Raw genomic sequence first — 114,012 nt, forward strand, 5'->3', positions numbered from 1 at the left:
TGATCTTCTGGGGAAGGAGGTGCAACCTGACTTTGCCAGTATGTGATTGAATCCCACTCCAAAACAGTGGCAGACTGGAAGGGCCCAAAGAGTGGTGTTTTGGGGTTCAAGCCTTCTTGACGGGGCATCCTTGCTTCCTGTTCCCATATTTGTTGGGATGGACTATACTTAGGGGTTTCCTCTGTCAGAGCTGCTGTGCCTGCAATAGCCTCAAAGCAGCCATATAGTTATCAGGGGAGTTTTTCGCAGCAGCGATGATGGGCAGAGCTTCCTTGTTAAATGTCCATCTGTCTTCTGGTATGCATATGGGGCCTATTTGAAAAAAGGCTTTACCACAGCTGTGTCACTGAGTAATGTGAATGTGGGAGGAGGAAACACGCCCAACCTGCAATCCATGGCTATATAATACATTCGTCATGCTCACTAAATGGAACCTCCATGAGCAAACCAGTGATATTTTAGGGAGCAGACTATCAAGCGGGGCCCATGACTTACATCCTAGGAGCCTACACAACACAAAACACTGTTGCTGCATGTAGATTTTATTTGATTTCTTTTTTATCTTATATTTTGGAAATGTACATCCAGTACATCCAAGCTTCAGCTTGTTTAGCTTATACTGTACATAAATCTAGCACAGCTCGCCTGCACTGCACACACCGCGGGGTATTCAGAATAAATGCCACGCGAAGACGAAATATAAAAGAGGGAAAACCCCGCCTCCCCAGGGGAGGGTATCTTCACCAATCAACACTGGCCGGGGGCGCACGCGCAACAAGGCAAGAACCCTGCAGCCGCCGCCAACCTCAAGCCCCACCCCGCTGTTCCTTGCGGGCCACGCCCTCTTTTTCCTTTTGCGCGCATGCGCGGGGGCTCGTCTCGAGCGCCGCCGCCGCCGCCTGGGTTGTTCTAGCGGTATGAGTGGCAGGCGAGTCGGGCGCGCCTCCTTCCCTCCGTCAGGCGCGAAGAGGGGCGGGACGTGCCTCCTCTCCCTGCCCGCTGATTGGCCTTCAGTCTCGCTCTTCGCCCTCCCCCTCCCTGTCCGTCCGTCAGGCGCGAGGCAGGGGCGGGACGTGCCTCCTCTCCCTGCCCTCTGATTGGCCTCCGCGCTCGCTCTTCACCTTCCTCCCTCCCTCCGCCCGGGCTCGCTCCCTGGCGAAGCGAATAACAAGCTGAGGGGAGGGAGCCGGGGAAGAGGCGGCGCCGGCGAGCCTGAGGGAGGAGAGGCAAGGCCGCAGGCGGGGCCGGGATTGCCTCAGCGGGCGCAGAGGGCGACGTTGCGTCGTGGCTGCCTGGCTGGCGGAGGGACTGACGGCCGCCCGTCGCCGGAGAAGAGCCCCGAGCCTCGAGCCCCGCCGGCCGCTCCCTCCCTTCGCCGTCGCCTTTCCGTGAGGGGAGAAGAAGGAGCAGCAAAGACCCGCCGCGGGGGGAAGAGCGGGCGAGCGAGGGGGGCGAGAAGCAGCGGCGGCGGCGGCCTCCCTTCCCTCCCCCGCCCCCTCACCCCCTCCAGCCCCCTCGCCCCTTCTCCGCCCCCGAGGGAGCCCAGCCAGGGGAGCCCCAGGACGGGCGGCGGCTCCTCCCTCCTCCTCCTCCTCCAGCTTCCCCACCTTCCTCCTCCTCCTCTTCCTCATCATGTCGGCGGGCGGAGACTTCGGCAACCCTCTGCGGAAATTCAAGCTGGTCTTCCTCGGGGAGCAGAGCGGTGAGTCAGGCCCCGATCCTAGCCGGGTGGGGGGCTGGGGCTGGGGGATCAACGGTGAGACACCCCCCCCCAAATCTCCTACCTGGCTGCCTCCTATTTCACCCCACCCCGCCACCCCGCGCCGCATCATCCCCCCCCCGGTCCCGTTGGACCCGATCCAGGCTCAGGCGGAGACCTCGGATCGCTCCCCGCCGCCGCCCTCCTCCTCCTCCTTTCCTCCCCCTTCATCGTGGGTGCGGCTGGATCTTTTCCTCCCTCGGGATTTTGACGCCCCCGATTTTGGCTCTATATTCTGGGTGGAAAGGGAAAGAGAGGGAGGGAATATCCTCCCCCCCCCCGCCGCCTCTTGAATCCCTTGGGGGCCAAGACCCCCTCCAAAAAAAACAACACCCCCCCTCCCCAGAAACAGCCATCTTCCCCCTCTTGCTTGTACGTTGCTTGCATATTCCTAAGCAACCTCCCCTCCCTCGGATCGAGGCCCCCAAGCCAGCAGCCCAAATCCCTGCTTCCCACCTTCTTCCTGTCGTGGTGGGGAAGATGGCTTTGGTGCAGATGGACCCATGCACGGATCTTTCCAGGCCTGAAGCTTGGATAGCCTGTCTGGTGCTCTCTCTAGCATGGCCAGGTGCTTAAAGCGGGTGACACTTGTCTTTTTCTGTGCCTCTGTTATCCAGCACCTCCTTCCCTGCTGCCACTCCTGGTTGTTGTTGTCGTCGAGATCTTGATTTTCTCCTTTTTCCTCTCCGTATTCTGCCGAAGGAAAGGGTCACTAAAGGGGAGCCTTGCTGTTTCTAATCTCTAAGAACGAACAGGGCCACCTAAATCTTCCCCTTCCATTCCAGTGTAGAAGAAACCAGAGCCCATTGAAATGTTATCTCTCCTTGATTGCACTGGGTTCCTCATATTCTTTGTATATCTCTCTACCCCTTTCCCTGCCAGGAATAGATAACAAAAATGCAAAAAATAAAAATAGTACCCTATGGAAATCTCCAATATTTCAGCTGTTCCTAGGCATGAGATAATTCATTTTGAACTTCGAGGCTCAAAAGCCCCCCCCTGCTGTTGTTCCTCAGATGGGGAAATGTGAGGGTTTATAATGTGTGTACCTGCTTTCAAGTCTGTGTGAGGTCCTGAATCTGATAAAGGAGTAAGGATGGTAGGAATTCCTGTTCATTAAGGGTTGTGTGCAAATTGCTTTTTGGACCGCTGTTTTCCCCCTCAATGACAACCCTGATCCTTTGACAATATTCTAAGTATTGAATTCCACACTAGGCGATTGACTTTTGTAAGCTTCTGTAATAATTGAGACCTTTCCCACTGCTTAATCCCTGACTAGATAATTTTTTGGAACAAGCAATTCATGGTTTTCAGATGTGGGCTTGGCAGAGTGGTTTGGTCCTGGTATGGTACACGCTCCATGTAGTAGAAGAAAAAAATAGTGGTCTTGGGGAAAGAGAAAAGCTTCAAGTAGAATAAAAGATTTAGATAATAGCATATTAAGCCTTTTATTTTTAAAGAAACCACAACCTTGCTGATTGATGCATTCTCAGTTTCTGTGGCTTTACTGGATGTGGAATGAGGTGAGAAGGCGGGCAATTCTGTTTAATACATGTTTTCACAATTAAATGCGGTTTCCTCACAGAAAAACAACCTAATCCAATGATTCTAGTAGTCTAGACATTTACCATAGTAAACCTTCCTTCTTTTCACCTACTCTTGCTTTATCTACATGCCCACTTGCTTCTTAGGAGACTAGGCTTTGGTTTCCCCCAACAATTTGCAGTTGGTTATTTTAGTCTAGAAGACAGGGACCATAGTTAAGTCATGGCATATCTAGATAGCAGAGCTGAGGGAGGTAGTCTTACACCATGGAGCGCTGGTATCAGCAAATTAAACTGGATAAAATGAAAAGCGGTCTGATGTCAATATAAAGCACCTTTTTATGTTCAAACACTTTCATTGGCCATTATCTGGATATGCAATTTTGGCTTCCCATCAAAGAGATCGCAATACTGTGCACATTCACCAGGGAGTAAGTCCTTGAATTCAGTGGGGCAATAAAACATGTCTCTCCCGTATCAGTCTCTACAGCTATAGCAGGCGCTGTAACTCTTCTATGGTTTGACTTTATCCTGGAAGCCAAAGGTACACTCTTCCATTGTCTCTCGAGACAGATGGATGCCAGCAAACCTCAGAATAGGCATTATAGGATTGCACGGTCAGTCGAATGAGAACTTGTAACCACTGTTGGTATTGAGAGGGCGATTCCAATTTTTTAATATATCTATATGTTATTCAAAACATTGAATAATAACATATAAATATATAATTGAAAATTATCCCCTTTTGTCATCCTTGTAATCTTTTCATCTGTCTTCTGCTTTAGAAATGATGGTAAGGAAATTAATCCATATCTGAGGGTGTTTTTTAGTGTTTCTGTATAGAGGTGGTGCATTTGGGGGCAATAGCATGCCCATGCTAAAGGTCACGTAGGTCTGAGCAATCAAGGAGCTTTTTGCTAGTATTTAAAGATGGTTGTTTGTGCCAAGAAACTATTGATAAAATGAAGGCAAAGTGTTGGCCTCGGGCCTTTTGGATATAGCTGTTTGATATAATGTGATGCATAAATCTGAATAAAGCCTTTGGGATTGGCATCTCAGAAATACTTTTCTTTTAGTAGTTTCTCCCCCACCTTAGTAGATTTCTTCTCACACCAAAAACCTCTTGTATATTTCATGTAAATTGATAGGTTGATCCACATGGTGCAGTGGCCAAGGTGGTATAAAGATGGCTGACCTAGATATTGAACATATCTGTGTAGGCTGAAAACAATGTTTGTGAAATTTGCAGTGAAATTGGTACAACTCTGAAGTGATGGATATGTTTTGTAAAGCAATGTAGGGTGTACAGTATCTTCTGTTTAAATTTTGCTCTCATAACACACACACACATATATATATATATATACAGAGAGAGAGTATACACACACTCTCAGTCCTAACAACCTTGTGACTTGGATTAGGCTGAGAGAGCAAGACTAAACCAAGGTCACCCAGTGAGCTTTGTGGCTAAGGGGGCAATTAGAATCCAGATCCTCTGGGTCTGAGTTTAATGTGCTAACCACTACTTCACCCTGGTTACCGTATGTTACTCATTCTTCTGTGCTGCGTTGATTGTATTTTATGTAGAAAAATGGAATAGCTTTGATTAATGGAAGCTGTAATTTTGCTATTTAACCTTTCTTTAGTTCATTATTTATGTAGCAAAATTACATGTTGAGACGGTAAGAACTCCCATATGGCTTGTATAGTCTGTATAAGATGCTGTATAAAAGTATGCGAGCAGATGACGTAATCCAACTACTTTGCAGGCTTTAGAAGATTTAGTCTAGAATCGTCTTTCTAACTGGTCAGCTGGATGCATCCAAGATGCTCACAAGCAGGGTAATAACCCACACTGTGAATCCCCATCTACTGGTAATCAGTGGCATATCGTTCAGGAGGTTCTCGTTTGGTTTGTAAGTGATAAGCATCTGTCAGGATTTTTTCTATTAAAAACAGAAAGAAATGGTTTCCGTTTCATGCTTTAGTTAATTTTGCATTGTCAGACAGAAGCCATATGCTCCTGCTACACCTAGGAGAGTGGAATACTGTTCTTTTAGTGGTCTGTTTGCCATTTTCTGAAGCATCTGACAGGTTATTAGGAGTTACTGTAAATCAGTGTGCCAAGGCTCTGATCTGGCCTCTTGTGCAGGCTGCATAAATCTTCCCTTTAACTATGTGTTTCTGATTCTTAATTAAGTTTGTTAAAGCCCCAAATGCCTGCACAGAGATACCATGTGATCAAGGATGCTGCCTGAGATTGGATGCTCTGCAGCAATTCTATTTTTACATATGCTTCAAAAATAGAAGTGTGTTCTAGTTGGAGATGCAAGTTGAATCTGCTCTAAATAATATTGTGGCTTTTCTATCTCCCAGTCTATATCTGCTTGCACTGTGGTTATTTCTTAAGCTACAGCTTCTGATTGAACCACATTGTTGCATTCCTTTTCTTAACATTTTTGCTATATCAACACATATGAATACTGTATGCTGAAGACCAAAGATGTCCATACTGGTTTATTTTTTTTCTTGAAACGAAAGGTGGTATATAATTTATATAAATAAATAATGGGGTCTTAATGATTTTTCAGTTTGTTAGCCCAGTCCAGCTACTGTTGTTGTTCTGGTTACGATAGCAGTTTGAGACTGACTGCCAGTGTATAATCTTTAATACACTATATAAAGTTGTTTGGAATAATGTGTGGCTTATTCTTGATGCAATGGGCAGATTCAGTTTTGAGACTAACTAGATGTAGCCTCCAAGGAAATTTTTAAATATAAAGACAGGATATAAATGCTTAAAATAAATTGAGGCCTTTTTGCTTTACCAACTGCAAATAATGAGTTAAAAAGTTAGCTCTTTGGGGAAAGAACCTAATTCCTAATGAATAGTTTTTTAAAGAACAGGTGCGTACATTGGCAATCTTTGGTTAAAAAAAATTAGTTGAAACTTTTCATCCTGCCTATGTGGGGAGGATAGTTGACTTACTCTATCCACTTCCACGTGGAATCTTTGCAGGTGTGAATACCAGGAGGAGGTGGGGTGACTGGAAAAAAGGAAACCCTCTAACCTGGATTTCAAGCTCCCAATGCCACTTGTCACTGCCAACATTTGCTTGGAAGTCAGGTTACAGGTATAAACTGTGAAAGTTTCAATCCTTTCCGGTGATGTAGTTGCTCAAAGGTCAACGAGGCAGCTGAGATCTGTAGATGATATTGCAAAACCAACAGCTCCTGTCCTGCAGGAATTGTTGAAAAGGGTGTACTTGCTGTTTGTTTCCCACTAATCCAGTAGATTAGAATAGTCTTCCCTGATGAGTTAATTGATTAGTGTTTAGATCATGAGAATGCTGTTGGAAATTTATGGTAATCTTGCAAGAGAAAGCAAGAAGAAAGTCTACTGGTGTTGGATCTGTTGCAGCAAAAAATACAATACAGTGCCCTTGGAAGACACAAAACAGCTTCCCTTCTTCCACTTTTGGCCCAGACTTTCATCTTAACATACAGCCCTTGGTGGTTGTCAGCAGCATTCAGTCTCCTCCTGAAGTTTTCTTTCACCATGAGGCTACTGCAGATGTGCAGCCTTCATCTTCTGCTGGCTTTGGGGGCATAAAGGGGTTGATTTGCTCCCCCAATATCTTGCTGTATGGTTATGGTGGTGTTTCCACAAGCTATCAAGACCCTTAGTGAGTAAATTGCATTTAGAGAGTTAAGAACTATCTAATGTAAGTATTGCTAGGGACAGAGGTGGCACTGTGGTCTAAATCACTGAGCCTAGGGCTTGCCGATCGGAAGGTCGGCGGTTCGAATCCCCGTGGCGGGGTGAGCTCCCGTTGTTCAGTCCCAGCTCCTGCCCACCTAGCAGTTTGAAAGTACATCAAAGTGCAAGTACAGTGGTACCTCGGGTTACATACGCTTCAGGTTACAGACGCTTCAGGTTACAGACTCCGCTAACCCAGAAATAGTACCTCAGGTTAAGAACTTTGCTTCAGGATGAGAATAGAAATCGTGCTCCGGCGGCGTAGTTAAAGTGGTGCTTCAGGTTAAGAACAGTTTCAGGTTAAGAATGGACCTCCGAAACAAATTAAGTTCTTAACCCGAGGTACCACTGTAGATAAATAGGTACCGCTCCGGCAGGAAGGTAAACGGCGTTTCTGTGTGCTGCTCCTGTTCGCCAGAAGCAGCTTAGTCATGCTGGCCACATGACCTGGAAGCTGTCTGCGGACAAACACCGGCTCCCTTGGCCTATAGAGTGAGATGAGCACCGCAACCCCAGAGTCGTCTGCGACTGGACCCAATGGTCAGGGGTACCTTTACCTTTAATGTAAGTATTGCATGTGTGGATACTATACACTGTTGCTTTATGCAACCTTAAAAAACCACACAAACACACACACCAGTGACTCAGTGCCTATTTAATAAATAATTTGGGAATGGTATGGCATAAGCTTTATTGGGACTGGAATAAAAACAATATCCCCACCCCCAGTTTAAAAGGACATTGATTGTTTAATTAGCCAAAGGCCTGAGAGAAGGGGGATTATTTTGCCTGGCTCTTAAAGATATGTGACAAAGGCACTGAGGGAGCCTCTCTGGGGAGAGCATCCCACAAACATTTAAAATGCTTTGACCCCAACATATCTAATAGATCTTCTAAGCTGATTCCCAACTGTTGTTTGTTTGGTTGTTTTTGTTATTGCTGAGTAATTGCATCATATTGATTAAACATGTGCGTTTGTGTGTATGGTTATACAAAGGGATTGTACACTGTTGTGGTTATCTTCATAGCAATTCCACCGTGTGATTCAAATAGGATAAGTTTGCATTAGTTACTGCTTCTTGAGATCATGTGGTGTGCTAGGATATTGCTAGGATATTTGATAGTATCTGGGAACAAGATTTTTTTGGTGTGTGTGTGGAGGAACACCAACATTATGGGCTGAAATAGATATTTAGGTTTGTGGAAACAAAATTAGAATTTGTAGAAATGAACAATGTAATTCTATCAGTATCTGGATGGATAATTAAAATCTTAAGCGTTCTTCTAGAAATAACCTGCCTTAAAATGATATCTGATTTGGTACCAATAAACTGGTTGGTCCAAAAAACTCCCATCCTGCTGAGATAGCTCAGTCAGTAGAGCATGAGACTCTTAATCTCAGGGTCATGGGTCTCAAGTCAGGCAAAAGATTCATGTATTGCAGGGGATTGGACTAGATGAGTCTCATAGTCCCTTCCATCTATGCAATTCTGTGATTCTATGCCTTGTGTGTTACAGGAGCAAGATTTGGGCTCATGTGCTTAGATTTTGCAGCAAACCAGAAGTTGCTGGTTCAGATGTTTAACTGCTTGCTGTAGAGTTTGCTGCAAAATCAGAAGTTGAAGGGACAGTGTGCAAGCCCACCTTCGATGGGCAGCAGGGCCTATATGGGAGCAGATATCCAGGCCATGAGTTTCATAGCTCTGTATGCCAGCAACAGCATATCAGTTTGGGGACATTAGCAAATAGGCACCAATGGTTAAATGACATGGAAGAGGCCCCTTTAAAACTGGTCACATTCTTTTTTGATAACTGAAACAATCTGGGAAGCCACCCAGAGTGGCTGGGGTAGCCTAGTCAGATGGGTGGCATGTAAGTAAGTAAGTAAGTAAATATTGTCATCGTCATCATTCCTCCTTAGTCTGTTTAGTTCCTTCAGCTTTTTCTCATGTAACTCTAAGCTTTGTTTTATTATTTGAGTTTTAGCGTTCACATTTTAAAAACTTGGATTTTTGTTTTCCCAGAATTGGTTTGTGCACCCCCGTTAAAACCCACCCTTAGATCTAAGGACAGCTGAAAGGATCAAATGGCTAAGGGTTGCCTCAAGGCAAAGAATCCCATTGACTTATGCCATTCAGACTTTGATCATGCTCATGAGTGTGCTAGTCACTTGCATTGAATCATTTTCAGTGTCAGCACCTCTTATCTACCTTCTCCTAGCACATTTCTTCGAGTTAGTATGAGTGACTACATTAATCTGTGTTTATGGTACTGTCATAAAGCACCCACGCGGGTGGCGCTGTGGGTAAAACCTCAGCGCCTAGGGCTTGCCGATCGCATGGTCAGCGGTTCGAATCCCCGCGGCGGGGTGAGCTCCCGTCGTTCGGTCCCAGCTCCTGCCAACCTAGCAGTTCGAAAGCACATCAAAGTGCAAGTAGATAAATAGGTACCGCTCCGGCGGGAAGGTAAATGGCGTTTCCGTGCGCTGCTCTGGTGCTGGCTTGCCAGAGCAGCTTTGTCACGCTGGCCACGTGACCCAGAAGTGTCTCCGGACAGCGCTGGCCCCCGGCCTCTTGAGTGAGATGGGCGCGCAACCCTAGAGTCGGACACAACTGGCCCGTACGGGCAGGGGTACCTTTACCTTTACATAAAGCCTCTTTTGTTATCATTGACCATATCATATGAAAACATTTTAAAGGTACTTGAGGACACAAACTGGAACTTCAGGATTCTTGTTCAGGGATGATAATTTGAAGAATCATAAAGTTGGAAAGGACCCTGAGGATCATCTACTCCAACTTTTTTTCCTAGATCACTTACTGCTGCCTCGGAGTATGTAGATGAGTGAGACTGTATCTTTTGTATATTTGTAAATTGTTTAGGATTTGGGCAGCTATGGCTAGAGGACTGTATGTGTTTTGCATTTACCCAAGATTTCATATGCATCTTATTTTAAAAAAATTCTAGACAACTTTCTATTAAAAACAAACTTTAGAGCACATTACAGCAATAAAACATATATTCAAACCCTTTCTCTGTGTATAATGGTAAAAAATTCCAGCCTGTAATATCCAGTATTAATGATTGGGAAATGCCTGAGCAGAGAGAGGTTATCAATAAATGCTGGAAGCATTCTACTGCCTCTCATAAATGGGGGCAGAGTATTCCAAAATATAGGTGCTACCATGGAGAAGGCCAGTTTCTGCATTGTCCCTAGATGAAGTGGTGCAGCCAACAAGACCTCTCCAAAGACCTGAGCAGTTAATAACAAGAACCTGGATATGACTCAGTACCTTACAGGCAGCATATGCAGTTCCTTCAACACAAGTAATATCAGCACAGGCAGGGTTGCCATACTGCCAATTTTCTAAACTTTTTTTTTTTTTAAACTCAGCAACTTTGGCAGAAAGAAAAAAACCCCAGCCCAACTGTCACTCCACTCAGTACCTTGGCTGCTGCATTCTGTACCAGCTACAGCTTCCAAACCAGTCCTAAGGGTAGCCATACAAAGAGCCCATTAGAGGAGTTCAGGCCATGAATCACAGTTGGTCAAGCTGTTACTGTGTAAGATTTTTTACAGGAGTGTATTCATCACCACCTCAAAAGTGGTGAGCTGCACTCCACGCCATAAAAATGCATTAACCACTCCCACACGCCTGCTCAGCCGTTGTCCCCTATGACTTGAGTAAGCCATGACAGGCAAATATTGAAATGATAGGATGTAGGCAGGACAGCTGCAAGTCCTCAGGCCACAAAAACGAGCTGATTCCACAAAAATGGGATAAAATGGTGCATTGGACACATGGCTTGACACTGCACTAATGACAGTATTCAAGCTGGCATGAAGGTGAGCAATTTCATCCTCAAAATACCTAGCAAAATTGTCTCAGTAGGCAATTAACCATTCACAGGGGTAGATGTCAACAAGCCCTGCACCACTCCGGATAGCTCTGCTGACAGGCTATTTCAGGAGGCAACAGAGACAGTAAAGTAGTCCTTCTCTGCCTTTACTGCTAGGTAGGTAAAATTATGCATTCTGAACACATTGGGTCAGTCGCACATTGAGTCTTAATGCCTTTTGTGTTCTAATAGTAGTCTGGCTTGTTTCATTGCCTAGAGCTGCTTAGAGAATCAGGGGCATGCTGGGCTCCATAGCACTGGAGAGGGAACCCAGAAGTGATATTGTTGATAGTCCTTTGTGATTTACCGTTCCATAGCGAGACTAAACCTCAACAGAATCACCGACTTCAGCTACCCCAAAATTATCTAGACTATCCTAGGAATCCAGTGGTGACCATCCTAATGGATCTCCTAGCATACAAGGGTTGTTGAGGCAACGTGCTGTAAGACCAAACTTCACCTGGTAGCGGTGCGATCATGATAATAACAAGGTGATTTTCTCCACTCAAATATCCAGACCATCCCCTCACATCACAAGGCAAAGACTTCAGTTGAGCGTAATGCCTTGCTCTGTGCAAATTGAGACAGCCCCATGGTGTACAAGATGCACTGTATTCAGTAAGGCCTTTGGTCCTTCTAGACCAGTATTGTGTACCCTGACAGCAATACTGTGTACCCTGGAAGCAGATTCCCAGGATTTAAGGCAGAGAACATACACCATACAAACAATTGGCACCCTTGTAGCACATGATCCTTCTAACCTAGAGATGTTGGGAATTGCACTTGGGATCTTCTGTCTATAAAGGTCTGTAACTGAGCTGTAGGCCTTTTTCTGTGCATTTCATTTTGAGTTTTTGGGTTAGGCAACTCAGCTGCATCTTGCATTAGTCTAATAACATTTGTATAACCCAAAGATCTGAAACACTATCCTGCTGTGATAAACTGCTATTCCTTAGCTATCAGCAAATACCTAAATGCTTGTGGATTGTTGAGCAGGATTTTTACAGATTAGATAATCCTTCCTTTTGAGCAAGCATGCTTAAGTGACAAAACAATCTGCTGTTTTGAAGTAGGCTTACAATGTGTACGTGGTGTGTTTGTGATATGTATATGGGCGTTCAATGGGTTCTTGCCCTTTTACTGTTGGTACAGGTATGTTCAATGAACAGAGAAACTGTCTTTTTATTGTCACAACCAGTCACTTTTCCACACATGAGACCTTGACTGCTTAAAAAAAAATTGAATTCAAATAATAATGTACATACACCAATCAACTGGAGAGGGGTTTCCAGAAATGTTGACTCGCTCTTATTCTGCAATCTCATATCAGCTCTCTTCTAGCATCTTGCTGATGTTGTTGTTTAGTCATTTAGTCGTGTCCGACTCTTCATGACCCCATGGACCAGAGCACGCCAGGCACTCCTGTCTTCCACTGCCTCCCGCAGTTTGGTCAGGCTCATGCTGGTAGCTTCGAGAACACTGTCCAACCTTCTCGTCCTCTGTCGTCCCCTTCTCCTTGTGCCCTCCATCTTTCCCAACATCAGGGTCTTTTCCAGGGAGTCTTCTCTTCTCATGAAACAGCTTCATAGATCTGACCTTAATTAGCATCATATAGTTCCCTGATGTGCCTTCTTTCTGATTAGTTGCAGTTCATGGATCTCTTAACTTCTCACCCTTGGTGAAGAAAAGACTCTTGGCTCCAATGCCTCTTCCACTGATTACCATTTTACAATTGTCCCATACAAAAGCTTCCAAGCCCCCAAAGAATGGTGTGGAATCCTCCTCCCTTTCAGCTATAGCTGCTTTACTTGCATTGATGAACATAGCCTTTCCCAGTCTACAGCCTCAATCCTTACCTATACCATTCCCTTCCCTTCCATCCTTCGCCATTGGGAAGCACACTGCTGATCTTCCCAGGAAGTTATTCACATTGGTTGAAAAAATCACTACATGAATCTGTATGATCCGACAACAGAACTGATTTGCCGTTTGAGTGTAGTTACTAGTGAATGTTTATAGTGGCGGGTAGCTGTAGAATTGGGAAGTCCCTTATTTAAGAACTGTCAGTCTTTAGACATAGTTGTGTCCAGGATTATTAAGGTCATGGGTATGTGGAATTCATTTTTTAAAGCCTGTTTTTTTATTTCCCCTGTTGTACAAGTTTCTGAAAGTTTCAAATTCTGACCTCTTGGGTCCAAAGAGGGCTGATATTCTGCGCATTCAGGCAGACTTGGAAGACCACCTTGTTTGTAGTTCCACCTACCTTGACCTGTCTTCTGTGAATTGTTCTTTTGTGAACTTGGATTAAAGAAATACAATTGAAGAGTTCTAGGCGGTGCATGCTGCATAGAGGCAATGGAATCATGTCCAGACAGATCGTGAATGGTGAGGTTGGAAGGGGGGAGGATCCCCACAATCCAAGGCTGGATTCTGCTGCCCCAGCCTTAGTCTCAGCTACAAAATACGTGTAACATGGTGAGAGCATTCTAAAGTTGGTACTGTTTATGCAGCTGTGTCTTCATTGTGCTAATTACAGTGCTACTTGGAGAAAACACTATTTAAACATTCAAAGCACTTCAAACGCCTCCTTGGTAATCCTTATAACAAACGGATAAGGTGGGCTGCTAATGTTAATGTACTGCAAATGGCTGAGGCTAAGCATCAGTAGCTCAGTTTAGGGACAGTGCTGCTCATTCAACAATTCAGTTTATTGGTGTTGCAACAAAGCCACCTTTAGCACTTCTTTTCCCCAACCTCCTTGTGTTCCTGGTGAATTCATGTTTCCTGGGAGGCCAAAACTGTGAAACTAGCTAAAGTGCTGCCTCTAATCCTGATTTGTAAATTAGCACCCAACAGATTTACAGAGATTTATCAAGCAGGGCATTGTTCTTGCTTAAGACCACCTAGTAAGTGTATGGCTGATGTGACATTTGAATTACCAGCTTTCTGGCTCAGTTCATTCTCTGTCCTGTGCATGCTTCTTGTTAGCTGATGTAGCTCCACCGTGGTACCTCGGTTTAAGAACAGTCTGGTTTCAGAACGATTTGGTGTACAAACTCTGCAAAACCGGAAATAGTGTCTTGGTTTGAGAACTTTACCTCGGTCTAAGAACGGAATCCGAACAGTAGAAGGGCACCGGCAGCAGGAGGCCTCATTAGGGAAAGTGTGCCTTGGTTTGAGAAAGATTTTGGTTTAAGAACGGACTTCTGGGACGGATTAAGTTCGTAAACCAAGGTACCACTGTACTTAGTTTTGGCCATTTGCTTTGCCTGCTGATACCATTACTTGGTGTATGTGGTCCAGTACTCGTAGTGCAGCCTCCTCCCAATTACTGCAGCTACAGAAAGGACAGTTCTTTGCATCCAGCAGTGTGTTCAGTGTGGAACTATCATTATAGCCTACTTGATTTACTAGCAAGTAAATCATACTGCATACACAGCTATGGGTGGTAATCAGATGTCAGTAGGAATGGCCTGCCTTAGTTAATGTGTCCATTAGTTTGATATTGCAGCGAAAGTCATTATGTTGTTAACCATTGGCTCTTTGGGGATGCATGAGCTATGAGACTTTAAAAGCAGGAACTACGTAGCTTTGTTTAAAATAAGCTAGACATTTCCCCATAAAAACCTTGCGACTTTTATGAGACTGTAGCAGACTGTCCTCAATTTTGCTCACAAATATAAAGCTAATTCACTTTAGGGACGAAGACTATAGCTTTGAGTTATTACCATATGTCACCCTTGTTTGGAAATAGAAAAGTCACCAAAGCTCAAGGATATTAGTCTTCTTCCAGATGATGATAATGCAGCGATAGGACTCCTTACAGGCCAGTGGGGCAAGTCCAGTTATCTGCAACTATATCTTCCCTAGATTGATAGTTGCTTGATAGCTCCTTGGGCTGGTAGTTCTTGCATGGCTCCCACTGTAAGTCAAAGCAGTGAGAGGGAAGTTACTTCCACTGCAAGGAAACCAGAGTAAATCATAATGGGATCTTGATGGATCTCCTGTAATGTCTTGCACTACCTCAGTGCTTTGTTCTGGAGAGAGAGAGAGAGAGAGAGAGAGAGAGAATGTGTGTGTGTGTGTGTGTGTGTGTGTGTGTGTGTGTGTGCCTTTCGCAGTGCTGGGTGAATTCTAAGCAGTGGAGTTTCCTGTCAAATTGGGTTGCTTGAGAGCAGCTCTATTGCAAGTATGCCTGTGTTCCATGTTGTTCATCCTCCTTCTTCATTTGACATCACCCACTTGCAGATTTGGCATGTAACTTCATTACCCTTGACCTGTTGTGTAATGTCTGGCATGTGTTACATTGTCATAGGTTTCTAAAGTTATTTTAATGTGACACACTAAAGTGGGGGGCATCATAAATGATTAACTGGACCTCAAGGCCTTGATGTGCCCTGCAGGTGGCTTAAGCGGTTGTGTTAGATTTTTCTGATTTGCGGAAAGTTTCCATAAACATGGCCACTTAAAGTATTTAATATTGTCTTGGTAGTGTCTGATATCTGAAGATGCGCTTAAATGGAAGGCCAGTATTTTCTCTTGTGCAGTGCCTCATTGATGGTTTGCGTCTCTAGGCCAGGCTTCCTCAAACTTGGCTCTCCAGATGTTTTGAGACTACAGTTCCCATCATCCCTGACCACTGGTCCTGCTAGCTAGGGATCATGGGAGTTGTAGGCCAAAAACATCTGGATGGCCGAGTTTGAGGAAGCCTGCTCTAGGCCATCTTAGAAGAGAGATTTGTATTCAGTATCCTGGTAGAAAACAAAATATAAAATGTAGAATCTTTTTATTATGGCATTTGGTTACTGGTACAGTGGTGCCCCGCAAGACGAATGCCTCGCAAGATGAAAAACTCGCTAGACGAAAGAGTTTTCCGTTTTTTGAGTCGTTCCACAAGACGAATTTCCCTATGGGCTTGCTTCGCAAGACAAAACGTCTTGCGAGTTCTTGCGAGTTTGTTTCCTTTTTCTTAAAGCCGCTAAGCCGTTAATAGCCGCTAAGCCGCTAATAGCCGTGCTTCGCAAGACAAAAAAACCGCAAGACGAAGAGACTCGCGGAACGGATTAATTTCGTCTTGCGAGGCACCACTGTATTGGATAACTACTTAAAGCTGTAACATTAACAGCAGAGCAGTCACAGCCTTTAAAAACTCTTGTCTGGCAGAACGTAAATGGGGAGCTATTCAATTGGGATATACAGATTACAATTTAATGAGCCTGCCCTTGAAGTTCTGCTGTTGTTGGAAACTGACTAAACTGGTATAGGAACGGCTAAGGGAGCTGGGCATGTTTAGCCTGGAGAAGAGGAGGTTAAGGGGTGATATGATAGCCATGTTCAAAGATATAAAAGGATGTCACATAGAGGAGGGAGAAAGGTTGTTTTCTGCTGCTCCAGAGAAGCGGACACGGAGAAAGAAGACTCCACCTAAACATTAGGAAGAACTTCCTGACAGTAAGAGCTGTTTGACAGTGGAATTTGCTGCCAAGGAGTGTGGTGGAGTCTCCTTCTTTGGAGGTCTTTAAGCAGAGGCTTGACAACCATATGTCAGGAGTGCTCTGATGGTGTTTCCTGCTTGGCAGGGGGTTGGACTCGATGGCCCTTGTGGTCTCTTCCAACGCTATGATTCTATGATTCTATGGTATGATCCGCATAGCTTGAAAGCATTGCCTTGCACAGTTCCATTGGGAATAAGGCATCTACTTGGTAAAATCCTTATGTGATGGGATTACCTAGTCATTTCCGCTTCTGCCTCTCATGAAAAGCCAGTCTTTCTTCAATGACTGCATTAAAGACAAAAGTGATGTTTAGGTTGGAAACCACAGGGCAGCTGTTAAATAAAGCAAAGAGAATGTTATGTTCTGAAGAAATATACTGTCTTTTAAAATGGAAATATTTATGCTTAAAATAATTTTTAAACTCCTTTCAGCTATGTTAGCCTCCAGAATTTTAGGAGTGCCTTTATTGATCACATGCCTTCTTAATTACTCAGTGAGGGACATTTATATTGTGAAAACTCTCTAAGCCTTCTCTTATGGGATTTTCACCATATTTTCAGTTGTTTTGTGCAGTAAGATGGCAAAGTAGCCCTGGCATCAAACAAATATTCCTATAGCCACATACTAGGTCAGATGCCTCACTTCTTGAATACCTGATTTTATTTTGCTTAAGGTGCCTGACATGCAAGTGAGACATCCATTGAAAAGCTACCACATGATTAAGAAAACAGTTTTGAATGGGGAAAGGGGAAGGGAGGACAAAATAGGGGATAAATTATGAAGTGGTATGTATAAATAATAGAACTAGCTGAAGCCTCAAATTAAAGATGTCTGTTCTTTGAGTTTGAATGCCTTAATACAAAAGCCTTTAAAACATGTACATGCCTTCGAAAATTGATCTGACCAAAAGGGTATAAAGCTGATACTTTCGTTTATTGTCTCGTTTTAAATGCAATCCTTTTTAGGCTTGCAGTGGAAATTGCATAAATAGCATTGTAGAAGAAATGCAAAATGTCTCCTAGTCTACAAGGACAGTGATCATGCAATGTTAATTATGTAACTAAAATATTCACGCTTAGTGGCAGCCTTTTTGAAACTTGCATTTCCACCAAATTCCTCTACTTGAAAATGTGGCCAGCTAGCAGTAGCCAGCCCTGCACTTGTATCTGCTGCCTAAAACCTTTTGACACGTACGAGTGCTAGATATTCTCAGAACAATGGGTAACAAGCCAGTTATGTGGTCTAACTTAGAGACTACGGTGATTAAGTGGTATACAAATGGTCAAAATATGGAGTAAAAATACCTTAACTGGGTGCAAGAAGAATTAAAGGAAGTGAGCAGCCCCTTAAAAATGGCCCTTCCTCCTAAACGTTATGTTCTTTGGCGATGCTCCCATGTACTGGTAGCCTTCTCAGGAAAGTATCTGACTTGCTTTGGCTTTTCAAGAAAGGAACTCTGGCGACAGGTTGGTTTTTTTTAGCACCCTCATAGATAAAACAGATGTGTAAGGTTTTAAAATCCCAGCCTGTGTTAAACTGTTAATTTGAAGGTTTCTTCTCCTTTAAGCAGACTCTCTAATAAAAGATCTGAACTTTCCCACCTGAAGCAAAATCTGCTCCATTGGCCATTGCATTAAATTATCCTCTTGAGAGTGAATATTGCTGCAGTTGTGGTTTTGTCATGTGAATTATTGCTAAAAAAATTAACGCCAAGTGACCTGAAAAGTGTTGCTGCTTGATGAGGTGTACTGTTGCTCAAAAGCATATGGTTCTCCCCCTTCCCCACTTAGTCATGTGGAAATTGGCTCCTTTCAGACATCATACTGGATTGTGGTACATGTACTTCTCATAGGCTTGAAGTCAAATAATAGTTTTGAAATTTACAACAAGCAAACCATCTGCAGCTGTTGTCTGCTGTCATTTTTTACTGTTATTAAATATGAGTTCAGGCATGATTAACTACACTAATTCTCCAATCTGAAACAGTAGTAATAAGGGCAAACTTTCTGGCTATAGGTAGAGAGCAGGAGGTCCAGATTTAGTTTTTGCTATATTGTACCATCGAACAAATAAAAGACTCAGAAAAACCTAGGGGCTTAAACCCCTCCTCCCCAAATTGAGGTGTGATTTGCTGCTGGGAGAAGCAAAAATTCTGTTCTAGGCATGCTTAAGTTTTTATGATGTCCTTTTGTCTTATCAATAGTAACTCAAGGACCTTTGAACATTCCAAAGGTTGCCCTAATTAGGCATTTACATTGGCTTCCAATACAGACGCATGTCAACCATCCAATTAAAGCCCTGCGTTTCGCATTAAGTGTGGCATGATGGTTGCTGGAACTAGAACAGGTGACTTAGTAGCATCATATAGCTGTTTGTATTTGGCTAGCCAAGACTGTGTTTGCCTGTTTTTGGCACATAATATTTCTGTTGCACTTCATATATAAAACACTGATTTCTCTCCATGTTTGGCTTCCTTGGAGTAACTGAAGTTAATGAATGAAAGGGTTTGAAATTCATGCTAACTGAAACGTAACAAACAAACCTTTATTAAGATAATAACAATGGTCTTAGTGTCAGAGCACTGTGGTATACACTACAAAACTAGAAGATGTTTCTGAAGATGTTGAAACCCCAGTATCTGCCACTTATCTGCTCTCCCTTGGACAGGTACTGTTTGGTCCCTCTACAAGCAGCGAAGATGAAGCAACACCTGCCCCTCTGTCTCCCGTTTTTCCTTCCTTCAGTGCTTCAGCACTGTCCTGGGTGTCTGTCCCAGCCCTTTAGCGCTCAGCCCAGTGGCCAGCATAGTCCTGTGTTTCTTTTCTTGGCAGTTCTGTGACAATTAAATGTGACTTGCCCACATCTGATTTTAAAGACCCAGTAGCCCCTTAAGTCCAGAAAACGTTGGTAGCAGATGGAGATAAAGAGTAGCTGATTTTCAGTGATTCTGGATCTCTTACTTGCACTTAATGATAGATAGATAGATATTGCATATTTCACTGCAGAATCTAATTGGAATTGCTTTCCGCCATGTGGATGTTCACAAGACACGCTTCTTAGCAAGATGCCTGCGCTCGCACGTGCGCACACACCGGCAACCTATATCAGTTGCTACTTTCTGGAGCCAAGTGTTACCCGGCTTCCTTCCTTCCTTCCTTCCTTCCTTCCTTTGGCAGTGGTGGAGATCCATGGGGCAAACCTAGCTGCCTTTTCGGAAAGTTATTTGCTTCCCTAGGGTCTCTTGCTCAAGGTCCTCCACAGCCCAAGGGATTGCACACCACAATGTAATCTTCTAAAGGTTGCTTATAATGACAAGAAGTTTAGGGAGAGAGATTACACTGAGTAATCTTACAAATGTCAACCAAAAGTTGGATCTCAGATTTAACTGTTGCTTTGCTAGGGTTGAAATGTATCCTGAAATCTGCCCACCCTGCATAATTTAAAAACCTTTAAAATTTGTATTTCAAGCTGTAAAAATGCCTCTTGCTTGGTATTTACAAGAATATTGTAAAGGGAATCTCCTGAAAGGAATCCGGCTTGGTTTGGTTTTTCTGGTCAGTTTCTATTATTTTGATGTATTTTCTTTTTTAAAGGAGGACAGTTAATCTTGGTTGCTTAACTTTCTGTATCCCAATTTCAGACAGACAACATTTTTTTAAAGTTAACATCAATGTCCAGACTTTAGCATGGGGATGAGCCCCCTGTTGATATTTTTTCCAGAGAGCTACACATTTGTCCCTAAATGTTGGGGTGGGAATGCCATTGCTTATGTACTTGATTGCATCTTAGGTGTGGATTGCTGCTGAAATAGTGCTTAAGGATGCAATGGCAGGTGCAGCTCAGAGGGGTTCTGAAGCCTTTGTGTCTGGCATTTGTTGTCTGTAATTGCTGATTAGCTCTTCCTCTTATCTTTGGGGAAAAGATAATAGATGTAATCTTCAGGCTGTGGAAAAAAACATGCACCCTCAAATATCTTGCCACTTGAAAGAGCTTATCATATTGTTAATAGTCTGTTTTCAGGGGGCAGGAGTGACTTACCTTACCTATGATATTAAAAAAGGTTTAGAAATACTTCCTTTTCCATGCTACTAGCGCCTGCTGCTGTGTGTTTCTGTGATCTGACTACTCTTGCACTAAAATCTCAAGTGGTATTACCAATAATGAGATGTGAAATTAAATAAAATTCAGTTTGAACTGTTTATCGCTTTCCAAGTGCTTCAAATATAACAAGCACTGTATGGAGATTAGAGAACAGGACTGTAAATCTTCAGGCAAAGATTATCTGATATTATTTTTATTTGATTTTTGAAAAGCATAGTACAAAAAAAAACCATCAACTTGACAAAGAACTGCAACAAATGTCTGAGGTATAATCTCTCAAATAATAGCAGCATCAAGAGGAAAAGGAAAAAAGCACTTTGAAAAAAAGATATACATATTGACACTGAGCAGAATAGCAAGCCTATCTAACATCTCCAGATAAGATTTTTCCCCACCCAAAAAGCTAGTTGTGCTCCTTGGGGTCTGCTCTGGGTTTATATTTTAAAGTTACTTAATATAAGCAGTATTACTGATCTGACAAAGTACTCTACATTTCTAGCGTAGCTGGCAGTCCCTGCAGCCTCTCCTTCTCTGACCAATGGATGCAAGGACAGCTGTGATTATATTTCTTGGAGGCAGGGGATGCAACCTCCCAGGAGCCTTTTGTCAATATATTTTATCTTCCCATCTGCTAATACTTAGAACTTAATTAATATGCCCTGGTTGCATCCAAATTGGACTACTGTTGCCTTCCCCTAGTGCTTCCAGATGTTTTGGACTACAACTCATCCCACAGTCCCGCAGCCAGGATTTTTGTTAGGGGGGCAGACATTTTGTTGGGGGGGGGGCAGAACCTCAGTTTGCTATATATTTTAATTGATTTGTGGGGGGCAGCTGCCCCTCCCTTGGCTACACCCATGGTCCTGTTGTAGATGCTCTATATGTCTTTAATAATATCTTTAATAATGATTTTAACTAATTGACCTGGAATGGACATTGAGCTAATTGGCTTGTTATTTCCTGAACTCCCCACCCACACCCCACACTCCCTTTTTTAAAAAAACGCTGTTACAAACTTTCCTTCTATCATTTTTTGGGGGGGGGGGGGTTGTTTCTTTAAAAAAAAGATCATTGAGATATAAACTATGGATTGTGAAAAAGATGCGCAAATTAAGCAGCTTTTAATATTTCAATAAGTATGTTTGTTGCCCTTAAATTTTATACACAGGGCAGTTTACTAAAAGAAGGAAATACGAAACCTAAAAATACAATTGAGTGCATAATTTTGAAATACAGATAATTTGGGGGGGGGGGACCTTTCCCCAGTGGGACGCAAGGTTTTTGACACTTTTGGGTGCAGAATACATGCATTCCTAGCTAGGATAATAGATTAAAATCCCAAAAGATCACAACACAGTACAAGAATCTCTAAAACTCAACACCGCATCTTCTCCCAATCATCTTTTCTCTAAACGTGTGATCTGAGTACTACTTGCTTGACATCTGGCTCTTGTAGAGGTGATAAACTTGCTGCTTTTCTTAAGCTAGGAGAGCACTCTTAGGAATGCGCCAGCAAGTAGGCATGAAAAATCTTGTTTACTTTAGATATTGCCTGTCAGACTGACTGGAACTAAGCCCTCCAGTTTGCACTTGGAGGCAGGCAAATTGTGATGGGAGAATAGGATCTGTTGCCTCTCCAGGCTTATCTGCAGGTGGAGCCTACTTTTTTTTGTAAGCTCTCCACTGTACAGAAGACTGCATAGGTTGCTGATGTAAATTCAGAGACCAAAGATTTCAGTATTACTTTGAAATCCATCTGTATATGTTTGCATTGAAAATGTGCACAAGTTATTCCCAGATAAAGACAGGAAGGAAATTTTCACAAGGCTAGACAATAGATTTTAAAACATTGGTTTCTTCCATTTGGAATATGGAGAATATGGGTTAGGCTATTTCATTAGCAGTGTAAAAAAAAGAAAGAAAAATAAGCATTTCACCACGGCCTGGCAGCCTGGGCTCATCATGCTTTGGGTCTAGAAACTGAGGATAAGAATATGCTTATAGGAGCAGGTTCTGTTCTCAGTGCCTCCCGCTGAAATTCAGTGGAACTAAGTAAATGGGATATAGTATCAGAGTTGAACTAGAGCAACACCTGCCTCTTGTCCCAGCCACCAGGTGTTTTTAAACTTGGCCTAACAAACATCCCTTTCCTCCTTCCATATAAATGATTTGTATCATTTGCTTCTATGGAGGAAGGGGGAACAGGAGTAAGACTCTCCCTTGAACTCCCAATGTACAGCCTTCACCAACAAGGACTTCATGGTTGGGAAGTCCCTGTAGCATACAAGCATTCATTCAGCAACTTCTTGCTTTCCAGACGACATAATAAACGAGCATTTCCCCACTTTCTCTTGAGGAGAAGTGGAAGAGGCTATGAATCTAATTGTGTGGGGTGTTGGATCTTCTTCGGTGACGACACCTGCAAAATTCTGCATGTATTTTGCGTTTGGTGTGATCTGGTTATCAAGAGTCTACTTCCATTACCCTTGATAATGTTGGTGTTGATATTTGTGTGCTGCTGAGAATGGGGCTAATTTAGGGTTGATTCCCCACCCCACCCCCTCTTCCAGTGGAGCCAGAGTATGTAGAATTTTCTCTCTTCTGAGGATGATCTCCTGCTAGCTGGGTGTCATTCCTCATTATTTCATGCCATTTCACTCTACTCTAGCTTCCATTTCTGCTTCTTTTACACCAGACAGTCATAAATATTCATGCGGGCTTCCGTCATCCCTTTAGTCTTGTATACTTAGCTCATGGCCTGTTACTACTACTTTTTTAAAGGGCTTTGTCTTAGCATGCCAGTGGAGAGGGCTGCTTAGTGTACTAATGCTTGAGACTCTTAGCTTTGCAGTTGAAAGCACCCGGGCCCCTTTGAGAGCTACAGACTCGCTTTGTGTTTGCAGGTTGTTGTTTTTTTGGAAATTTAGCCATCAGTTGCTGCATCTGGATGATGATTCTAGAGAATTTTAAACATTCTTCCATCTAACTGAATTTTATTGTGAGTTTCCATATTATCGCACCCACTTTATGTACAAGTCACAGTATACTCTGTACTCTTAAATATTCATTTCTTGCTGTGACTCTAGCATGTCTCACCATATCTGTCTAAGCTGCTTAACTTACAAAAACAGGGCATGTACTAACTAGCATGAAATTTGGCCCCAACGTCCTACAAATCCTCAAACAATATACTCCCAAGCCTCAGCAAAATGCAGAACTAACAATATGGACTCTAACACCATAGCAATCCAAAGAGGCACAAAACAAGGATGCCCACTGTCTCCCTTCTTATTTATCCTGGCTCTGGAACCCTTAGCAATTGGAATCCAAGCAGCCACAGACATCAAGGGAGTGGAAATAAAAGGCAGAACCTATAAGTTAGGGCTCTTTGCAAAAGTTACTTGTAGGCACGACGCCATTGCAAATGTGTTGAGTTCTCTGATTAGAGAGGTTGCTGTGTTTAAGGGGTCTGGTGTTGTGACCATTAGGTCATCTGCAAAGTCAGAAGCTATGTGCTTCAACACCCTCCTCACACCCAAAAAGAACTCACCAATGTCACTAAGATAAAACTTTGCCACACCAAGTTCAGATACCTAGGAGTACAAATAACCAGAAACCTCAATAAATTACCGTATTTTTTGCTCTATAACACGCACCCAACCATAACATGCACATAGTTTTTAGAGGAGGAAAACAAGGGAAAAAATATTCTAAACGAAACAGTGGATGTATGATTTTTGTGGTTTATGCTGTGGCCACAGACATGTGATCTGACAGTGAGTTTGGGGTAGCCCAATGCAAAAATCCTGAGGATTCATGTGGATCCATGCTTTGTAACCACGTTTTTGCACCACTGCGGCCCCAGGCAACAGTGGGTGCGTGATTTTTTTGGTGCAAGCTGTAGCCATGGACATGCTATGTGATCTGATGGTGAATTTGGGGTGATCCAGTGCAAAAATCCTGAGGATCCATGTGGATCTGTGCTTTGTAACCACATTTTAAGTGGGGAGGGAGTATTTAAGTGGGGTATGTGGAGAAGGATGCTGCTAATAATGCAGAAGAGGGGTTTAAGGGGAGAAGGAACACGCGTGGGGTGGGTGGAGAAGGATGCTGCTAGTAATGCAGAAGAGGGGTATAAGGGGAGAAGGCTCCTGTCCTCTCCCGCTTTGCTCCTTTAAAGCAAGCAGGCTCTGCTTCTCTCCCTCCTCCCCGGCTTAGCGAGCTGAAAAACTTTGCTGCTATTTAGTGAGCTGAGTGGGGAGGAGAGAGGGACAGAGAGCATGGTTGCTTTAAAGGAGCCAACCGGACAGGAGCTGCTTACACTCGTGTAAGCGGCTCCTCTCCTCTCCCGCTTTGCTCCTTTAAAGCAAGCAGGCTCTCTGTCCCTCTCTCCTCCCCACTCAGCGGCTCTTCTCCCGCTTTGCTGTTTCAAAGCGAGCCACAGAGGAGGGAAGGAAGGGGAACCATGGATCCTCTGCTCACGACTGCAGCAGATCCCCCCGCCATCCGTAGGCATTCGCTCCATAACACGCACAGACATTTCCCCTTACTTTCTAGGAGGAAAAAAGTGAGTGTTATGGAGCAAAAAATACGGTATACCTCCACAACTACAAGCCCCTGTGGCACCAAATAAACAAAGACCTAAAAAGATGGAACAACATGAATTTCACTCTCTCAGACAAAATAGCCATGATCAAAATGATCACCCTCCCAAAACTAACCTACCTATTCCAAACCCTCCCAGTCTGGATTTCCCAAACCCAACTCCGCAGATGGCAGAGAAAACTACACTCCTTTATCTTCTCTCACACAAAATACCTGCACCTCCCCACCTCAGAAGGAGGATGGGGAGTCCCCAACATAGAAACATATTACATTGCCAACCAAATACGCCATATAATCCCATATATACTAGAAGATGAGACAAAATAATGGATACACCTAGAGAAAGACACAATTGAAAATATGCACCACAGCATACCCTCTCCTCCCAAACAAACTAAGGAAAATTCCCACAACACTTAACAGGTACACACAGACCACGCTCAAAACATGGAAAACAGTAATAGGCAAACTATCCCCAACCCCATCCCCACTAATTCCCTTGGCGTACCACGCAGCACAAAACCTCCAGATTAAAACCTGGCAAACCAAAGGCTTATATCGCTTAATAAACTTCTATAAAAATAACAAACCTTTGGCAACACAAGAAATACAAGACAAACTAGAAGACACCCAAATGCCCTGGTTAACACATCACCAATTACATGCCTTCTTAAACAACCCAGCAGTAAAATCAGTAGCAACTAGGCCCCTGACAACCTTTGAAAACCTCCTCCTAACAACAAAGGGACACGGTAGAGGGATGGTACCCATAATATACAAAATACTACTCCAAAATCCCACAAACTCCCTAGACGCTTGCGCAGATGCGGGTTGCGAACGTGCAGCCAGCACGGATCACGTTCGCAACCCGAGCGTCCACTGTTTACACTCTCAGGATGTCTGTCCAGTGCAACCCCACCCCCAATTTCAGCACCAAGGAGAACTCCCATTCTATACATTTGTGTGTGTTTTAAAAAAAATAATGACACACAAATGCTGCGCCAATGATTACTTGAGAGAGAGTTGTAGAAGCTCAGAAGATCATCAGTGCTCAGAAAGCACGGTCTGATGAAGTAAAAGAGGAGGGTAGGAGGCAATGCTAACTGGTATGTCCCTCATTTGCAAGAATGCCTCAGGTGGGGGTCAAGGAGTTGATCAAGGGGAAAATGCCTTTTTGAGTGGAACAGAAAGTGTGTCTCCAGTTTTAATCTGGGAAATTGCCCTTGGTGCCATTTGAAGAAACATTGGTGGGGAATTCGGCAATCAATTGCAGGATGCTAATAGCTTTTCCTCTTCCTCTGCGTTAACAGTCCTGAGAACTAAAATGTTTTTTTTTAAAAAACACAGTAGGAATCTACCTGCAGCCTATGGGCTGCACAGGCACTTTCCTTACATGTAGCCCTTCTCTAAAGTGCAGAGTCATAATGAATCCAAAATAAGAGAATCTAATGAAATGTGAAGGGATTGGAGCACTGAAAAGCATTTGCAGCGACCCAACTTTGAGGAGCTTCATCTTCTGGCTGATAAAAAATAATAATTTACAGCTTTATTTGTAGGCAGCAAATTGCCTCTCAGTGGGACTGTGAGGAAGTGATTAAAAGGCCAATTTTCAAAACCTTAATGTAAAATTGGCCAAAGCACCAGTTAAAGAGCAGAAAAAGCAAGACTATTTGTGCAGATAAATTTCATTTCCCCCCTCCTCAAGTTTTACTTTTGCTCTTTTCTCCCACTCCCTCAAATTCCTGATCTTGCTGCCCAGAGCAATTATGGCAATGACTTGCAATTACAACAAGGATTCTTTTTCTACAGTGCTGAGGCAGTGTGCTGTTGGATGGACAGTTACAGGAGCAGCAAATAAAAGAGCATGTTAATTGGAACCACTGTAAATTAGTCCCACTGTCAGGCAATTTGCTGCCTACAAATAAAGTTGGGAGAAACAATATGACAAATACAGAATTTTGACCAATGTGGAAAGAGGTTAGTGTTTGTGTGCCCGAAAGGCAAGAGGAGAGAATGAACAGCAGTGGAACTGGCCTAGTCGGTAATGAAAGAAGCAGAACATGCATTTCAGGCAGGTGAATGTTAACCCAACCTCTCATAAACACTTCTGTGCCTTTGGTGTCTCATTTTGGTTCGAATGTAGAAGAATTCAGCAAGCCAGAAGAGATGTTAATGAGACTGGTGCTTATCTCCTTGTTATCTTCATATATGTTTGCGGAACCATGAAAGGTCCAACTATGTGTTTTAATGTTGCAACCTGCCCTGTAAGGTTCACTCTAAGGGTGGTGGTGGTTGTTATTATTCATTATTCATTATTGTTACTCCCAGTACTCTCCAGTACATTTTAACACAGTATGGTTATGGACACGGCTGTCATTGTTTTGTAAAACTCAGTACTGTATTGGCCCGAAAATAAGCTGCACTGTTTTCCAAATTCTGATGGTGAAAAGTTGAAGTGTGGCTTTTATTTGCAACCTTATGCTGGCAAAGTGGTGCGACTCCCCCCCCTCCCCGCAGCCCGGGAGTGCAGGGCAACGGTGTGCCTCTTGCCCGCTGCTCCCAAGCCTCCCCATAGCCATCCGGGGGGGGGGGAGGCCACCGGCAAAGCGGCACAGCTCCCTCCCCCAAAGCATCCCGGGAGCACAGGGCAATGGCACCCGTCCCATCTGCAGCTCCCAAGCCTCCCCCAAGACACTGAATTTTATTTTATTTTTTTTTTTAAAACAATTTATTAGGTTTTACAATAAAAATAAACATAATAAGCAATATAACATTGATCTTAACATATTTTCACATTTTCTTTGGACTTCCTCACATCTCCCGCTCCCACTTTCAGCGTTGTAACATTTGGTCAGCAATTTATCATCTTATTTAAATTCTTATATCCCTTCTATATTTCATAATCTTATAATTTTCAGAAGGAGCTAAATTTCACAGTCTTACTTATTTTCTTAAAAACTTCTAAATTTAGTGGTGCTCAGTTATTTTGATCTAGCATCTTATTTAGCATTCACTCAAATTACAATACTTTTGTAAATAGTTCTTAAATTTCTTCCAGTCCTCCTCAATCCTCTCTTCTCCCAGGTCACGGATTCTGCCGGTCATTTCAGCCAGTTCCATGTAGTCTATCAGTTGTATCTGCCATTCTTCCAGTGTGGGTAGATCTTGAGTTTTCCAATGTTTTGCGAGAAGTATCCTTGCTGCTGTTGTTGCATACATAAAAAATGTCTGGTCCTTCTTTGCCACCCCTTGACCGACAATACCCAAAAGGAAAGCCTCTGGTTTCTTAGTGAAGGTATATTTAAATACCTTTTTCAGTTCATTATAAATCATTTCCCAGAACGCCTTCACTTTAGGGCAAGTCCACCAGAGGTGGAAGAACGTTCCCTCACACTCTTTGCATTTCCAACACTTATTATCAGACAGGTGGTAAATTTTGGCAAGTTTGACTGGGGTCATATACCATCTATAAATCATTTTCATTACATTTTCTTTCAGAGCGTTACATGCAGTAAATTTCAATCCATTACTCCACAACCTCTCCCAGTCCTCAAACATGATATTGTGCCCAATGTCCTGTGCCCACCTTATCATAGCCGATTTAACCGTTTCGTCTTGTGTATTCCATTTCAACAGCAAGTTATACATCCTTGAAAGTACCTTAATCTTTGGTTCTAGCAATTCTGTTTCTAATTTCGATTTCTCCACCTGGAACCCTAGTTTCTTATCATTTTTAAAAACTTCTTTAATCTGAGCGTAATGTAACCAATCTCGCACTTTGTCTTTCATTTTCTCCAAACTCTGCAATTTCCAATTGTCTCCATCCTTTTCTAGTATTTCCCAATATTTTGGCCATTTAGCCTCCATATTGGGTCTTTTTCGGGCCTTGGCTTCCAAAGGTGAAAGCCACCTAGGTGTTTTATTTTCCAGCAAGTCTTTATATTTTGTCCAGACATTAAACAATGATTTTCTGACAATATGGTTCTTAAAGGCCTTATTTGCTTTAACCTTGTCATACCATAAATATGCATGCCATCCAAAGGCATTGTTATACCCTTCCAAATCTAACACATCAGTGTCTTCAAGAAGTAGCCAGTCTTTTAGCCAGCAAAACGCTGCGGCTTCATAATACAACTTTAAGTCTGGCAGGGCAAAGCCCCCTCTTTGTTTTGCATCGGTTAAAATCTTAAACTTAATTCTGGGCTTTTTGCCCTGCCAGACAAACTTAGAAATGTCTCTCTGCCACTTCTGGAAGCACTCCGTTTTGTCCAAAACCTGAAGTGTTTGAAATAAAAACAACATCCTTGGCAATACATTCATCTTGATAGCAGCAATTCGGCCTAACAAAGAAAGTTTCAATTTTGACCAACTATCTAAGTCTCTCTTAATTTCTGTCCAGCATTTTTCATAATTGTCCTTAAATAGACTTAGATTTTTTACTGTTATGTTTACCCCTAGGTATTTTACTTTTTTAACCACATTAAGTTCCGTCTCATTCTGAAACCGTTCTGACTCTGTATCAGTCAAATTTTTCCCCAAAACCTTAGTTTTCTGTTTATTTAGTTTAAATCCAGCCACCCGACCAAAGTCATTAATCAGTTGTAATACTCTTTTCGTACTGGGCTCTGGCTTCTGCAAGGTCAAAACCAGGTCATCTGCGAAAGCTTTTAATTTATATTGTTTCTGACCGACCTGAATTCCTTCCACCAACCGATCCCCTCTAATCATGTTCAATAGCACTTCCAGAACCGAAATGAATAACAAAGGGGAAATAGGGCAACCTTGTCGTGTCCCTTTTTCAATTTTAAACTCTTCTGTAACCACATTATTAACTATCAGTTTAGCTTTCTGTTCTGAATATATCGCCTCAATCCCATTCTCAAAACCCCGTCCCACTCCCATCTCTTTTAAATTTCCCATCATAAATTTCCAGGAGATATTGTCAAAGGCCTTCTCCGCGTCTATAAAAATTAAAACTGCTTTTGTATTTATATCTGTTTGCAAAAGTTCCAAAATGTCAATAATGTTCCTTGTATTAGCAAACAGATGTCTACCTGGGAGAAAGCCGGCCTGGTCCTTATGAATTACTTCATTTAAAACTTTTTAAAATCTATTTGCCAAAATGTCTGCAAATATTTTGTAATCCACATTTAAAAGAGAGATGGGACGATAGTTCTTAAGTTGTGTCTTTTCAGCTTCCGACTTTGGTATTAATGTGATGAACGCTTCCTTCCAAGACTCCGGTGCCCTCTTCCCCTCCATAATTTCATTGCTGACCTCCATCAAAGGTTGTATCAAATAGTCTTTTAATGTCTTATAGTACTTGGAGGTCAGCCCATCTGGTCCTGGAGATTTGCCAAGTTGCATGTTCTGGATGGCTTGTTCGATCTCCTGTCGTGTTATTTTAGAATTCAGGATTGTCCTATTTTCTTGTGACAATTTAGATAGTCCGTTTTTTGCCAAAAATTGTTTAATCTCAACATCGTCTTGCGGCCCTTGGGTGTATAATTTTTTGAAGTATCTCTGGAAACACTTTCTGATATCCACTGGATTCTGGATGTTTTTTCCATCAACCTCTAAGTTTGTAACAGTATTTAATCTTTGTCTTCTCTTCAACTGCCAAGCTAGCAGTTTTCCACATTTATTCGCCGACTCAAACGTTTTTTGTTTCATTAATTTAACCTTCCATTCAATTTCCTGATTTATCAATTTAGAATATTGTGTTTGATAAAGTTTAATTTCTCTCAGAGTTGGCTGTGACTTCGGATTCACTCTTAATTTCTTCTCTAATTCTTTTATTTTATCCAGGATCTTATCTTTTTTCTCATTTTGTGTTCTTTTCTTTACTGCATTCTGTTGTATCAAGAATCCCCTCATTACAGCTTTGCTTGCGTCCCAGATTATTCTTTTTTCCACCATATTATTCATGTTTATCTCAAAGTAGTCCTTCAAAACTTTTTGGGCCTTCTTGGTAATTTCCTGATCTCTAAACAAATTGTCATTCATCTTCCATCTAAAGGATCCAGTTGGTAATAGTGTCATATCCATCTTTACTGCATTATGGTCGGAGCAGGTCTTTGGGCAGATTTCCACTTTTCTAACCTTAGGTGCCAGGCCTCTAGAAATCCATATTTGGTCGATTCTTGTCCAGGTCAGTTGGGCTTCAGAAAAGAATGTTCCCTCTCTTCCTAGTGGGTTCTTTGTCCTCCAAATGTCAATCAAATCCATATTGTCAGTCATTTCAAAAAAGGTTTTAGGTAGTCTGCCGTCTTTTGTAACATTTTGACTTTGTGACTTGTCCATGTTAGTTGATACGACCCCATTCATATCTCCCATCATTATGATGTTGTTGTAATCTAGATAGTCCAGCATTGTCTCCTGCAACTTCTTGTAAAATTCCGATTTCCCTTCATTAGGTGCATAGATTCCTAATATCAGCAGTTTCTCTCCTTGATATTGTATCTCAATAGCCAAAATTCTTCCATGTTCATCTTTAAATAGGAATTTAGGTGACAGGCTCTCTTTTGCATATATCACCACGCCTCTCTTCTTAACTTTGTCCGACGATACAAATTCCTGGCCCAATCTTTTATTTATTAACACTTTTCTGTGGAGCCTCGTCACATGTGTTTCTTGTAAACAAATAATGTCCAATTGTTCTTTTTTTAATATATGAAATATTTTCTTCCTTTTTTCCGGAATGTTACAACCATTAATATTCCAACTCAACAGTTGCAGAGACATCCTGAACTATCTGATTATTTTTCAAGGGGTGGTATCTTGTTCTCAGGATCTTCAGGTTCCACAGGTGCTGATGTTGGTACTGGCGTTGCCTCAGGCCCAGAAGGTAGTTCAATTCCTTTTTGAAGGTCCTCTCCGTATGTAGACAGGAATTTGTCTCTCTCTTCCAGTGTTCTTACTTTAACCTTTCTCCCTCTATTTTAAAGGTGCAGCTTATTTGTGGGTGTGGCTTATATTCATGCCAATGCGGTATCTCACTTTTGGACAGCAGGCTGATCAAATGAATCAACTCATAGTTGCTTATTCTTAATGTAACAGCGAACTTGAACACCAGTGATTAGAAGCAGGTGAGCAGGTTACCAAGAATCACTGGTGGCAAGTGCTGCAGTTCAAGCCCATATATCACAAGCACGGCTGGAAGTCCTCTGTAATAGATGTGTGGGGCCTAATAGTGATTACTTATTGGTGAGGAACAGCACTTTGTGCATACATATGCAAAGAAACTCTTTTACCTGTGTTCCAGAGCAGAAGCCTGGTGTTGAGAACAGGTTGTAGTGCTAATGGATCAAATTAAGCCCACAGAGATGATGAGCAGAGCTCTTGCCCATGCTTTCTGAGTGGGCTCTCATCAGCAGGCCCTGGCAAATCATAGGTATTTGCTCATTGTAGCTAGCGAGACAAGCAACTTGGAAGCTGCAATGCAGGTCTCTTTGCAGTTGCACCCAGCGCTTGGCTGGCACCAGCCAATTGATTCAGGGATCAAGATTGATTTGAGTGATGAACCTATTCGTACTTTACTTTGTTGGGATGAGAACTGAAAAAGCAAAATATAGAGGTTCTTGCCCTTATTTGAGTACAAAATAGTATGTATTGTTTTGTGTTTGTTTTTAATATGCAGTGTGGGGAATAGCTACTCGGGCTTTGGTTCAATGCCAGTTTAGCTCTTAGTGTGATTTCATGTTGGTGCATCCTATTGCCCTCTAATTTTATTTTATTACTCTTTCAGTTTAAGGTTACTCATTTTGTCTACTGAGGTTCTGTTTAAGGTGCCTATTGCACTCAGCTTTGAACTTTTGGAAAGCTGTCAATACATTTTAAAATAAATTTTCAACTGTTCAATCCAATCAGAGGAGCTTCTAAATGGAAACAGGGCATGGCGGGAGGGGGGGGGGAAGGTTCCCAGAATACCTGTTGGCTCCTCCCAATGGAATGGAATCAAAGCAGGATTGCATATTTGCCTTTCCCCCATCCATGCATCAATTCCCTGCACAAAGCGTGCAGTTCAAACTCCTCAATTATGTAGTGGTAGCCAGGGAAATAGTTGCAAGACTTGCATTTTAGCTTTCAAACACCAGAGTCATCATTGGCAAATAGAATGCTTTCAAATAGCTGAACTAAAGTTATAGCAGTGTAGCCATGTAGATAAGTGCTAACCCTGAAAGCTTGCCTATGTTCTGTCCTAGAGCTGTTTGAAGGGCAATGCGACCAAATTCCTTGCCAAGACAGGACCTTTCTTTTCCTCAAGCCACTGGCTAATTGCCACATTTCCTTACATTTTAATTTGACTGGTGTGCAGAATTATGAGATGTCACCATTTTGTGTGAACATTTGCCTAAAAGCTCACCATTGCACATGCAAGCCACTGAACGACGACTGAGGCTGTAGACTCCCCTCCTGCTCTCCTAGCAGTACATGATGTTCCTGGCTGCTTGAATCCATGTGAGCAGCTGCTCTCACTAGAAATAGCTGCTTTAGCTTTCCTTGCTAGCTTTCAGAAATATACTCTTAAATGTCTGATATTTAGACATTGAACTTTCCACTCAGTACTTGATGTGCTTAGCTGATGTGAAAGAGCTGTTCCATAGGCTATCCTGTTGTGTATGCATTGGCTGCTGTGAGATTTAGGCAGAGCTGGGAACCAGGTTTAAATTTCCATTCCGGGCTTATCCACACTTACCTTACCAGGCATGGTATGCACTTTAAAGCTCTGTATCCAGACACCCTCCTGCCCTCTTTTTGCTCTGGAGTTTTCCTGCAAAAACCCGCTCTTCAGAACTAGATCGGAGCAAATGGCAAACTGCAGAAAACCCAAATTTGTTCCAATTGAGCACTAAAGAGCTTTGAAGCCTACATCTGCACCTGGAAAGAGCGGGGGAAACGTTGTGTAGATAAGCCCTCAGCATTAAAACTTGCTGGGTATCCTCTAATGAAAGTGGTTAGCACGAGACTTTTAGAATTCTTCTTAGCCGAACCCACCCCAGAGTATTTACTTGGTAGAATGTAATGTAAGCAGAAGAGAGTTCTTAAACATGTAAACTCAGGCTAGCTGGGCATTGTATCCTTTCTACCACTGGTCGGTTTATCCAGGCCCTGTGGCAGTTCATTTCCTAGGGTAAAATCCTAAAAGAAGCTCAACAACTCAACTTCGGGGTTAAATCCTAAAAAAAGAAAAAAGCTCAATAACTTTGGTCGGCCCTTCACTTCATCAAATCTGGCCCTCTTTGAAAAAAAGTTTGGACACCACTGCTTTCTACCTTTCTACTCTTGTTTCCCCCTCTGTCTAATGATTAGATGGGGAAGTGGAAAAATATCTGCTTTTGCAAAGATTAGCCTTCCACAAGCTGGGTTCTGGCCTGTGGAATCAGAAGTACCTCCATGCTCAGCCACTACTTTTTTGGACTCTCTTAAATATTCTGTATGCTAGCTTTATCTCCAGTAGTTAACATACGTTAATTTAGCTTAGTCCTTCGGGGTTTGTAAGAAAGGCTCTTTTTGAAAGATACATCTTTTTTTTTATTTAAAGCCTTTCTTTGAATTTTCCTTGAATCTTTTCTAATTCCCATTTCCACTGGGAACTAAATTTTTCATTAAATTTCATTAAATAGAACTAAAACAAAGCCCTCGCAGTAGATAACAGAGTAGCAAAAATCAGTTAAGGTAGCAGCCTGAATGGCTGTTTGAAACCAAGCACCAATTGAGAAAGTTTAATAAAAGTTTAAGTATTTTATGAAACCTGACCTGCGAACCCCCAAGATTGTTGGCAGACCTCTAAAGTAATACGAAAGAGCACTCAGAATAGTGGTAGTAAAATGAAGCTTGCTTTCCATAACAAATAGTTTCTTACAGAATAAAATACAGAAATAGTTTCTTACAGAATAAAACACACCTTAACTGCCTTCCAGCTTTTTGTTTGGCCATGCTGAAAACACTCTCTGATTTCAGCAACACTATTCACTAGAATCCGCAATCTTGGCATCCATTAAGTGTTCAGGCACTTTTGCTTTCAGAGAGCATCTTATTGTTTTTATTTTACTTTATTTTACTTTATTTTATTATTATTTGTACCCCACCCATCTGAGTGGGTTGCCCCAGTCACTCTGGGTGGCTTCCAGAATATCCAGAAACAAGCACTAAAACCATCCAGATGTCTTCTAAAGGTTGTATAGTTACTTATCTCCTTGACATCTGATGGGAGGGCGTTCCACAGGTGGGTGCCACTACCAAGAAGACCCTCTGCCTGTTTCCCTGTAACCTCACTTCTCACAGTGTGGACTCAGGATCACTCCCAGAATTCCCTGCTGCAACATACATTGGTTTCATGGCAGCTATGCAAGGATTCCTGCATATATGAGTCCTTTTCTTACATTGATTCCCTGATGGTAGGATTTTGGAAAACCACTGATCCAGCAATTCCAGGCACTTAGGAGGCCACCTTTTCCCAGCTCCATCTGGCTATGCTGGTGATCAGACCTGGAAATTATTGGTTGCAAGCCTGGCCTACTGTTGATTACAATCCCTAGGCACAGAATGCCGCTGCTGTATTAGGTTACCTTAATGATAGCATATAACGAATGTTGAATAGTGTTCCTGTGTGCCCGTTGGGTGTGAGAGATTGCAGGCAAATGTAACTACAGTGGTACCTCTGGTTGCGAACGGGATCCGTTCCGGAGGCCCGTTTGCAACCTGAAAAGAACGCAACCCGCATCTGCGCACGCACGGGTTGCAATTCGCCGCTTCTGCGCATGCGCATGACAACATTTTGCATGTCTGCGCGAGTGGCGAAACCCGGAAGTAACCCGTTCCAGTACTTCTGGGTTGCCACGGGACGCAACCTGAAAATGCTCAACTTGAAGCAAACGTAACATGAGGTATGACTGTATACAGGACTGCTAGTTAGTGCGTGAAGGGGTAGAGGAAAATAGAGTTGAATTGCTAGACAGACTCAGCTAGGTACAACCCTCTCCTTTGGGGAAGGAGGAAGTGAAGCCTTTCCACTTCCTTTCTCCCTCCCTCCTTCCCACACCATGTAACCAACGAAGGATAGCATGTGAAAGCTTATTCCCAAACTTTGAGCACTGGTTTGGAACTATATTCTGTATTTTCTACCCAAGGGTTTTCTGCCTGTACTACCCGTGTTGCTGCACAGAACAATGCATGACTGATACCTTGAGTCTGCAAGTGAAACGTTTTAAACTTAGCAGTGTGTGGTCTGCTGATTGCAAGAGAGCTAGAAGCTCAACGGCATAAAAAGGTTTAGCAACCTGTATTCCTAACGCTTTATAGTGCTGCTTATTGTTATGAGTTTAATACTTTGCCAGTGGGGCTCTCTTTTTGCTAGCCCCATATTTTGAATCCAAGCACCCCACCAATTCTTTTGTTGTTCACCCACACACATGGTCCACAGGGATTCATTTATTGAATTCCCTCCCACAGAAGGTGAGATTGAATGTAGCATAGATGGGCTGCTGGCCTGATCCAGTACACTCCTCTTGGGTCCTGATAGGCTATAATGCCCTTCTAATGCAGGGAGAGTAAATATTAGTAACAGTTCAGATTCCATTACTTGTTTGCTCTACTGGCTGGTATTCTGTTACAAAGGGTGGAGTGCTTTGAACACAGGAATGTATTGTGTCACCGAATCCTCAAGTCCCATTCCTCTGAATATTGTACTCGAACTTTTGAGTGGGCGTTCTTGCATTATGTAAATCTGTTCATATTAAGAACGGAGCCCACTGCTTCTCTTTAATTACAGACACAGCAGGAAGCGGCTATTGTTGATTCTTATAATCTCTGGAAAGGTACTTCATTGTGCTATCACTTCAGCAATCTTGCACATTAACAGTCCTCACTGAATTAAAATGGTGAGATCCCAGTACTTGAAGACATTCATATGAAAGAGATCCTTTTTGTCACCTTATAGGGAAGTGTGTCCAATATGAGCCACACAAATAGTCATTATGTAGGCTGAAATGAGCTTTATGAAACTCGCAGATCAAAATCTTGGAAAACTTGGATGAAATGTACTTTAAAGGTTTTGCAAATGATAGTCTTTTATAACAATCCTAATGTAAGAGCTTATAATTTAAGATCTTGTTATATATTTTCCCCTGTTTGAATATACTGAGTAGATAACAGTATATTTTGTCTGGTTTTATGATATTTTATATTGTGCACCACCTTGAGATTTTATGAGTGGGGCTGTATATAAATACTTCTATAGAATATGTCAAAGATTGTCTCTCCCCCCCCCTCGAAAAACGGCATCTAAGAACCCTACACCTTTGAGGTTCTAGGCAACCACAAGATGGTAAAAAAAGAGTAAAGCTAGTAACTTTTTGTAGTCTCTTGCTCTGATCTGGTGTTGCCTCCCCCTCCTGAAGCATCTTCACTCTCAAATGCTATCTGTACTGGACGATTTTCCTCTTTGTGGGTTTGATTATATGCCAATCTTCTGCTACAACTTAAGTGTAACACCTGGAATACATTTTTTGGATGTGACTAATACTCTCTCAATTTTGTCTTCCAGTGGGGAAGACCTCTTTGATCACCAGGTTCATGTATGACAGCTTTGACAACACCTACCAGGTAAGACAGTATTTGTTTCATGATTTACAAATGTCAACTTATATAATGCAGGGATTTATCCAGTGCGAGTTCCCAATAATAGAGACTTTCATGTGATTTTAACACTGTACAGCTGGGAGACAATAGACCCCTTCCACTTGCTTTTAAAAATAATATTAATTTGTGCGCTGGGAGATTGGTTTCCTTTTTCAAAGGGGGAGAAAAAAATGGCCGTACATTTTGTTTGAATAACCAAAGCCACTTGGAAGCTTAGGGAGTCCCTGATCTGCCATGAGACACCTTGTTAACAGCTTGACCCAGCTCAGACATAAGAATTTACCTAGATCATGCTGATTTGCCTTATAAATCATGAAAGGTAAAGGTAAAGGACCCCTGGATGGTTAAGTCCAGTCAAAGGTGACTATGGGGTGCAGGATACACACATAGCAAATTCACATGCCTACTATCTATGTGTGGGATGCGAGTAGCACTGTGGGTTAAACCACAGAGCCTAGGGCTTGCCGATCAGAAGGTTGGCGGTTTGGATCCCCGCGACAGGGTGAGCTCCCATTACTCGGTCCCTTCTCCTGCCAACCTAGCAGTTCGAAAGCACAAAGTGCAAGTAGATAAGTAGGTACCCCTCCGGCGGGAAGGTAAACAGTGTTTCCGTGCACTGCTCTGGTTCGCCAGAAGCGGCTTAGTCATGCTGGCCACGGAAGCTGTATGCTGGCTCCCTTGGCCAATAAAGCGAGATGAGCGCCGCAACCCCAGAGTCGGCCACGACTGGACCTAATGTTCAGGGGTCCCTTTACATTTACCTTTACTTTCTATGTAGGGCTAGCTTGTGGTATTCGGGCTTCGTACACTTGATATTGTTGGTTGTTCTTGGTGAGGAAATACTCTCTGCAAACTGCAGTTGAGTGACTCTAGCTTCTAGGATGGAGCCCAGACATCACTAAGAGAGCAATTGCATGCATTGTAAGTATTGGGCAGCAAGGTGCTCCTGAGAATCCCATCTCCGAATACATCTTAAGTCATCAAGGAAACCCCACATGCTGGGCTTAAGAAGTCCCTCTGCATATGGGCTGCTTGCTAAACACACTTTGGGGGTGCTTTCCCCCTAATTTAAAATAATCTGTAAGGGTAGTTCTTAACATACCGTATTTTTCGTCCTATAGGGCACACCGGCCCATAGGATGCACCTCAGTTTTTTGGGGGGGAAATGAATAAAAAAAAATTATTTCCCCCCCCCAGCCGCGGCTGCCACCCCAAGCCTTGCACACACCTGCCCGAAGTACGGGGCGCCCTCCAGAGGGCGCCCCGTGCTTTGGGCTGCAGGCTGCCGCCCCAAGCCTCGCGCGCCCGGCGGGACCTCCCGCCGGGCGCGTAAGGCTTGCGGACACCTGCCCGAAGCACAGGGCGCCCTCCGGAGGGCGCCCCGTGCTTCGGGCTGCAGGCTGCTGCCCGCAAGCCTTGTGAGCCCGCGGGAACTCCCGCCGGGCTTGCAAGGCTTGCGGATGTCTTCCTGAAGCCTGGAGAGCGAGAGGGGTCGGTGCGCACTGATGCCTCTCGCTCTCCATGCTTCAGCGAAAGCCTGCATTCGCCCCATAGGACACACACACATTTCCCCTTCATTTTTGGAGGGGAAAAAGTGCGCCCTATGGGCGAAAAATACGGTATTTCCTTCCAGTTACAAATTAGTCTTTCCTGCAACGTGAGCAACACTTGACCTAATGGCCAAATAGAAATTCCTGTTGGGTCAGCAGATTTGGCAAAGCTTTCGTGGCACAGGACGACTTGGATATGCCTCAAGCCTCCCAGTGGAGCAAACATCTTTTCCATTTCCGGCCACTGTAATTACAGAGCCGTTGAAGCAGTTCTTTTATGTAATCATCTGTCTTTCTCATGGTCCTCTTTCAGTCCTCTTTTTCTCTGTGGAACATGTGCCCTAGATTTTGGCTTGGATCTTTGACCCTCAGCGCTTTATAATAATAGGGCTATCTCCATGGAAAGGAATCTTGGTATAATGAACGAACCAATTGTAAAGTGAATGACTAAAAGCTTGAAACTGCAAGGCATCTCTGCTGGATAGACTCTACCCTGTATTTCACTTTGCCTTGATTTGCATTGGGCGAGTATAATTTGGCCCTGAATTGCATCTGCCCATCCTTCCAGCACCACCCTAGTTATGTTTTCTGGTCTGAATGGTTACAGAACAGTTCTATTGGATTTGTGTGCCCGTCCACCACTTGCTTTTCCTGTCTGCTAATGTAGTGAAGCACTGTCTGTCTGGCCCCCCTCCCTTTAATAGGGGTGGGGAAAGGAGAGATTGAGACAGGCAGCAGTATCTTTGGTAGCTGGGAAAAGGCAGCTCTGTCTGGGGGGGGGCGTGGTAGGGAGAGAGCAGCAGTGTGAAAGGAGAGAAGCATCTGCAGAACAGTTACTTGTAAGGCTTGCTTAAGTGTCTTTGTCCCTCTGACTCGAGTCTTAACATTAGCTCATGCCTGTACGGCACATGCTCAGAGAGTTCTGCAACCATAATTGCCAGCCCTGTGTGTTTTTCCTATCTAAGGAGAGGGAAAACCACCTTTACCCAAGGGGGAGCTCCTGTTGTGTGCGCATAATGAATTGCGCAAACTTCACCTGAATTTGCATAATTTGTAAGAAACTTTCACTGCTACCAAATACGAGATGTTCAGAGAATGCTTAGTGAAGATGAAATATAGAATAGGGCAGCATCTATGTCTAGCCATAGTGGAGAAAAGCAATCAGGGGAGACGGTTCAGGAACTGTATAGGCAGGAACTAAGGCTTTCCCTGTGGCTTCCAAGCCTTCACTACATAAATGATTTTAATAGCCATAAGGGTTGAAATGTGAATGCTGTGATAATGAATTTTAAAAACTAAGCCACTAGTAGGGAGAATAGGTGGTTTGCATTTCTGCACTTCTCAAATGAGGGACGGGTTTATTTTATGTATTTTTAAATATTGTTCTCTTCCTTCAAACAGGGTGGCTATCAATATAAAATTACCGAAAGCAAACAATATAGTAATAAAACAATAATTAAACCATGAAATTACAGTGAAATTTATACAGATCAGCAGCAACAGTCACTTACAGCCCTAGTAATTTTGGGAGGTACCTCCTTCTAAGACCCAAAGGCCTGTATAAATAAAAATGAATTTATCTTATACCTGAAGACTTTTAATCTGGGTGCTAATCAAATATCTCATGGGAGTGTTCTATAATTGGGGTGCTGCCACCAAGAAGATGATGAGGTGAGAATTATGTGGTTAAAAAAGGACAGGTGACTTGTCAGAATTCATGCAGGAAGCAATCTTGTCATTTTTGCTATGTTGGTCCCATAGAATACTTGGAGTCTTAGAGCAATATATGATTTTAGGCCAATCCCCATGCCTTAGGATATTCAGTCAAGCAGATGTTTGTCTCACCTTCTCTTCACCTTCCTGGAAAAAGATCCCAGTTTCCCTGGCCAGCATATTAATGGCTTAAAGGGCAAAATTATTTAATGAGCTGTGTTCAAGAGACTATTAAGAGGCAATAGCCATCTACAGATTTTAAGTGGCTATCGCTTAGATGATGACACAAATTTGCTTTCTGTTGCTTCGGGTAGGATCTAAACCAATGGGTCCCAATTACAAGAAAAGGGCTTTAGACAAAACTTGAGAAACTCTTGCTTATGGTACGAGATGTTCCATGGCAGAGCAGACTGCCTCATAAGTTGCAAACTCTTTCAGGGGGACATCCAACCTCAACTTAAAACCTTAAGACTTGCCATGCCTTGGAACTTAAGATCTTATTACATGGAAAAGGGAACAGATGGACAGATGATGTTATTAACTGTGCAGAAATGCCCCTTTCTTTGATAGATGTGAAAGTAAACATGGAGTCCAGGAAATGGTCACTGCTTCTTTTCAGTTTTCATTAGAGGCAGTTAGTCCTCAGTGGATGCGATAAAGGTCTGACCTCTATATCAGAAGCTGGGATTGGGTGCTGTTCTTTCTTGTCTAGACCAGGTGGGAATGGGCTTCTGTTTGTTGTTCTCCTTCATTTTCCCCTTGGGAGATTCTGCTAGCTTAGCTACTCCTTCCTGATAAAAAGCTATGTCTGAAAGGCTTCTCCCAAGCCTGGGGCTATCTAGGGTTTGGTGGTGGAAATAAGACAGCAAGCAAATCAGTGTTGCTCAGCACCTAGACAGAATAACCCTCATACTGTTGTCAGTCACTAGAAAAATTAAGAAGATTGTATTTTAAATTTGCTGTGTGTGTATGTGGTGCATGTGCCTGCTAGCTGCTGTGCAGGACTTTAGCTGTTGCCTGCCAGTTATTATTAATAAACCGCCTTCAGGAGAACATCGGAACAGACTTGCAAATCAGTGCAGCATTTCCTACTGAGTGTCAGAAAAACTGAAGGAGATGAAATGGCACATTTTGTAGAGGAGGCTTCTCATAGCACGGAGAGCAAAAGGCTCCATTTTTAATTGCTAACAGTGTGCGCAGGTTTTTCCCATGCTTGTAAATAGTCTCAAATTTTTATATATGAATCTCTGCAAACACACATATACTCCTTGTCGAAGACCAAATTTTGCTGCTTTGGCAAGCATAGAAATGTCTATTTGTCTAGAAAGCCGTGCGGGGCCATATCATTTTGACCATTGTGTATATTTTTAGTGAATCCCATCCTTCATTTGCTTAATTCCAAAGAGATACCACATTTGGCAGAATGGAATGCTGCAGTGGTGTTTGGTGGAGACACAGGGATATATTAAAGTCATGAGAAAGGGCAGATTAGCAGTCAGTCATATGATGGGGAACCTATGTGCCTGGGATTCTGTTCAAATCTTAAAGCAGACTTGTTGAGCATACAAAAGAAAAACAGTTGCTATAGCTATATTGACTACTCTTTGTTGGCTTGTCTTCTTCAGCAGCAGTCTTGGAGACGTATCTGGGCAAATAACGTATCAGCGATTCATGAGAATTGTCATTTGGAGAGGTTGCTGAGAATTCTGTTGGATCCCATACAGAAGTATAGTTCCCAGGCTTCTCTGGAAGAGGGTTTGACTTGTTAAAGTAGTTTAAAAGTTTGTGATGTAGATACACCCATTTTGGAACAGGTGTTTGTTCAGCTGGACTTGGCAAATAGGTGGAGCTTTGGATGTGTTTAGAACTTCCGTAATGAAATGCTGGAAATGAAATTAGCTGGAAATGACCAGACTTTTAAGTGTGTTCAAGAAGCTTCCATGGCCCATCTGGAAAACCTAAAATGGAATGGCGTGAATTATTAGCACCCAAAGTTGCTATGAAAGAAGGTGAATCCTGTTGCATTGGTCTCCCCGCCACCCACCCCTCCCAAGCTAATTTTCAGTGGGGAAGATACCTTTCCTTTCCTTTCCCAGATAGGGTGTTGAGTATAGTCCTCTGCATGAAAGTCAATATGGCTGAAAGAAACATTGCCTGCTGCTCCTTTCTTTCCCCCCACCACCTTCCCTCTCTCAGGTCTAAAATTACCTTCATCAGTATAGCTTTCCCAAAGCACTCCAGCTTTACCTCCACATGGTTTCCTTCACTTCTCCCTTGCTAGCTCTATTCTCCTAAATACTCTGAGCAGGGGCCAGATCACATCCATCTCCTGTATGGCACATAACACACTACTTGTGCTGTAACCTTTGAAATGGTTTTTGTGGAGGCAGAAAAACATAGGAGGATCTTCACTTTTGGGGACACTCCCCTTTGGGAAATCCTTTATAACTGTTTGCCCTCCCTTGTTGCATGTGCGTGTTTGATCATGCTTTTTAAAGGAAAGTTCAAGTCTTTTTCGAGCAGTTCCAATGGATCCTGCCATTGGGTAAATTTCATGATCCATGGATTATTGTGATTGCATCCCTGTAGATTATTGCTGGCCGTTTACTTGAGATCAGAAATGAGTTTCCCCCCCTATTGTTCAATATTGTAGGAATAAGTGGCCTTGGCATTGTGGCCAATATATGAAGTATTTTTGTCCTTTCCAAATGGCAGGGTAGATCTTTGGTTTTGGGGAACACGACCTAAGCAACCTAAGAAAAAGTAACGTATTTGCTCACTGATGAAAACTTTGTTTTGCAGGCAACTATTGGCATTGACTTCTTATCAAAAACCATGTACCTGGAAGATCGCACAGTGAGTAAGACTTTTGTAGTAACTGGACTACTCTAGTCCAGGAAGCACATTCGCAATCTAAATGGAACTTAGGTCCAAATGCGAGAGCAGCCTCGCGTTCCAACCATGTCTGTATTGGGTCATGGCTGGAGATGCTACCTCTGTCCCTGTCAGTGCAAACTCTTCAGAGTGCCATACGTCATGTCTACACTGGCTTGAAAAATGTATGGTTCAATGTGCATTTGGGGGCTTACAATTAGATTACACTGCTGTAGAACAGACTTTATGTGAAAACACAAACCTAGATCTCAGTGGAACACTTGTAGATTTTATGGGGCATTTTTCTACAGATTGGCTTTTTGTTTGCTTTGCAGATAAACTCGTTTAAGCCAGCTAGCAATTAACACAGTGAGCAAAAGCTGCCTTACTACCATAATTAGAGATGCAGAATAAGTAAGGTGGTTCTTCTTTATTGGATAGTCTGTTCTTGGGCTGAGACAGGGAGGGGGAACCTGTGACCTCCAGATGTTGGACTCCAGTTCCCATCATTGGGTAGCATGTCCATGTCCAGGGATGATGGGAGTTGTAATCCAGCAACATCTGGAAGCCCCACAGCTTCCCCACTGCTGAGCCAGGAGGATGCAGACGTTTGCATTTTCCAGATCTGTCACTGAACATAGTGGAAAAGTGGTCCTCTTCTCCCTACATCTGTTTTTCTTTATTTGCAATATCTGCTGCTCTTTCTTCAACCCAAGCAATCAGAGCTGCTTGTAAGGAATAATATTTTATTGTTATTGTATTATTTATTTCTTAAGCTTATTGGTTGCTATATTCAAGAGCCTCAAGGCATAATATCAAAACATGAACTGTTAAAAAGCAGTTCCTTCACCCTCCTAACACAGGTCCTAACCATCACAGACAGCCATAAAAGAGAGGGGCTGGATGCCTGATTTAGAAGCTCAAATTTGGCTGTCACAAAAGGATGCTGTCCCTTTAAAAAAAACACACACACACACACACACACACACACACACACAGAGCTTTCCGGTTTTTAATTTTATTGTACATTGTTTTTAATCCTTGCTACAACACTGAGGCAGCGGATATATATTGCCTTTTTAGTTATCTCATTATAACCCATCTTCTGTGATGGAGCCAAAGATGCTACATTTTGTGCCTTCAAACCCATGCCCCTTTCAAGTGGGAAACAGAAGGCAGATACAACACAAGACGAGCTGATTTGGGCTTCACAAGTTGGTTGGTTTATATCACTTATTTCTTGTTCCTTCACCCAAAGGATGCAGGATGCTGTGCATAATAAATAATGCCAGACACATAACTTAATAACGAAGTTTGTTAAGCAGTACTTCGACCAGCACAAAATTGCCTCTCACATCTGAGAGTGAAACAGCAGTGATACTCTCCCGGTACCCAAGGACCCACGAGAACAAAAACGTTTTAACCAAAAAGCAGGGGAGCTTGCCTGCTCTCAGATACTACAAAGTTAAAAGGCAACCCCACTGTTTGCCACCTCTTGGTTCCATCTCTTAACATGGCAGTTGCTTTTCCCCAGGCTGCTGTATTAGGAAATGTATTGGCAGGGATGATGTTCATGGAATCTAAATGGAATTTACTTGTAGCACTAGACCAGCGTCCAGCAGTGTGGGTGCCCCTGATGATCCTAGGCTTCTCACTGTCCCAAGCCCCGATGTGTCCTTTCTGGGGTATTGTCAGATCGCTTTATGTGAATGCCCGCCATAAATGCTGGTTTGTTTGTGTTTTGACACGCTCCTTTTAACCAAAATGATTCTCTCTACATGGCCGCTGGCTGGCGATTGGCTTTGCTGATGAAACCCATTTGATCACTGCTCAGCTGATTGTTGACAGCCACTGGTTCCTCATGAAAGATCCGATTTGGTCTGATCTTTCGGCCACCGTGCCCCTGGCACAAGAGAGGGTCCCTCTGTGGAGGGAATGCTTCTAAACCTTCCCCTGCAAGCTACAGCAAGACACCCACTTCTACTGCCTGTGAAGGAAAGCTGCAGATTGGCGCTGCCCTCTGATGATTGGCAGCTGCGCAATCTGTTCCCTGCCTGCCAGAATGGGCGGGCCGCTGAAAAGTCCCGCCCTTCTGCTTCCGCTCGCAACCCTAAAGCGGTTCCTTCCATGCATGAGTTTTATATCATTTTTACTTCGCTTTTTTGTTCTAAAAAAAAAAAAAAAAAGCAATCAAAAATTGATTCATTTTTAGTGGCAGTTTGGCTTTTTTTTTTAATTTTCTCCCATCCCACAGATCAGGTTGCAGCTGTGGGATACTGCGGGTCAGGAACGTTTCCGTAGCCTCATTCCCAGTTACATCCGTGACTCTGCCGCTGCTGTAGTAGTTTACGATATCACAAGTAGGTATATTTTGCTCTGGCTTTGACTTTGTTTTTTTTCTTGCTTGTTTTGACTTGATTTCCGTTAGGTACGGTTGCAATTGTGGGACACAGCAGGTCAAGAGCGGTTCAGGAGCTTGATTCCTAGCTACATTCGTGACTCCACTGTTGCAGTTGTTGTTTATGATATCACAAGTGAGTGGGGGGGAAATTTCTGCATTTCTGGTATTCTGCTCTCCCTCCCTCTTTCTCTTTCTCTCTCACATCTATATACACACACACATCTTCAAGCCTAGCTGTGCATGCCATACCACCTTCACCTGCTTGTTCCTCATTGTGGCATGAAAATTTTCTGGCTTGGAGCTTCAAGTGGGAGACTTTCTATTGTTTTTCAAACGTCTTGTGTGTAGGGACATGTTTTGAATTGGATTCACTCGAGCCGAACCTTGCAGCTAGCCGGAGCTTGCACCTGCAATATGCATTGATGAAGTGTCTTTGAGCACGTGCAGAAAGCATTTCCTCACTGCTGGCCACACAAAATTAACGTGCACACTGGGGACTTCAAAGAGGAGCTCCTCCAGACTTCACAAGCGAGACCCCTGGCACTCCTGATGTTCTAAATTTTAAGCACTGTCTCCTATACACAGCATTATACCTGCAAGATTCTCTTCTTGAGTGGACCGTGGTACGTTTGCCCAAAGGTGTTCTAGGGTTTTCACCCTTGAAGCAAAACCTCTACCTCTTTTCTGTTCCATTTTTCACTTCTCTTCCCCCACCCCACCCTGTGTGCCCAGAATTCCTGAAAAGCAAGCTGACCTCATCGCCATCTTAGTTATCTGCTGTTCTGTGGGTGTCACTGTCATGTGTTTGGCTTCTGCAAACTGTAATTCTCAAACTGAGCTTCTCCGCTGAAGTCACCCGCTGATTGCTTCTCCGCTTCTCCTAATAGCTGGGGGTGAGCTCCCAGGATTGTGACACACACCCCTCTCATGTGCCACATTTCTTTCTTTCCTAATCAGTTTTGCTCTTTCATTTCCAACCGAGGTATGTACATCTTTAAGAACTATTTTTTAAAAAACCGAAAAAACCCCTTATCTTCACATGACAAATGAAAAACACAAGCAAAGCATTTTTTAAATTAAAAAAACAAAAATGACTTAAGTTGCAAAAGAACCAAACTTTTTGCAGCTTCGTCTCAAATCATCCTGTGTGGAACAAACAGATGGAATCAGAATTGTTGGCATTCGAAGATAAAAAAAGCAAAATGTATGTTATTTAACCAGCCAGACTTCTCTTGAATGGCTACAACTAAAGTTCTTTGGGTTCTGATTATAGAATCATAAAATTGTAGGGTTGGAAGGAATCCTGAGGATTATCTAGTCCAAAGATCAGCAGTTTTTTTCAGCAGGGGGCCGGTCCACTGTCCCTCAAGACCTTGTGCGGGGGGCAGACTATATTTTGAAGAAAAAAAATGTGAACGAATTCCTATGCCCCACAAATAACCCAGAGATGCATTTTAAATAAAAGCACACCTTCTACTCATGTAAAAACACCAGGCAGGCCCCACAAATAACACAGAGATGCATTTTAAATAAAAGGACACATTCTACTCATGTAAAAACACGCTGATTCCCAGACTGTCCACGGGCCAGATTGAGAAGGCGATTGGGCCGCATCCAGTCCACAGGCCTTAGTTTGCCTACCCAAGATCTAGTCCAGGGATGTCCAACACATCGATCGCGATCTACTGGTCAATCCCTTCTGGCTCCGGCCCCTCTCCTTGCGCTGGCCTCTATTGTTACAGAAGGGAAGCTGGAGTTTAGAAACGGGGGCTGCTGTCATCTGGCTGGTGATTGTAAAGTTAGTGGCTGCTTCTGTTCCCCCCTCCCTATTTCCCCTCCCCCCAAAAAGCTCAACAACTTTGACCTGAACTCCTAAAAAATGGGGGTAGAGCACTGCCAGATTTTAATTTTGAAAGTAGATTGCAGTCTCTCTGGAGTTGGCCACCCTGATCTAGTTCAATCCCCTGCAATGCAGGAATATGCAGTAGTCCCATATAGGATCGAACCTGCAACCTTGCCATTATCAGCACCACGCTCTAAATCACCTGAGCCCATCCAAGGCATGCTTGGCTTGGATACTTAGATAGGCATCCCCCCCCAAAAAAAAACTTTATTGAAAATTTAAAAAACAAACACCTCATGTTTGTTAATTATTTTTAAGGTAAGCCAGCGCAAGAAATTTCTTGGAATGAAATCTCCCCATCTTCTCCTCTTCCAAGCCCCCCAACTCATTTGTTTAGGTACGCTTCCTAACCCTCAAGAAGGGCTTTAGTGGGGCGTGGGGGGAAGCTATTTCTTCCATTAATTTATTTTAGGATGCAAAGTGTTGTTCAGGCAATCACTCCCCCTGCCCCAAACTCTTGAGCATGCGTGCCATTCCTTGCTCAATAGTTGCTATTTAAGTCCACGTCGGCTGAGTGAACTTCCTCTGTTTTTAAGTCTAGGGAAGCAGTCGGCCTCAGATAACCCCGGGTGGAAGTAGGCCAATGAAATCTCTGCAGTGGAAGCAGTTTTAACACTTAGCGCCTCTCTTGCTCACAACTGGGGAATGGGCTCAGTTCTCGTCAGATGAAGAATTGTTCAGGCTCTCTGCAGCTGAAACACCGAAAGGCTGGTGTTATTTCTCCTCCCCCCCCCCCCGAAAGAAACATGCAGACAACAAGCATACAGAAATATTCCTGTTTTTGTTCTCTGCCCAGTTTAATTTGTATGAACTCCATAGCTCAGCTATTCTGGAGTAATTTTCTCAACAATGCAAATTAACAAATAAAGAAGTTGGCAGTACAAATTCCTTTTTTTTAAAGCTGGGGTCCGTGACCATTCTTTTATCGGGGGCCCACAGACTGTGAATCAAGCATGTATTAATGGGAGAGTAGGTCGCAGTTTAAGTAAGTAATAGGATATGGTTTATAGTCTCTGTGCATCCATATGAATGCCAGCCTGTCTTGTTACCTGCCCTGTTGGATAGCCCAGGAGGCAGAGTGCTGCCCCATTTTTATCCACCTCAGCTATGGCTACATGCTATTATTTTTCTCCTATTTGCTTTCTTAGCCTATGTCCCAAGAAAGCTCCATGTAAATAGATTTTATTCATTCTCTCTTAGGGTTATCCATCTCTGAACTGGGGCAGTGGGAAGAGCTACCAGGTCTTCCCTTCCCCCCTTTTTACAGAGGTTCACTGTAATGCAGTTTGAAGCTCTTTTCTAGGAGATAATACATGTTGTTTTTCTGTCACTTCAGGCCCACTTCCACTGGATGTGCTGAAAATATTACTTCTGCTACTACTACTAATAATAATTTACACACCCTTCTCCCTAAGGTCACAGGGAGAGGTACAACCATTTTAAACGCAGCACTGAAAACAATTTAAAACAACTTACAATCACAGAAATAGTGTGGGACCCCAGGTGTCAAAGGTGATGGATAAGTGGTGAATATTCAGCATTCACCAAAAACTTTATAGTGAGGTTGCCAGATGCACCCTTGTGGGAATAGATTTCCACGGCTTAGGGGCTGCTGCTGGGGATGCCCGCTCACAGGCCACCTCCCTTCCCCCAGCTGTTGTGGGTGGCAGAACTACCAAAAGGGCCTCTTCTGCTGAGCCACACTTCCAAGAGGGTCTGTAGGGAAGGAAAAAGTCTTTGCAATATTTGGACCCAAGTTCATTTAGAGCTTTAAATGCTCACATGAGCACCCTGAACTGAGCCCAGAGACAAACTTGACAACCAGCGCAGTTCTTTTGAAATGGGTATTATGTGAGATCTAAACAGAACTCCAGCCATTTTGAAACAATTAATGGCATTTTGAAAAAATAAGAAGTTTTGAAGTACAGTGGTGCCTCGCAAGACGAAATTAATTCGTTCTGCGAGTTTTTTCGTGTTGCGAATTTTTCGTCTTGCGAAGCACGGTTTTAACGGTATTAGTGGTTTTAAGAAAAAGGAAACAAACTCGCAAGACGTTTTCGTCTTGCGAAGCAAGCCCATAGGGAAATTCGAAGCAACTCAAAAAACAAAAAACTCTTTCGTCTTGCGAGTTTTTCGTTTTGCGAGGCATTCGTCTTGCGAGGTACCACTGTAGTCTTCAAGGCTAGCCCCATGGAGAGCGCATTGCAATAATCCAATCTAGAAGTGTCTAGAGCAGTGGCTCTCAAACCTTTTTCTCCGGGACTCACTTTCAGAATAGAAATTTTCTCATGCCAGGCCATTTTTTAAAAAATAGATAAGAAATATATTGGAAAAGAAAAAGAAACAACCGCTAGCAGTGCTTGAGTTATAACATAGAACACACTTTGTAATATGATCATGGAACATCCAGAACGTATAAAACAACGCAGCTACATAAGAACATGAATCACTCCCAAAATATAATTATAAACGAGCCTCTTTCATATGAAAGTATGTATACAAACGCAATGAGAGGCGTGAGCTTGCCGTATCACTTGATGCTCTTGCTCTCATTTTGAAAAGATACCTATCCACATTCTGCAAATAAATAAATAAATATTTTGATGCTATATTATACCATGCTAAACTGAAATGTTTAAATTTCCCTTTGATTGTCCTTGAACCTTCCAGCCACACTTTCCTTCCTGTCCTGCCACACCCTTATACTTGAAGAGTTCAACTTATCCCACAGTCTTATTTGAGAGATTGACTGAAATGCAGCTTTCAGATCAATGAAAGCTGCGTATAGCACACCACCTGGTTTCTTAACATACTTATCTATAAAATGGGCTAGTACAAAGCAGTGTTCTATAGTGGATCTGCCTTGTCTAAATCCTGCTTGCTGTTTGGCAAGAATAGCTTCATCAGTTCTCCAATCAACAAGCTTATTGTGAAGATGCTTTGCACATAATTTGCTAATTACAGCTGGCAAACTAATTGGTCTGTAACTAGCCGGATCGGACGTAAGGCCCTTTTTGAATAAAGAGATGACTACCACTGTGGTCCAAACTTCAGGGAATTACCCAGCCTGCCACAGCCTTTGAGAACCACTACTAGAGCATGGAGTCCAGTGGCCAAGTCACTTCTGTCCCAAAGGGGGCATAGCTGGCAAACCAACTGTATCTGGACAAAGACCTGATCCTCCAGTGTTGGATCCAGGAGTTGCCCCCAAGCTGCAAACCTGCTCCCTATATGAGAGGGCGACCCTATCCAGAACCCGTCATCTCTGCACCACCCTGCCTGTAGTCGTTGACACACCAAAATCTTAATTAACCTCTGACACAGATGACAACCTGGTGCATCACACGCAGATGCTTTGAGAGTGATGGGAATGTTGTAAGGTGACTTTCACCTGCTTGTTTACTTTTCCTTCCTAGATGTAAACTCATTCCAGCAAACCACAAAATGGATTGATGACGTCAGAACGGAAAGAGGTAGCGACGTCATCATAATGCTAGTAGGGAACAAAACAGATCTAGCAGATAAGAGGTAAGGCAGCTCATTCCTTGCCGTTGTGGCCAATCCAACCGGCTTTTATATTGAGAGAGTCTGTGCTGTGCGACAGTATAGGGTGGTGTATGATTTGGCCCTTGGGCTGTATGCAGCTCCACAGGTATAGGGTTGTAATTGGAGGCCTAAGGAGCTGAAGCCTGGAAAATATGGAAATCATAACGTCAGTGCATCTTGAACTCATATGCTCATTCCCCCACCCCACCCAGTATTAGGATGTTCAGATGGTCAGTTTGCAAAAGGAGAAAAGTAATGGAGCAGTAGAGATGATCTCAAGAGAAACATATGGTATTAAGAGGTTACCGTATTTTTCGCCCTATAGGACGCACCTCCTTTTTTGGGGGAGAAATGAATAAAAAAAATTATCCCCCCCCCAGCCGCGGGGCTGGGGCAGGGGAAGCCCGAGCTTCCCCCGACCCCAGCCCCCAGAACAGGCTGCTATCCTCAAGCCTTGCGAGCCCAGCGGCAACTCCTGCCAGGCTCGCAAGGCTAGCGGACACCTGCGCGAAGCACGGGGCGCCCTCCGGAGGGCGCCCCGTGCTCAAGGCAGCAGGCTGCTATCCGCAGCCTAGGGAGCCCTGCGGGAACTCCCGCGGGCTCCCCAGACTTGCGGATATCTGCCCGAAGCGCGGGGCGCCCTGCTTCAGCGCGGTCCGGGCAGCAGGCTGCTATCCGCAGCCTAGGGAGCCCTGCGGGAACTCCCGCGGGCTCCCCTGGCTTGCTGATAGCTTCCTGAAGCCTGGAGAGCGAGAGGGGTCGGTGCGCACTGACCCCTCTCGCTCTCCAAGCTTCAGTGAAAGCCTGCATTCGCCCCATAGGACGCACACAGATTTCCCCTTCATTTTTAGAGGGGAAAAAGTGCATCCTATGGGGCGAAAAATACGGTAACTGATGATGATTCATGTACCGCTTACAGCCAAAAAGAGGTGTGGGATATGAACTGACAGTTCCAAGGAGTGCTCTTGAAGAGGGCAAACCTCCTCCAGAGAGTTAGGAAGATTCCTAGAGACATGATTCATCTTTTCAGTCACCAAAATGAGACCCAAAACTTCCTGCTCCCCTTAAAATACATTTGCTCTTTCTCCCTTGTTCTCTCAGAGTGGTCTGGTGTCACTCCCAGTCTTCCTCCAAAGACCCACCTCTTCACTGAAGTTTTTGGCTTAGCCCACCAAGTCCTCAACCCTTCCTGAAATATGCATCCCTTGTTAACTGTGTAAAAATCTGCAAAAGTATTAAATCCTTGAGTTATTGAGGGCACGGGGGGCTGTCTGCCTTGTTACTTTTTAAGTGCATTGACAGTGCTATAAAAATGCAGGTCTTGCTTGTTCATGTTAATGTCTTGGACCACCTAGAATGTGGAAGCTGGTAGCGGTTCTGTAAATGCTTTTGGGGATTGAGGCGGCTGCAGGATGGGTGGGCAGTCAGTCAAGATTTCAGGTGCCTGTAATGTCATCTTGGTCGACGTGTTCTCTCTTTCTCCAGGCAAGTATCTATTGAAGAAGGGGAGAGGAAAGCCAAAGAGCTGAATGTAATGTTTATTGAAACTAGCGCAAAGGCAGGATACAATGTAAAACAGGTAAGTGGTGGGGAGGCAGCACCCCAAATTTTGGGGAGTGGGGTATATTCTTGGAGTAAAGGAGTAAAGTCATGTTTTTAGCTCGAATAATTGCAGTCACATTAGAAAACCTGAGATCAGTTTGCAGAAGTTTCCCCGCTTTCATCAGAATGCTGTTTTGGATTCATTGGTTGTTGGATTGTACAGTGGTGCCTCGCAAGACGAAATTAATTCGTTCCGCGAGTTTTTTCGTCTTGCGGTTTTTTTCGTCTTGTGAAGCACGGTGTCGGAAAAGTTTTGGAAAAGCTTCAAAAATCACCAAAGTCTTCAAAAACCTCAAAAAAGGCTACCACACCGCGTGCTATGAGTTGCTCCTCGAAGTCAAGTCGCAACTGTATTAATGGTTTTAAGAAAAAGGAAACAAACTTGCAAGACGTTTCCGTCTTGCAAAGCAAGCCCATAGGGAAAATCGTCTTGCGAAGCAACTCAAAAAACCAAAAACCCTTTCGTTTTGCGAGTTTTCTGTCTTGCGAGGCATTCGTCTTGTGAGGTACCACTGTAGTCAGTCGTCCCACAGTAACACAGTCAAAGAACTATTTCCCCCAGTGTGCTCAACTATGCCAGAGTTAGGTCCACCCAAATTCTTGTATGCTGAAAGAATCTTATGACCCGGCCCTTAGCATAGACTATTGGCTGGGGCTGGGGTGGGGTTAAGAGTGGCAGATAAACTTAACAGGTAAAATAAAACTGAATACAGTGGTGCCTTGGTTCTCAAACGTAATCCGTCCCGGAAGTCCATTCCAAAACCAAAGCGTTCCAAAACCAAGGTGCGCTTTCCCATAGAAAGTAATGCAAATTGGATGAATCCATTCCAGACTTTTAAAAACAACCCCTAAAACAGCAATTTAACATGAATTTTGCTATCTAACGAGACCATTGATCCATAAAATGAAAGCAATAAAAAATGTACTGCAGTCACACAATCAGTAGCTGAACTGGCTTACACACACACACACACACAGCCGCAGAAACAAAAATGCAAAACAAATAGCAAAAACAGACAGACCTCAGCGTAACACTCAAAATGGAAGTGTAACACTCAAAACAGATCATGTTCGGCTTCTGAAAAAAGTTTGCAAACCGGAACACTTACTCCCGGGTTTGCAGTGTTTGGCTTCCAAGTTGCTTGAGTACCAAGGCGTTTGAGAACCAAGGTACCACTGTACATAATTCTTCTGGAGTTTTGGTAGGTATATGTGCTGGGCTGGGTGTGCTTGCATGCCTTGTGTCCCCTTGGGATGGAACCTGACTTCCCAAGGGTTTATTGGTTCAAAGATCTCACAGTTGCCAAGAAAGGGTTGCAAGCCTACCCCCTATACCTGCTGCAAGTCTTGGGGAAACCTGGGTTGGGAGATCTGTTGAAAAGCTGGGGAGGCAGGACCCTGTTTTTTTGGATATTGACAGAGGATGCAACACTAAATGATGTCCAGGTTCATGTTGAAAGATGAGGCTGCACTTCTGTCCTGCTACAGTGGCATTGCTTTGTGCTGCATAGAAATCCGTAGCCCTAGGAGACAAATAAAATAGGCACTAAACATTAGGAAAGGAACATTGGAGTGTGAAGACCGCGAATTCCTTATGCAGCTTTCTGGCTTTTTGTAACGTTTCCCTAATTGGATTTATTCTTGCATGCTCCGACTGGTAAATCCACTTTGACTTGACTTGCTTGCCAATTCCCTCTCTTTAGTTTGGTAATTTTGGTGGACAACCTTGCTCAGGGCATAATTTTGTTCCCAGCTTAAATATAAAGAAGTGATTACTGTATTTTAAAACGCCTGTTGTCAGCAGCTGGATTTAAATGCAGTAATCCAATTGGTTTCTGTCAAGTGACTCCGTTTTTAAAAAATATTTCCTAAAGAGAAAAGTATGGTCTTTAAATACTGCAAAGGGGAGCCCTCTAGCACAGTCAGCAGGAGAAAGGAGCTAGGGGTAATATAATCACTTAAACACACCGCCAGGGCCTTGGAGTCCTTTGTTCAGGCAGGCAGCGGAAGCTGTGACGTTGGGATGAGCATAGGAAGATGCAGACCAAGGTGTGTTCAGGCCTTTTCAGTATTCCCCACCACCCTTGGATTACTCAGTATGATTAACCATGGTGAACAGAGGACCCACTGGTTTTCCCCAGAGCAAGAATAATCCCATGAAATGGAATATTGGGCCAAACCTCAGAGCGCAGATTGAGATGCTACAGGCCATTAACCAGAGTAGAAGCTGCGCATGGAAAGAGCTTGGGGGTGAAAGATTTGGGAATCCTAGTGGTGAGGTGGTTTGCTGCTTTCAAACATTGTTCTTTTGATGGCCTCTTTGATGAGAGGTTGAAGCTTTCTCATCTTGTTTTTTGAAAACTGAGTTTTGAAATATGGGTGTTGCCCAGGAAGCTCTGTGCTGCCCACCCCTGGTTATGCGTGTCTGTATTAGCACTGCCCTGAAATGCCCAGTTACTTGCATCCTGAGGACATCTTGACCTTTAGAGCAACTTCCTGGTTAAACAAAATTGTCTTGAATTCACTGATGAGCAGTTGCCCACCTCTCCCGTTGAGAAGGAGGTGCACTTAAGTTTCATCATGATGGTATGTTCTAGGCACCTCTTTTTGTCTGGATGCAAAAAAGATACCGTATTTTCCCCTCCATAAGATGCACCCGATCATAAGACGCACCTAGTTTTTAGAGGAAGAAAGCAAGAAGAAAAAAAAATTCTGAGCAGAGCGTGTAAGCGGCTCTCGCTTTTCTTGCTTTAAAGCAAGCAAAGTGAGAGCCGCGTACATGGCTTCTGTCCCGCTTTGTGCAGCTGTCACTTTGTTTGCCCATCTCTCCTTCCGCCTCGCTGTAAAGCGTGGCGACGCCAGAGCAAGAAGAGGAGGAGGAGACACCGGGAAAGGTGCTTTGCTTGCTTTACTGCGAGTTGGGAGGAGGGATGGGCAAGCAAAGTGAGAGCTGTTCAAAGCGGGACAGAAGCCATGTAAGCGGCTCTCGCTTTGCTTGCTCCCGTCCGTCCCTCCTCCTGCCTCGCTGTGAAGCCAGCAGAGCAAGAGCTGCTGACACGCTCTTCGCAGCTCTCGCTTTAAAGCAACAAAAGTTAGAGCTGCGCAGAGCGTGTCAGTGGCTCTTGCTCTGCTGGTTTCACAGCAAGTGACGGATGGGAGCCATGGCTCTGGCTGCGGAGGCATCCCTCAGCTTGCGACTGCAGCGGCAGCCAAGGGATCCCTCTATCGTCCAGTGCATTCACTCCGTAAGACGCACAGACATTTCCCCTTACTTTTTAGGAGGGAAAAAGTGTGTCTTACGGAGTGAACAATACAGTAAGTTGTGGGGGAGATATGCATGACTTTATTTTGCCCTGTGCAGAATCGCAGGTCTGTGGCCTTGGGAGTCTTTGAGCACAGGACCCTTTCCCAGTGCAGCTGCACGTATTGCAACAGATGCCTCCCTCCTGAATTGGTTTTTGTGTTTCTGATTTACTCCTTCTGTTTTCTTCTGCCCCAACCCCCTCACCCTTTCTAGCTTTTCCGACGTGTGGCTGCTGCCTTGCCTGGGATGGAAAGCACGCAGGACAAAAGCAGAGAAGACAGTATCCTTTTCAGCCCAGCATTTGCAGCCTGTGGATTAAGAAGGAGAGTGGGTGTCGAGGTCCACGGGATTGAAGAAAGCATAGCCTTCTGAATTGGGGAATAGCAAGTACAAAAAGAGAGCTCTTCAAAAGAGACTCGAGGTGGGGATTATCAGAAGCTTGGGTTGAGCATTTTAACTTGGAATTGCAGTGCACAAGGTGCAGGTGTGCCCACTGAAAACGATCCCTGCCAGGTAGCTGAAGCAACTGAGGTAAGCCCAAAGTCCGCCAAACCAGAGTTCACGAGTCAGTTTGCTTTGCAGGGAAATTGCCACTTGACCTCAAACCCAGTGATTGGGTCGACTAGGCCGTACGGTGTGAAGGAAAGTCCATTAGTTCAGTTGTCAATCACAGGTGGCTGTGGGGGAAAGTATAAGAAAACCCGCTTCCTGGTCCCACTGAGACCCTGATGAAGGTTGTTGGCATCCGTCTGTCTTGAGAGACTATGGAGTGGACTATGGGGTTGAAGTCGAACTGGAGAATCACAGCGTCTGCTGTGGCTGCAGAGACCAGTAATTTGTGATTGCCGAGTCCCATGTTTTTACTGCTTTGGTAGCATAGAAGTGACCCTCACCAGGATGCACGCCTGGGCAGTGTTTTTGGAGGTCCTGGGCTGCCCAGATGACAAGACATGCCCCCCCCCCCCCGTTGAGATGGTACAAAGGAAAGCAGATGCCATCTTAGGGACTGCACTCTGGATTTGTGTAGGATTTACCCGAAGATGTCCCACAAGGCAGCGAATATAGCTTTTTTTCTGACAAGGATAGCAGAACAGAAAAGGCATGATAACCCTTCATGAATTTATTCGCTCAAAAACCCTAGTGACGTCGTCGTTATTGCCCAATAGGTTAATGTCAGACATCAACTTTAGTGGACAGAGTTCAGTCTTCTAAAGTAAGGCGAGATCAGAGTACACTTGTAACTGTGCCTCTTCTAGAATGTAGGTAGCAGCGGATTTCTGAATGGACTAAGGAGAACTTTGGTCAAAGGCACTTCACTTGTCATTCCTCTGCCCTGGCTATTGATAGCCACTTTTATCGCCTTCCAGCCCTTCCGAATTGTTAGTTCTAGTCATGGCTGTGTGAATTGTTTGTTCTGATCAGACTGATAAAGGAGGCATTTATGACCTGGTGGGTTAACACGACATGCAGTGCTGGAAGACAAAGGTTCAAAGGTCCTTGCTTCTATTGCCACATGTGTGTCGTATTACCCACAGCATACAAAGCTTTTTAGCTTGTTTTCCCCTAATTAGATGTGTCCCCCCCCCCCCTGCAAAAAGGCTGCAAAAAGCCTCCCAGGTCAAACTTACAAAGATCAGTAATAATGTAGATTCTGTCCTCAGGCTTACACTCTAAAACACACAACACAGAAGGAAAAGAGGTTGGGGAGGGAGGAGAAAAGAGAGCAAACCGGAAGGGTACTTCTCAGTCACACTTGAGAGGGATATCCAGGCTTTCAGAGTTTCAGGAGATGGGTGATACTTCTTTCTGTGATGAAACCTCAAGGAAATCAACACTTGCTGAAAATCAACGGAAGCATCATTCCTCCTCAGTGTTGATGGTTACAAGCAAAAGGAAAACCTTTTCAGACCCTGTGGCTTTCCCAAGCAGACTCCACAACCATCACAAACTTCACCAGGCATTCCCATTGTTTGGAAAACAGTTGCCAGCACTTGCTGTAGTTTAAATTTCTATACCACCTTTCATCTGAGGACCGCAGGGCAGCTTGCAGTATTATACAGTAGTACCTCGGTTTTCGAGCATCTTGGAAGCCTAACGTTTCAGTTTTCGAGCGCCGAAAACCCGGAAGCAATTGCTTCTGTTTTCGAATGCGGCTCGGAGGTCGAACGGCTTCCGCTGTGTTTTTTCCCCTTTCAATTTTCTCCATTGACTTTGTGCCTCGGTTGTCGAACGTTTCAGAAGTCGAACGGTCTTCTGGAACGGAATACGTTCGACAACCACTGTAGTTGCAGGTGGAGCTGCAGTTTTCGCCCAGTAGGGAATTAATGTTTCATGCAGGAAGGGGTTGCAGGGAATGCAATGCCAGAGACTCTGGAAGGGCTTATTCCATAGGAGTGAGGGCTACCAAAAAGAGCACGCAATCTGCATATGGATAACTTTGAAGTGGGGGGTGAGCCACATGTCCTTCCTGAATGTTTGGGCATTTAATGAGACTTGAGGGGAGACGGTTTCAGCCTGGAAGGCTGTCTTCCTCTTTCTGCTCTTATTTCCCTTAACTACTTTCCCCCAACAGTGATCGACATCAAACTTGAAAAGCCTCAGGAGCAGCCAGTCAGTGAAGGCGGCTGTTCATGCTAATATAGTGTATTGCTTTTCTCTTACCTTTCTCCAGACCATCACTGCTTCTTCCTCCCCCCCCACCCCCTTTCCCCTCCCCAGACTCATTGGCAGCAATGTGACTATTGGCTTGCCCACCCCCACCCCACCCCACCCCCCCATCCGTAACGTAGCCGCGGTTCATCATTGCTGCTTGTCTCGTGAAGATGATCTGTTAGCTTCACAAGCACAAAAGAAAAGTCGGTGTCTTCGTTATTTATAAGGAAGTTTCAAAAAGGAGCCAAAACGATCCTAGCGTATTTCAGTGATTCTTTTGAAAACAGCAGTCCCGCCAGAAAGATAGGTACAAATTTGGTAATATTATTATTTTTTAATGTTTCAATATTGCACTTACAGAATTAGTGGAAATGGGAGTAGAACGTTTGGATTTGGTGAAAAGGAGTGTGCAGGGTAAAAATGCTTTGGCACCCAAGGCAGGCACTGTGGAGCAGTCCTCGGATGTTCAGCCTGTTCTTTTGCAAAAAAAACCAAAACTAGCCTGCTTTGCCTTTTCGGTTGAGATCCTCTGGCCATTTCCCCCCCCCTAAACAGTAGCCTTTTTGAAATGCTAATAAGATGCTTTTTGTAAAGGGGCAAAGTTGCAAGATACTGTTCTCGGGGTTTAGAAACCGTTTGCTCTACATAGGAGCCCCACAGAACAAATGAACCCGCTTGCAGTGCACCTTTGGGGTTGCTGCACTAGGCTGGACTGTCTTCAGAATGAGGATGGGGGAGGCACAGAGGCTTCAAATAGGTTCTGGCACTATAGACAACTTGGTCAAGCTGTGAATCTGTCTCTGAACAGAGACACCTACGCTGCCAACCATTTAAAGATCCAACATAAAGTTAATACATAATGAGGGAGATGAGGAGACAGAGCAGAAGAGACTATTCCTGAGTTGGAAAGGGAGGGGGGTACTTATAAAAGTAGATTTTAAAAGTCCCTTAGATGAAAAAGGAAGGGAACAAAAGATGGAAACAAAACTTAAAATTATGCAGACTTTTGCCTTCGTTTTTAGCATTTTTTATTATTATTTTGGGTCTTCGGAGTCTCGTGTATTTGTTATTCCTGCGTAGTTTGGTTAAATAATTGGTTGTTTAGTATTACGTTTTAACTGGACTACAATTAACCGTGGTAACCTTCAATATTTATTTCTTTGCTTTTTTTTTTACTGTCTTCAAGGGTAATTTTTTTGTGGGGGGGGGAGGTGTTTGTTAATCTATTTAGAGCTTTGGCAACGTCACGAGATATAGCTAATCCAAGAAACACACTGGGAAGTGGGGACACACATTCACATGCTCACTCTAGAAGCGCACTCTCTTAATCTGTACTAGTCATTGTGAAGTTGCTGTGTAAGTTAACACAACTGTAAATACATTGTTTGTGGGAGGAGCGTTTGCGGCCGGGGAGGGGTACAATCCAGGAAAGGCCTCTGGAGTTTCCGTTTTTCTAAGTGATCGTTTAAAATAGGGGAGGATGGGGAGAACTGGCTCTCCCTCTCTATCTTCAATGCCCCCCCTCACTTTAGGGGGGGAAGCCCCCTCCCCAAGCACCCCAGCTTCGGATGTGCACACGCAAAGTCTCTCTGTTCCTGCATTGTGGAATTGGAATGGCAAATTCATCACTTTGACCTGAGTTTCCAGTAACTTTGCATATACCAGCAATGTCATCGTATGTTTCAAGGGCAGAACAAGACACCCAAATGCTTTTAATGCAATATTGAAGAGGTGGTTTATCTTTCCTTTTTCTTTTTGGAAGTAGCATGTCTGGAATTCAAGCGTTTAAATAATGGCGACGACAGGTGGATGTGTTCTTTTCCCCCCGAAAAGAAAAACGAAAGGGAAGGAAGGCCTGGCTACTTTTCCTGTATTGTTGTATTCTATGTGTGCGAAGAGAAAAAAAAAGAAAAAAAACCCACAAAAAAATTAAAAACATGATCCATCTTGCTGCTTTTTAATATTGAGTTTTCCGTGGCTTGGGTTCTTAAAGCAATGAAAATGTGTACACGGGTTGGATTTTTTTAAACATGCACAGAATTTTTTGCTTCCAATAAAGTATCTAATCAAAACACTAAAATCGACAGGCCTTCGCCTCTGCTCATTTTACGCTACTTCTCATAGCTGTCAACTGTCCCTTATTTGGCGGGAAACTCCCTTATCCCATGTCCCGCTGCTGTCCCTTATTGATGATGTCCCTTAAATTTCCCAGGTTTCAAAGGAAGCAGTTCCTCTCCCTCCCTCCCTGCCGGCCAGGGAGGAGGGAGGCTCCAACTGTGTTGCTTGGCTGCCCGGTCTGCCCCCCTCCGGCCTCCTCTCACCAGCCTCAGCCCCCGGGAGCCCCTCCCCACCGGGACTGGCGGGAGTCTCGGGCCCTTCCGCTGCCATCCTCCTTGTGGCCACTGAACTGAGCGTCTCTGCCTGGGGCCTCCCCTCTGCCTACCGCTGCCGCCGCTGCTCCCGCTAGGCCATACTGCAGCTGCGCTGCCGAAGGACCCAGATGAGATGAGCAGCCTGGCATGGCCTATGAATTGCTGAGGAGCCTTGAGAGGAGAGCGAGGGCAACCATAGAGAAAGCAGTTCAGAGAGAGGAGGGGGAGGCGGAGGCGCGGGCAGGTGTTCCAAGGGCTAGCCATAAAGGGGGAGAGCGGAGGAAGGACCGCAAGCGCTTCTCCCCTAGATTTGTAGTGGTAGATTAGCATAGATGGTCTGATCTGCGGGTTTACTTTGGGCGCCATTCCCCCCCCCCGCTTCCTCCCGCCCCGCCTGATGGAACTGAGAGCTGCAGATGTAGCACGAGAGAAAAGATACAGAACTGCAGCAGCATCTTCGTAGCTTGGACTTCGTTTTGCGCGAAAAGTGGTTGCTGCTTGTAGTTATTTAATTGCAGTGTTTCATCGGCTGGTGTCTTGAGCAGCAACCTCTGGAAACGAAGGGCTAAAAACCGGCGCTGCTCTCCCAAATTACCGGTATCTGGTCCCTTTTAACTTTGTATTTCAGCTGGTTAACTAAAATCCCTTATTTTGGCTGCTGATCCCTTATTTTCGAGGCTGATGGTCCCTTATTTTCAAATCTGTAAGCTGACAGCTATGCTGCTGCTACGGTCCCAGTCTCCCAGCCTTCCTTCCTGGCCTCTAGCGTTCCTCCTTGTAGGTATAATGGTGTTAGGAGGGTGGGGAGGGCCAGTTCGGGTGGCATGTAGCTGAGGCCAATTTCTGCAGTGCTTTTCACTCTTTGGGTTTGGTGCGTTGGCCAAGCAAAGGAATCTCAGATCTTTATTGGGACTGGTTGCAAAGGCGCCAATGACCTCCCTCAAATACGGGGAAAACGCTATCCCAGGGGTCAGCAAACTTTTAAAGGAGGGGGCTGGTTCACCGCCCCTCGGACCTTTTGGTGGGCCGGACTGCGCGCGCACTCTCTCCCCCAGCTCCTCCCCTCCCAGTGTTGGTGCTGACCTTGAAAGCCCTAAACAGCCTCAGCCCAGTATACCTGAAGGAGCGTCGCCACGCCCATCGTCCAGCCCAGACACAGAGGTCCAGATCCGAGGGCCTTCTGGCGGTTCCCTCGCTACGAGAAGCCACGTTACAGGGAACCAGGCAGAGAGCCTTCTCAGTAGTGGCGCCGGCCCTGTGGAGCGTCCTCCCATCAAATGTCAAGGAAATAAACAACTATCTGACTTTTAGAAGACATCTGAAGGCAGCCCTGTTTAGGGTAGCTTTTAATGTTTAATAGACTATTACTAAACGGCTAAACAACAACAATTTTAATATTCTGTTGAAAGCCGCCCAGAGTGGCTGGGGAAACCCAACCAGATGGGTGGGGTATAAATAATAAATTATTATTATTATCATTAAATTAATTTCCTACCACCTCCGCCACTCTGCCTGCGGTTGGGAGCCAGCAGTGGTGGTGGCGCCTCTCCTTTCTGGGCCAGCTTTCCCAGGCGCCCATCACGGGGCCAGCAGGCATGCCAAGCTCCAGCCGAAGCCCCATGACGCCATCACTATCACGCCAGTCACGATGCCCACAGCGCGGCCACGGGCGAAGAGGCCTGCGGACGGCGAGGCTTTGGATTGGCTGGCTGCTGGCACCAATGAAAGCTCAGCTCCCTTCCTCTGCAGGGCGGGGAGAAGCCAGGAGGAGGCGCCGCCGCGACGTGTGTGTGTCGGGGGGCATGGCGCCCGAAAAGAATTGCAAAAAAAATAATTGCGCAGCCCGATCACGCCGATCAATCCAAGCAGTGATTCCAGGACTGTCCACAGGCCAGATCCAGAGGGCAATTGGGCCTGATCCGGCCCACGGGCCTTAGTTTGCCGACCCCTGCCCTATCCAATTCATAGGGAGACGGGGAGCTTTTGCCAGTGGGAGCCCGGGTTGTGTGTGTTCTCTTCCAGGAGAAAGGAAGATTGCCAGTAACCCACAACAGCCCGAGGCCTTCTCTCTGCTTTCCATCGCCACCTCTCTTCCCCAGGGAGCAGAATTGCTAAAGACGAGAGTGCAAATGCATTTGAGTGGAAATGGAACTTAAGGCCAGTAAGGTTTGTATTGAACATAGCTCCACAGCTAAGGAGAATTTGCCTTGTGCGCGATGGAATTTTCTCCCGGACTCAACCTTGGGAAGGCCTTTCTGGAAGCAAGAGCCGTTTGACAGCGGAATAGTCTCCCTCGGAAGGTGGTGGAGGTTTTCAAGCAGAGGTTTGGAGAGTCCTCTGCCAGGGATTCTTGAGCTGTGATTCCTGCATTGCAGGGGGTTGGACTAGATGGCCTCTGAGGTCCCTTCCAACAATTCTGTGGTTCTATCTCTCTCTTATAAGCCTGTTGTCTTTGTCCATGGAGTTTTCTTGGCAGGGATACTGGAGTGGCTTGCCGGTTCCTGCTCCAGGTGGATCACGTTTGGTCAAAACACTCTACTATGACCTGTCCATCTTGGGTGGCCCTGCGCAGCATAGATCATAGCTTCTCTGAGTTATTCAAGCCCCTTCGCCATGGCAAGGCAGTGATCCATGAAGACAGGAGTGCCTGGCGTGCTCCGGTCCATGGGGTCACAAAGAGTCGGACACGACTAAACAACAACAACATCATCTCTCTCTTCCCATCCCTCGGTGCCCTCTAAATCTGGAGCAGATTTTGGGATGGCACCAGGTGCGTGGTGCACGAGAACAGAAATTCCAGCTGCACTAGCAGGAATCCTTTTGCTGGCTTTCGATAATGCAGCTGGGTGGTTGAACGTGGCCCCGACTTGTGATTTGTACCATATACGGATACAGAACTTGCAGGGACCGCACCTGGGTTTTGGCTATAGGTGCTGTTGAGTCACTTTTGTGTAAAAAAAGACTAATAAGTATAACAATAACAGCAATCTAAAACATACTCACTGTGCTGCTACGTCAAGGACATTGCCAGATTGTATAACTGCTCTTCTTGATCTGGGAGTCCAGTTTTCCAGGAGGGGGCCTGAGATGCTAGATGTCTCTATAGTGACATCTGCTGGCTGGTTGCTTGCTAGAAATAGAACAATCAAGTTCAGAGTTATTTCTGTGTTAGAGCAGGCACTCCCTTCTTGCTGTTAGGGTGAAAGCTTCCCTTATCTTGTGCCCGGCATGCATTTGCTGAAGGCATGAAAGCCTGACCAGAAAGGAAAAGCCAGCTGGTGCTCCCAGTTCTTGAGTCAGCCACCCTTAAGATGTTGTGAACTACGATTCCCATCACTCCTAGCGAGCAGAGCTATTCTCTCCCATCAGCCCTAGCATCAAAAGCTGGCTAGGGCTTCTGGGAGTTGTAGTCCAAAACACCTGGTTGGCCAAGACCACGGGCAGGCAAACTAGGGGCCAGATCCGGCCCAATCGCCTTCTAAACCCGGCCTGCGGATGGTCCGGGAATCAGCGTGTTTTTTACGTGAGTAAAATGTGTCCTTTTATTTAAAATGCATCTCTGGGTTTTTTGTGGGGCCTGCCTGGTGTTTTTACATGAGTAGAATGTGTGCTTTTATTTAAAACGCATCTCTGGGTTATTTGTGGGGCATAAGAATTCGTTCATTTCCCCCCAAAAAATATAGTCCACCCCCCCACAAGGTCTGAGGGACATTGGACCGGCCGCCTGCTGAAAAAGTTTGCTGACCCCTGGCCAAGACCCATCAAAGGCTGGACTCCACAGACCCTTTCAACTGTCGCAGGGCACCCCCCCCCAAAAAAAATCATTCAGTTTGTACAAACTCGACACACACTCACACACGACATACGCTACACTTCTGTTATAAATTCATAGAAAATCAACCATACATCGGATTTGCACTGTTCCACTTTTATTTTACTCCATGAAGGAAGGACTACAAAATGGGGAGGGTTTGATACAGGCCAGCCATAATCCCTTGAGCATACCAGCACATACACAGGAGCCCTGCCCAGTTGCTATGCCAACCCTGGTGGTCCTAGACAGAAGACCATCAAGGTCACAAAGGGCTTGCATATGGGAGTGGATTCAACACAGACTGGAACAAAGGACAATGATCAGATCTTCCCTCTGGGGGCAGGAAACTGCCAGCTCCCTTTTGTCCTCTGGAAATGACTCATGGGGAGGGGGAGAGGAGGAACCAGCCAGGTGACAAGATACTCCACAACTCCTCCCTCAACCCCTCCTTTTTGTGATGTGCCAATGATGTAGTCATGATGTAGTTGTGATGTAGTTCTAGTAGTTTGGGGGATTAGTAACTAATAAAAGTTGGGGTCTTCTTTTGTGTGTGCTTCCATCTTGTTCCACCTTGTGGCAGGTGGGTGTCCTGTCGCGACAGTCTTCAATAAAGACCAAGCCTACTGGCTGCTGTTTTGCTCTGGTATTCCTGGCTGGTGTCCTTGTTTTTTGTCCAAGGGAGCCCTCGGATTTCTCCGTTAACACCCCACAAAGGAAACAAAGACTTTGGTGCAGTGAATAGCAACTTTTATTATTCTTAAATAGCTTTTATTCCCCCCCCCCACCAAAAAATATACATAACTATTAGTGCTTTAAACAACACTTTACAGAACCAAACTGCAAACTGACACGGGAGAAACCCAGACACTGAAATGTGTGGTGTGCGAAGCGATCTTAAGCGAGGTCTTGCTTGTGCTGTGGATAGTGAGGGGCTCCAGACACCCCCATTTCCCAGCCGAGGACTGCAGGGGCCTGAAGGGCACCCCCCTCCCGGCAGCGGCTAGCAGCTTCACTGACCCCTCGGCTGCTGCACTCTCACCGACGAGAGATATTTTGGTGCTTAGGTACAGCTCACTTCCCAGAAAATCCAGAGGTGAAGTGTGCATGGATTTATTCCGGGCTGTTTTCTTTTTAAAAGAGGCGCAATCTGTGAACATGACAGTGTACCCAAGTACAAAAATACCTGATTCTCGTTTGAAATGGCCTTTAACTAATGAGCAAGGCCTGACAGGCCCAGGCCAAAGCCCCTCAGAAAAGGCAGAACTACACACAAGCAGCTCGTTCCATGATTCTTTGCACATTGCACAAACCGCACTGCATCCCACAAGGCAGAAATAATGCCCACCCCCGGGTGTTAAAGCATATTGGGGAGGGAGTCTTTCCCCACTCTGACTAATCTGCTGAAGAGTCACCCACAGAGAATCACGTAAACCATATTTATTACGCAGGGTAACGAAACGGGGCAGTATTCAGACTTTTTGAATTCGTGCAAGGATGTTTCCTCTCCCCTGCCGCAATGCTCTGTGCGCCATCCCCAAAACTGTGCCAGAGATTTAGGGGGCGTGTGCGGAAGGGGGGGGGGAGAGAGGGGAATGTTCCATCATGCGGGAAGAAGTTGTTCCCGTGGAATACAACCCAGAGAGATTTAAAGTAAAACATTTAGCCTTGGCTACAGGGTACCTCCGATTTGCATCTGAGCAGCTGGAAGTCTAAATGTCTTGCTTTGCAGCGTTCTCACATTCTGCTTTGTCAGTTGGTGCAATGTGTGCTTATGGAATCCTGGAACTAGATGCAACCTGCAGTTCTGCCTCCAGAATGTGAGAACGGCCCCAAGAGAACTTTTGAGCTACTACAATGAACGGGAGCAGAAGCAGAACGGGAGTGTGCGCCCTGGTGAATGCTCACCTCCTAGGGATGCACAGCAGGACCACAAGCGATGCTCCCAGACCCCACTTCCATCTTTGATAAGAAGCCTCCCACTTAGGATCCCTGCATTGCACTAGATGACTCCCTTCCAACTCTACAATTCTGGGATTCTAGGAGTAGTGTCAACCGGTAGGGCACAAGGCAGGGAGCTGAACAGTAGGTGGCGCCAGAGCAGAGATCACATCTTCCCCATCTTCCTTGCTGAGTTCAAAGCTGAGACTATGGAGGGGGAAGGAAGTTGGCTGGCAGTGCAACCCCCTGGAATGGTTGTAATAAAGAAAGCAAGCAGCGGGGGCTGGCAGAGTGTAGTCTGAGGTTGGTGGGCAATGTTCCCTGTGCCCAAAGGAACCAGCCACCGCTGTGGTCTCTGTAATGTTGCTGCGGCTAAGTGTGCAGAGTTCCTACAGTCAGCCCCCTCGCCCGTTTGGACTGTTTTAATGACAGTAATGTTATCGATCCATAGTGAGGGGAGATTTATTTTTCTTTAATTTTGTATGCTGCTTGGGGAATTTCTGGGGCGGGGGTGGTGGAATGGTCAATAAATAACTTTGGAAAGGAAATAAACAGTCAAAAATAAAAAGCAGAGAGGCTGCATATTTGCGTTGTTAGCTGTGAAGTGCAATCGGTTGTGGTTTGGTCACATAATTGTGCTTTCAAGTTGCAGAGAGGGAAAGTTCTGAAACGGCCAAGAAAAAAAGATTGCTGCAATTTTAGTATTGTGGCACTTGGGAGAGCTTGCATCTACTGCTTCTCACCTGTTTTTATTTTAAGCATTTGCTCAAGGGCTGGGCCTTGTGGCTAGCAGCCTCACAAAATCTACCTTTCACTTGCTAAAACACAAGCAATGCATTTCTGCCAATCAGCCTTGCCAGGCTATTGCTCTAGGGCAGGGTGTTATTAGGGGCAACCTGGGGGGGTCTCTGACGCTGTTCCTTCTCAGCACTCCTCTATAGCACCTCTGCACACGCAGATTGCAGCTTTTAAACTATTGCTTCCGAGTTTTCCATGCTCAGGCTGGGCAACCATCTGGCGGGGTGACCTGGAAAAAATTCACGCCAAATGGGCAAAGGGCGTGAGGAGAGTCCTGCTGCGATTCCAGCAGGGACCAGATGACCCTTCCAACTCTCTTATGATTCTAGGGATCAGGCCAAAGGCTTGTCTAGCCGGCACCTCGGTCTCACAGCGGCCAAGAAGATGGCCCGATGGGAAAGCAGCCCACAAGCAACTGGCGTTCGGAGCAGAGCTTAAGCACAGCCTTATCCTCCATGCGTTTGCCTGGTCCCCTTTCAAAGCCAAGCTGTGGCCAGCCATCGCTGGCTCCTGTGGCAAGGAGTTCCACAGTCTTAACTGCGTGCATAGTGGTTTACACTTCTATAAACCAAAAAGCACAAACCCACCACTGTAACCTGCAAAAACAACAGACATATCGGGGACACCAGCCCCCTTTGAACTCAGTGGGACGCTTCCACGGACTAGACTTCTTTGCATGAAAAGCTTATGCCATAATAAATTGGGCAGTTTTCAAAAGCGTCCTATGACTCTTTATTAGGAAGCTAGGAAGTCCGCCTCCTACGGAGCCAGACCTTTGGTTCATTGAGCTCAGTGCTGCCTACACGGGCAGGCAGCAGCCCTGCTGGATTTATGGCAGAAACCGGAACTGAACCAGGGACCTTCTGAGCTACAGCTGCTCTGTTGCCAGGCGTCTTAAAAATGGCTGCCATCCCAGAAATCAGCCAGAGTCCCAAGGCTGTGATCCCGGTGAGATCAGCCACAAAATCTCCAAGTGTCTGGGAGAGATGGCAACCCACCTTTACAACAACCAGCCCCCCAGGAGCTCGTTTCACCGGAATAAATAAGGTCAAGCTGACACCTGTAACCTGGAGGTTCGTGGCTTCCTTCCCCGCAGGGCTCTGTGCCTCGGAGGAGCAGTAAATCAACAGGTGCAGCCGCTCCCCATTGTTGCGGAAAGGCTTCACCTGTTGAATTTCGGCCTGCTGTGGAAGCGTCAAAATGCAGAGGGGGCCCTTGCCAGAAAGAACAGTGGGAAAAGTTTGTAGCTGCTGGGTACTGGAGTGGTGTGTGTGTAATCTGCCCTTTTCCACAAGCGCCCTAGTGCAGCTGGGAAATCACCCGCAATTTCCAGGGTGCCAGCAAAAACAACACAAAACCGAGGTGTTGTTTGGGGAGGCAGGAAAACATAGCAGGCAGCTACACCCCCAAAATACACGAAGACCGATTTGAGTAAGCCGAGTTGGAGGATGCCTAGCAAAGAGAAACACGGAGGGAAGGTGCAGCAGCGCAGAAAGCAGCTCTTGTGATTGACGGCAGAAGCAAATATCACCCGGAGTCGACATCAGGTGTGGGCAGATAACCAGGCTGGTGGAATCCATTTCTGATTCTATTTGCTAGCTATGGTTTGTTAGAGCAGAGACAAACTGGGGGCTTGGGTGGGCGGGGCCAAGTGCAAAATGGCAGCTCAGGGGGTGGGGCTAGGTGAAGAATGGCGGCTGGGACTGGGCGGGGCCTACTGCCTACCATACCCCGCTGGGCTTACCTGTAGATCAGGGATGCTAATGGCCTCCTTGTGATGAAAGAAGCCTTTCTGGTGCTAACTCTTTTGTTAAGACGATTTAGTGATAAGGGACGGCCGCCGGCCTCCTGCAAACGGCCCAGAGATTTTCGGGGGGGATCCCGATTTTGCTTCTGCCCACCCCTGACTCCCCCCTACAAAGCAGCTCCCCCTTTGGCCCTCCCTCTCCGGTAGGGAATCGCAGCGGCGTCTTAGCTGAGCGTCTGGGCTGGGGCTGCGAAAGGGGGGGTCAGAACCAACAGGGCATCCACATGAACGAGCCCAGTGCGGCCCCCGAGGCGGCCCCCGCCAGCAGGCCCAAGGCCATCTGGTCTCCGGAGACGCGGTACGGATCCTCGCGGAAAATGACGTGGGTCGTTCCAGGTGCTGCGGAGAGAGGAAAAGGAACAGATGCAGTAAGCGATGTACGCGGGAAACACGGCCTGTGACGGATTTACGTATAAGCTAAACCATGGGTAGGCAAGCTAAGGCCCGGGGGATGGATCCGGCCCAATTGCCTTCTAAATCCAGCCCATGGACTGTCCGGGAATATAACACCGGTCTTGAAAGACCTACACTGGCTCCCAGTACGTTTCCGAGCACAATTCAAAGTGTTGGCGCTGACCTTGAAAGCCCTAAATGGCCTCAGCCCAGTAGACCTGAAGGAGCGTCTCCACCTCCATCGTTCAGCCCGGACACTGAGGTCCAGCTCCGAGGGCCTTCTGGCGGTTCCCTCAGCGCGAGAAGCCAAGTTACAGGGAACCAGGCAGAGGGCCTTCTCGGTGGTGGCGCCCGCCCTGTGGAACGCCCTCCCACCAGATGTCAAAGAGAAAAATAACTACCAAACTTTTAGAAGACATCTGAAGGCAGCCCTGTTTAGGGAAGCTTTTAATGTTTAATAGGTTATTGTATTTTAGTGTTTTGTTAGAAGCTGCCCAGAGTGGCTGGGGAACCCCAGCCAGATGGGCGGGGTATAAATAATAAATTATTATTATTATTATTATTATTATAAATTATTAGTGTGTTTTTACATGAGTAGAATGTGTGTTTTTATTTAAAATGCATCTCTGGGTTATTCGTGGAGCATAGGAATTCGTTCATCCCCCCCCCCGAAAATATAGTCCTGCCCCCCACAAGGTCTGAGGGACAGTGGACCAGCCCACTGCTGAAAAAGTTTGCTGACCCCTGAGCTAAATAAACAAGCTATAGCTTAGGGCCCCATTCTTTTGGGGGGCCCCAAAAAAATGTAAACGGAAAAAACCCCACTGAGTGCACATTTCCAAAATAGAAGATAAAAAACAAATAAAATAAAACCTACATGCAGCAATCAGAAGGCTTTTCAATGTTTTGTGAAATTTTGGTTGGTAATGCCTGACTTTTGAAAAATGCAGTCTCTTCTGCTTTTCGTGCAATGCAGAGAAATTCGCACCCGGCGCCACCAGAGGTCACCCTACACTTCAGGATGTTCCTAAGCCAGCAACGGTTACATCAGGGCTGCCCAAACTTTTTGCATAGAGGGCCGGATTTGAACATGATTGAATAAGGATTGAAGTTGCTGAGCTTTTTTTTTTAGGATTTAACCCCAAAGTTGCTGAGCTTTTTGTTTGGATTTAACTCCAAAGTTGCTGAGCTTTTTTTAGGATTTTAGCTCAGGACATATACTGCCACGGAGGCCGGATTAAATCAGCCGGTGGAAATTATACCAATTATTTTTTCCAAGTAAATTTTTATTATTTTCTTTAAGTATTCTTTTTCCAACAATCCTTATTATTACAATATATTCCCTTTGACTCTGCCGACTCTTGACTTCCCTCCCTCCCTGCAGTTGGTATACTTATCACATTCTTATCGCATATGTTATTCTTATATCGCTACTATTTTACATTGAAGGTATTATTCCAGTCCTGCTAGTGTCTTTAAGTTTTTACAGTTCTCCTTTAAGTATTTGATAAATTTACTCCAGTTGTTTTTGTATCTCTGGTCTTCTTGGTCCCGGATCCTCCCTGTCAATTTGGCAAGTTCCGCAAAATCTGTCATCTTCACCTGACCATCCTTTCAGTTCTGGATGTTCTGCATCTTGCAGTACATTGCGTGGTGAAACTACGGAACTCCCTTCCACAAGAGGCAGTGATGGCTAATAACTTGCATTAGACGAATGCGCGGAGGGGAGGGCAGTTGAGGCTCTGGTCCATCTCCACTGTCAGAGGCAGCAGACTTGCAGGGAGAATTTGGACCCGGCCTGGAAAGGGGTAAGTAAGCTGGTCTGGCTTTTGAGGACAAGGATGTTTAAGCTCAAATGAAAAGTTGATGTGAAAGGAGATGGCTCAGTAAGAGCGTGAGACTCTCAATTTCAGGGTTGCGGGTGCGAGCCCCACATTGGGTAAAATATTTCTGCACTGCAGGGGTTAACAATAGATGATCCTTTTGGTTCCCTTCCAGCGCTACAGTTTAATGATTTTATTATTTATACCCCCCTCCCCCCACCTCCAATAAGGACTCAAGGTAGCTTACAGATAAAAATACGAACAGCTGAAAACATGGCGGGCGGGTGAGAGAATCATTAAGAAACAATTAGACAGACAGACAGACAGACAGACAGAGATGATACATAGATGGAGCAGTTTTAATTCTATATCATCTAGCAATCATCTATCTATCTTTCTATCATCTATCTATCTATCATATTCAATAAGAAACAATTGGAGATAGATGGATTGACCAATGATAGATCGATAGATGGATGATAGTGCAGTTTTAATTATCATCTATCTCTAATTGTTTCTTATTGATTATGATAGATAGAGAGATATAGATGATACATAGATGATAGTGCAGTTTTAATTCTATATCATCTATCATCCATCTATCTATCATCTATCTATCTATCTATCATAATCAATAAGAAACAATTAGAGATAGACAGATGATAGTGTAGTTTTAATTATATCATCTATCTATCATCTATCATCCATCTATCTATCTATCTATCTATCTATCTATCTATCTATCTATCATCTATCTATCTATCATCTATCATCTATCTATCTATCTATCTATCTATTGATTATGATAATAAGAAACAATTAGAGATAGACAGATGATAGTGTAGTTTTAATTATATCATCTATCTATCTATCTATCTATCATCTATCATCTATCATCTATCTATCTATCTATCTATCTATTGATTATGATAATAAGAAACAATTAGAGATAGACAGATGATAGTGTAGTTTTAATTATATCATCTATCTATCTATCTATCTATCAATCAATCAATCAATCCATCTATCTATAATTGTTTCTTACTGATTATGATAGATAGATAGATAGATGATCTATCTATCATCTATCTATCTATCTATCTATCTATCTATCTATCTATATCTATCATCTATCATCTATCTATCTATCATCTATCTATCTATATCTATCTATCTATCTATCTATCTATCTATCTATCATCTATCTATCTATCTATCTATCTATCTATCTATCTATCATCTATCTATCTATCTATCTATCTATCTATCTATCATCTATCATCTATCTGTCTATCTATCATCTATCTATCTATCTATCTATCTATCTATCTATCTATCATCTCTAATGCAAATAATCACAATCACAGCGTGGCACAAGCCCTTTCATAAAAGCAATCAGTTCCCTAAACCCTGTTTCAACAAGAAAAGTCTTAATCTGCTGGCCGAAAGACAGCAAGCAGGGAGACAGTCTGGCCCTGAACACCCGGAGTCTTGCACGGCTGGGAGACTGGGCTGGTGTGCAACAACAGCCTCGAAGCGTCGCATCTGCGACACCCATCGCCGCATCCCGTCTGCCCAGCTGAAATGTTTGGCCCTCTGCTGCAGCGCCCAAAACGTCACAAAGAGGCCCATCGCCACCCAGCCTTGCGGGGGGGGGGGCCCTGAAAAGAGCCCTCAGCTGAGCAAACCTGAACTGGCCTGGGGGGGGGGAGGTGAAAAGGGACGTTGATGGATGAACACATACCTCCGTACTGGTTGCCGTAGTAATCGGAGCTGACGTACATCGCCTGGTGGGAGTCGAGGGGAACCGTCTGGTAATAGTCGTCGTACGGGTCGTACAGGTGCACCTGGAGAAAGCGAGAAACGAGAACATTTGCAGCCAGAGCTTAAAAACCTGAGCTGGAAACTGGGGTGGGAGGGCAGCTCCCCATAGCAACCGCCCTCTGCACCCAGATTGGCTCAAAGTGCCCCTGGCATTTTGAGGTGCCTTGGGTGGCAGCCGGAAACTGGGCCTTCATGGTGGTGGCCCCTCATCTGTGGAATTCCCTGCTCAGGGAGGCCTGCCTGGTCCTTCTCTTGCGTATGCCAGCGGAAACCCATTTTCATTCTGATTTTTTTAACTGGTTGGGTCTGCTGCTCGTTTCCCTTTGCTAAGTTGTTGATGGAGCAGCTATGCGGGGGGGGGGGGAGCCAATGCAATTCTGGGCTGCATCAATAGGAGTATAGCATCTAGATCAAGGGAAGTAATAGTGCCACTGTATTCTGCTCTGGTCAGACCTCACCTGGAGTACTGTGTCCAGTTCTGGGCACCACAGTTCAAGAAGGACACTGACAAACTGGAACGTGTCCAGAGGAGGGCAACCAAAATGGTCAAAGGCCTGGAAACGATGCCTTATGAGGAACGGCTAAGGGAGCTGGGCATGTTTAGCCGGGAGAAGAGGAGGTTAAGGGGTGATATGATAGCCGTGTTCAAATATATAAAAGGATGTCACATAGAGGAGGGAGAAAGGTTGTTTTCTGCTGCTCCAGAGAAGCGGACACGGAGCAATGGATCCAAACTACAAGAAAGAAGATTCCACCTAAACATTAGGAAGAACTTCCTGACAGTAAGAGCTGTTTGACAGTGGAATTTGCTGCCAAGGAGTGTGGTGGAGTCTCCTTCTTTGGAGGTCTTTAAGCAGAGGCTTGACAACCATATGTCAGGAGTGCTCTGATGGTGTTTCCTGCTTGGCAGGGGGTTGGACTCGATGGCCCTTGTGGTCTCTTCCAACTCTATGATTCTATGATTCTATGAAAGAACATGGATTTGAAGGGAAGACCTCCTGCAAGATGTGAACACAGCTGGCAGCTGTGAAGGAGAGATGCTCACCCAGACCCCAAAGGAGAGAGGGGCAGCAGTCTGTTGACGGAGGGGAGCAATGCAGAAAACAGGGGGAGGGCCTTTCCCATCCAGATCCTGTGGCATCAGAGCCATCGATCGCCAGCCTGATTGCGCTTATTGATCTGTGTGGCTGGCCAGACCGGGAAATTGGGGGAAGGCACGGCTAAAAATAGAGTTGCCTCAGCGGGAGAGGAATCGAGCAGCGCGGCTCCAGAGCAAAGCCACTTGGAGCAGGAAGACGTGGCAACCAGGCGACTGGCGAATCGGTTTAATGTGCGAATTACTCTCTCCTGCCACGTGCCCCTTCCGACGGCATGGGAACAGCGCCAGATTCACGTATAAGCTAAACAAGCTATAGCTTAGGGCCCCACTCTCTTGGGGGCCCCCCAAAAAAATTAAAGAAAAAAACAACTGGATGTACATTTCCAAAATGCAAAAGATAAAAAACAAATAAAATAAAACCTACATGCAGCAACAGTGTTTTGTGTTGTGTAGGCTCCTTTGATGTAAGTCATGGGCCCCCCCGATAGCCTGCTCCCTAAAATATCACCAGTTTGCTCCTTACTATATATAGGGTGCCTACAGTCTGCTATTTATAATTATTAGTAGTTTGCATGATATATTTACACCTATTATTATTTCACGTTATACAGTGGTGCCTCGCAAGACGAAATTAATCCGTTCCGCGAGTCTCTTCGTCTTGCGGTTTTTTCGTCTTGCGAAGCACGGCTATTAGCGGCTTAGCGGCTATTAGCGGCTTAGCGGCTATTAACGGCTTAGCGGCTTAGTGGCTATTAACGGCTTAGCGGCTTTAAGAAAAAGGAAACAAACTCGCAAGAACTCGCAAGACGTTTCGTCTTGCGAAGCAAGCCCATAGGGAAATTCGTCTTGCAGAACGACTCAAAAAACGGAAAACTCTTTCGTCTAGCGAGTTTTTCGTCTTGCGAGGCATTCGTCTTGCGGGGCACCACTGTAGCAAGTTTCTAGAGGCTAGATTATAAGTCTTTGTAAATTGTGTTTCTAAAGGAACTTTTGTTATTGCCAAATGCCAATGTGTTTGCATTATTAAGTTTGCTATGAATAAAAAAGTTTATGAATAAAAAAATCATTTTAAGTTAGAGCTTAATAATAATTTAACTATTAATATACTTCTTAATTGTATTTAACTTTTGATATACTCGTGGACGCGGGTGGCGGTGTGGTCTAAATCACTGAGCCTAGGGCTTGCCGATCGGGAGGTTGGCGGTTCGAATCCCCGCGACAGGGTGAGCTCCCGTTGCTTAATCCAAGCTTCTGCTAACCTAGCAGTTCGAAAGCACGCCAGTGCGAGTAGATAAATAGGTACCACTCCAGCGGGAAGGTAAACAGTGTTTCCGTGCGCTGCTCTGGTTCACCAGAAGCGGCTTAGTCATGCTGGCCACATGACCTGGAAAAACTGTCTGCGGACAAACGCCAGCTCCCTCGGCCTGTAAAGCGAGATGAGCGCCGCAACCCTAGAGTCGTCTGCGACTGGACTAAACTGTTAGGGGTCCTTTACCTTTTTTTATTGAAATACTTCTTCTTAATTGTATTTCAGTTCCACAACTACTTTGATAAAATACATATTTTGTTATGTGCAAATGGCTTTAGATACCTATTAGGTCCATAAATTTATTCAACACAATGGCCCATCTAGTCCAGCACTCTGTTCTTTTTCATTCTCCCGTATTTTCAGGGAAGCAATGAGAACTAGAAACCTGAAGAATCTCAGACTTGCAGGGCTCTTGCCCATAAGGAGCATTTAAAGGGGCAGGAACGGTTCACAATCAGGGCAGGAAACCGGACAAGGAATGCAAGGCAGACTCACCTGAGTCGCTTTGGCCTCCAGAATCGCTATCTTCCAAGCTCTGTCAAGAAAAAGAGAGAGGCCGCAATTAAAGCAAAGTGTCACCAGCAGAGATGGACAATTTAAAAAGTCCTTCCCCCTTTTTCCCAAGTTCCCCTCCCACCCAACTGCTGCAAAAAGAAACCATGGGAAATATGAATAACACTTGCAGTTCTATTACTGGATTTTGATTGTGTTTAAATTAGGAGTACCTTTTGCAGTTATCTGCCGAATTTTTTGCCCTATAGGACGCACTTTTCCCCCTCCAAAAATGAAGGGGAAATGTGTGTGCGTCCTATGGGGCGAATGCAGGCTTTCACTGAAGCTTGGAGAGCGAGAGGGGTCGGTGCGCACCGACCCCTCTTGCTCTCCAGGCTTCAGGAAGCTATCCGCAAGCCGTGGGAGCCCGGCGTGAAGTTGCACAGCTCTCCCACGGCTTGCAGAGAGCTGCCTGCAGGCTTCGGGCTTCGCGCAGCTCTCAGCAAGCCGTGGGAGAGCTGCGCGACTTCGGGCAGATATCAGCAAGCCTGGGGAGACTGGCGCGACTTCCCACCGGGCTCCCTAGGCTTGTGGATAGCAGCCTGTTCTGGGGTCGGGGGAAGCTCGGGCCTGGGGGGAAAATAATTTTTTTTTCTTTATTTCCTCCCCCCCCCCAAAAAAAACTAGGTGCGCCCTATGGGCCGGTGCGCCCTATGGGGCGAAAAATATGGTACTTCATTTTTTAATAAATTTTATTTTCACATTTTGCAGAATACATCAGACATTCTTTTTACACATTTAATTTTGCTATCAACTTCCCTCCTTCGGCAGTTACATAAGCTGTCTCTTCTTTTTCCTGCACCTCCAACATCAAAACCTAACTATAATTCATCTCTTGTAGTCGCCATTACAACATGGCCCTTTGCACGTGTTTACAGTGGTTCTGCTAATGTTTTAAGTGGTTTGCAATAGTTCTTTAAATATTCAATAACCAAACCCCCACTCTTGCTTTTGTTTTAATTTTTAAAAAAATTATCTTCTTGATTTCTTAATCTTCCCGTAAGTTTCGCCATTTCTGCGAAACCTTTGCTGCTGGTCCTCTGTATTTGGGGCAGATTCTTCTTTCCACTTTTTGGGCAAACACCATTCGAGCTGCTGTGGTGGAGCTATTAATTTGTGTGTGTCTTTGTGTGTGTGCGCACATATAGTACAGACACACAAACGCGTTATCTTTGTCCCTATTGAACGAGGCCATCTGGGCAGAGAGAGAGAGAGCCTGGCTACAGCTACCTGTGCTCAGGTAACTTCAACACCAGTTGTTGCACTCCAGAAACCATCAGCCTCAGCTAGCAAGACTGAGGTGAGGGATGATGGGAGTTGTAGTTCAGCAACACTCAGTGGTCCACAGGACCCCTCCCTTTGATAATACTGTGCAGCCCAGGGATGGGATACAAATGGAATGCCCTGAAGATGTTGTGGCATCACAACTCCCATCATCCCTCACTGTTGGACCTGCTGCCTGGGCCACATGGGATTCGGAGTCTACCAACAAAATCTGGAGGGTGGTTACTGCTGGCAACAGCCCAGCCTGTGTTGTACTCTGGGGAAGAAAAATGCAAATTTTGCAGCCCAAATATGCTGTGTGACTATATTCATGCTTGTGGCATGCAGTTATACAGTACTGTGGTACCTCAGGTTAAGAACTTAATTCGTTCCAGAGGTCCGTTGTTAACCTGAAACTGTTCTTAACCTGAGGTACCACTTTAGCTAATGGGGCCTCCTGCTGCCGCCGCACCGCCAGAGCACAATTTCTGTTCTCATCCTGAAGCAAAGTTCTTAACCTGAAGCACTATTTCTGGGTTAGCGGAGTCTGTAACCTGAAGCGTCTGTAACCTGAAGCGTATGCAACCTGAGGTACCACTGTACCCTCTTGCCACGACTCTCAGACCTGCTCATCTGCCTCCTCTTACTTCTGCATTTCCTCCTGACTTCTGAGCCTATTGTGGCTTCTGTAAAGGACTAGAAACTTGATTTCATGAGAAAACAAACGCTAACGGATGTTTCCAGGATGCTGGAACCCGATCTCAGCCTCCAAATTCTGAGCTTGCCTGGTGCAATTATTATGAACGCACACTCAGCCGCAAGCTATAGCTTCTCGTATTTGTGTGCCTGTGAAACATGGACCACTTATAAACGCCATCTCCAACTCCTCAAAAGATTCCATCAATGGTGTCTCCGAAATTTTACACATCACTTGGGAAGACAGGCGAACTAATGCCAGTGTACTGGAAGAGGCAAAGATCACCAGTGTCGAAGCAATGATTCTTCAACTTCGTTGGACTGGTCATGTTGTGCGGATGCCTGATGATCGTCTGCCAAAGCAACTACTCTATTCCGAACTTAAAAATGGAAAGCGTAATGCTGGTGGTCAACCAAAGAGGTTTAAAGACTGTCTCAAGGCAAATCTTTAAAAATGTACTATAAACACTGACAACTGGGAAACACTGGCCTGCGAACGCTCCAGTTGGAGAATAGCCTTTACCAAAGGTGTCGTGGGCTTTGAAGACACTCAAACTCAGGACGCAAGGGAGAAACGTGCGAAGAGGAAGGCACGCTTGGCAAATCCACACCATGATCAACTCCCGCCAGAAACCAATGTCCCCACTGTGGAAGGACATGTGGATCCAGAATTGGCCTCCACAGTCACTTACGGACCCATTGTTAAAACTGTGCTTATGGAAGACAAGCTTACTTGCTACAAGGGATTGCTAAAGAAGCTTCTCATAAGAAGTTTGTGCCTATAACTTCTGCAGACCCGCAGATCACAATGAGCGCATTTTTTCGCAAAGGCAAATTGCGACCTTCACCCACCCGGGTGACTCTGTCCCATGCTCTGCCTGGAATGTGCAGGTCCAGCAGCCGCACCCACGACTTTCAGGGTATTCAGGACTTCTCCATTTCCCCCTCTGCTGGGAGGAAGGCGCACATACAGAAATTCCAGGCAGAAATTCAGAGTCCCTCCCGCGTGGCTGCATGGGCTCTGCAGATGTGGGAGACACAAAAGGAGGCCTGTTTTCCTTCCGCTTGCCCAGCTTAGAGCAGAAAAGCAGCCGTTCGGCCCAGCAGCAAGAAATAGAGTAGCCTCCATAGCTGTTTTTGCAAACCTGACGCCCTTCGGATGTTCTGCATTACAGACCGCCCTCTTTCGCTGTCTGAGGCGAAACAGGAAGGTGCTGCCTTCTCGGTGGTGGCGCCCGCCCTGTGGAACGCCCTCTGATCAGATGTTAAGGAAATAAACAACCGTTTGACTTTTAGAAGACATCTGAAGGCAGCCCTGTTCAGGGAAGCTTTTAATGTTTGATGTTTTATCGTGTTTTTAATGTTCTGTTGGGAGTCGCCCAGAGTGGCTGGGGAAACCCAGCCAGATGGGCAGGGTGTTGTTGTTGTTTAGTCGTTTAGTCGTGTCCGTCTCTTCCTGACCCCCTGGACCAGAGCACGCCAGGCACTTCTGTCTTCCACTGCCTCCAGCAGTTTGGTCAAACTCATGCTGGTCGCTTCGAGAACACTGTCCAACCATCTCGTCCTCTGTCGTCCCCTTCTCCTTGTGCCCTCCATCTTTCCCAACATCAGGGTCTTTTCCAGGGAGTCTTCTCTTCTCATGAGGGGGCCAAAGTATTGGAGCCTCAGCTTCAGGATCTGTCCTTCCAATGAGCACTCAGGGCTGATTTCCTTCAGAATGGGTAGGTTTAATCTTCTTGCAGTCCATGGGACTCTCAAGAATCTCCTCCAGCACCATAATTCAAAAGCATCAATTCTTCAGCGCTTAGTCTTCTTTATGGTCCAGCTCTCACTTCCATACATCACTACTGGGAAAACCATAGCTTTTACTATGCGGACCTTTGTTGGCAAGGTGATGTCTCTGCTTTTTAAGATGCTATCTAGGTTTGTCATCGCTTTACTCCCAAGAAGCAGGCGTCTTTTAATTTCGTGACTGCTGTCACCATCTGCAGTGATCATGGAGCCCAAGTAAGTAAAAACTCTCACTGCCTCCATTTCTTCCCCTTCTATTTGCCAGGAGGTGATGGGCCCAGTGGCCATGATCTTCGTTTTTTTGATGTTGAGCTTCAGACCATATTTTGCACTCTCCTCTTTCACCCTCATTAAAAGGTTATTTAATTCCTCCTCACTTTAGCGGGGTATAAATAATAAACTTATTACTATTATTATTATTGCAGTAGAGTTGCCAGACATAGCTGGGATTTGGCCATCGGAAACTGCGTCTGGGTGAAAATCACTGTAATGTCCGGGAAAATCAGGATGTGGCAATCCATGTCAGTAGTGTAGATTTTGGCGAATTTTCTCCTTCTTCTTCTTCTTCTTCTTCTTCTTCTTCTTCTTCTTCTTCTTCTCCAACAACTTTGGCCCCAAACTATTGTTTTTTCCTCCTGATTTTGTGAAAGTTCAACAACTTTTGTGTGCCGATTTTCACTTTTTGAAATATGGCAACCCCACCTTGCAGGCTGCCCACTCCATACCCTACTGGCAGGCTTTCCGGTTCTGTTAAGTTCTCATGAGAGTCTTGCAAGACCTTGCAGAGGCCTCTGAGCGACTGGACGGCCATCTGTCATGGATGCCTTAGTTGAGATTCCTGCATTGCCAGGGGCTGGACTAGAGAACCTCTGGGGTCCCTTCCAACGCTACTGTTCTATTATTTTCTATAAAAAAATGTCCAGTAGCGCTTTAGAGACCAACTACCGTATTTTTCGCACCATAGGACGCACTGGACAATAGGACGCACCTTGTTTTAGAGGGGGGAGAACAAGAAAAAAACAATTCTCCCCCTCTCTGCCCAGCGCCCCTTCAGCGAAGCGGCAGGAGGCGCTGCGCAGAGAGGGGGAGAATTTTCCCCCTCTTGTTTTCCCGCTCTAAAACAAGGTGCCGTTTAAGGTGCGTTCAGGCGGCTACCTTGGAAGCCTGGAGAGCGAGAGGGGTCGGTGTGCACTGACCCCTCTCGCTCTCCAGGCTTCAGGTTCCTTTCGACCTGCTCTTTGGGGCTGGCGGGGGGAAGCCCTCCACCAGCCCCAAAGAGCAGGTCAGGGAGCAGCGGAAAGGCGCAGCGGAGAGGCTCCTGCCATAGCCGCGCGTCACCTCTCCAGCCAGGAGAGGGTCGTGGGGCTATGGCGTCTTCGCTCCATAGGATGCACACACATTTCCCCTTCATTTTTGAAGGGGAAAAGTGCGTCCTATAGGGCGAAAAATACGGTAAGTTTGTTCTGAGTATAAGCTTTCGTGTGCAAGCACACTTCTTCAGATACCCAGAACAAACTTAGTTGGTCTGTATGGTGCTACTGGACAATGTTTTAATTTATTTCGACTGCGTCAGACCAACACGGCTACCTACCTGAATCTAGTTCTATGATTCTGTGCCACTAGACTTCACCCTGATGACTCCACCTGGTGACTACTCTAGAGGAGTCATCGAGGCTGCAGCTCCTGGCCGGGGATTTTTCTTTTCTTTTCTTTTTTTTAATACATTTTTATTGGGTTTTTTTTAACATATCATTTCCAACAATCATATAACATAACTTCTTAACTTATACAATATTTTAGACTTCCGTCAACACCTCTGATTTTCCGTTCTTTATCACTTATTCTGCATTTCTTAATTTCTCTATTACTCTTAATTATCATTATTTACTTTTACTCTTGCTAGAAGCTCGGCCTTGCCCTCACCAGTTCTGGAAGGCTCCTATAGAAGGGTCCTGTACGCACAGATACTTTGCACCTGTCCATTAGGGGAAATAGGAAGCCTCGAACATATATTTTTTAGATGTCCTTTTTATGTTGAGATTCGTAGAGACACCATTGATCCTTCGCTGAAGAGGCTTGCCGATCTTTCAGACAAGTCTAAACTTAATTCTCTCCTTTTAGGCAAAGATCATAAGATGACCTGGCTGGTAGCCAGATTCTGCGCCCAGATTTGTAGGCACAGATCATCCTCTAGAATAAAATAGCTTACTAGGGAAATGCTGAAGTCGCCCTTTGGGGAGCCTCAGGGTCAGTTTTTTATGGTAGCCCAAATCTCAGTTGTACGGGTGTATATATATCTCAATTTTAACTCATGAGCTATTGCTGCAATCTGCTCCGATTGTATATTTTATCTTTATGAACTTTTTTTTATTGTGTTATGTTATGTGAACTGGTCTTTGACTGTAATAAATAAATTATTATTAATTATCATTAACTAATAATTCTCCTCATAGTCTTTCTTGCAATATTTCAAATAATCATCCTTACAAAACTTCTTGCAGTCCTACTAGCGTAATCTGTTCATTACAATTACTTTTCAAATAGTTCGTATATTTACTCCAATCTTCTAAGAATCTCTGGTCCCGCAGGTTTCGAATCCTTCCTGTTAATTTATTCAGTTCTGCATAGTCCATCCATTTCATCGGCCATTCTTCTTTTGTCGGTAATTCTTCTTGCTTCCATTTTTGTGCCAATAATATTCTTACTGCCTTCACTGGCCAGGGATTTTTCTAATTGGATTTTGCAGGGGGAGCATCACTTCAGCAAATGACCCCGCCCCAGCTAAGCTGGGGTTGTTCTGGCCCTTCTCTGACCTCTGCGACCCTTGACGTCTTCAAGTCATCTTTAATTATCTGCCCAAGCTGCTCTGCTAAGCAGCTGGGAAATAACGGGTGGCCTTTGGTCACGGCCCAGATGGACATTGCGTTACTAATGTCTCTCAGAGATGACTTGAACTTATTGAATTTACAACCCAACTCTTCCTTCCTAGGAGCTCAAAGGTGGTGGACGTGGTTCAATCCCTCCTCATCTAATGTTCACAACAACGCTGTGAGCCAGGTTAGGGCTGAGAAGGTAAGGGCTGGCCCAAGGTCGCCCAGGGAGCTCCATGGGTTTCACAGAATTGCAGAGTTGGAAGGGACCCCAGGGTCATCTAGTCCAACCCGCTGCAATGCAGGAATCTCTTTTTTTTAATAATAATATTTATTACTTTTAAAAGTTACAAAAAAGTAGAAGAAAGAGAGAAAAGACAAAAAAGAAAAAAGAGGGGGAAAAACAAGAAAAACGAAAAACGAAAACAATACAATATATAAACAATACAAACCCACCCTAAACCCCTTAAACTAAACACATAAACAAAGCAAAACAAAAACAATTTAAAAATATTCCTCCTTTTCCATACTCTGTCCTTCATTCCCTTGTTTCCCCGACTTCCTCACACCTCCCTTTTTGTGTCCCACTTCTAGTACTTGTTTCAGCAAATCCTTTCCATCTTTCTCTATTTTCTGTCATATTATAAATAACATATTCTTTAACCTTATTTCCTATTAAAGGTAAATTACTTATATACACCCAACTTCTTATAGCATTTCTGCTAAATCCATAAAATATCATTCCACCATTTTTCTAACAGTCATTACTTTAACAATATTTCTAAATAAACGTTTTAAATTTTCCAGTAATCTTCCACTATCTCCTCTCCCTGGCTTCGGATTCTGCCAGTCCTTTCGGTCAGTTCCATATAGTCCATCAACCCGGTAATCTTATATCCGAGGCTCTTAAATCTCTTCCAAGTCCCTTCTGCAGGTTTTCTTCATATTCTTTGATGCTCAGGAGCCAATCTCGTGAAGACTCCAGCCTAGCAATACTTTTGTTCCTTCTGGACAGTTCAGCCAAATTTCCAAAGTTAAAAATAAAGTCCATAGAGTGTTTCAAAGCGTATTTCAGGATTCCTCCAATTCTAGCGACCCCCAAAACTTCAGGCTCCTCCAAACCCAAGTCCATGTCCCAAAAGTCAGTCAATCCCTGGATAAAGGGTTCTTTCCAACTTTCCTTCTTCAATCCAAGCCGGGATCCTAACCTCAAAATTTGACTCTTGCTAGATTCAGTCATGAAAGACCTCAATTTATAATCCTCGATTTGCTTCTGAGAAATTAAGGATCCCGCTTGTACTACTTTTGGTTTCACATCATCAGCTTTCTCCTTTTCCTCCACCATTTTCACATCATCAGCTTTCTCCTTTTCCTCCACCATTTTCACATCATCAGCTTTCTCCTTTTCCTCCACCATTTTCACATCATCAGCTTTCTCCTTTTCCTCCACCATTTTCACATCATCAGCTTTCTCCTTTTCCTCCACCATTTTCACATCATCAGCTTTCTCCTTTTCCTCCACCATTTTCACATCATCAGCTTTCTCCTTTTCCTCCACCATTTTCACATCATCAGCTTTCTCCTTTTCCTCCACCATTTGTCCAACCAAGATATGTTCCTGTACCAACTCCTGAATTGTTTCTGTATTGGGGCTCACTTTTTGACTCAAATTAGTCACGTTCCGTTCCAAGTTGTCAATTTTAGAGATAGTGTCATCTGTCTTTTTATGGAGCTGTTCCAGCGAGTAGTTTATCTTGTATAATACAGTCACAATAGCTTCTCCTATCAACATTTTGAATGGTCCAAGGTCAGACTCCAGTTTTCAGAATCTTTATCTTGCAGCTGGAGATCTCCCTGTTGCACTCCTGTAACAGTTTCACATGCTCCCTCTAGAGGGAAACAGTCTCCGTTTGTATCAATTCTTTCAAGCACGACTCGAACAAATAACAATAGTTTTAATTTTCGGTTACTTTTTCCTCCATTTTTAAACACAGAAGAGGACAATGGAAACAGTGCCTTTCTTATTTTAGCTAACTGTCAAATCCGTTCTGTCAATAAACATTCCCCGAACATCATCTGACAGCCCTTTTCCAAGTTCAGAGCAGTGGCAATTTGATTTTCACTCTCTTCTGCAGGCACACTAGATCCAAAACTTCCCCCCTCTTCTCCTGCTTCCAAGAGGGGTTATATATTTTTATCCGGTGGGAATTTAATCCTTTATCAAAAGCTTTCAAAGACTTTAGCTTGTAACGTCTTTGCTTCAATCTATTTACAAAAACGGGAAGCGGACTTCCTGTTTAGAGCCTTCCCGCTTCGGCGCCAAATTAAAGTGTTTCAAGATCCAATTTTCAGTTCTACTCATGGGTAGTCGTTTAAAATCCAATTGTCCACAGGAAAAAGTCAGCGCTCTCCGGCAACAGCAATGCGGCTTCACTCCGTGAAAGAAGCGGTCGATTCAAAGCACCGCGCCGCTCACCCCACGTCGCTCCGGATCCCCAAAACAGGGTTTCCCCGCGAGTGGGGGAGGCGCAAAGGGTGCCAGCCGAATCCCAAGTTCACAGGCTTCTCCCGCCTGTGATTTCTATGGGTCTCCGCCTTCACCGTGGCGGTCAGACCCCTGCTTTTCACGGAGCAAGTTCCTCCCGATTGGAGGAGCTCCGCCATTGCCGGAGGCGCCAACCCGGAAGTCCCACAATGCAGGAATCTCAACTAGATCATACATGTTAGGTGTCCATCCAACCTCTGCCTAAAAACCTCTTGGGAGAGCCCCCAACCTCCTGAGGGGGTCCGTTCTGCTGTTAAACAGCTCTTTCCATCAGAGAGCTCTTCCTAATGTTTAGCCTGAATTGCCTTTCTTGTGACTTGAAGCCACGAGTTCGAGTCCTGCCCTCCAGAGCAGGAGAAAACAAGCTTGTTCACTTTTCCACGTGACAGCCCTTTAGATATTTGAAGATGGCTCTCCTATCTCCTCTCAGTCTCCTCTTTTCCAGGCTCAACATACCCAGCTCCTTCAAGTTACCAGACCCAGGATCATCTTGGTTGCACACATTCCAGCTTGTCAATATCCTTCTTAAATTGTACTGCCCAGAACTGGACACAGCATTCCACGTGTGGTCTGCCCGAGGCAGAATAGAGTGGAACTATTACTTCCCTTGATCTGGGCACTAGACTTCTTTTGATGCAGCCTAGAATAGCATTAGGGACGCGGGTGGTGCTGTGGTCTAAACCACAGGGCCTAGGGCTTGCCGATCAGAAGGTCGGCGGTTCGATTCCCCGCGACGGGGTGAGCTCCCGTTGCTCAGTCCCTGCTCCTGCCAACCTAGCAGTTTGAAAGCAAGTCAAAGTGCAAGTAGATAAATAGGTACCACTCCGGTGGGAAGGTAAACGGCATTTCCGTGCGCTGCTCTGGTTCGCCAGAAGCGGCTTAGTCATGCTGGCCACATGACCTGGAAGCTGTACGCCGGCTCCCTCGGCCAATAAAGCGAGATGAGTGCCGCAACCCCAGAGTCAGTCACGACTGGACCTAATGGCCAGGGGTCTCTTTACCTTTACCTAGAATAGCATTAGCCTTTTTTGCTGCTGCAACACACTGTTGATTCATGCTAAGCTTATGGTCCACTAAGAGCCCTAGATCCCTTTCACATGTACAGTGGTACCTTGGGTTACAGACGCTTCAGGTTACAGACTCTTCAGGTTACAGACTCCGCTAACCCAGAAATAGAACTTTGGGTTAAGAACTTTGCTTCAGGATGAGAACAGAAATCGCGCGGCAGTGGGAAGCCCCATTATCTAAAGTGGTGCTTCAGGTTAAGAACAGTTTCAGGTTAAGAACGGACCTCCGGAACAAATTAAGTTCTTAACCTGAGGTACTGCTAATAAGCCAGGTGTCCCCCATCCTATATTTTGGCATCTGCTTCTTCCTGTCTCAGTGCAGAACCTTACATCTGTCCCTACTGAAATTCATTTTGTTAGCCTGGGCCCAACTCTCCAACCTGTTTGAACCCTGGTCTCCACCAGCTCCTAGTCCGGCCCTCTGTATAGACCATGGGCAGGCAAACTAAGGCCCGGGGGCCAGATCCAGCCCAATCACCTTCTAAATCTGGCCTGTGTACGGTCCTGGAATCAGCGTGTTTTTACATGAGTAGAATGTGCCCTTTTATTTAAAATGCATCTCTGGGTTATTTGTGGGGCATAGGAATTCGTTCATTTCCCCCCTGAAAATATAGTCCAGCCCCCCACAAGGTCTGAGGGACAGTGGACCGGCCCCCTGCTGAAAAAGTTTGCTGACCCCTGCGTACACCACCCCACCTCTACCACAGCTGGATCCCATAGGCTTCATCTACAGTGATCACAAGGATTACAGGAGATCCACCTAGCTGAGTATTGTCTACAATGACTGCCAACAGCTCTCCAGGGCCTCAGAAGTCTCCCCTGGAAATGTCAGGACTTGAACCCAGGACCCTCGGCATGCTTTAAGTCTGAACAGCTTGCACACCTGGCTTCCGTACACTGCATGAATCTGAGGGGGAATATTTCCAACCGGTCTGTTGCCAGGGGAGCCTGGCAGCTGATGCGAGGAGGTGGAAATCTTTCAAGAGCTACCACATCCCCGGAGGAAGCCGGTTTGTTTCCAAACAGTGCTCCCCGAGGCCTGGGAGGCAGCAGCACCGGGATCAAGAGTAAACATCATTAACAAGGGCTGATGGCAAACATTTAGTTGGCTGGATCTCAGAGACAGGAAGGAAGGAAGTGATACTCCAAAAGCTCAGGGGCAGAGAACTGGGGCATCTCTCCCCTTCCCAATGCCCTGGGTTCCAGCTCCCAGCAGCCCCTGCAAAAAGCCCAGCCAGTGGTCAGGAATCATGGGATTTGTAGTCCCAGCTCCAACGCTACAGCCTCGCTTCATCCCAAGGAAGCCCTTCCCAGCAGTTTTCTCAGACTTCAGCGGCCGGCGATTGTTTGACAGTAGAGCCCGTCTGTTCCCATTTTACAGATCGTGGAACCAGAGTCACGGGACATTGTGGAGGAAAGAGGGCTGCAGACCCATTTCCCCCTTCTTAGCTCCCATATTTAACAGTATTAATTAATACGTACAGTGGTACCTCGGGTTACAGACTCTTCAGGTTACAGACACTTCAGGTTACAGACTCTGCTAACCCAGAAATAGTACCTCGGGTTAAGAACTTTGCTTCAGGATGAGAACAGAAATCGCGAGGTGGCAGCGGGAGGCCCCATTAGCTATAAAGTGGTACCTCAGGTTAAAAACTGTTTCAGGTTAAGAACAGACCTCCAGAATTAATTAAGTTCTTAATCTGTATTGGTCGTTGGCTCGTTTCCAGGTCCAATTCCAGGGGCTCGCATTGGTGTTTGAAGTCCTAATTGACCCAGGCTGCAAATATCTGAAAGGCCTCTTCCTCCTGCCATGGATTTTTTCGCTGAGATTCCTGCATTGCAGGGGGTTGGACTAGATGACTCCTGGTGTCCCTTCCTATTCTACAATTCTTTGATTCCTTCCCTACAGATCCTCTCAGGTGCTGGGATCAGCTTCTTGGTAGTTCCTGTGCCATCAGAGGCTTGGGGGAGGATGTTAGAATTCCTGCTCCATGATTGCAGTCATGGGATTTTTGTCTATCACACGACGGTGTATGTTTTGACTCCACAGAGTGGGACGTGAAGGAGACAGGATGTTTGTGTTACTGTGTTCCATGAAGTGGGACTATTGTCCTTTGTCCTTTTTCTCTTTGCTGTCTGATGCTAGAGAGAGAGGGAGCCATGTTGCAGTGCTCCGTGTGTGTTTATATGTAAATAAAGTAGATTAGCCAAAATGCTGAGGTCTGTCACGCAAACTGCGAACACTCTGCGGATCCCTAAGTGTGCTGATGTCTGTTGGCATCGGTCGCTGTGATGTTCGGACAGAAGAAAGCTTTTGAAGCTCCTGAACGATCGACCAGGAGGGAGAGAACATGCCAGTTGGGCATGTGTCTCTGCCAGGGTCCTACTCGAGTGTAGGCTGAACTCCTGACAGTAGCCCAGGGGGACATGGCCTTCTCTGTGGCAGCCCCTAAGCCGTGCAACTCCTCACAGAGATACATCTGGCACCTTCATTGTATTTTTTCAGAGGATGGTGAAGGGGCTTGAGGTGTGTGCTTTAAGGACGCACTTTATTTTCACAGCCGCAAGTTGTTTTAATTTTTTTTTTAATGCTGGAACCCACCTGGGAACCTTGGGGCGAAGGGGGGGGGAGCAATTCATAACAATAACAACTATACAAAACACGGAATGTTTAATACTAACTCATATTAAACTGAGCAGCTATGGGCAAGTCTTGGCCTCAATTGTCCACCTGTAAAATGGGATTGTTATTGCAGCAACTTACACAGCGTCGTCCTCGCTTTCGGCGCACAGCATCGTTTTGGAGCCGTCTCTCTGCACAATGCACATTAGACACTCGCGGGTTCTGCCTTCAGGAGGAGGGATGTCTGGAAAGCCAAAGGAGAGGCAGACAAAAAAAAAAGGGGGGGGGGGGAGAAAGCAGTTGGCAAAAAAATGTTTAAAATGCATAACTTTTTCTTTAAAAAACCGAACCTTTTTTAAAAAAGAAATTCTAGGTACCGAAACCCCAAGAGAGCAGAAAAAAACTATTTATATATGCGACCACAGCTGCATGGATGTTATTGGCCCAGAGATGGAAAGAAGATAAATATTCCTACACAGAGAAGAATGGCAGACGAATTTGATGGATTTATGCCGAAATGGCTCAAATGACCGGAAGAATCAGAAATCAAAGAGACCAAAATTTCAATAAGGAATGGGAAATTTTTTATAATTTATCTTAAAAACCATTGTAAACCGTTAGCAGGACTGGAATAACACTTGTAGTTTAATGGTGAATTTTGGACATAATGGAGATGGAAAAGATTTGGATTATTATAAAAGATGCAGGAGGAAATGAGTCACAACAGGACCCACAAAGGGGAGGAGGGAAGTCCAGGAGATTCCCTGGAATCTAGTTTTTATGTTATATATTTGATATGTGATTGTAAAACTTTGAGTGTGTTTTTTTTAATAAATGCTTTATTGGTTGAAAATTGCATAACAAAACAAAGATGATCAACTGACGTTAAACTAAAAATAAAAGTATACAATCTTTCATTCCTTAACTGATACTTGCTTTTTGTGATTCAATTTCACTAGACCTCCAATCCTCCCACTGCGTTCCCTGATTAAATTCCTTAAATTTGCACTTGCCTAAAGTTTCTCCCTGTTGTCTGACTTGCTTTCAGTTTTATCAAATTTTCCTATTTAACACAAAGTAAAACTTTGATTTGAAAACCAAATAAACGAATTAGGAAAGAAAGTAGGTTCAGACGATGAAGGCGTCAGAAATGAATGTCTGCTCCCCTGCTTTGCATTCAGAAGGTCTGCAGAGGGAGCGTGGATACTTCTCGGGAAAAGTTTTCAAGCGACACAGCAGGAAAAGCAGCTGTGCACCAAGACATAGTAGACTACTGGGTGGAGAGGAGCTCAGTGGAACAGCAGCTGCTTGGCTTGCAGAAGGTTCCAGCTGCAAGCCCCAACTGGTGAACTGGAGGAAGCTGGTAAAGGACCCCTGGACAGTGAAGTCCAGTCAAAGGCGACTATGGGGTTGCGGCGCTCATCTCGCTTCCAGGCCAAGGGAGCCGGTGTTTATCCACAGACAGTTCTTCCGGGTCATGTGGCCAGCAGGACTAAACCGCTTCCGGTGCAACGGGACACCATGATGGAAACTAGAGTGCACGGAAATGCCGTTTACCTTCCTGCCGCAGCAGTACCTATTTATCTACTTGCACTGGTGTGCTTTCGAACTGCTAGGTTGGCAGGAGCTGGGACAGGGCAACGGGAGCTCACCCCGTCGCAGGGATTCAAACCATCGACCTTCCAATCAGCAAGCCCAAGAGGCTCAGTGGGTTAGACCACAGCGCCACCCTCGTCCCTAAGGGCTTTAAAGGTAAAGGTAAAGGACTCCTGACAGTTAAGTCCAGTCGCAGACGACTCTGGGGTTGCGACGCTCATCTCGCTTTACAGGTCGAGGGAGCCGGCGTTTGTCTGCAGACAGTTCTTCCGGGTCATGTGGCTAGCAGGACTAAACCGCTTCTGGCGCAATGGGACACCGTAACGGAAGCCGGAGCACACAGAAACGCCATTTACCTTCCCGCCAGAGCGGTACCTATTTATCTACTTGCACTGGTGTGCTTTTGAACTGCTAGGTTGGCAGGAGCTGGGGCAGAGCAATGGGAGCTCACCCCGTCGCGGGGATTCGAACCGCCAACCTTCCGATCGGCAAGCCCAAGAGGCTCAGTGGTTTAGACCACAGTGCCACTGGCATCCCTTCAGAAGAAGCTGGAGGAACATTCGACTGCCAGCCCTGCTCGGCTCCTGTCCCTGGAATCGGGGGGGGGGTGGGGGGAGAGGGAGAGATGCCATCCTGACCTTGGTGCCAGGCAGCATCATTTACGGGACCCCCTCCCACCCCCAGGAACCAGGACCCTCCTTGCCCAAAGTCCGTGGATTCTATACAAGCTCACCCACCCCTTGGGCAGGGAAGACGGAAACCAAAACCACACTAAACGCGGTCTTTATTTAATAAAATAATAGATGAGACGTTTTGCTCTAATCGTGTTCATTAAACTGCGTTCAACGTGTTGATTAAAACGCCTGGTCGGAATATCTTTATTAATTTCCCATTACTTTGCCCGGGATCAGGTTCAAAGGACCTTGTAATTAATCAAGGAGTTATTATCCCTCTTGTTCTGTTTTTTTTTTAAAAAAACCCTCAGAATTCAGTTTCCCACAAAGCCACACTCAGTGTGCTTGGTAGTCGAAGTTTACCAAATGGTCTTCCCACAGATGGGCTGAAGCGCAGAGATGGGAGGAAGGAGGCATTCCCTTGCTATTACAGGGGACGGATCCGTCCAAGGCCCCATCCATGGACCGTTGAGAGGCAGCTGGGATGCCTGTAGGCTACCTTTCCTATCGTTTAGCTTTTCATCCATCGCTTTTTACAAAGCAACTTCCAAAGATGTTTGACAAAGGATTGCCATAAATACAAAGGGAACACGATTTTTGAAAACCGTACACAATACTAAAAGGGCTCATCCAATGAGAGAGAGAGAGAGAGAGAGATTTTAGTGTGACAGCATCATTTCCCTGACCTGGTAGGCTTTTCTTATGTTCTGAGGCTGCCTGTCAGTGTAGACAATACTAGATGGATCAACAAGACAGGCGAACTAATATCAGTTTACTGGAAGAAGCAAAGATCACCCGTGTCGAAGCGATGATTCTTCAACATCAACTCTGTTGGACTGATCATGTTGTGTGGATGCCTGATGATCGTCTTCCAAAGCAACTACTCTATTACGAACTTAAAAATGGAAAGCGTAAGGCTGGTGGTCAACAAAAGAGGTTCAAAGACTCTCTCAAGGCAAATCTAAGTATAACCACTGACAAATGGTTCCAGTTACAGATGGGTAGCCGTGTTGGTCTGCCATAGTCGAAATAAAAAAATTCCTTCCTGTAGCACCTTAAAGACCAACTAAGTTAGTTCTTGGTATAAGCTTTCGTGTGCATGCACACTTCTTCAGATACACACTGACAAATGGGAAACACTGGCCTGCGAGGGCTCCAGTTGGAGAACTTCTTTTTCTTTTAAAGGAAAGCAGGAATTTTTACTTGGCATTGTAGGAGAGGACATTAAGAGACAGGATAGCAAATTGTTTTTATACGCAACAACGGCAGCAAGGATATTATTGGCACAGAAATGGAAGCAAGAAGAATTACCGACGAAAGAAGAATGGCGGATGAAATTGATGGACTATGCAGAATTGGATAAATTAACAGGAAGGATTCGAAACCTGCGGGATTAGAGATTCTTAGAAGACTGGAGTAAATATACGAACTATTTGAAAAGTAATAGTAATGAACAGATTACGCTAGTAGGACTGCAAGAAGTTTTGTAAGGAGGACCGTATGAAATATTGCAAGAAAGACTATGAGGAGAATTATTAGTTAATGATAATTAAGAGTAATAGATAAATTAAGAAATGCAGAATAAGTGATAAAGAATGGAAAATCATTAGAGGTGTTGACGGAAGTCTAAAATATTGTATAAGATAAGAAGTTATGTTATATGATTGTTGGAAATGATATGTTAAAAAAACTAATATATTTTTTAAAAAAAATTAATAAAAATATATATAAATAAATATATAAATATAGGAAAGCAGGAATTCTCAAAGCCTCAACGGTGGGTTGCGCAAGGAAGCTCCCGCAGCTCATTTCCCCCAAAGATTCGCAGGAGAGGCCCAGAGTCAGCCCAAGGCTTCCTGCTGCTAAAACATGCCGATTTAGAAGGGAAAGTCTGTGGCAAAGCAAGGAATCAGCCGCACGCAGCCGAGCGAGCCGAATGCCTCTGCATGTCAGGTTCGCTGCTGCAACCGACGGGGTAATTGGGACCTTGGGGAGAAGCTGCCGACTCGGTGGCTCCTGCTGAAACCACAACAAAACAAACGGCGGTGCAAGATCTGGCCAGGATCCCAGAGACACTCAGGAGATGGGGCAGCGTTCAGAAGAGACCAGGAGAGAGAGAGAGAGAGAGAGAGAGAGAGAGAGAGAGAGAGAGAGAGAGAAAGGGAGGGAGGACAGGCCTTGCAGGCATCAGTCGCCGCCGTCGTCCTGTCCCCCCAACTCCATCCAAGTTCCACTCTTGGCGTGCAAAACAAGGGATCAGAAAAAAAATTTAAAAATCATTGATTTGTTATAAAAAGAAAAGTGCAAACATAGCAGAAAGAAAGAAAACAGGGAATCAAAATTCAAAACCATAGTCTGGAAGGACAAAAGGACAAAGACTCAGCACACCTCCAAAAGGGATCGAAAAGTATTAACTCGTAACAGAGATTCCCATTTCAAAGAATAAAGATTTGCAAAAATGAAAGTATTCTCCATCCGTCAGTTCCATCGTTCCTGAAACTAAAGTTTCTATGTAGTCCTCAATGAGCCAGTCATTTGCATAGGCTGATAGGCCTGAACGAAACACATGCCTCAATATTTGTATAAGAAATAAAACCATGCTCTCTCTCTCTCTCTCTCTATATATATATATGGGGCCATTTTGAGCTCTGCCCTTTAGAGACATTTAGCATACGAAATCTCTTTTCAAGAAGGGCAATTTGCCAAACCCTTGGATACCAGCGATCTAAATTATTAAGGTTAAAGAACTTCCAAGATTTGGCAATGATGTCTCTGGATTTCTCTGCCTGACTGTGAAACCTTCCGGGACGTGTAATCGACAAAGCTTTGATTAGACCCAGGCGAATTAGCCCCCATATCTATTTCCAGTTATGGGGCCCTGCCCTTAAACCTGTGATGGGAGTATCCTTGCCACTAGGCAAGACTGCCGTTTTTAAAATCACCGCAACCAGCTCCATATGTGGTGCTTGGGACGGAGGTTACTGCACCAGGGCAGAGGGCATGGCTGTCTGGTACACATGGCTGGGTCTCAGCTGCCCGAAATTCTCCGCTTGACGTCAGTAGGAAATCCAGCCTCGAGTCAAAACGCAGACAGCAAACTTGTCTGTCCCTGACCTGAGCTGGGCTTCGAAGGAAATCTTCTTTGTGCTTGGAGTTCACAGTGGGGTGAAGGGAGGGGGAAATTCTGCCTCTGAGATTTCTGTAGGGCTTTTGCTATTCCCCTGTCCCTGGTGTAAGCAAAGATAAGGGGGAAAATTGGATGGGGGCGCTCAAAGTGGAGAAGGGAAAGGAAGCTGGGTGGCTTTGGTGAAGCGCAGTGGTTAGAATTGAATTGAAATACTTTATTGCTGCTGTGGGTGGTGCTGTGGGTTAAACCACAGAGCCACTTGGGCTTGCCGATCAGAAGGTCGGTGGTTCGAATCCCCGCGACGGGGTGAGCTCCCGTTGCTCAGTCCCAGCTCCTGCCAACCTAGCAGTTTGAAAGCACATCAAAGTGCAAGTAGATAAATAGGTACCGCTCCGGCAGGAAAGTAAACGGCGTTTCCCTGTGCTGCTCTGGTTCGCCAGAAGCGGCTTAGTCATGCTGGCCACATGACCTGGAAGCTGTACACTGGCTCCCTCGGCCACTAAAGCGAGATGAGCACCGCAACCCTAGAGTCGGCCACGACTGGACCTAACGGCCAGGCGTCCCTTTACCTTTACCTTATTGTCACTTGTACAACTTGTATACAGGGAGATCACACAAGCACCCCCCCCCCCACTCAGCTCTCTTAGTCTTAATTCCCCACCAAACCCAAAAGTCAGTTGCCTGTTGTTCTCTTTTCATTCAGCAGCCTAACAGCCCACGGATAGAAGCTGTTCTTTACCCTGTTGGTGCGACTAATCCTGCTTCTATATCTTCTGCCTGGGGCAGGAGATCAAGAAAGTGCCAGCCAGGGTGTGAATCATCCCTGAGAATTTTCCTCACTCTCCTGAGGCAACGTTCTTCCACTATTTCATCGAGCAGATTCAAAGGCAGCCCATAATATCTTGTGCTGTATTCACCACCCTCTGTAGGCACCTCCTATCAGATGATGTCAAACCAGCGTACCACACCGTGATGCAGTAGGAAAGGACACTTTCTATTGTGGACCAGTAGAAGGAGATCATCAAATGTTGATTGACATCGTTCTTCCGCAATACAGTGGTACCTCTGGATGCGAATGGGATCCTTTCCGGAGCCCCGTTCACATCCTGAATCGAACGCAACCCACGTCCGCTTGTCTGCGTACGCGTGGGTTGCGATTCGCCGCTTCTGTGTATGCGCGTGACACCATTTTTCCATCTGCACATGCACGAGCGGCGAAACCCCAGAAGTAACGCGCTCCGTTACTTCCTGGTCCCCACAGCGCACAACCTGAAAATACTTATCCCGAAGCTACTTCAACCCGAGGTATGACTGTACTCTGAGGAGATGGAGTCTCTGTTGGGCTTTCTTAACCACCTGGCTTGTATTGATTTTCCAAGTAAGGTCTTCACTGAGATAAACTCCTAGGAATTTAAAGGAAGAGACTCTCTCCACACAGCCCTCCCCGATGTACAGCGGGGCTAGTTGTCCTCTCTTCCTCCGAAAGAGAGCAGTGAACTAAGACTTGGGAGATCAGCGTTCGAATCCCCACTCAAGCAACAAAGCTCGCTGGGTGACCCTGGGCCAGTCACGGCCTCGTTCAGCCTGACCTACCTCAAAGGCTTGTTGTGAGAATAAAATGGAAGGGAGAAAAACTATGTCCCCAACTTTGAGATCCTGGGAGGAAAGGTGGGATATAAATGTAAGAAATGAGGTACTGAATCGATTAAATACCTTGAAGCGACTTCATGGGAAAACCAACAAGAACAATAAAGCAATTAAAAGCCATTCCAATTTCATGCATGAACAATGATTCTGAAACAAACAGATTTGAGAATGGTGTTGGGATAAAAAGACTCTCAAATTTTGGGAAGAGGAATTTTTTTCATCCTGTCCAGACAATTAAATACAGCTAATTTAAATGTAATAGTTGAGTTGAAACTGCAAAGAGATAGAGGGAAGTCAACAAATTTATAAGGGACTCAAACCAGTATGAAGGTAATTTGTTTTTAGGATTTTGTGTATAGAATATTTAAGTTATGGTTAGTACTCTTTAAATAATGTTGTTTTTGATAAATATTTTTCTGTTTTGTTTTGATTTTTTTTGTTGATGTCAGGGGTTCAGGGACAGAGGCACAGGGTAGGCAGGAGATGGAGAGCGATGGGGGTGAATCCCAGGACAGCGAGGAAGAGGATGACAATGACTCTAGAGATTCCATGAGTCTTTCCAGCGAATCAGAGGATTCCCAGAAGGGGGCGCCGGTGGTCAAGGCCAGGGGAGCCCCAGGGGGGACTTGTCAGGAGCAGGGGGCCAGCGGGGGATCCCAAAGTGGCAGCTGGGCGTCAGGACCAGCCTCCCCGCCAGAGTGCAGCGAAGGGGGTGGAGGTTCCAGTGTATCAGGGGAGGCGGCTCCGGCAGTAGAGAAAGGAGGGAGGTCGGAGCAAGCCACCCTCCCGGAAGGGGAGGGGAGTAGTGAAGGGAGTAGCGTAGCTGTCAAAAGGAAAGTTAGAGGTTGGGGGCGCGCGCCAAGTTCAAATGTAGAGGCGCGCGGAAGTACAGGGAGCCCGGAGGAGGGGCCAGGTCCCAAAGCCCGCAGGAGGGGGCAAGAGCAGTCTGATTCCGCGTCGGAGGAATCCAGGAGGGGCGAAACCCCAGTGGGCAGAAAGACCCTGCGGAAAAGGAAAGAGAGAAAGAGGTGGAGCAGCGCAAGCCTCTTAAACTGGTGCAGGGCGGGGACAGATTCAGAAGGGACTTCAGCGGTCTAAGCCTAGCAGACGTAGGGCTGCGCGCCTCGGATCTGAAGCAAACAATGAACTGCAATAAACACTTTTGTATATAAGAAAAGAAAGGTGTTGGTCTTTTGTGAGCTGAGACTTGAGGCAGCCCTGACAGTTGAGTTTTTATTTTTCTTTCTTTTCTTTTTTATTAATATTTTTTGTATTATTTTCCTTTTCGTCGTTGTCCTATTTATCTTAGATCTTTATACATTTCTACTATGTATTTTGTACTACTTTTTTTTCTTATCTCAGAATATGTGATTTAGGATCAATTTATTCTTTTTATTCTTTCTTTGTACATTTTGAAAATAAAGTTGTTGTTTTTTAAAAGTCACATTTTGGGAAGAGGAATTTGACTTTTTCAAGCGTTCAGGCTGGAAGAGCAATAAGTTCCCTTTCAGCCCCAGCTGTAGCCAGGGAGGAAAAACGAGATGAACAGGCCACTTAAAGTTTATTGAACATTATGCATCAATATCCCGGAATCCCCTGCAGGGAGTGAACAGGAAACTGGCAGGGAGTTTGGGCAACTGCAGAGCGTTGCAATTTTTAATTTTAATTTTTTGCTGCTGGAAGACTCCGCAAGGAGAGGCATGGAGCTCCATGAACCAGCCCTTTGTTTGGGCTGTTTCTTTCCATCCATTGTCTGCGAAAGAATCTCTGTGTGACTCAGCACAGTGGTACCAAGCAGTGCAAGAGCAAAAACACGCAAACAGAGGGAGGAGAGACAGAAAGAGGGCAGAGGGAGGAATGTTGCTTCTGCCCCAGGGAGGAAAGCTGGTACAATGGGATCAGTTAAGCTGAATTGATTAAACTAACATTTTCAAATGGGATTTTGAATAAATGTGCAATTAATTCATTGGGCTCCATGATCACTGCAGATGGTGACAGCAGTCACGAAATTAAAAGACGCCTGCTTCTTGGGAGAAAAACGATGACAAACCTAGACAGCATCTTAAAAAGCAGAGACATCACCTTGCCAACAAAGGTCCGTATAGTAAAAGCCATGGTTTTCCCAGTAGTGATGTATGGAAGTGAGAGCTGGACCATAAAGAAGGCTGATCGCCAAAGAATGGATGCTTTTGAATTCTGGTGCTGGAGGAGACTCTTGAGAGTCCCATGGATTGCAAGAAGATCAAACCTCTCCATTCTGAAGGAAATGAGCCCTGAGTGCTCACTGGAAGGACAGATCGTGAAGTTGAGGCTCCAAGACTTTGGCCCCCTCATGAGAAGAGAAGACTCCCTGGAAAAGACCCTGATGTTGGGAAAGATGGAGGGCACAAGGAGAAGGGCACGACAGAGGACGAGATGGTGGGACAGTGTTCTCGAAGCTACCAGCATGAGTTTGACCAAACTGCGGGAGGCAGTGGAAGACAGGAGTGCCTGGCGTGCTCTGGTCCAGGGGGTCACAAAGAGTCGGACACGACTAAACAACAACAACAATTCACTGAATCACAGAACTGTACATTTGGAAGGGACCTGGGACAGAAATCTCAGCTGCAGCATCCATGACAGAGGGTCACCCCAACTCTGCTTAAAAACCCCCAAGGAAGGAGTATCCACAGATTCCCAAGGTGATGAGGGACGTTGCTTCCTTGGCTATGAAGGGCAACAAGGAATATCATGCAAGAACTGGAATTTTGTTTATCCATTTGAAACAAGAGAACCCAGAAGATCCACCTGCATTGGTACCGCTTTGAATTTCATCATAGCATCGTGCAGGCCGCTGTTCTGAATTATGCTTTTTAAACAGGGTAGCAGGCCCTGAGGATGAGTTTGTGGAACCAAGAGGGCAGTGCCCCCCAAAGGTTTGGGGACCACTGCTGTAGACAATCCTATGTTTCCCACACCTTTCCATCTCTCCAGGCCTTCCTCCAAACACCACCTGCCCCTAGGCAGCAATGACAAGTCGAAAAATAAACGTAGGAAGGATGCCTGATGCTGACGCAGACCTCGGCGGCCGCCAAGACCACATAACACTGGTTTTGAAAGACTTACACTGGCTCCCAGTACGTTTCCGAGCACAATTCAAAGTGTTGGTGCTGACCTTGAAAGCCCTAAACGGCCTCAACCCAGTATATATGAGGGAGCGTCTCCACCCCCATCGTTCAGCCCGGACACTGAGGTCCAGCGCCGAGGGCCTTCTGGCGGTTCCCTCGCTGTGAGAAGCCAAGTTACAGGGAACCAGGCAGAGGGCCTTTTCGGTAGTGGCACCCGCCTGTGGAACGCCCTCCCACCAGATGTCAAAGAGAAAAACAACTACCAGACTTTTAGAAGACATCTGAAGGCAGCTCTGTTTAGGGAAGCTTTTAATGTTTAATAGGTTATTGTATTTTAATATTCTGTTGGAAGCCACCCAGAGTGGCTGGGGAAACCCAGCCAGATGAGTGGGGTATAAATAAATTATTATTATTATTATTATTATTATTATTATTATTATTGGTCCATCCAGCTCCACATTGCCTAAAATAACTGAGATGTTGCACAGGAATATCTCCCAGGCCTTCCTGGGGATCCCAAGGATTGAACTCTGCACAGCCAAGGTCTTCCCATTCTGCCCATAACAAAAAAGCAACAAGCAAATCCTCCCCAAACCTGGAACAATAACCTCTAAAGCGGGGCAAGGGGCTAGTCTGGAGCTCCCCAGTTGTCGTGGGACCCTCTACCCAGCTCCAGTGCCAGATTTACGTATAAGCTAAACAAGCTATAGCTTAGGGTTGCGCACTCCCTTAAGGGCCCCCAAAAAAATCAAAGGGGGGGGGGGAAACTGGATGTACATTTCCCAAATATAAGATAAAAAACAAATAAAATAAAAGCTACATAAAGCAAGAGTGCTGTGTGTTGTGTAGGCTTCTATGATGTAAGTCATGGGCCCCGCCTGCTAGCCTGCTCCCTAAAATATCACTGGTTTGCTCCTTTCTATATATAGGGTGCCTACATTCAGCATGGACTGGCTATAGCAAGTTACTTTGATAAAATACATTCTGCATGGACTGGTTGCAAGGCAACATGTGCAAATGTCTTGAGATACCTATTAGGTCCATAAATTACCATATAGCACATATTCCACACAAAAAACAGTGACCATTTGCTGTTGACAAAGGACAGCTGGACATATAAAGGGCCCCATTATCTTCAGTAGCTTAGGGCCTCATCAAACCTAAATCTGGCCCTGCCCCCAGCTCCCATCAGCCCCCGGCAGCATAGCTGACGGAAGCTGTGGTCCAACAACATGTGCAGGTTTCTCACTCGGGGTCTGCAGCTTCTGAAACAAGGCAGTTTGGCCAACTTTCCCGTGCCAGCTTTTTCTCTTTATTCTGCTACTCCCAGTGTGTAAGTAAGACCCAGGGCCGTCTTAAGCATATCCAGCACCATGGCGCGAAGATCCCTCCGGCACCCCTCACTTTCCCAGAGTTGCCGACCTTTTTTAGGGAGCACGGCGCTGCCGGTGACGCGCCCAGCTTTGCAGGACTGGATGGGGCGGGCAGCGGCTGGAGGGCGGCTCCTCCGGCGGGGAAGAGGCGGAGGCTGGACGCGGCAGCTCCCGGCTCAGCTGGCTGCTTCGTGCCATGGTGGCCATGGCAGATGGAGGCTCCGGGCACGGCACGGGTGGCATGGCGGAGACAGGCGAGGGTGGCGAGCTCATGCCAGGAAGAGCCGCGGCCAGCCTCTGCCTCTTTCCTGGCGCCCTGAACCACTAGCCTCTGTGGGTAAGACGGCCCTGGTAAGACTGTCTGGAATCCCACAGGGTGGGCCAGGGAAGTAACGTGGGGCTACCTTTGAAGGTGACCCGGAAACTACAACTAATCCAGAATGCGGCAGCTAGACTGGTGACTGGGAGCGAACGCCGAGACCATATAACACCCGCCCTGAGAGATCTGCATTGGCTGCCAGTACGTTCCCGAGCACAATTCAAAATGTTGGTGCTGACCTTTAAAGCCCTAAACAGCCTCGGCCCAGTATACCTGAAGGAGCGCCTCCACCCCCATCGTTCAGCCCAGACACTGAGATCCAGCGCTGAGGGCCTTCTGGTGGTTCCCTCATGGCGAGAAGTAAAGCTACAGGGAACCAGGCAGAGGGCCTTCTCAGTGGTGGCGCCCGCCCTGTGGAACGCCCTCCCTTCAGATGTGAAGGAAATAAGCAGCTATCCTATCTTTAAAAGACATCTGAAGGCAGCCCTATTAAGGAAGTTTTTAATATTTAATTGCTGTATTGTTTTTAACTAGCCAGAGTGGCTAGGGAAACTCAGCCAGATGGGCGGGGTATAAATAATAAATTATTATTATTATTATTAACAAGAGGAGGGGTTTCAGGGGGGAAACAGCCGGCAGGGGAAGGGTGAATCATCCCTCCCCGCCACGGTCTCTCTGCTGCAACCCAGCACCGTCCCCCAAGGATGTTTTGCTGCAAAGAATGTGCCTCTGAGCCTCTTTTATATAACCAGAGCTGTTTTGTAAATATCAGGTGGGTCCCCAGAGGCAAAGGGAAGGCAGGCAATTCAAGGGAAGGGTTTGTAATGTGGTCTCTTGGAATGGATGATGAAAAATATTAAGTATATTGGCAAACCGGCTTACTATAAACATATGCAATGTGATCTAATATACCTCTTTGATAGTCTGAAGGCCTCTCATCAGATGTCAAGGAGATAAATAATAATAATAATAATTTATTATTTATACCCTGCCCATCTGGCTGGGTTTCCCCAGCCACTCTGGGCGGCTTCCAAAAGAATATTAAAATACTGTGATACATCAAACATTAAAAGCTTCCCTAAACAGGGCTGCCTTCAGATGTCTTCTAAAAGTCTGGTAGTTGTTGTTCTCTTTGACATCTGGTGGGAGGGCGTTCCACAGGGCGGGTGCCACTACCGAGAAGGCCGTCTGCCTGGTTCCCTGTAACTTGGCTTCTCGCAGGGAGGGAACTGCCAGAAGGTCCTCAGAGCTGGACCTCAGCGTCCGGGCTGAACAATGGGGGTGGAGACGCTCCTTCAGGTATACTGGACTCTACAACTCTACAATAACTCTACAACTTTTAGAAGACATCTGAAGGAAGCCCAGTATAGGGAAGGTTTTAATGTCTGGTGTTTTATTATGCTTCTGTATCTGTCGGAAACTGCCCAGAGTGGCTGGGGAAACTAGGAATAAAATAATAAAAATAATAAAATACTAAATCATCATTGTCATGGGAAGCAATTCAGTTCAGCCCTATTTTTCAGCCCCTTATCACAGTCGAAGACCCAGTGTGGTGTAGCAGTTAGAGTGCTGGACTAGGACCAGAGGGAGACCAGGGTTCGAATCCTGACTTAGCCACGAAGCTCACCAGCGACCTTGTACCACTCGCTGCCTCTCAGTCCAAACTCCCTCACAGTGGGGCTTAAATGAGGAGGGGGGAGAGATATGCACACAGCCTTAAGTTCCTTGGTGGGGGCTGGAAAAAGTGAGATATAATAATAATAATAATAATAATAATAATAATAATAATAATTTATTATTTATACCCCGCCCATCTGGTTGGGCCTCCACAGCCACTCTGGGCGTCTTCCAACAGAATATTAAAATACAATAGTCTATTAAACATAAAAAGCTTCCCTAAACAGGGCTGCCTTCAGATGTCTTCTAAAAGTTTGGTAGTTGTTGTTCTCTTTGACATCTGGTGGGAGGGTGTTCCACAGGGCAGGCCCCACCACCAAGAAGGCCCTCTGCCTGGTTCCCTGTAACTTGGCTTCTCGCAGCGAGGGAACAGCCAGAAGGCCCTCGGAGCTGGACCTCAGTGTCCGGGCAGAACAATGGAGGTGGAGACGCTCCTTCAGATCTACTGGACCAGGGCCATTTAGGGCTTTCAAGGTCAGCACCAACACTTTGAATTGTGCTCGGAAACGTACTGGGAGCCAATGAAGGTCTTTCAAGATATAAGCACAATGAACAAACAGATGCAGTCTTAAGGACTAACAACTTGTTTAAGGAAAAATTAAACGGCGGCTCCCCGGGCGGTTTCGATTCCGGCGTCAGAAAAACATCAGCACTCCCTGTCCCTGTGGGATCACGCGCGTCGGCGCAGTCCGCAAGCGATGAGCGAACACTCACCGCGGCACTCGCGGCCCGTCCGCACGTCCCGGCAATTGAACTTGATGTTGATCCGGCCGTCCATATCGCGTCCGGTGTCGTCGTGGTAGTAGACGAGGGTGCCGTCAACCCACAAGACGAACCAGTTCCTTTTCCAGCGTCTCAGGATGGAGCCTGCGGAGGGAGGAAAGAGAGAGAGAAAGAGAGAGAGAGGTTCTGAATTGCCCAAAAAAGATGTAAAAGCATTTTTGTATGCCACAACTGTTAAGTTGTGGGTGAACATATCAGACGACACAGCGATTCTTCAAACAGCTCTTGTTTATTCACAGGCCAGAACAGAACTGAACTGAAGGGTTCAGCCAGCCTGCTTATATAGAGCTCCAGTACAACGTTACTGTAACAACTTTCTAAAACTATCCAATCACTGAATGTCACATTCGATCCCTTATTTGCATAACTATCTACAGTATCCCCCTGCTGGCCCAGGGTAAGAACTTCAGTACATAATAACAACTGCAGCACGGATTTTACTAGCCAAAAAAAATGGAAAACACAAGAACTACCAACGGTAGAAGAATGGCAGGTGAAGATGGTGGAGTTTATGGAACTGGCTGATCTCACTGGGAGAATCCGCAACCAGAAAGAAGAGGAACACCAAGAAGATTGGAAGAAATTTAAAGGCTATTTGAATAGATATTGGAATATTAAAGCTATGTAACCACTTGAAAGAACTAATTCGGCCTAGGATTAAATTAGGATTAAATAAATAAATAAGAAAATGGACGATAAGAAAAGTTAGGAAATTTGATTATGACTGTAATACGGTTTTATGAAATAATGATATTGGAAACTGCTACATTTAATTACTAAGAAATTCAGATGGAAGAGATTAGAGGAAGTCAAGTAATATGTTTATGAAGATGGATTTCAATTAACTAAGTTTTAATTTATGTGGTGATATATGGGAAATTTGAAGTATTTTGTGTTTCATATTTTTTCTTTTCCTTATTCTTTTTCCTTTAATTATTGTTTATTCTCTCTTTTGTTATGCTTTTGTATGAAAAATAATAAATATTATTGTGAAGAGGAAAAAAAGAGAAAGAGAGTGAGAGAGAGAGGGAAGGGTGGAGAAAGGTGACTAGGGAGACCAAAAAAAGTGGAGATGATATAGCAGTATGCAAATATAATGCCTCTTTTTTTTGCCAGCCCTTCTTGGAGCGACGAGGTCACTGCGCCTCTCTATTTACATATCCCTCGCGCAGCTCCGGAGCCAGAAAAAGCCAGGAAAAAGCCAAAGCACGATCCACAGAGAAAGGCTGCCTTGCTTCCTGTGGGGCTCGAGGCTGCGGGTGGAAGATGCCCTCTGCAGTTTGCTGACTCTGTTTCCCAGCCATATTCCTCTCGTATTCTGCCCCGTCGGCTGGATTTCTGTTCTGCTTTTATATATATATATATATAAAAAGAGGCTCTGGGATCAAATGTCTACTAAAAGCATTTGACACGAGAAAAGAAGCTGGTTTCACTGAGGGGCAGGGAGCAATGGGAAAGTTTTGCTTGCTTTTTGGGGGAAAAAGAGAAATACAGTTCATATTTTGCTTTTGTGGGCAGCTGCAGTAGGATAACTAAAGCACCGAAGGGATTTGGGAGCAGAGGAAGCCTTGAAGTGGTGAAATTCCCAGAGTGGTTTAACAACCCATCTCCCTTCCAAAATATAACTCTGGGGAATGGTAGCTCTGGGAGGCGAACAGGAGACTCCTAACATATATAATAATTTATAATAATAATAATTTTTTATTTATACCCCGCCCATCTGGCTGACTTTCCCCAGCCACTCTGGGCGGCTCCCAATCAAGTGTTAAAAACAGTACAGCATTAAATATTAAAAACTTCCCTGAACAGGGCTGCCTTCAGATGTCTTTTAAAGATAAGATAGCTGCTTATTTCTTTGACATCTGATGGGAGGGAGTTCCACAGGGCAGGTGCCACCACCGAGAAGGCCCTCTGCCTGGTTCCCTGTAACCTCACTTCTTGCAATGAGGCAACTGCCAGAAGGCCCTCGGCGCTGGACCTCAATGTCCGGGCTGAACGATGGGGGTGGAGACGCTCCTTCAGGTATACTGGACCGAGGCCGTTTAGGGCTTTAAAGGTCAGCACCAACACTTTAAATTGTGCTCGGAAATGTACTAGAAGCCAATGCAGATCTCTCAGGACCGGTGTTATGTGGTCTCAGCGGCCACTCCCAATTCCTTTTAGAAGACATCTGAAGGCAGACCTGTTTAGGGAAGTTTTTAATATTTGATGTTTTATTGTATTTTTAATATTTTGTTAATATTTTGTTGGGAGCCGCCCAGAGTGGCTGGGGAAACCCAGCCAGATGGGCGGGGTATAAATGAATTATTATTATTATTATTATTATTATTATTATCTCTGCACCATTAACAAACTACAGCTCCCAGAATTCTCTGGGAGACGCCACGACACAGCACTTTAAATATGCAGTATGAACGTGTAAAGTGTACAATTCTTCCAAACAACATGCATGTGATTTTGAGTTGTTTCGTGTCCCTTTTCGAACGATTAATTTTAAGGAAAAAGGAACCCACCATTTTAGAGCAGCGCACCATATACAGTAATCTATTAATAATCTCCTACAAGGCAAGGCAACTGCCTTGTCCACCCACCCAGGGTTCCTACTCTGGATAACACCCCAACATAATACCTGAATACGGTCGTACCTTGGAAGTCAAACGGAATCTGTTCCGGAAGCCCATTCAACTTCCAAAACGTTCGGAAACCAAAGCGTGGCTTCTGATTGGCTGCATGAAACTCCTGCAGCCAATCAGAAGCCGCAGAAGCCCCAAAATACTTTGCCAACTGGAACAGTCACTTCCGGGTTTGCAGCGTCCGGGAGCCAAAACATTTGAGAACTAAGCTGTTCAAAAACAAAGATACGACTGTATTCAGTGCATCAGCAAGCCTTACAACTGACAAATTATTTCAAGCTTTTCTCCTCCAGGCATGAATCTAGTCCTCATGGTGTTTTGAGAAAGAAAGAAAAAGTTGCTCTCGTGAGCAGATGCGAAGGAAGGGGGTAAACTCTCTTTCCTGGGAGGTTTTTAAGCAGAGGTTGGACGGCATCCTGTCATGGATGCTTTAGTTGTGATTCCTGCATTGCAGCGGGTTGGACTAGATGACCCTCGGGTCCCTTTCCAACAATTCCACGATTCTACGACTGTTAACCACACATGTCTCCACACTGCCTGACCAGGAAGCAGGATGGAGAAGCCAGCCCTTGCTCGACCACAAAGGAGCACGGGATCTTACTCGTTTGGGAGAACAGCTCCTGATCCCAAGAAGATTCCCAGAATAAATGTGTGAATCACGTTAACGAGGGACAGGCAGACATTGCAGATATACAACACCGATGTTATATCAAAATGTCGGCGGGGGTGGGGAGGCTATTGCTTTTATTTTGATTATGTATTTTGTGGTTTTATATTTTGATTTTATTCTGTGAACTGCCCTGAGACCTCTGGGTATAGGACGGTATATAAATTCAATAATAATAATAATAATAATAATAATAATAATACAGTGGTACCTCAGGTTACATACGCTTCAGGTTACATCCACTTCAGGTTACATCCGCTTCAAGTTACAGACTCCGCTAACCCAGAAATAGTGCTTCAGGTTAAGAACTTTGCTTCAGGATGAGAACAGAAATTGTGCTCCGGCGGCGCGGCGGCAGCAGGAGGCCCCATTAGCTAAAGTGGTGCTTCAGGTTAAGAACAGTTTCAGGTTAAGAACGGACCTCCAGAACGAATTAAGTACTTAACCTGAGGTACCACTGTAACAACAACAACAATATCATCACACAGAATCGGGCCCTTTTCCACATCTCGCCTCTCTTGGGTTTTAGGAGACCCCACTGAGGGTGTCATACAATGGGGAATTTTCTCAAAGGATAAAGCTTGCTTGATCGACGGACAATCCATGTATCTATTGGCCTATTTCAACCTCTTTTTCTCCCGCTCAAGGCAGCCCAGAAAAAGCATTTCGGTCCCAGAAATTCATTTTGACCGTGCAGATAAAATATAACTGATGGAATTCGACAGGACGGGGTATTAGTGTGCGAAAACAGTCGAGATCCAAGGCTCTCCAGGCCTGTAAAGGTAAAGGGACCCCTGACCATTAGGTCCAGTCGCGGACGACTCTGGGGTTGCGGCGCTCATCTTGCTTTACTGACCGAGGGAGCCGGCTTACAGCTTCCGGGTCATGTGGCCAGCAGGACTAAACTGCTTCTGGTGCAACGGGACACCATGATGGAAACCAGAGCGCACGGAAACACCGTTTACCTTCCCGCCGCAGCGGTACCTATTTATCTACTTGCACTGGTGTGCTTTCGAACTGCTAGGTTGGCAGGAGCTGGGACAGAGCAACGGGAGTTCACTCCGTCGTGGGGATTCGAACCGCCGACCTTCTGATCGGCAAGCCCAAGAGGCTCAGTGGTTTAGACCACAGCGCCACCCGCGTCTCTCTGCATTAGAGAAGAGCAGGCGTTGAGCAAGGACCCCGAGGAAGGTTCTGGAGGACGAGAGGAGAGGGGACCCCATGTGTTTGCTCTCACTCGTGCATCTCTCTGGAGACAGCAAGTGGGAACAGGTGGTCCAGCTTCAAGGGGACAGACGGCAGCGCAGAGAGCGAGGAGAGGTTTCTTCTGCCTGGGTGGCTGCAGCAGTTATTCAGGTGGATGATTGCCTTGAGCAGAGCGGTTTGGAACAAAATGTTGCCTAGGCTACAGTCCTCAGCCCACCTTCTGTCGAAAGCAACGGGCCTTGCTTCCAAGTAAACAGGAGGAGAGGAGGAGGCCAGGCGAGGGAAAGGGGGAGACCTTTGCTTTTGGAACGAGTGTAGCCAAAATGGAATATAACTGACATCTTCCCTGGCTGCTAGCTGGAGCTCATGGGGGTCAGAGTCTTGCAATGTCAAGAGGCTGTATCAAATTCATTATTACTTTGCCTGCTGTAACTTCTTATTGGTTTCCCCCATTATTTTTTTTGATTTAAAAGTGGCAAACTGCCTGGGCAGAGAAGCAGGACGGAAGCGAGCAAACAAGTAAGGTTCCGATCCTGACCCCCTTTACCTGGGAGGAAGCCCCGGTGAATGTAACAGGTAAAAGTAAAGGGACCCCTGACCATTAGGTCCAGTTGTGTCCGACTCTGGGGTTGCGGCACTCATCTCGCTTTATTGGCTGAGGGAGCCAATAAAACAGAGGGAGCCAAAAGACAGCTTCCGGGTCATGTGGCCAGCATGACTAATCCGCTTCTGGCGAACCAGAGCAGCGCACGGAAACGCCGTTTACCTTCCCGCTGGAGCGGTACCTATTTATCTACTTGCACTTTGACGTGCTTTCGAACTGCTAGGTTGGCAGGAGCAGGGACCGAGCAACGGGAGCTCACCCTGTCAAGGGGATTCGAATCACCGACCTTCTGATCGGCAAGTCCTAGGCTCTGTGGTTTAACCCACAGCGCCACCCACATCCCAAATGCAACAGGACTTGCTCCTAAGTAGACACGCCAACAAAGGAAAATGCCTCTGATGAAACTTGGTCTCCCTTCTTTTTATACATAAGGGAAGAAGCTCTCCCACCAACCTCACAAAACTGCCTGTGGAGAATCAATATGGATTGTCAGTGTTTTAAGACCATGTAAAACAGGAACTCCCAAACTCGGCCCTCCAGATGTTTTGGGACTACAACTCCCATCATCCCTAGCTAACAGGACCAGTGGTCAGGGATTTTCTGGGCCTGTCCTACCATTGGGCAGTTGGAATATCATTACAGCAAAGCAAAGTGAACATTGTTAAAGGGATTGTTGTATTCTACCACCTTTGGGGGAATGCTGATGGAGTTTCTGCTTCTGGTACCAAATGCCCTAAGATAATAATAATAATAATAATAATAATAATAATAATTTATTTATACCCCCACCCATCAGACTGGTGGCTCCCAACAGAATATGAAAAACATGATAAGAGTATGAAAAGAGCCTTTCTGGATCCGACCGTACCTGGTTCACCTTCCCATTTTTGACAGTAGTCAGCCAGCTGTGTCTGGGAAGCAAAGACAGCTTTGTCCATCTCTAGCTGGTTTTTCGCAATCTTTTGCAAGCTTACCTGGGAGTAAGTCCCTGCTCCCAAGCAGACACAAACGGGCTGTGTACTGATTCGGGGCTCGGGGTCCGAACTGTGCAAGGAATCCCAAGACATAACTGGTCTCTCAAGCACCCCATCATGAACCCAGCAAAGGCAGCAGTCCCAGAAGCTTGCCCGCCTCTCTCGGAAGAAGAAAGGGCCTCTTATATAGTCGTAAATTCCCAGGCTAAGACTTACTCTGTCTCCAGAGCCAACCGCATTTCAGCAGGGCCATTTCTGCAGCGATCTCCAGGCTGATCTATCCCAGCAAGAGAAGAACTTAAGAAGGAGAGGAAAGGCAGGAGTTAGGAATGCAGAACTATCGGGCTGTAACATCAGATCACCTTCGCTCCTCTCCCAGAAAACAACTTGGTTTTTTTTCTGCTAGTGGGAATTTTCCAACCGTGGGGCGGAGAGGAGGGAGGAGAGCGGCAATTGGGGTCACTGGACTTCTAAATAAAGGCACAGAGTGTGCGGCTAACCAGATCTTTTTTTAATGCTCCTCTCGAATTATCTCTGTTATGTAAATTACAAAAGGGTGGGGAGGGGAGGCTGCGGCGCCTTTTCCCTCTGCGGGATTTAGAGATTAGCATTTTGCTTCTATCTTTAACTGAAGCTCTCTAGAACATACCTGGAGCGCAGGGCATCGCTTCCAAGCAGCCTCCCCCAACCTGGGGCCCTCTAGCTGTTCTGGACTACAATTCCCATCATTCCACCCCTAGTGGGGCTGGTGGGAGTTGTAGTCTAAAACACCTGGGTTGGAGAAGGCTGCTTTAAACTGCTTTCTAAACGTCCCGGCTCCTTTCTGCTGCTGAGCTGTTGCAAAACACCCCTTTGCTGTGCAGTCAGGCTCACAATGAAAACCAAGTTGGGGGGAGACAGAGAGTATAAACACCCACCCATTCAGGGCTCTGCCACGTAAACAAACCCACACCACTTGAAAGCATATGATTTTGCTAATTTGCGCAGACACACAAAGCGCAGAACTTGGCAGAAGTACAGAAATGGAATCAAGACAGTGGGGAATATAAGCATGGCGCCACAAAGTGGCCAGGCAAGTAGGCTGGGGGAAATGTGGTATAATGGTTAGTGTTGGATTTGGACCTGGGAGAGATAAGGGTTCAAATCCCCCCACTCAGCCACGAACCTTTCACTGGGTGAGCCTGGACCCAGCCACTGCCTCCTTCCCCTTCTCTCTCCCCCCTTCTCGCCCCCCTTCAACCCCACATTGCTTACGACAAAAAAAATAAAATGCCTCATATTGACTGTAATTGACCTTTATGAAAGACTCTACAATTTGAAAACAGAGACGCTGAATGTACTATTGTTCCTTATGGGAAATCTTTCAAAAAAATAATAATATTTAAAACAATAATAATAAGGGGGGGGGGGAACCATGTAGGCCACTTGGAGTTCCTTGTAGCCAATCAGAGGGGATATAAATGCAATCAATCAATCAATCAATCAACGAACGGGGTGGGTGGCCAGGACCCAGAGCAGAAAGGGGAAGGAAGATTCGGGTCTGCAGAATCATAGGAGCACATGGAAACACATGGAATCCGAAATTAAACAATTTTTAAGAATAACAAAAAATCTGTTTTTAGTCTATGAAATAATGAAGATGAAAACGAGTGGTGAAAAGTCCAGGAGTTTCGTTCAAACAGGGCAGCAAAAATACTACAGAAAAGTACCATTGAGGCTGTCGCCCAATATGCGCTTATAGGGGAGCAAGCCTCATCTAACTCTTCCTGGCGCTTCCCCCCGGGTAAACGTGCCTCGGATCTACCTGGCTGGATGAAGCCCGCAAGGCGAGGGAGAAATGGGGAGAAGAGAGGAGATATATATATATATATATATATTTTCGGTGCCGGCAGGAGAAACCCAAAGCCTGATGGAAAAGGATCCCCAAAGTTTATCTCTGCGTTCCCGTCTCTGCCGGCACAAATCTGCCCCGCTAATCTGGAGCTTGAAACTGGACCCAAACTCTATTTGCGATTCCACCTCCGGCAGAGGAAAGAGAACTCAAAATGAACCCGGGTCGTCGCGCTCTGACGTTGTCTGGACCAGGGTTCGGTTACACCCGCTTGCTGGACCGCCCAGATCACTCACATTTCTCCTGAACGAAGGGGCTGGATGCGCCTTAGGTCTGGGTAAGGTGGATCAGCTCCGCTCCCTCCTTCCCACACCAAGCCTGGGATCGGGGCGGGTGGCTACAGGGCTGCCTTGTCGCCTCTCTCTCTCTCTCTCTCTCTCTCTCTCTCTCTCTCTCTCTCTCCTCCCTTCCCACCTGGTGGATCCGTTACAAATAAGAAGCTGCGCCGCCTCTCCCGGGGTTGCAAAGATGCCCACGCGATGCCCAGGTGCGCCCGCGCCTGCCTGCGTTCTTGCGCGCAAAGAAACTCCGCCACGCGCCACCCCTTTGCACCATCCCTCGCCCAGCCCATCAGGTCCAAGTCCTCTCTTCCCCACCCACCCACCTCACCCTGCTTTTTACCTAGAGAGCCCCCGCCGCGCGCTGCCACCTTTCCCGGGACTCGCCGGGCAGCCACATCAAACCTCTGGCAGATGGAAACACAACACCCTCCCTTCAAACGCCAGCTCTCTTTCTCTCTCTCTCTTTGCACAGAATTCTGGGAGTCGTAGTTTGCACTGGGCAGCGCAGCCCGGGATGGACTCCAGCTCCCAGGATGCAAGAAGAGGAGGAGGAGGAGATGCTCGCCTTCATTCCCCCAAAAGGCCCCCCTCACCTGACTCCCCCTGTTTCGTTGTGCATCCGTTGCAAAGGGGAGGAAGGTCCTTAATGCGCTCTGGTGCCTACTCAGAAATCAGCCCCATGGCTTTCTCATAGGGCTGACTCCCAGGTATACGGGCATCTAGGATCCGGAGCCTTGGAGAAAACAGAAAACTGGGGAGCTAGATCTTCCTCCGTCGTCATCTTGACCCAAGAAAATCACAGTTTTATAGTTCAAATCGGGGGGAAATAAATACAGTAAATGGACAAAAGTACAAAGATTCAAAAATGTTTAGGGGTTTGGTACTGGAGAAGACTCTTGAGAGTCCCATGGACTGTAAGATCAAACCTATCCAAGGAAATCAGCCCTGAGTGCTCACTAGGAAGGACAGATCCAGAAGCTGAGGCTCCAGTACAGTGGACGCTCTGGTTGCAAACGTGATCCATGTGAGATGCACATTTGCAACCCGCAGCAGTGCATCTGCGCACGCACGGGTTGTGATTCGGCGCTTCTGCGCATGCGCATAGAGCAATTTAGCACTTCTGTGCATGCATGACCTCTGAAACCCAGAAGTAACCCGTTCTGGTACTTCCGAGTTTTGGAGCGTCCGTAACCTGAAAAAACACAACCTGAAGCGTCTGTAACCCAAGGTATGACTGTACTTTGGCGGCCTCATGAGAAGAGAAGACTCCCTGGAAAAGACCCTGATGTTGGGAAAGATGGAGGGCGCAAGGAGAAGGGGACGACAGAGGACGAGATGGTGGGACAGTGTTCGCGAAGCTACAAACATGAGTCTGACCAAACTGCGGGAGGCAGTGGAAGACAGGAGTGCCTGGCGTGCTCTGGTCCATGGGGTCACGAAGAGGCGGACACGACTAAACGACTAAACAACAACAACAAATGCATCCCCCTGCGTCCCCCCCCCCCGGAAAAAAGCACT

The 114,012-nt window shown here is 45.4% G+C and overlaps 2 protein-coding genes across 7 annotated transcripts; one reads left to right on the forward strand and one right to left on the reverse strand.

The window, feature by feature from the left end:
* The first annotated feature begins 1,177 nt into the window (after positions 1-1,177).
* RAB6A (RAB6A, member RAS oncogene family) lies at positions 1,178-61,431 on the forward strand. 3 transcript variants are annotated; one of them, XM_081002466.1, is made up of 9 exons: positions 1,180-1,702; positions 37,712-37,770; positions 43,872-43,925; positions 46,198-46,311; positions 46,372-46,477; positions 51,664-51,775; positions 53,279-53,372; positions 56,913-56,979; positions 59,272-61,431. In XM_081002466.1, the coding sequence occupies exons 1-9, from the start codon at positions 1,633-1,635 to the stop codon at positions 59,334-59,336; spliced, it is 741 nt and encodes a 246-aa protein (XP_080858592.1). In that variant the 5' UTR covers positions 1,180-1,632; the 3' UTR covers positions 59,337-61,431. The 3 variants fall into 3 exon arrangements, with proteins under 3 accessions (XP_080858591.1, XP_080858592.1, XP_080858590.1); XM_081002465.1 differs by lacking the exon at positions 46,372-46,477 and having other exon boundaries at positions 1,178-1,702; positions 46,198-46,303; XM_081002464.1 differs by lacking the exon at positions 46,198-46,311 and having other exon boundaries at positions 1,188-1,702.
* Positions 61,432-66,312: 4,881 nt separating this feature from the next.
* On the reverse strand, positions 66,313-112,972 carry PLEKHB1 (pleckstrin homology domain containing B1). 4 transcript variants are annotated; one of them, XM_081002478.1, is made up of 7 exons: positions 112,835-112,972; positions 110,539-110,619; positions 104,170-104,322; positions 90,077-90,179; positions 77,024-77,063; positions 74,041-74,143; positions 66,313-70,410 (listed from the first exon to the last, which is right to left on the reverse strand). In XM_081002478.1, the coding sequence occupies exons 2-7, from the start codon at positions 110,573-110,575 to the stop codon at positions 70,283-70,285; spliced, it is 564 nt and encodes a 187-aa protein (XP_080858604.1). In that variant the 5' UTR covers positions 110,576-110,619; positions 112,835-112,972; the 3' UTR covers positions 66,313-70,282. The 4 variants fall into 4 exon arrangements, with proteins under 4 accessions (XP_080858604.1, XP_080858601.1, XP_080858602.1 ...); XM_081002475.1 differs by having other exon boundaries at positions 66,313-70,419; XM_081002476.1 differs by lacking the exon at positions 112,835-112,972 and adding an exon at positions 112,450-112,558 and having other exon boundaries at positions 66,313-70,419.
* Between the last annotated feature and the right edge of the window lie 1,040 nt (positions 112,973-114,012).

The sequence above is a fragment of the Podarcis pityusensis genome (genome assembly GCF_964106645.2).
Source record: "Podarcis pityusensis genome assembly, chromosome: 4".
Taxonomy (NCBI): domain Eukaryota; kingdom Metazoa; phylum Chordata; class Lepidosauria; order Squamata; family Lacertidae; genus Podarcis; species Podarcis pityusensis.

What these genes read in the sequence shown, in the direction of transcription:
- RAB6A (XM_081002466.1), top strand. Translation starts at nt 1,633, where the DNA reads ATGTCGGCGGGCGGAGACTTCGGCAACCCTCTGCGGAAATTCAAGCTG. An exon ending in TGTACCTGGAAGATCGCACA is followed by an intron (nt 43,926 to 46,197) that starts GTGAGTAAGACT and finishes CCCATCCCACAG; the next exon opens with ATCAGGTTGCAGCTGTGGGA. An exon ending in CAGGATACAATGTAAAACAG is followed by an intron (nt 53,373 to 56,912) that starts GTAAGTGGTGGG and finishes CACCCTTTCTAG; the next exon opens with CTTTTCCGACGTGTGGCTGC.
- PLEKHB1 (XM_081002475.1), bottom strand. Translation starts at nt 110,575, where the DNA reads ATGGCCCTGCTGAAATGCGGTTGGCTCTGGAGACAGA. An exon ending in GACGGGCCGCGAGTGCCGCG is followed by an intron (nt 90,180 to 104,169) that starts GTGAGTGTTCGC and finishes TTGGCTTTCCAG; the next exon opens with ACATCCCTCCTCCTGAAGGC. An exon ending in CTACGGCAACCAGTACGGAG is followed by an intron (nt 70,420 to 74,040) that starts GTATGTGTTCAT and finishes CTCTCTCCGCAG; the next exon opens with CACCTGGAACGACCCACGTC.